Here is a 141,544-nt window from a genome sequence, read left to right as displayed (position 1 = left end):
AAAAACACTCCTCAAAATAGAGGAAATATAGTGCATTCAAATAAAATCAAGTCCTTGGCCTGGCAGCACTTCCCAGAAGGCTTCATTGGAATGCAACAAAACCATCAACACACAAATCAAAACCAAACATTGACAAATTCAATTAAGCTCTCCCATACTTCACGCATAGAATCAGGGGAAAATGGTCTCCAAATTGAAACTTTTGAAAACCCGTTCACTCAGAAGCGAAAAATCGGGCTAAAAGTTCAAAACTCAGCCTCTCTTAAATTGTTGAATGACATCCTATTTTTCCACCTCGTTGCCCAGAACTGATCGGGTGGTTTCCGGCTTTTTTTCTTTTTTCTTCTGTTTGCTTTCTTTGCCCAGCACCAAACATCAGCAATCGTGACAGCGAAAAGGATGCAATTTCATTAAGCACAGTAATCAAATGAAACTGTTGGTAATTTCGTGTGGCTGTGTGTGGGTGTGTGTTCCAACTCGCACACCCACACACATACATATTGCTGTCAGAGTGAAGCAATCGATTTGCAGCTTTTACGCGCCATTGCTGGCCAATTACTTTCGGATGGGCCGCTCGGACGGCTCAATCTGTCTAGGGTGAGTTGAGAGTGTGATTTCCGGACCCACGTCCTGCTGTAAAACTTTTCCCCCTTTTTCGTGTACAGGGCTCAGCGTGTGTGTGTGTGTGTGTGTGGCTCGGTACCGATATACTCCCCACAGTAGTCATTACGGTACATAAATCAACCTCCGCTTCCCACCGAACGCATCACGCCTTTTGTGGTGGTTCGTTTCATTTGCTTCCCACCTTTTTCTTTTTTCTTAAACTCACTCTTTAAAATTGTGCAAAAATGCCTAGCAACTAATGGTTTCGGTAGGTTTCGATACGGACACCAGTAGCCCACCATAATGTGGTGCCAATTCAATACAACCCTTCAAGCCAAATAGCACGCGAAAGAAGAAACCGAAAGGGTGCTTGGTTCGGCATATACAAAACTAATGCCACGGAGACTTGAACAAAGCCGACAAAACGAATGGCATCAAACCAGCAAACGAAAACAAAAACCGACCAAAACCAACACTAAACACTTTCCCATTTATCAACCGTTATAGCTTTTTCATACCCATCCACCCCATCCACCCATGAGCGATTTCGCGCGCCGAGCCTGCTTAGGACACACACACACTGTCTGCTCAGTACTTCGGGCCCGTGGACATAGCCAAAAACGGATGGGTTTTCTTCAACAGTAGCATCTTGTCTTGCTTGTTGTGGTTTGCTTTACTCAACCACCGTTTCCCGTGCTTTTAACTGGCTCGGATGAACTGAGCCGTGAAGCGGGAATTGAAATGCTTAAACATACAAAAGAGAAAAGCAACCAAAACGTAATGTAGGAAAATAAATATACAACAGTACGGCAAATGTCCAAAATGTGCCACTAAACGATGTTTACGAGCCAACGCCAAAGCGGTGAGGAATCGGTTACGAGATATGTTTTCTCAATCGGTCCCGTTTGATAAAGTGTTTTTTTTTTTCGTGGGTTTGAAACAGCGTACCATGGACCGCTAAAGGAGGCGGACAAGAATTGATAAATGGTACATCATACTACAATGAAAGATGGTGGAAGCAAAGCAACAAAAAAGCCAAAAGCTTTACAGACGATTTCCCACCCTAAATGGAATTGGTTCGGCTGATGATCTATTTCTGTTCCACTCAATTAGCGGACAACGTTCGAAAACGTTTGTCTCGTACACTTGAAACAGATTGTTTCCACGAAAAACTGGTCAACTTAAATTAAGCCATAGGAAAACTCCGAAACAAATCGCCCTCCGGCCATTGGGCAGTGATGGAGCCGGACTAGGGGTGGTCTTTGGTGCGAATAGTTCTTAGAAGTCTTGTGGCCTCGAAGCAAACCGCAAGCTCGACAACAACATTTTCCTGGAGATAGACCATGTAGAACAACGACTCTTGGATAAGCCGTTTTGAATAACTAGGAACCTTGGTGGATGAAGGGTGGTGAGGACTTTTCATCAATAAGCTCGCCTTGTAGATAAGTCTTATTCGGCTAGGAAGTATTTGAAGCATTTGGTATCAATGTGGTATTAATTTCAACTAAGTCTCTCGGTAGATAAATGAATAACCAGATCTCTTGAACAAGTTCATTCCGATTACTAGACAGCTTGGTGATGGTGATGATCCATCCATCTCCTCTGGTGGATCATGTCTACTCCACTAAGAGGTCACTTGGTTGTCTAGCGTCCTTTGGTGACGATATCTGCTGGTAGTTGAGGTATTCTGAGGTCTCTCTAGGTGACGAAGCCTACATGTCTACTAAGTCTCTGGGTTGATAAACTCCATCGATCGTCACAGCCTCGGATGAGGTCTTTTCAATTTATTTCTACTAATTTCAGGTAGCTGAGTAGAGCTGATCGACTCGACTACGAGAAGTCTTGGTTGTAGAGGTCCCAAGGGTGACGAGATCTTTTGGTAGATGAAGTCTTTTCGAGGTAACGAAGGCTTAAAGCCTACTCTAGTCTCTTAGTAGTCTCTTAGACGATGTCTTTTCGATTGCTAGATATCTTGATGGATGAAGCTAGTGGAACTAGCCCACTTTGATGACAAGCTCTCCTGGTACACGATGTTTGTTAGTGTTATAACCTTGAAGTTGTATACTTCACCACTTAAATTACAATTGTTCTTGATATTCAAAATCCTAAAGGCAAGATGTCGTGAAACAAGAACACTGAGTGTCAAAGCCTCTTGCCAAGAGTGGTTCGTTGGACGACGAGATCTTTTGGATAAGGTCTCTCAGGCGTCACCTCGAACACAGGCCCTTGGTGTCTAACCACCTGAGCCACAGTACAACCCACCGCTAAGAATTACATCACCACAAACGTCACAAACCGGGTTTTCCCGGCACAGACCATATTAGTGGGAAATAAAACATATTATCCCTGCCCAACGCTCGGGACTCTCAGTGTTGGAAGTCGATGCAATAAATTAAAATAATCTTCTGCACAGCAAATCTTCTGCCGTGGTCCCGTGGTAAAGCTGGTTGCACCGGGCGAACATAATCCGTCCGTCGGTGCCTGCAACAGATCGTTCATGTTGCATCATAAATTATGATACAGTTGAAACGATTCCTTAAGCATAATCAACCACTACCAGCAGCACAACCTTTTCCGGGGGCACACGGGCCAACGTATACGCTAACCTTTGGCGTAGCGTTCGCCACCCTTTCAGCCGTCAGACGACGAGAGCAGACGCGACGACGATTTGCAAAATAATTTTTCTCCCTCCTTCAACTCGGCTGCCACAGATTGTGGGACGGACCGCAGCATTCCAGCATGGTCGACCGTTGCTCGGTTGAGAACACTTTCTTACCGTCTCAAGACTCTCGTCACACCGCACGAACGACGCATCAGTGGCGTCGAAACAGTAGTGCCAACACTGTGTACGCGCCACCACGCGGTGACACTCGTTGCACCCGAAATAAATGAATAATTTTTGATTGATGTGCAAAACACTTCTGTTCACGCTGCTGCTACTTCGTCTGCTGCGAAAGGGGGAAAATGATTTCCACCAGCAGTGTGCGTCTTTTGATCGCCGCATGAAGCTTCTGCACAGGACGACGAATCGTACTTTCTATGGTGGCCTTCCATTTCCACTCAGATGTCTACCGATGGAGTTGTACAAAACTCTTTCTCTCACTCTCTCTCTCTCTCTCTCTCTCTCTCTCTCTGTCCCTCTCGATTTATTCCACACTCAAAAGTAACTTATGGTCTTAAGCGACTGCTCACTTCCTCGTTCCGTTTCATCCATTCAAATACGATGACGACCTACAGACGGTTCCTCAAAGTTCCTTCCAGATCTTCGGCTCAAAGTTTCCGTGTTCCCGAACCGTTGCGGGAAGCGCGTTTCCAATCTCCCACCCACCCCCCCCTTTTCCCACACCGGAAACACACCCGTTGAGGCTGCAAGTGAGGAGCACGGTTGGTGGAGAGATCGAAAGGCACCCCATCACATTCCATCCAGCATTTGCCAGCACGGTGCACGTTCCGTGGTGAATATTGAATCACTTAGGAAATGAAGATGTCTTTTGGCGGCAGGACGTCTTCATCTTTCGACCGTGAGCCGGTGAAACAGGTGTGGCAGCGAAGAAGCAGCCGTTCGGTACCAACTAGCAACGAGACCGATAAGGGAACGAACGAGACTTGAAGAATTAAATGAAGAACTTCACTTTTTCACTATACACGGCACAATTGAGGCAGCGCAACTCGCCAGCGACACACAACCGGCCCAGGCACAGGTGGAAACATGAAATGCTCTGATGTGGAATTACGCGCTGAAACTTTCAACCCGCAGCAACGACTCCTGAGCGATAAAGTTGGACGGTGCGCGTGTGTGTGTGTGTGTGTGTGGGGAGGGCAAAGTGTGGTGTGATAAATATTCCATCAAAATTTCTTCCCCATCCTGCAAAGGACGCGTGCAGCAGAAGCGCGAGAGGGGTTTCAGTTGGTCTGGGTCTGAATCTTTTGCAGCGTTTTAATCGTCATACGGTGTGTGGAGTGGTGTGCTCAGTTGCAGAGCGTTCTAAAACACCGTTTAGATTTTAAAATGCATCTTAAAAGAACTTTTAACAAGCTAAGAAGTAAGAGTAATTTTTCAAATGCAATCAATTAAAACTTGCAACGCTTGGAATAGAACCAAAGCTTTGTTTAAACAGTTACTAATGCACAGTGATTAGACAGTTTCCTAACTAGATTCTGCAGTTTTCTAAGAGAATTTCCTACTGTTGTTATTTACCTGTATATCATAACTAGAATTCACGTCATTTTTAATAAACTTCACGGTTCTTGAATGATGAGAACTTCTCGGCGGGTAAGACCTTGCTATAATCAACAAATATCACACTTGTACAGGGTGTTCAAGGAGAATTTGACAGTTGCGGTTTTGTTTATAGTTGTATGCGTATAGTGAATGCGGCTTGACATGTTTAATCAACTGTGGAAAAAAATCACGTGCATCATGATGATTCACGCTGAAAAGCAGATTACTAGGGACATTATGGACATTGCGCAGTATTTTTCTGGCACCGTGAAATCAAATCGAAATAAGATAGAAAACTGCGACGAGAGTTATGAGAAAGTTTTGAGAAAGAAGGACGCCCATCAGACGATCAAAATGCGCACGACCGACGCAATGTTCCGAAAAAAGGCCTCCTAACTCTCCAGACCTGAGCTCCTTGGTCTATTTGTTCATGGCAAAGTCAAATTCGATTCAAATAGAGCCAACATAATATCGGTTTTTGTGGCCCATCTCAAGGACCCGGGCTTACTCTAGGGTCTAGAACAGGATCGAGGTTATAATTGATACAGAACACAGATATTTGGAATAATTTAAATAAAAAATTATTAAAAGCTACTATTTAAAAAACAATTTCCTGAGATATCGGACAAATTTACCTTAAACACCCTGTAGAGTGGCGGACAGATAAACACTATAAGTATTTAAGATTAATAAGATTAGATCTTTTTTTCAAAAAAACAGTACAATAAAATAACTGAATTACTGATTGTAAGGAAGTAAGTAAGTAAATAAGTAAGTAAGTAAGTAAGTAAGTAAGTAAGTAAGTAAGTAAGTAAGTAAGTAAGTAAGTAATTAAGTAAGTAAGTAAGTTAGTAAGTAAGTAAGTAAGTAAGTAAATAAGTAAGTAAGTAAATAAGTAAGTAAGTAAATAAGTAAGTAAGTAAGTAAGTAAGTAAGTGAGTAAATAAGTAAGTAAGTAAGTAAGTAAGTAAATAAGTAAGTAAGTAAGTAAGTAAGTAAGTAAGTAAGTAAGTAAGTAAGTAAGTAAGTAAGTAAGTAAGTAAGTAAGTAAGTAAGTAAGTAAGTAAGTAAGTAAGTAAGTAAGTAAGTAAGTAAGTAAGTAAGTAAGTAAGTAAGTAAGTAAGTAAGTAAGTAAGTAAGTAAGTAAGTAAGTAAGTAAGTGAGTAAATAAGTAAGTAAGTAAGTAAGTAAGTAAGTAAGTAAGTAAGTAAGTAAGTAAGTAAGTAAGTAAGTAAGTAAGTAAGTAAGTAAGTAAGTAAGTAAGTAAGTAAGTAAGTAAGTAAGTAAGTAAGTAAGTAAGTAAGTAAGTCAGTAAGTAAGTAAGTATGGATTATAAATTATTCACATAAAATGTAAGCGTTTTAAAATGCTAAAGTGAGCAATACGGGCAGGCCGTTCTTTACGAATAAAAATAAAATGCCAAAGTGTTCTTCAAAGCAGACAAACTGGTTTATGAACCTCGTGAAGACTCTTTGAGCCCTTGTACACAACTCCTAGATAGTCATGCAGAGCTGAAACAAATTTCATTTCAACCCTGACAAGAGTTACGAATACCAGGCCAAAGAAAAGGAAGTAAGGAAGCTTTATCATTCACAGAGAGAAAGATAATAAATCATTATCATAAATCGACGTTTAGATGTGTTTGGAACTGTAAGGCAACGTCATTCATGTTATATTTTGTATCTTTTGAACTAGTAAAGAGCAATTTGAATATCTTCTTGGCAAAACGACGGAGCAATCGTAGTGTTAATAATGTTTTATGTTTAATGCGAATTTCTCTTCGTTTGTTGATAAATCAGTTTAAAATTACTGTTATTCATTCAAACACAAAATAAAATAAATAAATCACCACACTGATTCACAAATACTACAATCGAACGTGTTCTAAGCCGATAATCTTTTTTCCATTTTCATCCCATCATTAAAATGCACGGTTTACACAGTTGGAAAAAATCCTAAGTTACGAACCTTTTTCTGCTCACCGCAATGATTGCGACCGCCGACACGGAAACATCTCAACACATTTCATAACTCTTAAGAGACTCTTTTAATTCACCACGCTCCACGATAGTGTTACGAGCAACGTGCCAACGTATCAAACTTCTTCTAGCCCCACAAGCATTTTTACAGCCACCAACAGCGCGGCCGAATAAAGATGCCAGCATTGGAGGCACATAAAACTTTATGCCACTTCAAAACCACAGTCCGGGGTGCAATTTTCATCCGTAAACCCGATAAAAGTAGTAGCACTTTGTTGCCAGTTACTTCCGGCATTCTGTTCAAACTTGGGCGCAAACCAGAAGAAAAAAACCTGCCAAAACGGACCGTTGTTTCGCTACAGCCACCCAACCTTTATCAGGTGAATAGAATCAACGATAATTGTACGGTTGGGTTGGTAACCTTCATTCCCATATTACCTTCGGTTGTTATTTTCCTTGTGTTGTTCGGAAGAGGCGCTTTCTTCCTTTCTCTCCTTTGAACTAACCGGCATCAACGGCTATCGGAACCGACTTTCGAACCATCCAGGAGGTATTGCCATCGTGTGCGGTTTTTGTGGCTGGCGAGTCCGATGGTCGAGTTTTCCAATTTTCTTCCCGCCAGATGGGTACAGCCGCGCATTCCGCCACCTCCCTCCCCCTTTGTAGCTGTGTAACGATCAGCCATAAACATCAGCGCTGAACCACTCGCAATTTTCTAGCGAGCGTAAACAATCCACTTTATGCACCGGCCCCATTCGGGCGCGCATTGCCAGCTTGGGTTGAAATTTTGGGCAATAATCGGTATGGGTGGTGTGGAAAACGGGGGCGGGGGGGGGGGAGAGGAACACCACTCGAAGATAGTAACAACAAAATACAAATCGCCACATCGATAACACAACCGACAGCCGGGCCAGACGAAAAAAGAAAAACGTACGGGAAACTCATCTCAACTACTGCGCTATTACAATCTACGATATGGGAAGGATATGGAAATATCCTTACGATTAAGTGCCAGCCGGCGGGCGGAGAAGGTACCCCGGGCGCAAAATGAGACCGAGGTGAGCTGATTGTCAAAACTACGTCCAGAATACCTAATCGCGAGGATCGGTTCGCTCGCATTGGCGCCCGGCGTAGCGTGATGGTGATAAAGAAATAGTTTCGTGCAACATCCCCGGACCCCCGGACTTCCCTGCAGTACGGTTGCAAGTGAACAACCGACCCCGTACCATGCACGATCGTTGGTGGAATATTTGATTCCGGTCGAGCCACAGAAAGACCGACCCCATTTCGTTTGCTGTTACACCAGATACGATGCGGGGCGACGTTGCCAATGGGCTAGTTTTGTGAGGTGTTGGAATAAGTATAAAATCAAATCAAATCTGCTTACATCGGCATTCGCTATTCGGGATGCGTCTCGACCAACCAACCAACAACAACCAGCAGCGCCATCTATCGGTTCGGGAGTTGGGTACCGTATCCGGATACGGATCAAAATAAGCGTACCACAGTGCAACATCGAGCAAATGATTGAGTCGACCGTCTGCTTCGTTCCGTTCCGCCCATTCGAGTGCAACTCAATTTGTGGAGGACGAATTCATCTAGTCAGTACATTCCGGTTGTGTAAAAACCTGAGGTGTCTGCATGTTCGCCCTCACGGGAGCAGTGTGTAAAACCGATGCCGCTCACACAACATCGTCGATACGTAGCAGTGGTACGTGATAATGTTGTTTTCAAATTGTGCTGCTGCTCATCCCGAGCTTGAAACCCTTGCGGGAAAAAGGACTCCTCCCCCTAACATAAACCTGCTCAACTCCGTGGAAGTATACGGTATTGAATCACATCAATATGAACGTTTGAATGTAGGAAGATAATAAAAAAAACCCCTGCACTTTCAAGCCCTAGACTTACTCCGCTCGAACGGTAATTGAGATGCTTAAGATCATTGACTTGCTTCGACTCGCACACGTACAAGAGGAGCAGACAAACGAGGAACAACCGTTCACTGACAAAAACCCAACTACATCGGTAGTCGAAATGGATACACTCGCTGCTGCTGATGTTGTTGCCCAATCATTGCCCGCAATCGAGGTACCGCCGCACAAGAACGCCAGCATCACGCACCAGATAAGGAACTGTAGGAACTGGAATGGGCACCAAGCCAGGAATACTGCAGCACATCTACAGCATCTAGCTAGTTTACTCGCTCGCAGCAGCATCTCGTGTCTACCAACACGGGAACATACCGTCTGTGTACCATTGTGCTCTGGTCCGCCACTTCCTCCAGCGATGTGTATGTGTGCGTGTGTGCTGCAGCGAACAACATCAAAGCTGCAAATCGTTCAATCGCACTGCTAACTCAATAATGGGTAAACTGATAATTGACAATTTGTGTTCCCCCGGTCGGTACCGGTTGCGTCCGGGGTACGCAAAATGGGTAGTTAATTAAATTGATGGATAATGAAATGTAATGCTTGGTGTACGGTAATGAACAAAGATTTGTTACCGATTCCGTACAATGCCGTTGGTTTGTTTCGTATTAATTGAATCTGTGCGTGAAGGTGCTGGTATAGAACGCTGGTACATCATCCGCACCGTATCGTTGTGGTTGTTTATGGGTTGGTTTTTTGTTTTAATTTAATTATTGATTTTTTAATGTCATTCAATTCTACGCAGGTGAGTTGCTATCACTAGCTATTTTTTTAATGCGTAGAGTATGGGGAATTATTTCAATACCCATACAAGAATAGTATTGCTAAAGATTCATTTTGTTGGATCCAAAAAAATGCTTATATTATGAAGACTCAATTTTAATAACTTATTCGTATCTTAGGATCGTCTCGGAGGAATTGGCGTATCGTTCGACTTACTGGAACAAAGTTTACTAAAAAGTGTTTCTTACAAAGCCTTGCTAGATTGCTGTTAAGTCCAAAGCCTTGCTGTTAAGTCAAATCACTGCAAGTAAGGGCATTCTCATCCTCTGTTCTGCTTTAGAGTTTATTCCTCATATCTTAGCTGCTCAGAATGTTGTCACTTCCAACATGATGCACATGACGCAAGTAGACAAGTACTCTTAGTTCTCAAAGCTTTATTTTAATACAAACACAATGATAAGAGTTGAATGTTTTGTACGAAAAACTATCTACAGAGCTTCCAACCACGTCTTCAAACAGTGTTCGGATTGGTCCTGCGATCAACAAAACTCGTGTCCTTACTTACTCGTGTCCAACTGACATGATCGCCCTCTAGACGAGAAACGACGCAACCTCGCAACGCCTCAGGTTTTGTACTCTTATGATATTAATAGACATTTAAAAAATACCGAATTAATTTTATTCGCTTATCAACACATCGGATTTTAAACTCAACTCATGAAGTATTCAAGCAGTAAGTATCAAGCATCGGGGGCGGACCGATGGTATAACGGCGCCGATCTTCACATGGCAGGACCGGGATTCAAATCCCATTAAGACCGCCTTCCCGTACGTAGAGCTGACTGCTTTACAACGGACAACATTAAGTCACAGAAAGCTTTAAATGGCAGGGCGAGACCTCTCGTCTGGATTATTTTTGGTTCATCCTAAATAACTTTTTACAAAACAAAACTAGAAGCTAACACATTCTCAATCCAATTGAGTTTGCTGAATATATCGAACTAAACAGAAGGTAAATCGCTTCACATCAATTTTACTGCAAAAACGATAGTCAAGGTCTACCAAGAATCGTTAAAGTTGGTAATCGATGTACGAAACATGAACAAACGTTCATTAGGCCTAATAGTTACCGATTGAGCCGATGCAGAATATTATTTACCACACATTTACTGCCTCAATCAACACTTGCTAATAAAATTATTGTAAACATGTGTTCCAAAGGAACAAAGTGTTGGTGACGGGACACTCATACGTAGACACTTTTTCATTAAAGCTCGCACACATTCACAACCAGCCCTTCATGGGCCACCCATTAGCAATCAAGAAGAACGTCGGCTTCCTTTTCCTCGTTCTTCCCCCCTCTCTCTCTCTCTCTCTCTCTCTCTCTCTCTCTTGCTCAACCGGACGATCCGGAAAACCTTCTAACTACAAAAATTAGCAATCCCGTCGCTGGTTACAAGCTGCCAAACGATCCACACACACACACACACACACACACACACAGATAACAAAAAAGCGAAACACTGGAAACTTTATCTTGGCCCGTTTTTCTGCTCCATATTTTCAAAAGGTCTACATCATCGTTGACCTGCACCTCTACTCTCATATCCTTTGCTTTTGCTTCACACACACAAAACCCAGTCAGATCAGTAGAGTTGTTGCTTTTTTTTCTACACTATCGTATTGTGTCACCCTGTGCCACCGTGTCCGTTTTCCGACCAGCCCGAGTACCGTAAAATGTCGAAAGCAACAAGATACGAGCCAGAGAGGGCAAAAATTATTTATCCCCCCGACGACGTACACACAAAGAAGCAAAAAATGCTAACACACTCAAAGAGAGAGAGAGAGAGAAACAAAACCAACATAAAAGGGGCCTAGGGATGCCTTTGCCGGTTTGGTGTGGTTGTTTCTTTTACATTCGGTTTTTGTTTGTCTATTTTTAACCCCGTTGCTCACCTCACTTACACCACTCCTTTGCCACCAATTCCCCTTAACCCCCTCGCCTGCCGTTCACCTTTTTGTCGTGATCCGCTTCTTAGCATTCGGACCTTCACTCCGGTGGAAAGTTAATGGCATTAAACTTCGGCTTAAGCTCCGAACGCTGCTTTCAAAGGAAAGTGCACCTAGAGGGGAAAGGGGGCAGCCGAAATGCCGGCAGTGGGTGTTGGGAAGGGAAAAATCTAATTTACTTAAAATCGGAAAAGTCTATTAAACTTTTCCACCCCACCCTACCAGTAGAGCCACCCCTTGCAAAGGATCACCCTCGCTGCTTCCCTTTCCTGAAGAACCTGTCAAACGACAACAACAAAAACCAGATGTACCAGAACTAAACCAATCTCTCTCTCCCTCACTCTCTGTCCGGGATCTCTCTCTCGTACTCTCTCCACCTTACTGGAACCATCGTTACAAAAAAGGGCAGAACCAATCATCAATTTTTCGTCAAGCTCAAAGATAACGACATTCATGCAACTTCCTCCTCGTTTTTTTTTGCCAGGGCGAATACTCTCAACGCTCCCGAACGCTTGAATAGAATCGACAGAGGCGAGCCAAGAGGTGATGGTGGTGCTAGTGCGTGCTTGAATTTTTTAATCAGCCTGAAATGCTCCGATCTATCCGACCAGCTTGCCGCTGATCTCTGCTACACTTTTCCTAGCGGAAGCAATGACGGGCTTCTTTACGATCAAAGACACCAGCCACGCTAATGGAATGCCGAAGAGACAAAGCGGTTTCGGATCGATAGCGGGACAGCAGGGTAGTGAGCGCCAGCGCTAGATTCAGTTACACTTTGCACCGTTCAAACAATGTTCGAACAAATCATTTTTCTGTTCGCTTTTTTTCCAAGCACCCGTCCTATCTCGCCAAGGCGTCTTAATCCGACTGGTTTTCGAGCACTGCATTTTCCTTGAACGATTTCGCCCAAGTGCAACTAAATCAAGATCCCTTTGAATCCTCCGGTCCTTACCGCCTGTCCGGTCCCCCCCAAAACGGAACCCGCGTACCAAAATCCAACCAACACCATCCCGGTACCGAGACAGACCGTTATCGCTTCGACGCCGTAAAGCGACAGCATTCAAAGTCCTTTGCAGCAGAAGTCTTAATCAATTATCACTCCCACTCTAGCTATTAGGATGGAGGGGGGGGGACGAGATCCTTGGTGGAGCAATCAGGGACCTGGCTGGCTGGTAGCTCGAACGCCGACCGACTGTGTGAAACCGACGGCCAAGAGTAGGGTCAGCTCCCGGGAGAACAATAAATATAAATTTTCCACTTCCACGGGTCGTGTCGTTATCGCTTTGCTGCTGATAGCTCCAAAGTGGACGAATCCGATGGGCGGCATGGTTCCCGCTAGCACATGTAGCCTGTGCGCCGTTGCCTAGCGCCAGCAGCACCGGGTCGGAATGCAATCGTACACAAGGATGATGCGCAAGATATAGTCCAAAGGCTCTGACGCCGTTGGCACTCGTCGACGGGGGTGGGGAGGGGGGGCGCTGCATCGCTTCGGATCTTTGCTCGCCAGGAAACCTAACTCCCTGCTGAGAGATTTTCTTTTTAATCATCACCCTCATAAAGAAATGATACAAGTCTTCGGGGAGGCTGCGGCCGAACGGTGCCGGGATGGGACGGTTGGAATTAAAACGGCCGAACGGACTGTAGTTACGCTTACGAGTCGATGGTTGAAGCAGTAAGCAAAGCTCTTAATGCACGCCAGTCGGGTGCACTCACTGATCTGGTGAGCGTCGTTTTTTTTGTGTAAGCAGTTTCCGTTAACAGATTTTGGTTTCTTTTCATGCTACAGTAAACGATCCAAATAGCAAAACGTGGGGCGGTAATCCAACTAACTCTAAATGGGTATTTGACCGTTAAACCGTTCGCTGCTTAAAACACGGGAAATGGATATTTTGAGCAAATAGCATGCATTTCCTTAACCTATTAAATACTCAGCATCTTTGGCTTCAAAAAGAAGCTGCTCTTCAAATTGATAAGGTTTAATTCGGTTTATCTGTGATTGGGGAGAAATTGGGTTATCGGCATAGGACTGAATTCTTGAAAAAGACGGAGTCAGCTTTATAAGCCGGTCGTAGTATCATTTTACAGTGTCATAAATGGACTTTAAGTTTTTTTTTTTTTGGTTTATGAACCAATTCTATTTTGGAAATCAAAAAAATATGAATCCGACTATCGTTGTAAGCTGACTGGTCCATTGGCCGAGGTGCTAAGCAGCTCCAGTCTTTACACGGCAGGACCGAGGATCACATCCCTTTCCAGATCGCCTCTCTTCTCTTCTTCTTCTTCTTCTTTAGCCAACGACCTCTTAGGTCATGCCTGTCACTGCTATCTTACTAGACTTATTGATATCTCGTAGTTGGAAAGTCAGTCCTCACTACGGGGGAACGGTCCAGATGAGACTTGAACCCCCGTCCTGCCGTATGAAGACCGGTGCCGTTGTCGCCTGACTGTCGTGCCCTCTGTAAAATTCAAATCAGAAAAAGCTAGAAATGGCAGGCATCTTTCGAGGTTGTAGTGCCGTGTCTAGCAAATTCCAGTCAACTTTGCGAAAAAAAATGTTAAAGCTCATTGTTTGAGACTCATCATTCCGAATATGTCCTATCAATGCGATGTTCTTGGCAGTGACCGCAGCAGAACGTTTGGCCCAAAACGGCTGTATCAAAAGGACCCGTTTTTTGCTAGGCTCGTCCTGCCTCTCATGAGCCTTCAATATCCCGCAGTCTTCCTGCTTATCTCGGTGGCAGAGTATGTGGGACACAGATAATCTGAATGATTTTTGTATCCGATCACTCTCCAGGTGCTAAAGGTCCTCTATCATCGCAGAAACTCGTGCATTCCTTCGAATGAAGTCCAGCCACCGAATGAAGTCACAGCCACGTTATGGAGAGATCAATTTTTGTCATTATTTACGGCGGTCCTTTCAATGCTCTGAGCTCCAAGCATCTTTGTGTAGGTTTCTAAAAGGCCGGCCACAGTTGTGTGCGCAAACTAGATTTTGCGAAGAAATGCTATCGATTTTAGACAGATCTTCAAACAAAACTCACCGCATTTTTTCGCAAAATCGTAGATGCGCTTGAATTTGTGCTTCGTGTGGACCGGTTTTTATACTATGAAGCTATCAAAAGTTCATAACAATCGTTGCACCATTCCAATAGCTCAGCAAATCTACAAAATGGTCACGTGAGGACAGCAAAGTCTGATACTCGACGTCCGATCAAACGAAACGCTCTCGAAGCCAAATTGACCATCAAATCCTGGATATAGCCTGGATGTCACAAAAGCACCAAAATCATCCCATCCCATCCCATCTCTTTCTAACCAAATGCGTTGGCGTTGTTCAACCGCTCTTGAAGCACCACCCACATCAACGGCAGCAGCAGCAACGAAAAAATGCCATTATTATTCATTTGCAATAATAGCTCTTCATAACTTACTGGAGGGAGCAGTAGAAAAAAAAAACACACACACACACCACAAATCCATCCCTACCACGAGCCTTGGCTTTGGTTCGGGATTCGTTGCCACCAATCTGCGCTGGCTTGGTCCAAAGCTTTCCCACCCGATGACGCCAATCTAATTGAACATCGGTAATCCATATAAATACTGCAGATTACAATCGTGCTTATTTCCATTTTCCATTAGTTGACGATGGTTGTAGGCGAACGAGAAACCTTGCCTAGCTTCCGCAACACTCGTGCCCGGACTTGGGGACTCGTCCCAAGGAATCGTCTTTTATTTCGTGGTTCGTGGCTCTTTTGTTCCATTGTGTTCCTTTTCTGTTTAAACCGTACTTCCGTTTGATTCAACAAGCAGGCACAAACCGCCGTCACCGATCTACAGTGGTTGACAAAAAAAGGGCCCACCAATTCGGGGTTTGGATATTATATTAGTGAAAAAAGAAGCTTAAATATTTATGCTAAGCGATTCACGCCTTTATCATTATGGTAATCAAAATTTTTATTCTTACCAAAAAGAGTTTAACACAATTGTTCTGCTAGATTCGTTTCAAAAAGATTAATATTCATGTGTATTAACATTTTCTATGGCATCCTTTAGCCTTCAGAACAAGCTGTAGGCACTTTGAAATACTTTTAAAAAAATCAGAAATTTCTGGTCTAGGTTCTGCGAGGCACTTTTCAAGGACTTCAAAATAGGTTTCTTAATTGTTTACACCAGTTTTATCAACACTCGTATCGAGAACCGTCCCGACCAGCTCTCGATGGGGCTGAGGTCCTGACATGAACGAGAGAATGAGTTCCGGGTCTTCCGGGTCTGCCTGAAGATGAATTTCTTACCAAGGCCCGTCTTGATGAGAGATGACTTATTCCATCTTCCTGACGTCCATTACTATGCTTCCTTCTGCTGCCCACGAAAAATACAACAAGTCTTCTCTATCACGTTGTCTTCTCCATGCTTAACCTTTTTCTCCGTTGCATGTATCAGGTAGTATTGCAGCTCTTAACCCGCACTGCACCACACATCGTCTGTCCATTCCAAAGTTTGCATTCATCTGTCCAAAGAACTGTTTTCCAAAATTATATTCGTTCCCCTCACTAAGGGGGAACGGTCCGGATGGGATTTGAACTCCGGTTCTGCCTTATAAATATCGGCACCGTTGTCGCCTATGCCACCGGGCCGTGCCAACGAATTTGTGCGACCAACAGTATTGGGCAGATAGAATAGTAAGACTAAGGGTTTTCCTGGATCTCCGCGGACTTTTACCTTAGGACAGTTTTTTTTCTCTTGATGAAAAAACATACGCAAAATTATATTCAGAAAACATGTCAAACTCATGTCAAAGCGTCAACAAAAAAACGCTGATTTTAAAGCATCAAATCGATAGGTTTATGAACGATTTTGGGCACTTTTCTTAATTTGAAAAAAAACACGAGAAAATTTAAATTGAGCCTTTTGATTGTAGTGAGTCTATAAACTCAAGTTTTATTGTGATTATGCAGTGATTTACTTAGAGTTAGAGCATGTAAAGAGTGAGGTATAAAACAAAATTGCAGAGTTATTGCTTCCAGTTTCAGCTAAGGGCCTTCATTGTGAGAACCACTGTACAGCGCTTTGCTTTCGCCCGATTTCCATTTTGCGCACCGAACAGGGTTCACACGGCACACGGATGGATGGAGGATGCGAAAGCTGCTGCGGGCAAAAGCTTCCGGTCGCCAGTACCGGACGCAGGTCAGGTGCAAACGGTTTCGGCATCGTTGAGCGCTGGTGCTGGCAGGAGCGAGTTTTTCTTGCGAACGCAGAAATGAACGCAGCAAAACGGTACAGGTACGACACGAATGCCTCCCGGATGTGTGTCTCCTTGTGTGTGTGTGTGTGTGTGTGTGTGTGTGTGTGTGTGTGTGTGTGTGTGTGTCTTGGAGAAAAGCACAGTGGTTGAAGGTGGGAAGCGAATAGCAGGAAATATGGTAAGAACGAATCTAAAAGACTATCAACAAGCTACTCCCGGTGGCGCGTTTTTGTGGCCAACGGTGCCATTGCTGAGGGTGATTTTGATATACGAGTGCTTACCGGTATTCGCCGCCATGGTTTCCTTCCCCCACACTCTCTGTCTCTCTCTCCGCCGTACCTCGCTCTTACTCATGCTGCTGGACACTTCCCACGAAGACGGTCCCACGGTAGACGGTCGGCAGAGGAAACAGGATATACGAAACGGAACGAAGAAATGAAAACAATTTTTCCATACAGTTGTACATCATTTTTTAATTTTCCCTCCTCCCCCCTCTTTCCCACCCCCAATCGGATAGCATCCTGCCTCGGTTTTCTCCGAGACCGGCCTGCCCGCTGCAGTACTTGAAGCACTAAAGAAAGCTGCCTGCCATAAGCTACCGTCGCGCTGCTACCGTTGCTACTGTAACGAGCGACCGTAGGAGTCACATTCCATTTCCGGGCCACTTTCACGAGCTGACGACGTTGCTGACAGGCCGGAAGACCCCGATATAGTGTTTAATGGACGGTGGGTTTGCCGGCGAAGGTGATGGAATTTGTGGCCACTTTTAAAGACCACTCACGGCCGGCGAGGACTTTTTCATCCGCATTTAAAGCGAATAGCTTCTTGCGCCAGATTCGCCTAGCGTCTAGCGGTCTTTTGGGGGGGGGGGGTGGATTTTTTCTCTTGCTCTTGTTCTTTCTCGGTTGCTTCCAGCCCACACACACACACGCACGGATCTTCGGTGTAGGAAAACTGCGAAAGCGAAAACCACCCCCGAGCACTCGAGTGGGGCTTTCGGGTCTCGAAGTTTAATGGTTATTTATGGGTCGGGTATTTTTATTTCACCGTTTTACCGCCACCCGAACACGGCGTCTCGGTCCCGGTGCGAAGGCGCACCCCTAAATGGAGAAAAATGTTTAAATAAACTCACACGGAAGGGATCCGTTTAGTATCAACTATCCGCCAGCTACGGTGCAGTGTGGTTTACGAAAGGATTTTTTTTTTGGGTAGAAATGGTGTTGCACAAAACCATACACCACGCGTTGGGAGACAAGCACGCACTATCGTCCCATTCAAGCCCGAGGAAGGAAAAGAATGGACAACGATCCACAGTACACACACACACACAAACCGCATGTACTCGCAAAACCATTTGTCTCTTGCAGGGGACGAAGTAAAACTGCCATCCCCGTAAGCACACGCTGCGGCTAATGTTGGCAGTATGTCGCTTAAACGAACCTGGTAACTGGTAATCTATACCCATTTGCACCTAATGCAAGCGCTGGTGCAGTTGTGCCCTGTGCAGTATGTGGCGGTGTCATCGCCACTTCAACCCACTTCGGGCTGCAGGAAGATAGCGATGGTCTTTTTCTCGATGTAGCAATAGGAAAAGTTTTTCTTGCCGGAAATTGTTAAGATGTTTTTTTTTTTTGTATCTTTTTGAGAAATGGGAAGTACTGCTATTGGAAAAAATTCTATCCAACACTCAATATTGCTTCAAAAATGTGTAACGGTGGCTCATGGTAATTTGAAGGGTATTAAAATATTTTTGTTTTGTATTTTTCATACACTTAAAATAACAATTGGAAAAACAATTCGGAACTGTTAGTGATTTAAAACCACTCAACCACTAACTGCAACGTAAGGTGTCCCAGTTCCGAGATCCAGGATCCAAGTTTTGAGATGTGTTTTTCCAAGTACAATTTTATTTCCATCTTTTAATTATTTGTTTCTTTTCTTATTATCTATAATTTACTTTTTCCTACATTTTCTGCTGCGAAAAGTTCTTTCGGTTCATCTATTTCGTAACTGAGATCTGGTATGTATGGTTCCAGGGTTTAATAACCAATGATTAATGGGGAATTAAGAGACAAAAATGTGTACTAGAGTTTAGAAAATAAATAAAAATAAATAAAACATAAACGAAGGAAATAACAAAACTAAAACAAAGAAAAAAAATGTAAACTAAAAAAGAAGAAAAAAGAGTGAGAAAAGATAAAAAGGGAATATAAATATGAGATATATTATTTAAAAAAATAAATCATATCAATCGAACGGCAATTTTGAGATGTTGAACTTGTGGTTAATGTTTGAGCCTCCAAGATCCAGGATCTAGAATCCAGGCTGAAAAGTTTATGGATCCGGGTTCCGAGATTTAAGATCTAGGAACCAAAGTTTAAGATTCAGCATTCGAGATTTTAGATAAGAGATAGGAGAATTAAAGCAAGGGATCAGAGATTCATGATCGGGGATCCGCGATCCGAGATTTGGGATGCAAAGCTTAACATCAAGGATTTGAGAGCTAAGATCCGGGAACTAAAATAAAAGATCCAGAATCCGACATTCAAGATTCGGAATTCGGGAATCAAAGAAAGTCCAAGATCCATGATTCCGGATTCGGTATGATTCAATTGGCTTTTAATAGCTTTACGCAAAATAATTACCATCGAAAAGAGAAAAGTCATTGAGTTGTTGAGTTGAGAAAAGTGAGGGTAAAGCTTATCATTTTACAATCCTTTCCATTTAGTCAAAGCATTTTCGCCAGCTAATCTCTCTTCCGTTGCCTCATAAGACATAAAGAACATGTAACACAAAACCAACAGCAGTCAGCAAAAAAAGCGGCTCATACACACGATCCTGAAACGACGTAATAACTAAAATCTTTAAATATGTTTCCTGTCACCGGCACGCTCACCAACCGCACGTTCAGCCACCCCGGTTTAACCTGTCCAAAGACCGAGGAAAAGAGGGAAAGCGAAAAGAATCCAAGCCCCCAGCCCGGTGCAGCCATGCCGGATGGAGCTGGATTGTAGTGCATAATTCTTCGCTGCTGCCTGATAGAAACATCGCTCTAATCTTTTCATTCCCGTAGCTCATCCCCACGGTGGTACGCGTTGCATATTGGATGCACACGGGCACGGCTTCAAAGCGGCGGCTGCATACGTGCTGCACTGTCGAGTTTTCCCTTGGGCCCGCTTTGCCATCTTGCTGCTCCGGCGGAATACTTGTAGCATAAATTCGCCTGACTACAATGAAATTTCAGCGATCAACTTTTACCCACTCTCTTTCCTCGTCCGACTGCGCGAGGCAGGATCGAGGCAAACAACAAAAAAAAAAACCTGCAACGACATATACTATAAATGCAACCGGCTCTTGCGCGAAATGAATCGGCCGAATGGAACGGAAGCAACGAAGGGGAAGCCAGTGAGGTTGGAAGACGACGCGAACGTCTCGGATATGAAATAATTATTATCATCTCATGCTTGTTCGCTTCCACCGAAAGCCCAGGGTGAAGCTTTATCATCTTTCCAGCCAGCAACGAACACCCGCTTCCGCCCGCCACCAGCCTTGCCCTCCGTCCGTACGTGTGTGTGTGCGATTTTTATTTCCTTTCCGTTCCGCCCTTATATCTTTCACTTTTTGTTCTTCACCTCTCCAGGGTACACCGGCCGACGATATCACCGGCCACGAGTATTTTCGCTTCCGCAGCGGAAACGGCCAGAATAAAAAGGCAAAATGAAATATGAATGAATTACAGTTTAAATCCCTGGCGCTCACCACGCGCACCGACCGAGGGTGAAGATCCGGGTTTGCCTGGATGCGGCGAAAATGCCACGTGCACTCACCGGAATACACGAGCCGCTGGAATTAACCGGACGAGTCGCGTGAGGAGGGTGAGCTTCCCATCTTAAAGCTTTACGATTACGGTAAACCCGAAACCACGCAAAGAAATGCTCCGATGCGGTGGAGAGAGAGAGAGATAGAGAGAGAGAGAGAAAACTATTTTCTTACCCGTTCGAGGCTAGTAGCATAATCGCGATGATGGAGAAGTTATTTTATAATACCTTATATTGGAAGATTTTTCAATATGTTCAATACTGATAATCATATTACTAATTGAGCAATTAGTCCCGTTGCACAACGACTAAAAGCCTATTCCTTCAAGCTCAAAATAGAATTTAAGTGAGGTTTGGGTCGATTAGAACTATTACACATCCATTTTCGACTGATTACGTGCTACTAACATACAAACAAAGTATTTGGGTCGTTTGGTGCAATACGCATGACATACCACGGCACCTGGTAGGACACCATTGTCCTTTCAGACATGCGGGACCAAACATCTACCTCTCGAATGCGACGTGTCTCAGAGGCTTGTTTGAGTACTGGGACTACAAATGCTCTACACAGTTCCAGCTTCTTCCGTCACTTCCGAAGATTGCTGTAGTTTGGCCAGTTGGACTGCCTTTCGATCCAAGATGAAGGTGAAATTCGCGAGAGCTATTGTGCGCCTTCGACTGATTCGTGTTCCGGGGGACATCTTTAGACTTTACCATGACAGTTTAAGCTCACAGTTTAGAGTATTGTTCTCAACTTAAAGCAGTGATATTTGAGCACCGTTGCATCGTAGATTTTAGTGTACAGGACGAGAAGATTGCGGTGCCGGTCTTCACACGGCAGGACCATGGTTCAAATCCAATCCAGGCCGCTTCCCCGTACGCAAGACTGACTATCCAGCTGTGGGTAAAATAAGACCACAGAATGCCAGAGATAGTAGAGAGCAAGACCTGTAAAAGCTGTAGTACCAGAGAAGAAGAAGAAAACCTGTTACTGGGTAATGATGTTATCAAATGGCCTAAAACTTCGATCGGCCAGCTGAAAACATTATTACCCAGAGATATACCAATAGCTAAAACAACCGCCAATACTTCGCATGACGCTGAAGGCTACTTGTTTGTAGGACCTGCTCCATGGCATCTCGGAGCATTTCCATTTTCGAAAACTCTTTTCAATATCACACCTCGCACGTAATCTTGAACAATTTTCCTTTGTATTGAGCATAAATCTTCTTGGTCTGTTTAGCCTAACGATCTGCTTAGGAGTCTTATCTGCACCACAAACCTTTAGTAGCAACTGCTCGCTACTAGGAAACAATCCAGATAGCTTTTCAAGTTTGCCGATTCTGCTTGGTGAAGGTCCAATACAGATGAGACTTAGACTAAAACTGTTGAGCTCAATCCCCCGATCCGGAATAGATTTAATTCGCTAATAAACAGCAACTTTGTACCACATCTCAAACATTTGCTCAAATCCCTAATAAAGCACACCTTAACTCTCCCAAAAACCCTTACGTCAACCAGCTCAATTGGATTGGAAATTGTTTTACCCATAGCTTCATTCTCCGGCACAGAGAGCAGACACAGCGCAAGCTACAAAATCTCATTTCAATAATCGAAACACTTAATCTCTGGCCCGCCAAGTGCCACCCAGCGCGGGTGCATAAAGCAACGATGCAACGATTATAACATAACAAGCGTTGGGCAATAAAAATTTTCACCCTCTTTAAAATAATTGACATTTCATTGCATGACCAGCAAAACAATGGAATTCAAAAAGGAAAAACCAGCACCACCAACTTTCGCACGTAACAAGAAACTAGGCACCAAGGGTGGCGGATGCGGCAGGACGGTGGCCCGCCCTGGCCCGGGATCGTCCCGGATGGGGTTGGTGGTGCGTGTGAAAAATTAACGCAAGGAACGCGCACGAAAAACTTTCAACCCGGTTAAAAATGCAGCCATGAACTCAATTATTGACTTCAATATGGGGAATTTTCTTTTGGGCGCTCGTTTTTTTTTCCCCGACGATTCTGTGGTATGGAAAAACGAGGAATGCCAGCAGGCGGAACATCAAAACCAATGGCCAATCGAAAAGTTCACTCACTCGTGCATCGTTTCGTGGTTGGAAAAATCCAATCTCAACCCCGGCACTCGGATGGCAGGACACTGAACGGCTGACAGAACAGTGGCAACAGGGCTGAAGAAGGGCTGGATGGAGAACGGGTGCCGAAACGGTCGTTAAATAAATTTTTCTCCACCCAACCTTTTCCGCGATTGTTTACGCATTACGTGATCGAACAGGTCAACGTTCGAATGCGGATCGGATGCTCAATCGCAGCAGAGAAACACAAAAGCAAGCGAAACGATTTAACGAATTTGGTTTATTTTTCTCGGTGGAAATACATACAGCGCTGGATGGGTTTCGCTCGATTGGATTGCATTCGACACATCAAAAATTTCAGCTCGAAAGCGGGAGTGAACGAATGGATGAGCTGCTACCGGTTGCAGCTTACGCTAGAATGTCATTTTCCTCCGATGCCTTACTTTGGCCGTCTGGCTGCGTGACTTATGTGGCGCAGGCTAATGTGTGTGGTAGCTGAAGTTCACACACACGCACACAAAGTGAGTCAAAATGAGAGCGTGAGTTAAACTTTACCAATGAATGAGATGGTTTAAATCATCACGAAATGCTGTTTCAACTCACTTGTGATTTAACTCTCCGTGCCGACTAACCACTCACTGCCGACTAACCGACTAACCACTCAGTTGCACTGTGCTTCAACTCACTCAGCTCGTTTTAATTCACTCACTCCGTTTTGACTCATTCACTATATTTTACTCACTCTTGTATTAAATATCACTTTGATAAATTGAAACACATTGGCAAAATGATTTTAGTAAATGCAATTTGTGGTTGAGATAAAACTAATGAAATGCGATATTAAATTCACGAGTGAGTTTAAACGTACACAGCAATCGAGCGGTTAGTCTCCACGGAGAGTTAAATCATCAATAAATGAATTAACTCATGAGTGAGATAAAGCGCAATGAGTGAGTAGCTGGGAGAGTTAAATCATTCCTCGAGATTTAACTCCTAAAGGGTGAGTAAACGATTTAACTCACTCTTAACACTCATTCACTCTGATTTCATTCGCGTTACTGAGTGGTTTTTCCCATCACTAACACACACATAGAGCCTAATGCGACTTCGGTGATTCACGCCGGGTAACGTACATAGAAACCAGTACAATTAATTCGTGTATTTATCTATGTCACCATTTGGCACCATTTTGGGTTTGGGGGCAAATGAAAGCACCGGGTTTTTGTTCTTATTTCACCCACCCATTCCACCATCCGTCGTCTGATGGGATTGGAATTTAAATTTATCGATTCACAAATTTATTACCCTTTTATGGGCGTTTTCCTCTCGCGTTAACCAGGTGGGGTGCATAACGCACCCCCCAAAATCAGTTCAGTTTCAGTCTTTTTTTTATTTTTGGTCTACCATTCACCGGTACTTCATTTTTAATCATTCACGTGCGCTACATGTCGAGCCCCATTGCGAGACGAGGAACGGTTCCATTCATTAATCGGACAGCAATGATGGTGGGGGGGCAGGGGGTAGAAAATGAAGCTATCATTTTTTTCTGCAGTAGAATTAAATTCACCACCAATACCGTGGACCCGTCACCCCGGGAACACTCAATCGGATCGTTCGGATTTTCAATAATTTAAATGAATTAATGAAACACAGTGCTCAACGTCGGTCCCTTTCGCTGGAGAGGTGCTGACCTGACCTTCTGCCGCACACTCGCACTGGCAAACTGTTGCACGCTCACGTTCGTAAAAGGCACGTTATAATGTGCCTTTTAACGGCCAGCAATAATGACGGGAGAGGGGGGTAAATTTATTTATTTTTTCGATTTGCTTCCGTCACATTTTTCAATCATCATCTCACTACTCCCGCGCTTCATACATTCATGAATGAGTTAATTTCGGGACGGCAAATCGGCAACCTCAATCCTGTTGCCACACAATCGGTCGGTGTTCATCGTACGTAGGATGTGTGTGAGTGGCAAGGATGTTTTATCGATTCGAGGCATCTTTTCGATCGATTCGAGGCATCGAAAAAAAGCATCTTTTGATTTGGCTCTGCTTTATTTGCCCAGCACTCAACCATGTGCGAGAAAGAACGTGTTTAATAAGGTTTGTTTTTTGCCCGATTTATACAAGCCCAATATTGTTGATCAATAGTGTAGAACCGTCCTATTAAAGTATTGTTGTGAGCTGGCCATGTCTTCAGAAAGGCACCGGATGATCAAACGCGTAAAGTCCTTTTAGGTCGTCCACATCGTTGACAGAAACAACAGAACGGCGGAGATGATGGAGTGGCAGACACCGGAGCATGACCGTGAGCTGTATCGAGGATTATTGCAACAGAACAAGAACGTGAAGCAGTTGTAACACTTCCAATATCGTCAAGTAGAAAGAGGGTTTTTGTCGTTTATTTATAGCGGCTTTGGATGTCTGAAACCTCATTCGACTCTTAAAAATAGATAGAGAACGGACAATGCAAGTAGCGAAGGATGCGTTGTGGTCATGCAATTTTAGCTGCGCAATTGAAGTCTATATAAAGGTGACGGACATTGAAGGTATATAAAGGGGAATGATCCCCCAGACCTAGACCAAATAAGGAACACCGTTCTAGATAAGAAGAAAAAGCAGCAGTCGTTTAGAATGCGATGCTAGTGAACCTGCGCTGTACCCTCTCCAATCTATCCATATTGGTGACGTCTACAGGAGGTTAAAGGACACAGGCCCAAAATAGTACGGACACAGTAGTACTACAACACCCTCAAGCACATTGAATTACTGACCACAGCCCTCAACCTTTGCACTGTAAGTGCGGTCTTGCAGCAAGGAACATAACCGGAGGAGACCACGTTCGAGCTTAACTAATAACGATAGAAAATAGGAAGGATTGAAGAGTGGATAACATCACAAACATTTTCCTGCGAACAGTGCAGCAGGAATCCTGCGAACAGCTGGGGTTTTTCAAGCACCCCAGCAGTGCTATCCCAAGCTCGCCCAGGCCAGCACCGAACTCAGAAGCTATCGGCAAGTTCCATCCCGTAACAGCAGGGTCTCTGCAAATCACGATGTTGGACTCGCCGACCACCTCCAAACCCGAAGCCAGCGAGGCCGAACTCGCTCCATCAAGGCTGGACTAGGAAGAAGAACACCGTTACCGAAAGTCTGTCCCTCTTTTAACGACAGCGTTGACTATGACCCCGGTTGCCATTGTTCCGTCAGCGGTTCACCCGTGGCACTACAAAAAACACTTAAGACAAAGACAACACTACGAATAACTAAAAACGAATGAAGGATAAGGACATAGGATTGGGAGGAAAATGGGACTGCGGAATCAAAGGATAAGACCGTTGTCTCTGGCGAATCGGAAGATGAGCTTCATGTAAGCGAGGTCCCTAGTCGCCAACACTTCTCTTATTTCTATGCCCGGTCATCTGCCGATGCTCTCGACTGCGCCCAACAAGGAGGGTCTTGCGGTTTCAAACTCCACGCAGGACCACAGAAGGTCATCCAAATCGTGAAATCCGTCACCGCAGCCACACACCTTCGTCTGAGCCAGAGTTATACGCTGCAGATGAGCGTTCAACGCAAAATGATTCGACATAAGTCGAGACAACATGCGTATGAACGCCCGGTCTACAGAGAGCCCACCGAACCAAGGCGGCAGGGACACTTGCGGAGAGATCGAGAAAAGGAATCGCCCGAGATCATCCGCCTCCCACATGCTCTGCCAGCGAGACAGGAAAAGTTGCTGTGGTAGGCGAAGAAACTCTCGGGCCGAGATCGGACGGTCGTAAAATGCGCCTTGTTGGACGCCTGTTTTGGCCAGTAATTCTGCCTTCTCGTTGCCGGGAATTCCACAATGAGAAGGCACCCAAATTAGCGAAATCCAGAAAGCCTTGTCGAACATTGAGTCAAGCAATTCAATGATTTTGCTGGTAAGGAAATCCTGACCCTTAACAGCCTTCGAGGGAATTACATTAAATATATTGATGATAATTAATCGTGGAAAGCATAGCGCGGTAGATTTTATTTTGGGTTAGGACATTGACAGATCCATCATGCATTATGCCCAGGGAACATGCAACATCCATAAGCAAACTTATCTCACGATTTAGCGTGGTAGTAACACTTCTCTTCACTGCACCATTTAATGTACTTCTTTTGCACCACAATCGCATCAAACCCAGGTGTACCAATTCTAATTCTTGGTTGACTTCCTGTCGGACGCATCGATGTGCTTTGATACCAGACTGTTCTTCATCTACTCCATTAGACCTATCATCAATCCAACAAAAATGAAATGTGACCAACGAGAGAGAAAAACTAACACGCCACTCAAATGGCAACCACAAAGAATTACGCTCATTTATAATCGAAGCTTAATTCTAATCCATCGTCACTACGGCATATCCACGTGCGTACCGTTGGCAACCATCAGCAGCGCGACCGGACCGAGTGTTCGTGGCACGTGTTTTCGCCGATAAGCAATCACAAAAGAGTCACCATCCCCATACAGCTCGTCCCCACAGCCGGGAACCACATTAGTCTGTGATGCCATTTAAGAGGATTATAGGCCGTGTACATGACATTCAATGTTTGGCTTTACTACCCACAGCGATTAGTGTGCTTAATCGAAATTCAATAAAAACATTACTCCCTCTCTCTCTGCTCTTGACTGACCCAAGCTCTTTAAACGCCCGACTGGCCCTTACAGCAACTCTTGCTTTTCCAGCCCAAAACATCTATCTTAATTATCTATTCCCATGGCTTGCTTACCTTTCGAAAGCTGAAAAGCTGTGGCAGTAGACTGGTTCTACCCCTAACAGCAACGTCAAGGATGCAGTGTTGCCAATAAAACTTACAGCGTCTTCTAACCGATCTGCTGCCTCTGATGAAACCATGTATGCCGGTGTGTCTTCTCGCCGACTGCTTCAAAACAGCTCCACCGAACGGGACCTCGCCGAAGCACGGATCATCCCGCCGGCAAGGTAAATGCCATCAAATGGGCAAAGCTCGTTTCGATTTGCGTTTTCGAAGCTGAAATTTAATTGCTCATCTCGTACGTGATGTTTCCCGCACGGAAGGATTGTTAGCGGACCTGGGGATGAACCATCCCGATTGCAAAGCTTAACCCTCGATACCAGGTAACGAGCTGCCAAGGTACTGCCGGCTGGTGCTGCTGCCAAACCGAAACCGATAGCCGTATCCCCGTGTCTTGTGTCCCGTAGCCATGTGAGCTACACACCGCGTGCAACAACGAACGCTCACGACCATTGCAGGCAAATTGCAGAACGCTCCGGGGAAGAGAACGCACAGCTTTACTCCGGCAAATCTCGATGCACGCACGTCCGTGCTGCGGTAATTGAACCTGGGTGGACTGGGTTTTCTCTTACCGTGCGATAGAGTTTCTTTGCCGGAAAGAAGGCTTAAATCCCAATGTGGGGCAGCGTAAGTTTAGTGCCCTGAAACAAGTGCCACAACCCCGGTGGTTGACAGCTGTGTCGGACACTGCTGCCGTGTCGGTGCGTTCGTGTGGGGGTTTTGAAATGTGAGTACCCCAAAAAAAAAAGGGCTATAATTACCACACAGACACCGACTCGCACGCATGAAGTTTTCCGGAGTGGTTCCGGTGTTGAACAGTGTCCTACCGGATATTCCGCCAAAGAAATTAAACGGGGATCAACGGGCGAAACCGGGGCACTGTGCAGCTTCAGCTACGCACAAAAGCGGCTTTCAAAAAAAAAAACCTTTCAATTTTTATATTTCAATAAATCCTGTAAAATTCCATCCCAACACAAAAACCAAAGCCGTCCAACCGATCTGCCACAAGAAGCCATTAAAAAAATGGACTGTTGTGAATGCCAGTTCCATTAATATACGCAACAATAGCAAAAACTCGGTTTGTTGAGAGCCTTTCCCGACAACAGCGCCTCAAGCGGACACACCCAGCATCAAACAGGCAACCACACCCGTAATGCACTATTGCATACAAACAGGCGACACCTGTGCTTCACGCTAATTTGCAGTCGGCTAAGTTTCGCTGGTTTGCCGTGTTTTGCCCCTATATACCGAGAACCGTGTCCAAAGCCGGTTCGAATATCGTGCGTCGTCGGCAATTCCTACGAACACCCCCCGTTTACAGCACACCTCACCGGTAGGTTGCCTTCGAAGCACAGAACGAAGGCAGGGCAGCAATAAAGCTTTTATTTTCTAGTTTGAAGAATGGAAATCGGAGTGAACAAACATCACGGACCCATTGCACGAAAAGAACAAACGAACCACGGAAGCTCTGAACCGGCTGACCAAGCAAGCTTGGACCTGGTCTGTATTTTTTTGTAATTTCGGGTAGCACCCACATAACCGCGAACCCTTATCTGGGCGAGCGTATGATACCGAAAATGGGCCTCAAAAATGGGGTTTTTCGGTACGGATTAGGCCGGCCGGGTGTGGGAACCAGCTTGGAAGCTGTGGAGCATTTCGTCCATATCATCACGGCACAAAGCGAAGCGTCTCTAGCGTTACTGTCTACGTTTTGTTCCTTCTGCCAAGATGAAAGGCGCTTCAGATAGCTTCAACCATCATCGCTGGAACAGTAATTGTTACCACGAAGGGGGGGATTTTTTTCTTTTCTCCCTCACGGTTACCGTGTGTGATTGCTTCTTTTAAGCTATTATTTTACACAGCTTTCCCTGTGCTGTGCCCGCGCGTCCCAGCGTGTCGCGTTTTGGGGAAGGCGTTTTGTTTGTGGCTTCGCCAGTAGCAGCAGGTGCGCACTTTGATCATTAGCGTCCGTTGCATTGTGCCTGGCCTGGTAGCGGAATGGAAATTTTGAGCTCTAAGTAATTACTTCCATTCGGGTACAGGTACACAACTGTAACAGAGCGCAGGGATGTAAAAACCAAGGATATTTGGCTGTTATTCAGTGATGTTTGTACACTGTGATCATCCGGAGGGCAGCATGAGGAGAACATTTCATGTGTGGAATTCATGGACTCTTGCCAAACCAAACAGTTTATAGCTCCTCCTGGAGGTTGTGGACATGTCCGTGGAATATGTCTTTAGCATATCATATCACACCCCTGCATAGGTTCGAGTAGGTTGAAGATATTTTAAAGATTCTTTAAATTTACCAGTGTTTTAAGTGAAGATATGTCAAGATCTAAATAAGCATTCGAAGGAATGAATGGTTAAGGGCATCATAACACCTGGACATCTTCTAGGGTCACCTTGAACCGGGTAAATCTTATTCAGGAGGCATTCTGTCCGGAAAGACACCTAAAAACCTTGATGTATGATTGCCTTCGCTTCATCGCGAGACGATACCCAGGTGAGAGAAAAGGTAACTGTGGGAAACAATATCCCCCAAGATGTACGCCGCGCAACATCTGGTGCGCTGTAGCGGGGTCCATCAAGGTGATCCTTACACGTCCGAGGCAGCGACGTGTTCGTATCGAAGGAGGAACTGGACCAGAATCGGTCCAGGGGATCACCTAGGCATACAGCAGGGAGAACCATACCATTAATGGTATTCCCGGTCGCGACAACAAGTAGCTCAGACTATTGATAGCTGCAACAGTCTTATTAGCTCTTAGGTGACCTAAGCTAAGCCGTCCGACAAACCGCTCCATTTTGTCAAAGCGTGATGCCCTCACAAGATGCCTTCGGTAAACACCTGTAGCTTAGAGGGAGATTGTTGGTTTCAGAAAACGACCAAACTAGCAACGTGATCATCAAGGAGCTTGATCTCTTACGACACACGCACACACTACCGCTCCATATCGATGAAAGGAATGTCAACAAAGCGATGCGACTCGGCACATACTTCAAACACTGGGCTTGGAAGCTAGCAATGCTGTATGAGCAAGTCTGCAGTGGATGAGAAAAACTGTTAAAGTCTAAAATTACGTGGATGTCTCATCACTCTCTGGAGAGCAATTCGCTAGAAACAAACATTCTAACATGTTTATCGAAAGGACATTCTGTTGACTGATTGAACGTCACCGGCCTACATCATCATATGTCTCATTACCAGATCCAAACCTTATGCTCTTTGATTTAAGCTATCCGGACAGTACATAGAAGATCAGGCTAACAGACACCCTGGTAGTAGTGCGTCATCGCAATTGTCTCAAGTACATTCGAAATAATTTCGACACTAGCCACTTTTGATGCCCAATACTAGCTTCAAGATGACAGTTGACAATTTGCTCTTGAGCAACACTAGCCGATTCTATGGGTACCAAAGTACAGCCGCTCGAAAATGGGCTATCACTAGCGGAAAATAAATTGCTTCACCTCCCCCGAATTAACCCACAAAGCTACAGCCCATTTCTCGTTGTTCACCGACCACGACCATTACCGAATCTGCCAGTGATGCCCGGCAACTTTATGCTGGGAATTTAAAGCGAAGCTCTAAATAACTCCTAGAAGACGTCACATTAGCTTAACCACCTATCAACAAATCGCTCTCGAGAGTGCAGAGAATAATCCACTGCGTCCTGGCTAAAGGCTATAGGAACGGTTTTTATGGACAATCTTGACATTTCCCGGGCGAGAAGACGTTCCAGCTCGCACTCGTACCGGACGTAAAACCTTCGCGGTCCCAGAAAACCGCTCTGCTCCTGCTCGCTCTCTCTCTCTCTCGCTCTCTCTCTGCCGGTGGCCGGTCGTGTGGTTTAGTAAAGCCAGCATCCCCACTCTCGCGCCCGTTATCCACTTAGCGGCGTCTGCCGGGCCAAAGTGTACCGGTAACGTCGCTACTGCAACACACCTTTTCCTTTTTCTCTCCCTGCTCCAGACTGCCAATAAATTTCCACCTTAATGCATTGCAAATATAAACTTTATGCGCCCTATCTTTGATCGCTCATAAATTTAATAAACTTTAAAATAAACACACAACCCCGGCCCAAAAACAACGCCGGTGCTTCTGGTTCCCTGGAATCGCGTCCGAACCACGACGGTAAAACGCGAAAAAAAAAACAGCATCAAGCCCAGCTCTCAAGCCCTCGACGGTACTTTATCCTTATCGCAACCGTTCACGGTGCTTGGTAGGTGGATTTTCCCCGTGCGGATTACTTCCCCGACGGTTTCGTGCTACGGTTGTGCACGCTGCTACAGTTTTGGGGTTGGTTCCGAGGGCAACGATAGGCCACCAACAGCAAGATGAATTGAGTAAAATATGGCAAGTAACAGCTAGTGGGAACCAACATTCGCTCAAACTATGGTTTCACGATAAAGAAATCTTTATATATGTGTAGCCACCCATACACACACACACACATGCTTGAACACCTCTGCTGGTGCAGCTCTTAGTCTTCAGGGCGGTAGTTCACTTGTGAGACGACGTTTTCCTTTCCCCGGTCGTAGATTCTTCGCCCGACCAGTCGATAGTAATCCCCGACTCGCACCAGACTCGCGTGGCAACACGCAAGAGGTTGCACATTTTGGGCAAGATTTGTTAAGATCCTCGAACCGGGAGCGCGCGCACACACACACATACACACAGTGCCGACCGCAGATTTGGGGAGTAAACTTCAAAACTAATAAACCATTTAATCAGGGAAAACTTTGGCCAAGGTTTATATTGCGTTAACCTTAACCACACACACAGTGCGCTGTTGCTGACGCTACCTTTCTGGAGGTTCGAGAAGTCTCCAGAAAAATCTCGCCGGGTGGGGGTCTGGACGATTGAACGGTTGCGGGTCGTCTAGGTGGATGGCATAAAATGTTGCCCCACGCCCTTATGCCTCTGTTTCGTGGTTTTGCCGTAAAAGGCGTCGTACGACAAAACTGGCTAAGTCAGACCACTTTGCCCAACTTCAGCCACCTCAGTTACCCGCCAGCCAGCATCCACAAAATGTTCCTGCAGTTTTCGGCCTGCTCCTGCCTGCTTGCACCCGAAGTCCCGCGCACGATGACACACTCGATTCCGCCTCGATACAACACCAACAAAAAAACCCCCCTTCTCCGATGCGAATGAAACGAAGGAAGCCGCAGGATGGTTGTAAACTTTTCCGGTATCCAAAGTACGGTCCCGATACCCGGGCTTTTTGACTGGCCCGAAGAGAGGCACAAAGCACAGCGGAAACCGCACACGGTTGTAGTGGATTGTTAGGAGCGGAAAGCAAATCGAAGCCATCCACCCCCGGGTCCATTGTCCGTGCCCGCTTTGGGAAATTAATTTTACCACCAAACGGTCACGGTGAAACTCGGGAGCGCCGGAATCGCTTGCACCGGAATTGGCAAGAATTTGAGACCCAAGATTAAGATATCATCGCTTACCAGGGCGGTCACTGTCACAGCCGGAAGGCGAGTTTGTTCCCCATGGAACTTAATTTTTGAACGCGCCCCTCCACGGACGGATCGACTTCCAACCCCATCTCGGACCGCGTAAATGTGTGTGGGATGTCAGTCACTCGTGTCGATGATGTGGAATGGGCTCCACCGTACGGATACGTCCCCGGTACGAGTCGTAAACAATGTTCATGTTTATTGAAGATTTGTTATTGCGAAGCCATTTTAATGGACCGTAAAATAAGCTTGTTTTCGGGCTTGTTTGCTATGCTCCCGGTTCGCTTTTTCATGCGAGGACATGAGGTTGAAGTATATGGGAAGCGGATAGCTTCGATCATTGTGGAACACTTTGGATCATTTGCGTGTTTTAACAGCAGTGAAATCTTCACACTGAAAGGTTGATTCGGAACACGGCATGAACAGTATGTAAGCTATAAAATCTTCTATACGAAACAAGATTCATTTAGCAGTTCGTAGTTTCTACCATTCAGCACCAACGCGTAGTAATGAGAATAGATTTTGAATACAAGAAATTTTATGCTAAACGAATAATAACAAAACTGGAATATAAACAATAATTAAACAGTTGGCTAATTAGACCCGACAAGATTCGAGGTATCTGCAACCAGTCCACTCTAGCGATGGGGAAAATTAGAATCTCAATCCGAATTCCTCCCGTTATGTTTCCTTCAACTGACCAACTCAACCTCCACCAAGAGTAATGAAAGCAAACAACAGTACCATTATAAACTAGGCACCCTTATCCGGTCCCTATCAAAATCCCGATCAAAGCCCCGACGAATTCTAATCGAATCCTTGTTTTATGCCAATCGTATCCTAATAGAATCCCAATTGGATAGCAATTAAATCGCAACAGAATCCCAATTGAATCCCTAGCAGATCAAAATGGAAACCCATTGAAATCCTAATCGAATCCCAATCGGATTCCAATCGAATCCCAATCGAATCCAAATGCATTCCCGATCGAATCTGGATGGAATCCGAATCGAATCGCAGTCGACTCCCAATGGAATCCCAAGCGTTTTCCAATCGGATCCCAATCGATTCTCAGTTGGATCCCAATTGGATTCAAGTCCTCATACCTATCCCTGTCGAATCCTGATCGAATCGATCTTCGAATCTTCCGTCTCCCGTATTGCTCGTATGCACACTTGGACCATTTTCGACCGTTTATGCGTCACCAAGGCTGTAGGTCAGTCCTATATGACCATTCCTGCCGGTCGGATGATAAGTTGAATGCATGATCTCACTCATCAAATCCCATTTGAGCACAACTGATAGCAAAACATAAAATAGAATAAGAATTAAAATAATTTGCCTATCTTAGCTTGAGTGTGGTTCGAAAATCTTGCAAATTGCAAAATGTCGGACCGCCATCCAACTGGCACAAGATGATATGTACTTGACCGTATTATCAGCAACAGAACTATCGAAAATATTTTGTCTCCTGTGCCAGAACGGCCAGAGAAGTCATTTGACTTGAGCTGAACACAGAATAAAATTCAGCACAGCTATCACTCACCGAAACCTCAAACCTGACAAATCCACGGCCACTGAAAGCACAACCCAACCCCCCACATAACACTGTCCTGTTATGTCCGGGCACCGGTTTCAATTTCTCATCACTCACAGCCTCACCACACTTCGTGCGTAGCCACCAGAAACGCTTCTTGCGTACACGATTGCACATGCATCCCATCATCACGCTCTCGGAAGCAACGCCTTACACGGGGACGCCTGTCATACCGAAACCCAGCGACCAGAGGACTCGTACCCGTAACATGCAGTCCCCTCCCATCCTGCCAGTCAGACGCTCACTCACGGACGTGTATCCACCGGTAAAACCCGATCGATTGACAAGCTATCGCCAGTGTGCCCGAAACGCAGCACACTCGTCACAATGCACCGTGCAGGAACGAACGCTCGCCCGGTACCGGTTGCTTGTCACCTGTCAGAGGATTTGGCTTTGCGCTTGGCGTTAGAACTAAGCAGAAAATGCAACAGCCGGGAGAAAAAAAGCAGAAGAGACATGAAAATGATAACACACACAACCCGTAGCGATCGCTTCAGCAACCTAACCGCACGGGTACACGGGTCACAACGGATATCCGACCGGTTGCCATCCACTGGTTAAAGGGTTTGTCGATTGTTGCGGTCAGCTGTCCGGGACCGGGACGGTCGCACTGCCCTGTGAAATGGACACCGAAGGTTTCCCGTTTTTTTTTTGTTTTGTTTTGGGTCCTAGAAACTCGCCGGTCTCATTGTCAACAAGATACCGGCCGTTGACGGAAAGATGTCCCGGGTAAGGCGTTAGTTTCGTTGGAACGAAGGATCGCCAATTGGATCGCACGCTTAAAACTTTGAATGACTTTTTGCCAAACCGCCGAAGCTGTTCGCAGCAAGTGGGTAACATTTTCCCGGCCCAGCTTTGCATGTCGGTCAACTTCGTGGGGCCTGTGTGTGCTGCACAATCATTCACACACACAGCTACCGGGACAAACAGTACGGGGTTTTCTGTTCTGTGTTCCATTTTTTTCGCAGTATCATGTGATGCCAGTCGCTGGCACAGCATGACAAACGAGAAGTGAACAGTACATGCGCTCGAATGGCACATTCCTAAAGGGGATGATGCTTGAAAATAAATTATCCCCCGCATTAGCGCGCTGCCAGCTGAGACACTGTTTGCCATTAGGTAAGGTGACCTTTGTTGAGCTTGTGAATCTCGACTCTAAGTAAGGATGTAACAGGGGTGTGTACCTGTTGTTACAGTTTTAAACAACACTTCATTTCGCTTGAATACTTGCTTATCAAAATTGTATACGATAGGCTTTTTTGCAACACTTCAATACACCGGTCTTCCAAACCGTACCCCCGCAGTGAGGACTGTCTAATCAGCTTCGTGTTATCCATAACGTTTCCATGAAAAAAGATGACGTTTTAAATTTTATTTATTTACAAAATATGTATTACTATAAGCAAATGTCTGCCTGAAAGGTTTTTAGGAGAAGATTTAGAAGAGAGCGCATGAAGACGGGAACGAAAGAACGGAAGATTGGGAATGAGCATGCAGGGTTTTTGGAGTGTTTCAAGGTCTAATAAGTGACAGCGGCGCCGGTCTTCACACGGCAGGACCGAAGTTCAAATCCCATCCAGACCGCCACTCCGTACGCTAACGTACTTGACTACTCTGAGCTACGGATAGAATAAAGTCTCAGAAAGCCAGAACTGGCAGGCCGAGCACTCTCGAGGTTGTAGTGCCAACAAAGAAGAATTAAAAAGCGTACATCAGGACACCTCAAGAGGGAAGCACAGCACCACTGTCATTGACAAACAATACAGGAATAGCAGGGGGCTCAGTACACTGGCCTGAGGTACACCAGACAATCCTACGAATCGAACCTTGAAGGTTAGCTTTGTCAGTTCTACCCTGAAGGGAAGAACTTAGCCAACTAAGAACAGGAATCCCCAGGCCGAGTCTTACCAGGTTGGCAAACAAAAGGTCTATGCTGCTTTAAAGTCAGCATAGACCGTATCCACCGGACGGACATGTTCTCAAGCATAGACGAACCATTGAATCATCTGGCACTGCGACAGATAATTGTTTTTGATAAAACTTCCCATGGCAGACTATTGTTTAAACTTATTAGCAAAAAAGAATGGAAACAATAACTTTCCCGTTAAGTCTAGAAGAATGCTCCACATAAAGATATTCAAACGACCTACCACGGTAGCTTCTGTCCATGTGGACGATCGAAAAAGGACTTTATGGGCTGGGTCTTTCGGTGCCATTCTCATGACCAAGACCTGCTGACCGGAGCCAGACCAGTCTGTTTCGCTGCACGGCGGTGAGCTCATCGTTACCGTTCGTCCTAAGGGGAAAAAATCTTTCTGAGCATCTTTCTCTGGATCACGGCTAGCAGAGCAATTTTCCTGCTTCCTGCTTTGCTGCTCCATTGCCATGGTGTATCGCACTAGCACACTGATAAGGTACATTATCTTATCGTAAAAAGAAAATATATTGCATAAAAACTGTTCGAACTGCAATCACACCGACCCGCAGTGCTTTCGAACCCGTTGAGAAGGTTCGACGTACAGGTGTGTTGAGAAGTTCCGCTGAACACCGTAACGTGTTATCTTGTCGAGTGTAATCCACTGTACACCGTGCGACAGCAAACGTTTGACGAGCAGCTAGCTCGTACAAGTGTGGGTCCAACTATTGCGAAGCATTTCGGTTCCCATTGTCGAACGTAGGAAGAGGTAAGTTTCGTTTAAAAGAAGGATCTTGGATGCTTAAATTCATTATACGAAGTGATCGTGTCAAACGTGTACAGCGTTATGTGATTTAGTATTATTTATTTCGCTGAGCCTCGTATTTCGAAAAGACTCTCTATGTATATATTTTGCTATAAATTTATGGAATAATCTGTGTTTTATTAAATAAAAACTATGTTTTATACATGCAATCGTGCGACTTATCCTATTCATTATATATGTATGTGTAATTGTATTGCATCCAATTTTCACTTACGTCCTTTTGGACTAATGCGCCGTTTGATGAATCCTTGTTTAATTGTCATAGCTTTCCGTTACACTATTAATTCTATATAATGTGATACATGTGAACATTAATTGTAGGTATCGAAGTATAATATTTGATTATAAAATTAAGCCTAAATTATGTAATCCTTTCATAAAATCATAACGCTTTCATAGTGTTCGTGTGAACTTAGTATTCTGTATGAGTGAACTCGTATTCCTTCTGAATTTCCCCTTTCCTATTCCTTTCCTTTTCTAGTTCATGGTTTCGTTCTAAGCTACAATTATTTTTTGTATACAATATTCTTGAATCTCTTATGTTCATGCTAAACGTGTTCATGATGGTTATTGCTATCACGAATAATCAGGGGTGTCGGATCGTATATTACAAAATCTCTATATTCTGTAAACCTCTCTAATTAAGACAGTCACAACGACTTATAAAGTAGATAGATAGATAGAGAGAGTGTGAGAGAGAGAGAGAGAAAGATCACTGTAATAAATATCTGAGTGGTACAATTATCCCCAAGTGAGCGAGTATACGAAAGTTCGTCAATCAAAGTCAAACGCCACCGTATACGTATCTTAGGATTAACTAAGGGGTTTTTTGGTGCACGCTTCCAGACGGAGTGTAGCTTTATCGCTAAGGTACTTCGCAGCCGTATCTACTCTTCGGAATCTATTCAGTACAACCTTGTCTAACGCGTATTATGCTATGCCTTGGTTCGTTTTGCCTCGTACTTAACGCTACCTTCGTACTTGTCGTTTGCGGACCAGGGTTACTCCGTACAACTTCGAAAGTTGCGGATAGAATCGAGGAACATGGTGGACTTGATAAGCGATTCTTATCTTTGCCGCACAAGTGTTGTTCTCACACACCAGTTAGTTAGACCCACCCACCTATGCGATACAGAGCTACGCATACGCAGCTGATTTCTTGCACGGATGCATATGGATTCTTCTATAACACGGTAGGAACACGGTCTTCATACGGTAGGATAGTTTTATCGACTATATCTCCTATTGCCATGGCCATTGCCATATCTCCTCTGTGATCTTGAAGTGGTACTCATAGCTTTCGTGGTGTCTCCCTAAATTTTGCTCTAGACCTTACGTTGGCCTTTCATCAGTCGTTCCTGGTGTTTCCTCGGTGATGTGTTTTCTCAACAGTGCAACTTTCACTAAGGGGAAAAAATCTTTCTGAGCATCTTTCTCTGGATCACGGCTAGCAGAGCAATTTTCCTGCTTCCTGCTTTGCTGCTCCATTGCCATGGTGTATCGCACTAGCACACTGATAAGGTACATTATCTTATCGTAAAAAGAAAATATATTGCATAAAAACTGTTCGAACTGCAATCACACCGACCCGCAGTGCTTTCGAACCCGTTGAGAAGGTTCGACGTACAGGTGTGTTGAGAAGTTCCGCTGAACACCGTAACGTGTTATCTTGTCGAGTGTAATCCACTGTACACCGTGCGACAGCAAACGTTTGACGAGCAGCTAGCTCGTACAAGTGTGGGTCCAACTATTGCGAAGCATTTCGGTTCCCATTGTCGAACGTAGGAAGAGGTAAGTTTCGTTTAAAAGAAGGATCTTGGATGCTTAAATTCATTATACGAAGTGATCGTGTCAAACGTGTACAGCGTTATGTGATTTAGTATTATTTATTTCGCTGAGCCTCGTATTTCGAAAAGACTCTCTATGTATATATTTTGCTATAAATTTATGGAATAATCTGTGTTTTATTAAATAAAAACTATGTTTTATACATGCAATCGTGCGACTTATCCTATTCATTATATATGTATGTGTAATTGTATTGCATCCAATTTTCACTTACGTCCTTTTGGACTAATGCGCCGTTTGATGAATCCTTGTTTAATTGTCATAGCTTTCCGTTACACTATTAATTCTATATAATGTGATACATGTGAACATTAATTGTAGGTATCGAAGTATAATATTTGATTATAAAATTAAGCCTAAATTATGTAATCCTTTCATAAAATCATAACGCTTTCATAGTGTTCGTGTGAACTTAGTATTCTGTATGAGTGAACTCGTATTCCTTCTGAATTTCCCCTTTCCTATTCCTTTCCTTTTCTAGTTCATGGTTTCGTTCTAAGCTACAATTATTTTTTGTATACAATATTCTTGAATCTCTTATGTTCATGCTAAACGTGTTCATGATGGTTATTGCTATCACGAATAATCAGGGGTGTCGGATCGTATATTACAAAATCTCTATATTCTGTAAACCTCTCTAATTAAGACAGTCACAACGACTTATAAAGTAGATAGATAGATAGAGAGAGTGTGAGAGAGAGAGAGAGAAAGATCACTGTAATAAATATCTGAGTGGTACAATTATCCCCAAGTGAGCGAGTATACGAAAGTTCGTCAATCAAAGTCAAACGCCACCGTATACGTATCTTAGGATTAACTAAGGGGTTTTTTGGTGCACGCTTCCAGACGGAGTGTAGCTTTATCGCTAAGGTACTTCGCAGCCGTATCTACTCTTCGGAATCTATTCAGTACAACCTTGTCTAACGCGTATTATGCTATGCCTTGGTTCGTTTTGCCTCGTACTTAACGCTACCTTCGTACTTGTCGTTTGCGGACCAGGGTTACTCCGTACAACTTCGAAAGTTGCGGATAGAATCGAGGAACATGGTGGACTTGATAAGCGATTCTTATCTTTGCCGCACAAGTGTTGTTCTCACACACCAGTTAGTTAGACCCACCCACCTATGCGATACAGAGCTACGCATACGCAGCTGATTTCTTGCACGGATGCATATGGATTCTTCTATAACACGGTAGGAACACGGTCTTCATACGGTAGGATAGTTTTATCGACTATATCTCCTATTGCCATGGCCATTGCCATATCTCCTCTGTGATCTTGAAGTGGTACTCATAGCTTTCGTGGTGTCTCCCTAAATTTTGCTCTAGACCTTACGTTGGCCTTTCATCAGTCGTTCCTGGTGTTTCCTCGGTGATGTGTTTTCTCAACAGTGCAACTTTCACCGATACGTTCTTTCGCTTCTAACCCGTCACTGGCCATCTGGATAGTATGTGAGTAAGCAGTAGCTCTTTCGATCACCGCCCAAAATAGCTTCTTCTACCAGCAGTTCAACATTTATTTTAACAATTTTTTTAATTTTACACAAGTTACTTTCTTCGCCGTGTTACAGTGTGTGTCTTTCGTATGTCTGCTTAGTGTTTAGTATTCACAAAAAATCGGCTAAATTCTAGCTTTGGTGTTTGATCTGATCAGCAGTTTGAGCTGCTCGAAACAGTCAAACTTGCGTGTGTGTGTGTGTGTGTGTGTATTAGTATGAAAAAGTGCTTCGGCCCCACAGCTCTGCAGTGTTTCCAATCACCTGGATAGCGTGAACTGAAACCCCCGTGTTGTAGAAAAATGCGAAGCTTTTGGTTTTTTAAGGGACGCCAAACGCGAACCAAAACTTCAGCCTATCTTTATTCGCTCGATTTTTCTGGCCCATTGTATCGGTTTCGCCTTCTCATTATCTTTCGCCTAATTCTCTCACATCTCACCGATTCTCACCACTCCCTGTTGCGTGTTGCGTGTTTTGTTAACAAACAGAAATACCGCTGATAAAATTCATCATATTCATATTGATTCAACTAATATTAACGTGCTTTACAGCATCAACATGCGCACCTCACTCGCACGAACGCCGGAGCTGGAAGCTCGCACCTTCCTAGGTGCATCGGACAAAGGGCGTTCCACCGTCCATGGCGACCTGTACCACCAGCGTTTGGCAATGGTGATGGTGTTGCGGGCGTACAGAACGCACCGGGAGGAGCACGGATTTTCTTTCTTCGTCGCAGTGGAGGTGGCGAAAGCGGGCAAATTCGACGATATCATGTACTTCTACGAATCACCGCGCCAGCAAACCAACGGCACGTGCTTTATACAAGCGAAACACAAGCAGGGCAACGGATTTCGGATCACGCACGAGGCACTGTGCACTGCCCGAGATGCTCGGTCGGCTTACTGCATACCGACGTACTTTATGTCCTTTCTCGAGGTCGATCAACATCTGGCAACCGATGCGCGGTACGTACTGTGCACTAACGCTACGCTCGATGCGTCCATCGAGCACTGTTTTACCGTCGTCGATCCACACCGTGACCGATCGTTACACTTTTGCGCCGATATAGAAGCGACCTGCTATCAGTTCCACGGTGACCAACCGTTCCCACGGCTGGTCGATACGCTGAGCGACCGGTGTCTCGCCAAGCTGGGAAGCCGGATCGCCGGGTGCGTCTTTGCGGGCGAGGTAATAACCTTTCGGGACGCGCTGGTCAACACGTTTGCACGTTTGTTAATCGATTGCGTCGAGCGGTCAGCGGCACACGATTCCACGGTGACCACCATCTTCAACTTTAATCTTCACTTTTTGCACGCAGCAAAATCCACACCGGCAGGCAAATTTAGGGAGGCCTTTTGGGAAGCATATCAAACGCAAGCGAAACAGAAGCTAAGCCACAACGTGTTGCGTGCGTTGCCAATCAGGATCGATAACGATTCCCGCCCTTCCGGTGCTACTGCGAGCACAGATACGCTTGCCGCGTTTAATCGGACGGTGGCCAAGTTCTGCAGCAAATTTGTGCTCGTGTGTCATTCCCTGAACGAGGCAGGGCTGGGCAAAAAAGCAATTGCCTTGCTGCCACCGTGGTGTGATGCAGACCGTGGGACGGCGTTGCACAGGTTGCGGGACATGCTGTTCGATGCAATGAACAGTGCTAAACCGGTCCCGTTGGACCTAGCAATGGTACAGGGATGTTTCACCGATGGTGATCTCAAGCAAAGCATTCGGGAGTTGAAACAATCCTCCAAAGCATACGCTGGGTGGGTACAGGAACAGTATCGCTATCTACAACTAGACCCAATCCGTCTGCAAAGCTCACCCACGCATGCCTATCTCCGGGACGAGTCGTCCGGGAGCGGAGTCCGTGAGTGGAACAGCTCGCTGGAACTGTCCGCGAGCTGTTACGTGTTAAGCCACCTGCTACCGCACACCGGAGACGAGATATTATTTGTACGGAGCAGCGACTACAGCAGCGGGCACGAGTTGAGGCGCCTGCTCGATGAGGTGCTGTCGTACGTAAGAGACGTAAACCATCCGACCATAAAGTTGACGGCAATGGTGGGCAACCATCGCGAGGTATCGATCGTGGAGCTTAAGGCGCTGGCGGAAAAATATCGCCAAAAGATCGTGGTGATCGGGACGATGCGTAACGGGCCCGCCATAAAAGGGGACCGTTTGGAGCAGTTTTCCGGGCATCATCTTACAGCCGATGCTTGGAGCAGGTTGTTCGAGCAGTCCGAGCGTAAGCTGTTCGGAACCAGGACGCCACTGGGCAGGATTGTGGAGCGGAGCGAAGATTTGCGTTTGCTGCTGGATGTGCTGCAAGCTTGTGCACGGTTCGATGCGCAGGTCGACCACGATGTAAACGGGGTGAACTATGCAAAGATCCACCAGTGGTACGTCCAGCGGACGGCTGTGCAATGTGAGCAGCAAGAAAAGGAGAATGTACAAATCAGTTGTGGCTGTTTTCATGATGTCAAAGTAGCGAAAGCACTACACGAAGAACCTACCCCACCGGTCATCCAACCTGGCCAGGGTGGAAAGGTTTGCATCTTGCTGAACGATGCTGGCCACGGCAAATCGTCCTACCTCACCTGGTTAGCGTGGCGTTTGGCAACTGACGATCCGTCGCTGTACGTCGTTAAGCTGAGCGCGATAGAGTATACGACCGATTTCAGCCAGCTGCCACGGCGCGACGTTACGCACCTTGAGGACACACCGCTGGTGCGATTATTGTATCGCTACATACACTTGGCGTTGTCTGCCGGCACACGAGCCGATGCGGATCGATGTGCGGCACTGCTGACAGTGACCGGTGACGGTTCGGTAGCGCTGGATAAAGCACTGGAGGCGAAGCTGTCCGGGGCGGAGCTGGTAGAGTTGCGCCTGTTCCGGGCGAAATTTAACGCACGGCAGCTGGTGCTGATCCTGGACGGATTTGACGAGATTGCGCCATATTACAAGGATGCGGTGATGCGCTGTTTTGCCAAACTGGCGACACTGGACGGTGTACGATCGCTCTACCTGTCCAGCCGACCGTACGGGTTTGCAGCCGACCTGCGGCGCACCTTCAAACGGTGCGAGTTTTATCGGTTAAAACCATTTGCCTGGAAAGATAGGATAGCTTCGTGGCACAAATTTCTTCGCTGCAAGTTGGAGGGTTACGCGAGCTACGAAATGAACCACTGTGTCAGCATCCTAACGTCGCTGGATGAAAACATTCCACACTGCTTGCGGGAGTTGCTGGCTGTGCCACTGATACTCCACATGTTACAGACTATTCTCTTGCCCGAAATAGCGAAACGCGTAACGCACCGCTCGCACACAATCACCGGCAACATGTTGGAAGAGCTCAAGCTTGACACGTACCAGCTGGTCGCGCGGTTCGTTGACATGACGCTAGCAATGCTGCTCTCCGACAAAGCGGGTACGACCGAGTCCGGTGTTCCGACGGCGGCCGCCAGAAAGATCGTGGAGCGTTTGCGGCAGGAAATGCACGCACAACACACACTGTTGGCCATGTACGTGCTGTTCGATGAACGGGCCCGAACCGTGCTGCTGTCCGAGGCAGAACGGGCGCGTGTTCCCGGGATGTTGCGGGAAGTGATGCAAGGCGAGGAAAAAACGGGCTTTGTGGTTGGCGTAGTGAACGGGATGCCACTGTTCATTCACCGTATCTTTGCCGAGTTTTTTGCGGGCCACTGGCTCTACAACAACAGGAAACGCTTGCGGAAGGAACGCATCTTTCGATCGCAAACGATTTGGTCGGATTCTTTGCGGAACGTCCGCTACTTCTTTGACTCACTGCTACTAACGGAAGGGTGTGATGTGCACCGGAAACGGTTGAACGATTCCTTGTACCTTTGTGTTCGCTGCGGTCCGCTCGATAATTCTTCGCCCATTACCAAGAAAGATAGGGCTGGCCGGTTAGTAATCCACCTGCAAGCAGCCAGGGACGATATTAAAGCATTGCACAAACTGGCACCTAATTGTATCAATGTCAAGGACGAGCTGTTTGGATGGAGTGCACTAGATTATGCACTTTTGAAGGATGATTTCCATTCCATTAGGGAGCTTTTAGCTAGCCAGGCAAAAGTTAATGTAGACAATTTGCTGCAGCAGCTGTTTGCCAACGATGCAGAAACTTTACTGAAGCAGGGGATTAGATACGCGTCGCACCTGGAAACCCACAGATGCCAAACAACCGTCATCAATAAACTCTGCGAAGGTGTGGCAATATGTTTGATAAATGAGCGTGGGGTAGATATTAACGCGCCGCTTCCAAACCTGGATACTTCAGCCTTAGCGTATTGTGTGCTAGCGAACAGTGGGCCGATGTTACATCAGCTAATGCGACAGTCACGCCAACAGGAGCACCTACTCGATACCCTAGCCGAGCCATTGCTGACGCTAGCGTTAGAGCACGAATCTTACGCCGCTGCCAATATGCTGCTGGAACATCGCTGCTCGCTGCTGGCAATGATAAGCAACACGAATTTGTTCGCCTGTGGTAAACGTGCAATAGAAGCTAATCAAGCGAAACTGTTTAAAAAGATCTTCCGCGAACTGTGCGTCCGGCATCGGGTTCAGTGTGTAAAGGAGGCCTGCATCACTCTCGCCTCGGACGATCACGACGCGAATGTTGCGGTGGAAATGAACGATTTAGATGAATACGATTGCTGTCCACATCACGATTACACCGGTACGGCAGACCATGGTGAAACCTTTCCCCTAGCATTGCTGGTCGAAGCGGTACAGGCTGGATCCGTGCGTTTGACCAGTTACATCGTACAGAAAGCGAACATGCACATTAACAGCGAGATCATTGGGCAGCTTTCGAAATATTACACCAATCCATTCCATAGAAGGTCTGCCCTGCCGTTCAAATATCTGCTCACCAAGTTCAATCTGCCGGCCGATGGACCCACTCTGTTTGACCGTATCGTTCACGAAGGCTGCCTGTACATGTTGCCCTCCTTGTTCGCGGTCGGATTCAATCCGCAGCACATCGGTGCGAAAAGTCTTTCGAATCTGCTGCACCACGTTCAGTCCAACCGTACGGAGGGTCTATTGCTGTACCTTCAGCAACGATCGTACGTGGATTGCTTCCAACCACTGGAAGCGAGCGGGAAAAGTCTTTTCGACATTGCAATTACGGTTCAGCTATACTATGCGGCAGGAAAACTGTTTGCAAACCAATACTCCGATCAACCGAATGCCACACAGCGAAACGCGTTAGTAAAGTTAGTTGGAAAGAAACGCGCGCAGGAGCTGATGCAGATATGGCGGATGGACAGCTCTGGATGAGTGTGCGGTTTAGTAGGCAGTAAGGCATAGCAAATCGATCCATATTGCCTCGTGTTTGAAAGTGTCCTTGGGGGATGTTCGCCATTAGTGCTACGCTAGACCGCCCCAACCGTAGTCCAGCTAATTCTGCACCAAAAACCCATTCGATCAAATAATTCAACCAGTGTGAAGGGAAAAACTTAGCGTAAGGTAAGGGTACGCGTGAGACGCGTGTTAGGATATGCGTAGTCTACGCGGTGAAGCGTAGGCATTGCTGCCCGAACAATTATTTCGACTGTACTATGTTTAGCGCACAATAAACAGACCGAATGTTTGAGGTACCTGTCCTCTGTGTTGTTGAGTTGGAATGTACGCACATCCTGAGAAACGAATGAGATTCATCGCGCCGTCACCAATGGTTCACCGTGTATCTGCCAGTGTGTCTGTTTGAAAGTAGTAAACTAACGCCTAGCGTGGGAGCTCGCATCCACCGAAGACCATCTACCAGTCTGATGGTTAGTTTCTAACCTCTATACTAACTTACAAATCAAATAACAAAAATAATGCTGACGAGGAACATACAGGGTGTGCGGGCTAAATTTGACACCTGGCCTTTGGGTTTATATCTCAGGGTTGAGTTGACGTATCGAAATGATTGATATGTCATTCGATTGCTAAAAGTTGTGCGAACAAGTGTAAACAATGTCTAGCTCCATAAATATGTGGAACCCGTCCGAATTGTACAAGCTGTGTTATGATGGTTCGTGCCGGCCATACGAATGCCAAAATTCGGAAGGCGGCGATGTGTTCGCTGAACACCGTAAAAACAATACGCGTACAGCTCGAGGCGTGAGGTGAAGAAGTGGATTGTGTTATTGTTCGCAAACAGCATAGCAGGCGGTCGGATTGTGTGCGGACCGACGCGTTCCTGGCCGGATTGCAGCAGCGGGCGACGGCCGATCCCGGCGTCGGCATGCGGGCCCTGGCGCGAGACGTTGGCGTGGCCCAGAGCACCGTCAAGGTGGCGTTAAATGAGGACCTGCGGTACGCGTCGTACAAGCGACGTAGGGGACAGCTCATAACAGCAAAAACGCGCGAAAAGTGGCTTGCCAACGCTAAGCGCTTGCTGAGCTGGCTGAAGCACCCGGCGCAGTCAGACACGTTGTGGTTCTTCTCTGACGAGAAGAACTTTTGTCAAGACCAAAAGCACAACGTACAGAACAACCGCCGGCTCGCTTACTGTGCTGCTGATGTGCCCCGTGTGCCGCAGACGAAGTTTCCTCAGACGGTGATGGTGTTAGGGTGCGTCTCGTCGGAGGGAGACGTGATGCCGCCTCACATCTTCCCCCAGAGCCTGCGGCTGAATGCTGACGGGTACATTGACCTGCTGGCCACCGTGGTGAAGCCGTGGATTGAGACGGTGGCCAATGGGCGGCCGTACGTTTGGTAGCAAGATTGTGCACCGTGCCATACGGCTGTAAAAACACGCCAATGGCTCACTGCCAATTTCGACCGATACACCAGCACCGACGTTTGGCCACCCAGCTCCCCTGACCTTAATCCTATGGATTACTTTGTGTGGGGCACAGTTGAGCGGGACACCAACAGGGCGTCCTGCAATACCAAAGCGGAGCTGGTGGCCAGAATAAAGGCCGTGTTTGCGGCCATCCCCAGAGACATGGTTGTCCGGGCTTGCGTGCGGTTCCGGAAGCGGGTGGGAGCGGCCATCGACGCGGAGGGGGGGTACTTCGAATAAAAAATGCGGCAAACATGGTAAGCTAAACTTTGTAGAAATTTTTTTTTAATATTTAACATAAATTTGATAAAAATTCCTTTCCTATTCCCTCAGAAACTGTCAAATTTATTTCGAACACTCTGTAGAAAGATTAAAATCCCAGATGAGAAACGGCTAAAATGGGGAATGCAAACAAGAATCGGATCGATGGCCGGATGATCTGGAGCATCGGTCTCACCTAGCAGAAGACCCGCCACAAATAGCCCCCTGGGCTTTGACGCGTCTGCACTCCAAAAAATCAAAGTCCCAGCCAGTCCGACAATCCCTCTACATTTAAAACTCACATCGGAAAGCTTAAATCTAAAACGTGTCGCCATCGGCTTAGCCTTTACTCACTCAACAAACGAACGGTCCGAAGGTTGTACTTACCACTACACAGATCTCAGATTGCACCAACAGACCTCATACCTCCTGCAATCTTGCATGGATCCAACATGTGGAGGTTTTGCACGTGCAGGAGTACGCTTGCTGTACTCGCGGGTCCTAGAATATTTTTATTCTGGAAATACCTGATTCAAGTAAACTATTGTCCTTCGGCCATATTTGATTTGGCCATACGTAAGTATTGATCTGCACCCCAGCAGCAAAACGGGTGCCTTTAATCAGAGAGGATCGCGAACATCCACAGTCGTACGACATATAAGGCCAGGAAATTTGTCTAATGAAAATGCCTCCAGCTCCAGCACCATGGGAAGGCTGTCCCCACCCCCCAACAATTGGAATAAAGCATAAATGGAATTAAACAAATCAGAAAAAGAAAGAAAGCAATGTGACGAATAACAGGCGGGTAGAAGACAGTGAAACAAACTCGTACGCATCAGTACACACGAACGAAACATAAAATTGCCCCAAAGGCTGCAACATTCACATCTCACCTGCCGTGGTAAACGGTATGGTATGGTGTTAGTGTTGGGTGATTCGGGATTCGGGAATGATTCAAAGATCCAATCCCTAGAATGATTTGGATGGAAATGGATTCTAAATGACGGATATGAATCAGATTCGGATTCGATAAGGATTCGAATCCGATCCGATCTGAATCCGACTGGAATTCTTTTGCAATCCGACTGGGATTCGTTTAGGTTCGATAAAGCTTCGATGAGGAATCAATTGGGTTGAACCTTCGAAATTTGATAGATATTGTGTAAGGCTGGGACTGAGTTGCAATAAAACTAATCTTGATCGTAATGGTTTAGCGTCTAGACATTTAAGTTTAAGCTATTATTTTAGCAGTTTTAAGCTATTGTTTTAGCAGTTTCATTTGCTTTCATCAATCTCGGTGCAGTCTTGGTTGCGGTTGAGTTGGTCAGGAAGGGAGGGATGGGAATTTAAAGATTCGAATCCTCGCTGGGATGCATTTTTCCCAACACTAGTATGGTTCACAGCTCACAATCGGTACCGGTCACTTACGTTCCGGTACGCTTTTCCCTTCCCTGGGGCGGAGTCTCGTTCGTACATCGATATCCCGCCCGGTGTTATGGACGCAAAGTTGCGTTCCCCGCGTAGTGAAGCAGCAGTCGTTCACATCGATGATCTCGAGAGTGAAACAAACGCCGTGGTTGGAACCAAACCTGAACTTACCAGCACTTTGGCAGAACACTGTACAGACACAGTGTACTGGAGCAACGAGCAAAAAAAAATCGATATGAAGGACCTTTCCGGAAACAAAAAACCCAACCAAAAAAAAAATGAACTCTATAATGGCACAAAACCACAGCCCCTGGCAGGACGCAGGACGGGATATGAGTTGGTGCGCTTTGTGTGCGATGCCAGATCTCTCCCCGTTCCAAGCTTCCAACACGTCGGATCGGAACGTATCTACGGGGGGCGCGTAGTATTGCTGGCAAATGGGACGAAGAAACAAACAAAGCAAAGCAACAACAACGCTCAGTGCATTAAACAAAAAGTCAAACATGGCAGGCGACCCAAAATAGTCGTGCCGGAATAGTCCAGTGTCGCCGGCGGACACGCTATGAAGGTACGCAGGTGCAGCAAACGGTAAACAATCGGAAGGTGCCTATTGCTGCAGTTGACTTCTACGGTTATGGGCTTTTATTGGGCCGATGGTGCCGTACCATTCGGAGACGTGTGTCGCCGAGTGCCGCTTAACGGTGGGAAAAGGCCCCCCACAACAACAAAAAAAAGCGTCAGTGCAGTTAGAATGAAACGCAACGTGGTGTGAAGAAACTCCGATCCGGACTGTCGGACCTCGCGTTCGGCGGGCACCACGATGAAGAAATAAAGCCAAGGGCGACAAGAGACCAACACAACAACAACAAAAATGGACCGCTCTCATCTGGTCGGAACGGGTAGTTGATCCCGCCACCCGAACCCCTCCCCTCCCCCCCCCCCCCCCACCTACCCCTCTCTAACACACGAGATTTAGTCGTTCTTTGTTGGTCGTTGTCCGGACTTTTCCGCGACATCCCCGCGCGAGGCATAGAAAAAGGGGCTCGCGTTCGATTTTATGCGGTTGAAAGTCGAGCTGACTCGACACAGCACAGCACAGACGATGCCCGATGAGGATAGTCAGGCCGGGTCGGTTTGGCCGCTGCCATCAGTTCATCGATAAGACATCGGCGACATGTGTGCGGTGCGACACAGGTAAAATCAGAACCGGCCGAAACACACCGTAGTAACCAAATTCCAGGCAAATTCTTGCAAGCATTTTTTTCAACAACAAAAATACCGAGTTTGCGCCAGATGTGACACCAAAAGGGCGCGAAGAGGGTGGATTGTTTGACCGGGCCCGCTTATACACTCCCGCTAGTGCGGCTTTAAGCTGGGTGCTTCGATTCGATTTCTATCAACTGACAGCCAGGCTAGATTGAAACGTACGTATTCCCCATAGAATTCAAAGCCCAACGACGACGACGACGTAAAAGACGTTAAACGTGCAGGTGGAAGATTGCTCTTGGGGAGTTGATACTTTTTTTTAGGCCGATAAATATATTCTTCACAGGCCAGCTCGAACCGAAATCGGTCGGTGACCCGTTCCTTCCAGCTCTAACCGTAAGGATTGCTAGCAATGTCCAATATCACTCCATCCGTTCCGACTCATCGCCGTTCGAACTTTAGACTGAACTATGCTCTATCAGTAGCATGCACACATCAATCGTATTCGAAATGAGCACCAGAGATAGAGACCCGAAGAGTTGCTGGAGTTGCATCAACCGCAAACGGTGTGCCTGACTCTCCTGCCCGCCTTTGTGTTTGTGACCCTTGAGTGTTCTCGATGAGTAGTGGAGCTTCCACGACCAGCTTGAACACATCGGCAAACAGCTGATCGGTTTGCCTAAGCAACTTGCTCGCGACTTCACGGACCCAGGACTTCATCCAGTTGCTCTACGGCTCCTTGGTTCGACCGGTGCTGCAGCATGCCTCCAGTTGAATGGTGGCCCTCTGCTACTCGCTTTGCTATACACATGATGAAAGCACACAATACCATGTGAACGATGTGATACATTTTACGACGACGGTTACTGACGTAGACACTCTTTTAAGACAACTGTTTTGAGGACGACCTCTCCCAGAGTTGAATCACTAGCAAGTGTAGCAGCCTGCGCCGTTTCGGACGGGTTTCCGACTTTGGCCACCGTCAGGTTAATAACTCGTAGTTCATACGCCTTCTCCAAAGAGAGGGCTCGCCCCCACCGTCTAACATAGCTCGAAAATGGCGAGTGAGTTGGCGTCCTCTGTCAGCACCGTCCAGCTGCGAAGTTGTTATCGCTTAAGTTAAGCGCTCGTACAAAGGTGGCAGAACTCCTCCACCACCTCGAGATCGTTGCAGCCAACTTATAGTCTGCTTCCCAGTCTTCATCACCTTGATCCTCAATTCCATCTTTATGCACTTTGCGATGTCTATGTCATCCGCTAAGGCGCAAAGGATTGAAGAGATCGGCTTTTTCTATACTGGATGAAATACACTCACTTTCCACGCGTCTCTAAGCTCTTCCTGGTCCAAAATCCTTACAATCAGCAACTCTGTCAATAGCTCGTCCAAGAATGGCTGGACACTAGCTGTCTGCAGTCCGGCAAAGATTCCACGCGATCACGAATCACGCGAGTCCTTCGCCAAATTTCGCGACCTCAGCCGATCTTCATTGAGCCTTGGGATGGGCCGATAGTGCAGCTTAATTTTGGCCACGCACAATTTCTTGCGTAAATTTACCATAACCCGGCAAATGGTTTGCTACGACGTGATCTCCAGATGTAGCTGAAGCAAGGTGCGTGCCGTGAGAGGGTTCTGCAACTGACTGATGTGCTTGAAGGAGGCGAAGCCCATCGCAGTTTGTCGGCTGCTAGGTGCTGAAACTTTCTACGGTGAATGACTGTTTGACTTTGAATGTTCACATTTAAGCCTTGCATGCAAAGCACCAATGAGAAGCTTGGGTCTGACTCGCAGTAGAATTCACGTATTAGTATTATAGAAAGTAAGTAAGCTTTTAGGATAACTCAAGACAACAGATAACTCAGACCTACGCAGTTTAGCATTACGCGACGGTCGCAAAGCAGTCGAATCGCTATCTTTTTACCGAGAAATCTTGATGGAGGCGCCCGGTACTTCACGTCATGTTTAAGAATTCCTATCGAAGTCAGTGGCTTTCAGTACGGCAATACCGCTTCCACTGTCTACCGCCGTAATGATACTAGTAAAATGGCATTCGGTGTGGTTTCACTCGCAATGCCTCGCAATAGTTGTGACTTCAGACCCCCGAAAGGCGCTCACCCCCGAATGATAAGCTTCCGGCGCGTCTGCAACCAAGTGCCTGGCTAAAGTTTAGTTTGTTGAGGAGCTGATTTTTTTAAATTCCTCTCCTTAAATAAATGTGTGTGGGTTTAATTTTTTTTTCGTTGTAATGCTGCTTCTGTTGGCTTTGTTTTTTCCGCTTCCGTGTCGCTCGTTTATTTCCGGATCACGGTTCGGTTCGAGCGTTGAAGCTGCAATAAATAAACTGATCGGGAGGGGGAAACATCACAAAAGGAATTTGCAGGATGACGTCCACTTTAGCTCTCGCCACCCGTCATGGTTTGCAAAGGGGCAAAGGAAAATAATAAAAATAAAAAAACGACACACACACACACAAACACAAGCCTCCAATACATTTTATGATGTTCCAAAAATCCGATCGTTACCAGCGCGGAGCCGTAACGGAACGGGCCTGGTGGGTCGATATAACGCCCCAACACTAACGATAACTGTCGCCGTGTTGTTCATCCTACCGTTAGCGGCAGCGGGCGGAAGAATTGAACGTTTTATTGATGGCAGTGTGTGATATAAAACTCCCAGAAAGCTCGCTCGCACCCACATTCGCCCCAATGCCGTTCCGTAACCGTGGCCGTAATCTTGTGAGCAAACAATTCGTCCCCATTGCGGAATGACGCTGTTGCCGCATGCTGTGTGCTGGCTGCTCGTATGTGTGTGTGTGTGTGTGTGTGTGTGTGTGCGACCAGAACATCCGAAGCTCACCGTACCCACCACGTGTACCACGTTCTGGTTGGGAGTGTTTGCCTGTGAGCAAGTACGTTGTGACTTCCTGATGTTTATGATGGAGACGCCCGGTGCTTTGTAGAACCGAGTCACGTGGGCGGGCAGCTTGGCGGACGGAAGTAATGTTGGGCCGGCCGGTAGATCTGCAGTAGCGCCGGCGGCGAGAGCAAACAATCGATTGCTGTAAATGTTTGATTTTGGAATTCAAACATCACGCACCAGCGGACGCGGTGGAGATGGGCAAACTGCGAGCAGAACGACCTGATTGGACATGACGATGGTTCCCGGCCCGGCAAGAATGGATGCGAAGGAAAGAAGCATAATCCGATATTACTGCCGTAGCACCGCAGCCCGCGTGTTGCTATCAACGTTCCACGGTGTGATTGTTTGTGTTTGTGGCTGCCTGCCTGCCAGCCTGCCCATCCTGCTGTCTAGTAGGTCAGCTGTGGGCAAGGTTAGGTACGGTGTGCACTGTGGGCTGTGAATCGCGCATCGCGCCTGAAGAGTGCACGCTCGCCAATTGCAGCATAAAAGTGTTTATGGTTTTGTGCACGACGATCAAGCACCTCGGCGAAACGGTCAATTTCAGGTTGGTTGTAATAAGCACATTGTTGGGCAAGAGACAAAGAGCAATGGACCCATGAGCTGGAGGTTGGTGACTGGAGGGTGGTTCTAATGCAAGAAATGTTGTCGAAAGGTGAATGTTGCATAGAATTGTTTAAAGACTAGACGAATGGCTCCGCCGTTCTTAGTAGGATAGAAAGTGTGTCGATCGAGTACAAGTAAGCAGGGATTGAGGATAAGTGAGACGCAGTTCAGCCTGCCATAGACCTTGATTGTGATAGAGCTCACCTTGGAAGCACCGTATCAGTTCAGTAACCTCGAGCAAGCTGCAATATTTAACGACACTAATATTCTGAGCCAAAGGCGGGAACGATTTGAAGGCTGGGGCACGTGATGAGGATGCCGGACTCATGCCCCATGAGGAAAGTGCTGGTCAGCGATCCGTCCGGTGCGAGGCGTACGAAAAAGAAAACGATACTCAATAAACTTAACCATGGTGACTCTCTAAGCTACGCGCTGTTACACGCTAATACTCTCTTTGAGCTTCATACCCACCAGGATCTCTGACACGTTACGGTGCTGTGGTGAAGGTCTATTGGCAGCAGAAGGCTCTTATTTATGACGTGTATTAGCAGACAATGGTATTGGTACATGAGAAGTGCCCGTCAACTACGTTGTAAGATGTAACTCATTAAACTTCAAGATCACTTGGAAGGTGAGGCCTGTTGGACAACGAAAGTCTTTTGCTAGATAAAGCCCTTTTACCTTTTAGTAGACGAAATCCCTTGAACGTGGTCGGTTGGTAGTTGAGGATTGAGCAACGATTGAGCAGTATAATCTTTTACAATGCTAAACATATCAACCGTTTGCATAATTCAACAAGATTTGCTGAAACCAATCGGGTCCATCTTGCAACGTATTTTATTGTGTTTCACCCCATAGGAAACGTCGCTATTCGAATATGAAATGTTTCGGTGAAATATTTCAATCCCAAACTTTTCGCTCAAACAAAATTGAAAACGACGAAAACATTCAAAGCACGTAAGCACATCAATGACGTAAACCAACCACAGAACAAAAATCTCATTTTAAAATCAAAAACTCTTTTTGTCTCAAATTTTACACATTTACATTATTAATTTTTGAAATGCGTTGTCTACTCATATGTCCGTCGGACGTCGCATAGTTCCCCGATTGTTTACCTTTTTTTTCGAACAACGAAATCTATTTTTGACAATTCTTTGTTTCCCTACGTTTATTTTCCTTCAGCTCACAGCTGTTTTGCTGCCACCGTAGCCGCTGCTGGTGCTGCTCCTGTTCTATTCTTCCTTTTTGCGTCGCCCAACACAGGTGAGCAATCGAATAATCAGCCACAAAAGTCGCGTGTCCCCTGGCCCTTGCTTTCCCCGCCTTCCCTTTGCTCAACGTTGACCCATCCCGACCAACACTCCATCCAACTGTTGCGCCTGTGTTTTAACTGTGGATTTTCCATTCTCATTTCTCTATCTCCGCGCTCGGCAAAATGAAAATAAACGCGTACACCCTTTTGCTTCCCGTTTTCGCGCGCGTCCTGGCGCAACTGCGCCACCGAAAACAAAGGGATTCGGGCCCTTGCTCCTAGCGCACCACCCCAACCACCGCCGTTTCCTGCGTTTTCACACTGTCCATCCGGTGTCGCAGCAGCAACCTACCACCACTTCTACTACTAAATGTCGAACAGCACCCCTTCGCCTACTCCACCTTCGCCACCACCACCACCACCGTCTCCAGCGTCGGTGACGCAGCCCACCAAGACGCCCCTTGCCGAACTGAACCTGGGTGTGATCAATAACAGCAGCAACCGCCTCGCTAAACCGAACCACCAGAATGTGATTCTTTCCTCCGGCGAATGTGCATGGGCGACGCAATACCCCGAGATACAGAAAGCCTGCTTCCTGAACCGCGTCTGCCAGTATGCGCCGCCCCGCGAACTACGGGTACAGAACGTGGAACCGATACTGCAGAATGGGCCCACCTGCGGGCTAACCGCGCTCAGCATGATCTTCGACGGGGCACCATCGTCCAAGGCGCTGCTCGAGCTGGCCGTCGCGCGCGGCTACTCGAACAATGGCGAAATGTTCAGTGCCCGGCAGCTGAACGAACTGTTCGAGCAGGTGCTGGAGGAGAACCGGCATCTCGTGGAGTACAAGCCCGTCACGCACACGCTGGTCGGCGGCTGGATGGACGATCCGAACATCCAGGTCAAGCTGCGGCTAGGCGCAATGTTTCTCGTACCGTATCCTTTTCCAACAAGCCCACCCCCCACTGTCTAGCCATTCTCTGTAAAGCACCAGTTCCAGCGTTGGAAGTGAAATGGTCCTTTGGACAGAGCATGAAGAATCAACCTACCACTAACCCCCCTTTGTGCCTATATTCGAAGCAACAGTTCCTTAACCCATGCAAACACACGACGCTGTGCGCCGCGCGTTCCAGTTACGATCCGGACAGGAACCATACACCCTGCCTTAACAAGGGGCACCGGGCGCACTGGGCGCTCGTTGTCGGCTATCTGATTGACCAGTTTGACGACGTAAGTTAAGGCGTGTGAGGAAGTTTCAGCCTCACCCCCCTCCCGTCCCTTCCCTTATCCAAATCCGTGTCTCGGTTTGTATCGTTTCAGTTTTACGTGTTCGCCCGGCACGGTAAAACGAAAAACCTCGCCCTATGGTCACTGCGGGACCTGTCCCGCAGCAATGGGAATCTAGTCGAGTTCTGCCAACCGGTGGGCCATCCGAACGAAACGTTCATCCTGCCCGAGGGTGGCATGGGCGGATGCAATGGATTGCGGTGCAAATTCATCATGATCGAGCATTACAAGGCTAAAAATGAGATCGTACTTTGACGTGACCGACGAGGACCGCCCTGCTCCTGCCGAGTAGTGTGTGGTGTGTCCACCGACTGTACAGTGCTCCCTTCTACCCCATACCACACCCTACGTTTCCCTGTCTGGTGGAAGATATTTATTTACGATCACCGGAGAAAGAGTGAGAGATAGATGCGACTATTTATGGAACTATATTTATCTTTATTCATAGCTTTATTTTCGGGTTTCCCTTCTTTTTTTTTGGCTATATATATATATATAATTTATTTTAAAACATACATAAAACAGTATTGAGATATTTCTTGCGCTTGCCTTCCTTTATCTCTATCTCGCTTGCTTTTGTTCGTTCTGATGTTCGGGTTGCTTCCTGCTCCTCTGGGGACCAACCCCAGCAGGCGTGTGTCGGACCCTTCGAGCTACCATCCCTTCTCCGGCTATCGTCCTGTAGGCATCCTTCCTGCTTACAGCTCCGCACGCCCTGGTACCAGGTCCGTACCACCAAACCAGAGTTTTGCGTAGAAGAGAGTATGTATGGCCTATCTAGGATGGGGGATTCTTTCAAATTTCCCGATACTTTCCAAACACACACACGCACACAAACATACACACCATCTTCTCTTCCTTTTCTTTTTACTGTATTTTAGTTTAGATTTGTTTGGGTTTTTTTTCTCCACTAGTTTCACATTTATTGCGCCGCCTTATTGTATTCCGTTTTCGATAATGGGGGGGAGGAGACACAATGTAGTATGATTGATGATCATGATCAAGATGGGTAGTAAGTGCTTAATGGGTTTGTATGTGATTAATATGTATGTTTAAGCTTTTTTGTTTAGTTTGTTTTACTTTCGTTCGTTTGTATGTTGCTTTAGAACAACGTGTACAGCGGGGGGGGGGGGGGGGGGGGGGGGGGCTAGCCATGTTACGGGCTTTGGAAACTTAAACGCCACTTCGCACAATGCCCATCTGCCAATAGAGATAAGTGGTGCAATCAGGGATCAACTTGTAATACTCGCAAAACACTGGCAAATGGCATTTTTCCTCCAAACAGTCCAAGGAAATAAAATTAATACATGAAAATCCAGCGTTCAATTACTGCTTCATTGTGTTTGCTTTGACGAGAAAGAACGAGAAAGAAGAGAAAAAAAAGATGAAGAAACTATCAGCTCTGCTAAGAAGGCTTCGTCCTTTGCCAGAAAACCCAGACCGTCCAAAGGAAATACAAAAAATGCTCGCCGGAAAAAAAATTGACTCAAAGAATCGAGGAAATCTACAGATTGAAAATCGGTTGCCATATAGCCGAAATGAACAGAGCCGGGCACAACTCATCCCAGGCGATATCAAGAACTGGTTATTTGGTTATTTGGCCAGCGCCCGGAACTCATCGTCAAGCGTCCCCCATTTTGGCCGAGAACCATGAAAGAATGCTAAGGGGGACTCTGCTTCGTCCTTTGCCAGAAAACCTAGACCGTCCAAAGGAACTACAAAAGACTCGCTGGAAAAAAAAAATCCCCACAAGGATCGCACACCGGACAAACCTTAAGGATATATTCTCGTGAAGGGACAGTGTTTCAGTTTCAAACCAGAACTGTTGGATTGGTGGTATCTAGCGGGTTTGAATATGGCGTCACAACCGTAGTGGATCCCTTCTATGCCCGGTCAACTTCAGCTACTAGATTCTCGAGTGCTGCTGCTAGCAATAGTAAGGATATTCCCCAATGCTATCGGCAATGGGATGGGATGGGATGTCTTCTTCTTCTTCTTCCTTGGCACTACAACCTCGAGAAGTCTCGGCCTGCCATTACTGGCTTTCTGTGACTTAAATTTCCCCGTAGTAAAGTAGTCAGCCCTACGTACGGGGGAGGCGGTCTGGATGGGATTTGAACCCCGTGTGAAGACCGGACAACCGGACCGCCCCATGGGGGATGGGATGTCTATGCATGCTTAATTTTCGCAATTTTGTTTGTCCCCTATCGTCCCCCTTGGCCTGCCCCTATGGAGCACATCTTCGGCATCCACATCACGTGCCCCAAAACCAGCGTATCCTTCCGGCTTGGACAAAGCATATCACAGCATCGCCAAACAGCTTAGCTAACTCCGAGGTTCATTCTCCTTCTCTGATGTCACCGAACATGTAACCATGTCTCTCCAAATATCTGAGATCAGTGGTAAACGGGCAAACCAACCCACAACCCCTTTGGGAACGATGGGTGATACGGCTAAATTGAGAGGGCGGGGAAGGAGAAGGATAGCAAACGTCTATTCTCCATGTTAGCGGTGGCTGGCCGCGTTCTAGCTTCTTACGAATCGGATCCGATACACACGGGTTCGGTGATACATCTTCCCGGTAAAGATTACCACGGCTGAGATGAACTGTTTCTAATGCAAACGCGGCTAAACATTCACAATGCGAGGATTGGGAAGGGTAGATTGAGGACGGAAAAAAAGGTTCTAGTAAGAGCTACAATGGCAATAGTAAAGCCCTGGGGGGGGGGGGAACATTTAAACCTCGGTCTGTCATATCTCTACTACACATCGAGAGTAACGAACGTTGATTTGAACGTATCTCACCGTCGTGGAGATACCCCGAATAGAGGCAGGCAGAAAGCAAGCATGTGTGAGCCTTCTGTACCGATCGCATTAGTAAGCTGTTTGATGGGCCGTCTGTTGCGTTTCCTATCGGCCGAAAACTGAACATCGTCAGACAGACGGTGCCAAGAGGAACGGGCAGACAAATCACTGGATAGCGCTGTAAGAAGAACCCTTTAGTCCAAACCAAAAACAAAAAAAAAAACGGATACGGTTTTTGGGTTACATCCGGCCTTGATCCGGCCTTGCACCGGCAGCTGCCGGCAGATTGAAGCTAATATAGTATACATATACATACATACATATATATTGGAGTTGCAGCCTTGGTTTTATGGAGGGCACACTCCATTTACACTTATAAAGAGCGCTGATTGATGGCGATTTTATGATATTGTTTATGTGTTGCTTTACGTTTGTATGGTTTCTGCTTTCGTTTTCGTAGTAATCTCCCATTAGTTTTCCACAGCCATAAGTAACGACAAGCACACGCCTACGGTACGCGGTTTGTCTTGGGATCGCAGCACGCTCCATTTGCGGAGCGGTTTGTATGCGTGCGTGTGTGTGTGTGTATTTGATGGTTAGTCCTTTCATTCAAGGGATATGTGTCAGTGCATCAGGGATGTGTATATGTGGTGGTGGTGGTGGTGGTAGCAGTAAGCCTGTCGCCAATGCCCCCATTTCGCTATCCGCAGCTTTCCACCGGCTGTAAAAAGCTTTCTTCTGCTACTACTACTACTACTACTACTACTACTACTACTGTTATTACTACCCCAATACAGTTGCCTTACCGCCTTTGCGGCAACCGTCAATATCACGAGCATATTTCAATTCATTATGTCGGTGTGTGTGTGTGTGTGTGTGTGTGTGTGTGTGTGTGGGCATCCTTCGCATCGCATTAAATGCTTCGATTATTATCCTTACGACCACTATCCTGCACCGTCCGTCCTTCCGTGTGTGAGTGTGTGTGTGTGTTTGGCGCACTCTTTCCTATGTACCTCACGCTACTATCTATCTCACCCTAATATCGTATAAAATACTTTACAATACGCCTGCCCCTCGATCGGTGTACAATGCTATGCTACGTAAAATACGACTGCTTTTATGCTCTACACTACGACACTTACAGAATGCACGACAACATACAATACAGAGCATAACACAATGATCCTTCCGTCCATCTTGAGCTACTTGCAGGGTTCCGCAACAAGAACTAGCTAATGTGCGAGGCTACTTTTATGGGCCCTCCTGGTAAGTAAGGGTTGGGTCATGTAGCTCTTTGTTGGTTAAAGAGGAGAGTACAACTGCTCACTAACATGTGCGAGATGAGGTAACTCCGCACACAGCTAAGGGCGTAATGGTAAAGGTAATGCAACAGGCATCAATCCGCGAGAATAAATGAATTCGACGCCTTCTCTACATCCGTGAATAAGTGTATTTTTTTGTGAATTTTAGTTACACTTTTGGCAGATAAAAAACTTAACGTCTTCTTTCTCTCGCTTTATGGCTGTTACTGCCTGTGTGTAACGCGGTCATTCGCCCTTTCCCTTCGCTCTCTTTCGCCGGCTCTCTCTCTCTGGCTAGGTTTTTTCTCTTCGGCTGCGCTCGTGGCTCATCCTTAAGTGGCTGCGTACTTCCGCGGTCGGCTGTCATCGCACTTGACGTTGACGTTGTATTTTGTCAACAGTCGGACAGTGCGAAGAGGCCGAAGAGTGCGGAGCTAGCGGTTTTTGAAATCGAAGAGCGTGCTCAGAGCCCTCATTTTACTGAGGCAAGGCCTCCCGGTAGCTCTGGAGCTTACTACACCCAACACTACTGGTAAGGATGATGTGGACTATTATTGCCCGGTAGAACTGGAATGGCCAGTTAGAACTGATCTAGGAAATTGGAAAAGATGGCTGTAGGCAGACGCTGGCATTAGTCCACCTCTTTCCCAACCAGGCTCCAGAAATGGCTCCTCGCCCATTTGTTAGCACTTCTCGGAAACTCTACGGTATGTACTGCTGATGCTGCCGCCTTATGCCACACTGTGCAGAATAAATAGACGTTCAGTTTCGACGGGTAACACATGGTTTTCCAATTTCCTGCTCAACGCATCAATTGACCAAACCCGGCCGATAAAGCCATGGGCCCCGGGTTCAGTCGCGCTCACACGTGGTACCGCTCGTGGGTTTTGTGTGGTTTCAAACAAACGAACGCTCACTTATGTTTAGTGTGATAGTTGATTTTGCTAATTTTCTATAAGTAGTTTGATATATGAGCACATTGAGTTTTGTTTAACGCGATGGCATGCTGGCTAACGCAAAAAATGTGGCCCGGCTGAAGGAGACGGCACTGCGATGCAAATAAAACTGGTAAACCCTACCAAGCCCAGTTTTTCCACATTGTCCCCACTCCGTGTAGGAGATGCGTGCTGGGGGAGGGAGTAGGGAAGGGGGGTTCACTAACAGTCGCTGCTGCTGTATTAGCTACGTGCGCCAGCTTTGCCTCATGCACCAGCCATACGCATTTAATCATTATTGCAATATTACACAGCGGCATTTTGCCAATTTGCGGGGGTTGTTTTTGTCCCACGTTTGTCCTCTTTTGCTACACACACACACACACACACACACACACACACACACACACACACACACACACACACACATCTATCGAGGCCGTTTTCACCGAACGGCGCATCGTACCGCTTGCTGGCCGAACAACCGATTACATTCTAAGTGACACAGTCCAAGCAGTCTCTAAAGGTTATCTAAAAATCGACCAAATTTTGATCAAACCCCCACACCCCCCCCCCTCCCCTCCCTACCCTTAATAGGTTGGTTTTTTTCGGCGATTTAGTAAGTTTAAAAATAAATATTTCCCAATCGCGTGCCGGCTGCACCACAACACGCGTTTACGACTGTTAAAAGGAGTAGTGGTAGTAGTACGCGCTCTGCAGGTCCTCATCATCATAACGAAATGGATCATCTATTGTTTGCGATCGGAAACAAAACCCTATTTGCTTTACAGTAAAATGTGTGTCTCTGTCTGGGTGTACTACTCCGTCCCCGTTTTTCTTTTTAATAGCCAACAGCGCATTGTGGATGTGTTAAACAAAACATTTATTTGTTTGCTTTATACAATACTCCTGGTGGTGATGTGGGGGGCATGCAGCGAAGGGGAGGACACCATTTTGTCACAGGAACACATTCGCAATATAGCAGCACTTCCTATGTTTCCCTGGCATCCAACAGTTGTCGGTCGTGCCGGTAAATGCAAAACCTTCTCCTCTGTTGTGCGGTAATTTAACGCCGTTCGATTATTGCTAACGATTCCTGTTTTGCTGCTGTTTTTGCTCTAAAAGACTAGTTTTGTTTTTTGCTGTTTGCTGACCGCACCATCGAGACCTGAAGCGCTTTCAGAAACATTGTAACGCTATAGCAGGACACGCACAATGATGTACGGGGCAGCAGAGCAGTACCGTGCAGGTGTATTCATATCTCACTCAAACAAATTTTTATCACAAATCAAACGGGCTGGTATAAATTAAGAATGAAAAAAAAAACACACACATACACACACTACTCTTCCCGTAAATGTTGCACTCAACATCATTTGGAGGCGGGAAATGGGCCGGTAAAAAGCCGTTGTGCGATGCGACACTTCAGAGTCGGAAAGGGGGGGGCCGCCGCAATACTGCCACACACTCACGAAATCTTAACCGACACACACACACACACACACACTACGCGACCGCTTCTCTGGCACAACCTTCACACGGATATGGGACAGCTACGGACGAACAATTTAATCGCCACGCGACCGGCTGACCGCCGCCCAGCTGCGCGGTCGCAACAGCCGCGCTGCACCGGTGCTACTGCTGGCACTGGTGTGACCATGGCCACTGCCGGCTGCTGATGTCAGGAACGGTGTGTTCGCTGGCGGTTCACAGCCAGCGGATCGCGGGGCCAACGGTGGCAGTTTCGTGAAGGGCGCCGTGCTACAACAGCCCGCCGGTACCGGTGGTCCGACAGCTAGGGCGCCAGCGCGGTGGTGGATGGTGGTGGTGGCGGCGGATGGTGAGGAGCTCAAACACGTTGGTGATGGAGTCGCTGGTGATGTCGGTCTATTAGGTATTAGCTCCGCCAAGACGGAGGATAAAGCTGACTAGGTTAGCATCTCGGCCGGCGCCAACGGTGCACCGACCAACGCGATCGGGAAGTTCTTAATGTGCGTCTGCCACTGGGAAGAGAGTTGGAAAAATTTCACCCCCGTCCACTCCGTACCATCGATGTACACTGTAGAAAAGAGGGGGGAGGAAAGGTTAGCTGCACACCAAACTGTACGGTGGGCATTGTGTAGGCAAGTTACCACGCAACGGGACCGGGTGCGATTGTTTCGGCGAACAGATCAGACGGGCCACGCCTTCAACGCACTGTTCCTTCTCAGCATCACGATCCTTCTCCTTCTTTTTACCCAATCGCATAACTACAGCAAAAAAAAACAGCAATACAAACATACGTTAAAGGAACGATGCAATTCCGTGTGTGCAACACACACACACACACACACATACTTTTCTGTTTTTTCTCCTTGGTAGCAAAGCTCAGCGTTAAGCCATTGGTAAACTCTCCAAAGCTAGGTGCTTGCGGTAGTCGCCATACCTAGACAAAACAATGAATGCAAACCATTCAATCACAGGTCAACGCACTCGCTACCCCTTAACAAGCGTTACCTGCAGATGGCGAAAGGTGCTCTTAATACTGTTCTTCCCCGTCGGATCCTGGCCCTTGCCGGGCGGTTTTTCCTTCGGGTCGAAGTTTGGCCGAGCCAGCGGCCAATAGTCAACCTGCAGCTCTAGCGACTCCTGCGCGGATGCGGACGACGAGGACGCTTGCTGCTGCAGCGCCTGTTGCTCCTTTTGCTGCAGCTGGGCCACGGCAAGCTGGGGTGTTTGGGACGTGGGTGGCGATGTGCGACCGCTCTGGGGCGGCGAGCTTGATAGCATCCGGTCGGCACTGCCCTGCGAAGCGTACGTTAACGATTCGTCGAGATCAAGCGACACCTGCGGACCTTCTAAACAGCCGATTCGAACGTCCTGCAAGACAGAGGAAATTGGTTTCAGCCAGCCATAGTAAGCACCGGCGCGCTACTTACACTAACAAACGGTACAAATATTTGACAAGAGTCTTCATCGCGATAGTTAACCATCGCCTCGGCAATAGGAACTTGCGTGCACGGTCCGCCCGACACTAGGTAGCGCTGTATCCGGTTAATAAACTCTGCCGATTCGTTCTTCGACTGCGCACTGTCCAGGTTGGCGGCACGGTCACAGATCTGCTGCCAGCTCTCCGTGCCGAACATGCTCAGGTAGCTCGTATCAATCATTCCGATGTACCGAGCGACCGCACACGAACCTGCCAAGGTGGTAAAAAAGGGGGAGCGTGTAATCAGTTACTTAGCTGTTCGACGGTTTACAACCATCCTTCGTATCTAACCCACCTAAAGGAACAATGTAGAATCTGATATGATTTACCCAATCGGGTGGCCGTATGCCCAATAGTTCTACGTAATGGCGCAAAACGGCGCCCTGCAGCCAATCGCCTCCGACTAGAACTACCTTCACCGTGGTTGGTGGTTTCGCTGTTGAGTTGCAGCTGTAAAAGAAAGCGTAAGTGAATTCCGGTCCCAAAAACGCACGTCGAACCAGGTGCGCGCCTCTGCTTACTATTTCTGAATCTTGTTCATAAGGGCCTGCGTGATTGCTTTCACCTCCGCGGTGTTGTTCGGTGCAAAGGTAGGCCGAAAGGTGGACGATATGAGCGACGCTAAACGGGGTGTCGGCGTTACGGTGCAAGCTTCCGGCGGGCCCACGATCGTGACCACCTCCGGCAGCAGCGACTCTTCCGTGGTAAACGTTCGCTGCAGCTGCTCGAGCAACGATCGGCGCGGCTCTACATTCGTTGGCGACAGGCACGTTTCGAGCGGCGACGGTTTCTGCTGGTGCTGCTGTTGGTGCTGTTGCTGGTGCTGGTGCTGCTGCTGCTGCTGCTGATCCATCTGGAAGCTGAGCACTTGCTTCTGCTTTTTGGCACTGTTCGGAGTGCTGCTGCTGGTGCGGAACAAACGATTTTTCTTTTCCACCGCCGTTTCCTTCTCCTTCGGCGGGCTGCCCGTGTTCTGCGGATCGGAACTAAGCGCCTCCGGGTCCGTATTGCCAGCGCCACCCTCATTGCCAGAGCTATCATTTTTCCAATCGCCCGATCGGTCTGGAGAAGAACATTCGAACAGACGACGTCGTTAGCGCATACGGGTCATGTGGCAAAAAAGCGTAATTGCTTGATAGACAGGGAAGTAATGTTTAATGCTACAATTTAAATATTAAAGAAAGTCAGTGAAATCAGTGAGAGTGTGATATCGAACGATGGTTAGTATAGCGTAAGAAGATTGAAAAAAAGGAAGAATATGTGGCAAAACAGGGAACAGCAATATTTGTTCCAAAAATATGTATAAAAGAAAAACTTAACAAACAGTCAATTTTATCTTTTTCGAGCTAAAACGAGCAAATTCAAGGGCATAACATGTTAATCTTGAAGCAAACAGGTTTGGTTATGTATCTGCAAAAATCAATTTCAAACAAACATTACACACTCAACACGCGCTAGAATGCCACACGACAATCGAGAACCTGTGCAGAAGATGCTTTGCGCCGAACGGGCATGAAACAGGGGATACTTGCTGATAGTGAAACAAAAGGGGGGCAGGCTAACAACAAATGCAACTGTGAAACGCTTATGATGCGCGCGGACTAATAACATTACTCGGGTGACTTTTAGCAAAACGATCCGTGTAGTTTTGAATGCATTGCTACGTACGAACAAACCGGTGCGCGGTGAGTGGACTAGAAGAAGTGACGACTAGTGGTGTGCAAATTGAGTCAGAGTGAGCGAATGATTTAAATCTTTCGCAATGAATTAGATGATTTAAATCATCCCGAAGAGTTACTTCAGCTCACTTGTGATTTAGCTCTCCGTGCCGACTAACCACTCACTCACTGCGTTTTAATTCACTCAATACGTTTTGACTCACTCACTTCGTTCTAACCCACTCACTATGCCTTGCTCACTCGTGAATTAAATCTGGCAAATTCAAACACGAGGGCAACATGATTTCAGTAAGTACAATTTGTGTTTGAGATAAAATGTAATGTAAAGCGATATCAAACTCACGATTGAGTTAAAACGTACCGAGTGAGTCAAAACGAGGCAAGTGAGTTAACACTTTGGCTGCCATGGCTATCATTTTTGATAGCCACCGTACATGGTTTTCAAAGTGCCATTTCTTTGGAACTAGGAATCTCACGTATGCGTATTTCGGTGAAAGTAAAGATTTTTGTTTGGTAAACCTAAATTTGGGGTTGGTTCTTGCATATCTGTGGTTTAACTAATTTTTAAATACATTTTTGAGAGACGGTTTTTGTTGAGCGATTAACATGCGAATCACTCCATCTCTCTCGCTCAATGTCACAATATACATATGTAAGAGTGAGATAAATGTAGTATCATAGCAAACCTCTTATTGAATACAATTTATTGACAAAACGGCTCGGCCTGGCAGAAAACGCGACCAAAATAGGCTTTGCAGCCGACGTGTTAAAACGTAGTAAATAAGTGGCTAGTCAGCTCGGAGAGTTAAATCATTCCTGGAGATTTAACTCTTAAAGAGTGAGTATAAGATTTAACTCACTATTCTAACTTATTCACTCTGATTTAATTCACGTTACTAAGTGGTTATTCCCATCACTAGTGACGACAGTGCACAACGGGATAAATATATTAAGTAGTAGTATAAGCGTTTCAGAACAGATTGAAGAAACGGTGGAAAAGAGAGAGTAACAGAGAGAGAAAGAGTGAGAGAGAGAGAGTGAGAGAGTGTGTCTGGTGAGTAAAGACGATAGACGATAGAAAGTACGTGAACCACAACGAACGAGCGTTTTTTTGTGTGTGTTTGTGTGTGTTTTGAAAGCTACAAACCTTGGATGTTACTGTAATTGCTAGTCTGATTGTTATTAATACTGTTGCCGTTCATACTATTAATAAGATTATTGGCAATTGTTATTGAATTGCTTTTCTTTTCGGCGAGCGAGTCACGCTTCTCTAAATTGGGTTTCTTTTCTGGCATAAAATCTGAAAGGAACATAAAAGATAATGAAAGAAAACAAATAAAACGAACACGAAGACAAACAAACTTAAACGGCTATAGGTAGTAAGCATGTGTTTCAAAAAACAAAAGCAAACCTACACCGAACCACCTTAGTAGGTAATATGCAGTGGATGTAAAACATTCAGCATGAAGGAGGGGCACATGATGGATGGATGAAATGAAGAAACAACAACGCAACATAAATTGACCAAAGGCGTTAAGAAAAACACAAAGTCATGCAACATAAACACTGTTGTTGCCTTTTGTTGCAGTAATCTTTGGAAGTAGTGAATGAAGTTCAAACAATGGTTTAGCAGCAGTAATGAAGTTAAACTTATTAGATCAAGAGCAAACAAATCCTGATTTAAATCAAACAAACTCATCAAATCTAATTCTAACGAACAGGATTTTCTCGGATGAACTGGTGATGTTGCAGTCATTTCTGGGCTCTGTGCAAGATGAAGAGGAACACAATTACAGGACGATTTGAACTAGGTTGCATTTTACAGGGTTCTCAGGTCAACATTGTAACACCATATGTCAACAGCATGTTAAAAGACTCGAGAAGGTCCCGCTCTGACAAAATTTGTTAGGCACTGTAGGATTTACGCCTGAATGTATGCAATCCGCAGTACACGTTGCGAAAGCTTCACAGTGTGCTTTCAGTGTGGTAAAAAATGGTTTAATAAAGTCGAATTAAATACTGCTTAATATTCGATTAAGTCCCCCTCCCTCTATCCTGACCATTTATATTGGCTTACAGAAGCTACGTAATAATTTGTGGTCACGCTAGAAGCGACCAATCTGGCTTACAACATACACGGTGTTCCCGGACTGTAACGGAACATTGGTTCGATGGATACTTGTTAACGGGCATAGATATTCAGAAAAGGAGGAAAAATAAGAATAATAACAATTAAAATCACTTCTTACAATGCATATTATCATGCTCTACTCGCTGTCCAGTAACAGTATTAAGGAACAATGCACAATGTTTATATCAAATGAGTTATGACCATACAAAAATCCCACTGTGCAATAAAAATGACAGGCCAAAGTGCTGCACACAAAAGATTCAAGAGGGGGTGGGGGGGCTTCTGAAGTCTTTTACGAACAGCATAACATTTAAAAAAAAACTCGAGAAGGGTCCCCGTACAATCTTTTCTGTACAGCACTGTGGGCTTCTGTTGTGCACAGTGTGTTTTCTATGTGATCAATTTTGTTTTTGTTGATAAATACACCGTGCATTGTTGCTAAATACTGTAACTATGCACCAAGCAGCACATGGTAATGTGGTGTGCTTCTAGAACCTTTTACCAATGTACGATACCGGTTTAGCGTTTTATGCTGTTGCAATATGATGCTACAATGTTGAACTGGCTTGAGAAACCCTGTATCGACATCTTTCAAAATGCCGTGGAAACTTTTTAAAGACTCCTAAAAGCAAAACGGTCCAGAAAATGTCTTGAACATTGGTTGTCCATCGCGAAAACGCTGCACCAGCTAGAACACCACATTCGGTAATTCTTGTTCCAAAGAACTAACTGCAACTAAATGTAAAGCTACGATAAATCATAATTCACCAAAAACGTGTTTGGGATGAGCTAGTAATGTTTGCATCAATTCTCCGACTCCGTATTAAGGATTCACTGGAATGTGCTGCAATGTGTCAACTCTTTTCTAGTGGAAGTAAGATCTGTGGTACGAATTCTGGACTGAAAGAATTCATGAATGTCGGACTAAAGTTGAACTGCAACTTGAAAAGAATCGCGCACATGTGGAACAGATTCTAGCCCTACACAACACAATTAATCTTGGAACAGAGTACACACATCCCGAAAACTCTGCAGGATCATTTTATATACGTTTAAAAATAGTTTCTGGATGAGAACAGAATGTACTGCTATCCACTAAAAAAATACGAGTATAACGCTTGCACTGTCAGATCAAGACAAAATAAAAGCTATACGAAAGAAAGCAAATTATGACAGCAAATGCAAGCGATATTTAGCGCATGAGGACTAATCCTGAACATGAACACAAAATATATGGACAGTGACATTGCAAAGCATAATTAATAAAACAAAAAAATCGCATGGTATTGGATGAAAACAGCGCAAACAGGAGGCTGACGGGTCGCAGCAGCAAGATGATAAGTGGGCTGCGCTAGCTGCCAAACACAAACACACGACCAACCATCGGGACATCGGCGTTTGAGTCCATTGCAGCAATGGTGCTCTGGTGGTGTTCTGCCAGAGCGCGGTGGCAGAAGATCACCGGATGTTTTTACCTTTGTTACCACCACCACCGCCACCACCACCACTCCCCTTCTGCATCGAGCTAAGCTGTATCGAGGAATGCTGTTGCGTGAGGACCGGTTTGCCCGTGCTCTCAAAGAATGGCCTCAACGATGGCTTCGGCGTGGAGCCGATGGAAAGACTGTCCATGTCCTGGCCGGAGTCGTCCCCTTCGCCGCACGAGAGCGATTCCAGCTCCTGGAACAGTGCGTCCAGGTCGCGCTTGCCGCGCAGTGCCGGCCCTCGCTCCCGGACGTCCCCTTCCAGCTCTTCCGGCACCTTGAAGCGCTTGAGCAGTGAAATGATGCGTTGCTTGAAGTTCCGTTGCTAGAAAGTATACCACACAACATCTTTTATCAGAGTGAGCCCATTTACCAGCAGCACAGCGCTTCGGTACACTTACCCGACTCATTTTCCCTCGCGACTTTTCCTTGCCCATGTTGTCGAAATCGCTGTCACTGTCGGCCTGGTTCGAGGGTAGCATATTGCCGTCCTCCTGCTCGCCGTCCTGCTCGCCCGATTCGAACTTTTTGTACGAATCGCGCTTGCCGGCATAGTTGCGCTTCGCCGCATACCCCGACAGACCCTCGTCATTCTCATCGCCCGAGCTAAACTCTTGCTCCTCGTCCTCGTCCGAGTACTCGTTGACGCGATCCGTCACCAGCAGGCTGTTGTTGTTCTTGTTATCCTGATCGACCGGGATCGACGTGACCTGGGTGGCGCGCAGCGTCGCTATCGTCACACCGGCCCGGCCCGCCTTACCCGACCCGTTCAGCTCCACCGTCATGTCCATCGATTTCTGCAGCACCGCATCCATCCGGATGACACCTTCCGCCAGCGTTTTGTAGCCGAGTATGGTTCGCGTTTTGTACTTTTTGCGACGCTGTAGCAATATCAGCAACCGGTTCCCGTCGCGCTTGATGAAGTGTGGATACTGTAGGCTAAAGTGTAGATCCAGCTCCGTCTCCAGCAGCGGTGGTGAGTTTAGCTGACCGACACTGGCGAGCGAGCCGCCACCAACCGATCCACCGGTGCCTCCGGTACCGATTGTGCCGGTGCTGCTGCTGCTGTATCCGCTGCTCAGTGACTGTGGAACCGGAATCTCATGTGACCGCAGTGTTCGCTTTGAGCTTTGCATCCGTACCGCCAGCGATAGGGACGTCAGATCGGCCGGCAGGGGTGTGAGCAGAGACAGGCGTGTGATTTTTAACGAGCATAATCTGCAAATAAGCAAAAATCGGTATGAGACACATCTTCATGACAAAGCAAAGCCAAAACAAGGACCTTTATTTATAACATGGATAATCATACAGCATTTACCCGCAATCGTTTCACATTTCTATCTATAAAACCGATTCATTTTTTACGAAGAACAATAAAACCACCAACCAAAGCCAAAGCGCTCGTGGAAAAGGGTGACGGACACGACAGGACCGCAAAGGACACGGCATGCGCGATTTTACAAATAGAATTTCCCTTCGTCACGTGAAGCAGTCGTTCGTGACGCATGGGAAACGTGACACATTCCGAGTGTCCGTGTGTGATGCCAGGAACCAAACCACGTCCCGTTCGGTCTCTCACCGAGCGCGTGTGCCTAATGACCAATCGACGAAATGAAAGTCGATTTAGTGCATAATTTATGAGCACCTAGACAAACAGTATGAGCACGAGCAGTACACGGCCACACCACTGTCACCATATGCATTGCCGTTGGGGTGCCTTGCGTTATATCGTGGCGTGGATAAAACGATGTTCTTTCTCGTTCGTATGTGTCACCAGTGTGTGTGTGTGTTTAGGGGACATTTGTACGATAATACGACGGCTGGAAGCGATAAGATTACACGTTAATCCAGTTTCGCTGGAAATATGACGGGCGTTGATAAAACGGACCAGATAACTAATTGTCCATCATTCAATAGGTTTTTTGTTCTTGTTCTAACATGCTATCTTTTACCTTTCATCGTGATGAAATTTTGCGGTGAAATTTGTGTGTAATTACTAGCGAAAAAAATTAACTTGAACGGTAAAGGTTCAGTTTATCGACTTAGTGGAGGTCATAAAGCAATCCTTGCGATGGCGTAATGCTTCGGGTGGAATTCGATACAGGTCTGTTTCGAGAACCTCGAGAGGTCTCGGCCTGCCATAACTGGATTTCTGTGACTTGGTTTTAGCAAAGTAGTCAGGCCCTTCTCGTACACAAGGAGGCGGTCTGGTTTAGGATTTGAACCCCGGTTCTGCCGTGTGAAGACCGGTGCCGCAGTCGCCTTGGCCACCGGACCGTCCCCTTAAGATACCTTAAGCCGCAGACAAAGAGCGACATAGTCCAGATTTCAGGACATATACCCTATTCTTTCCTTAACGACCTACCTGCTCGGTCATGACGGCCATCTAAAGGATAACTAGACTTATTGATACCACAAACATGGGAAGTACGGGTTTGCCACGTGAAACGCCTCGCCCACTGGACCAACCGAAAGGTGTACGTGACAAATTGTATTACCTTCTGCTTGGATAGTCGTAAGTCCTCCTCAGGTCTCATTAGCAGATTAATGACAATTCTCTTCCTTAAAAACCACAATTACGCATCGCACTGAATTGAGTCCAAATTCTCCCAGCAAACAGAAAGGTCGTCTAAGGATTCCGATTTACCTCTACATCTTATCCGCATCAGTTTAACGTCATATACCTGCTGATAATATTGCCATGGTACGAGGTGTTCCTTCGGTCTGAATTGACTGCTATGATGGACATTGGGAGTAGGGAAAAAAGGAATCAAAACCACACACAACAAATCACGTCCGTTTGGCTCTTTGTTTGTGCGGAGCTGAGCACGCGTTCGACATTTTCTTTAGCTTGCGTTGTCCACTCCGGAAGGCACACCGGAAGTGGTCTAATGTAAATTACCTGCTCCGTGTGCATCAGAACGACCCATCCACAGAAAACTCACACTAAATGCACCACACAACATGCTGTGGTTGTGGCGCTGGTTAACTGAGCTTCAATGTGAATATTATAATTACATGTCATAGGTTGTTCCTGTTTCCCTCACAATGCAACGTGCTATGGAATCAAACTTCTTCTTCATAGGCACTACAACCTCGAGAGGTCTCGACCTACCAATTCTGGCTTTCTGTGACTTTATTTTACCCGTAACAAAGTAGTCAGCCTTACGTACGGGAAGATGGTCTCCATGAGATTTGAACCTCAGTCCTGCCGTGTGAAGACCGGCGCCGCTGTTGCCTCGGCCACCGGACCGCCCCAAATCAATGAAATCAAACTAGCGATGTAATATCCTCATGTTTGGATATTATCGCTTTGCAGCCTTAGAAGAAATTGATCAAACTTAAGCGCTTGCGCTAATTCGAAAACTCGATGCAACTTCAAGATATGTCATCCTAATCGGAGCAAACATGCAATGCCAGGAGTACCCCCAACGTCACACACAATCACGTATTAAGGACTTCCCAGTTGCAATAGTTTCTCGCTAAGTGAACACTTATTTCTACCAGCGCCCTACTTTCACCCTTTGCTCTGGCTCTGCCCTGTATTAGTGGACGTCGCTTCCTGCCACTACCTGCCCAACCCCCTGGCCCACTCGACATTCAGGCGGATGGGCACTAAGCAGCCATTCGCGCTCTTCTGCCAAATTAGCCAATGAGCCACTAAAATTACTGTCACTCCCTCCGGCAAACCTATTCACCATGGTGACGTGTTTGTCATCCTTAAATAATCGGACGCTGCTTCCGAAAAGTACGGACGAGCGAGCGAGAGATGTTGTTTTGGCAGTACCGAATAAAAAAAAAGTAATTCCTCGTCCCAAATCAGGCGCGTCAGGTGGGGTTGAACGCTGAACGGAGAGTGCTGCTACCGGAACGTAAGCAAATTAATTGTCCGCAGTAAACTTAATTACACCAAATCATTGCGCAAACACGAAACCACAAAATCCACACTCGCACACCCCGCTCGCACACACATTGACGTGTTCATTAGTGTGATGGTATTTTGTCTTTGCGAAATACTTGCCCGCCACGAGCTACTGTTTGGTAGTGCCAAACAAATGGGGGTTGTATTTCTGTGATGCTACACTACTTTCGCGTCCTCTTCTCATGATGGTATGTACTTCGGATACGTACATGCTTCCTTTCTTTCTTTCCTTTTTTTTTTGGCTTGCTGTATAAAAGTGTGAGTTGTTTTCCTTCCTTTTTGTTGAATTTACGATCTTTACATTGATAGAGCGCGCCGTTTAACCGTTCGATTTAGCCTGTTCGAGTGTTGACATAATAAAGCAGCGAGCGGTGTGAGATGAAAATAAAGTCACATTTCGATGTTGGGCAGTAGCAGCACACATCACGAGATTAACACCCTCGCGGCGCTTGTACCCTAATACCCTTTCTCGGTCGGCTGTTAGGTTCTGGTTGTTGATTGTGGTGGTCCTATTTATTTTTGCACTTTCACACATGGCCAAGATTAACGACGCTTGCAAGACGAGAATAGCCTTTAAGGTTGGCAACATTGTGAAAAAAGGGCAACGCGAGCGCAATGCGAAACAGGTGTGTGCTCGAAAGGTCTCGGGCCTGCCATTTGTGGCTTGTTGTGACTTGATTTTACCCGAAGCGGAATAGTCAGTCCTGCGTACGGGGAGGTAGTCTGGATGGGATTTGAACCCCAGTGCTGTCGTGTGAAGACCGGCGCTGCTATCCAGACCGCTCCAATTAACGTATGCATTGATACTTTGTCCTAGTGATCCAACCAACCCATCCATTTTGTTTTTCTTTTTTTTTTCTCGACAAATCATCAACGAAATATTTTAGAGTACAGATTTTCGACGACCCAGTAATGTTGTAGGACACCTCTCATACAAGAAGAAGCTTAAGAGGAGTCTTGATGACTTTATTTTTTACCTGGTGAAGCTATCGTTGTAGAACTTGAAAGCTCACCTGTCATACCTGAGATGAAACCGTCCATGTTCGGTCTATCACTCATAATGACTAGACTTGTGAGAGGTATCTTAGCTTCCGTAAGCGGGTCACTGTTCGAAGAGACGCCCAAAACTGACCTAAACATTTTTTATTTTTTGAGAAGACTTATATTTCGGAGGACCTTATCCATCGCAGGGAGAAAAGTTAGCCGTATGACGTGTGATACTGGTGACCAGTTCATTTCCAATAATAAAAAAAAACAAATGCATTCGCTAATGTTATCAAGAGGTTCACCTACGTCTAATAATAAAGCACAATCTGTACAACATTTCTCACCGAGGCAAAACCCCAACCCGAATGTAAAATCTGTTGTCCCCTTATCGTTCGCACCTAGCAGCACCTTCTGTCAATCACCGGTTCTAACCTTCCTTACTCCAAACCTGCCCTTGCAAATGGCCCGCGGCTCGGATTGCCCGGATGCGAAGATTACGCTTTATTACGCCGACCTTGCCCCAAAATTCTTCCCGTCTCGCTGCGCACCTTCAACCCGGCGGTAACCTTTACACCGAGACACAAAGCGGCACCCCACATACTGCATCGCACCACAATGCAACGGAGCAACAACAACCACCCGGCTGCAACCACCACATCGGTCGTTTACCGTGGTACAACTGTTGGCGCGCGCGATTAACTTTCCGGCAAGATATTTTTATCCTGCCAATGTCGCCGAAAATAAAGAACAACCCCACGGCTAGTGGCAGGATGTTTTCCCCCGTGCAGCTGCCTGGGTTCAGCGGTGCGTGATGTGTTTGCAAACCGTAACACAGCATTCGCAACCGGGCCTTGGAACGCGCGGAATCGCGCTCAAGAATGTTGACACGCAACGGCGCGCCCGCACCCACTCGCACCCATCAATCTCTTCGTGTGGCGCGGAAACGAAGCCGCACAGCATCTTTGCAGCATGTGCACAGGGTGTAGAAAGGAAAATTCAAGGAGAAGTAAACACTCACAACCTGTGGTCTCCTACGCGTCTGCGTACGCGAGTGATGAGTTATTTACGCGTTGCTACTACTGAGACTCACGTACACGTAGCTTGATACATTGGGGAACTGTGTGTGTGTTTGTGTGTACTCAACGGCTAACAATTCAAAATTACTACCTATAATCAACATGCAGCTAGAAAGGGGTCGGTTGGTGTCCCGCGGATGAATAGCTAGAAGCATGGGACGCCCTTTTACCGTACCGTCCGTCAATCAATCAAATGTGTCATACGAATAAAAGAGCATACTGGGACAATTCGGCTCGGCATGGTGTGGCCGGTATCTTTCGACGTAGTACGAACGTTATTATGCATGCAAACCACACCACACGACAAACAATTTTATGGTAAGGCTTATCGATTATCAATTGATTTTGGAGGCGAAACGCGGTTTGCCACAAGTTTTGGGAAATTGCGCCCAACAAAATGTTTGCGCGTGGCATGGATGTATATAGCTTTCGCAACCAACCTTCCAAATCTGGCCGATCTCTGTTACGAATAGCTTTTCTCATTGGACAATCAGCAAAATAAAGCCGTCCGCTCCGTATTTAGATGCTAATAGGTTCTCCCATCCTCTATGTGACTGAATGCCGGGGGTGAATGATTGATTGAGACTAATTATTGCGCACTTGGCAGAGAAGAAATAGATAAACGCAATCGTTTAAAATATTCCAACAAACATACGCACATTCGGAAGACACAAAAAAAAACCTTCGAATGAGAACGCTTACGCTTGGTGTGTGTGAATTATACAAATACAAAAGAATACAAAAGAGAGGCAAAAGACAATGAAAAGTTCCGATACTTTGTGCGATTATGGCACTCAGTTGAGTTATTTCCATTCTTTAATTATGGCTGTCGTTAGGTTACAATGCAATACCACTATCTTCCGCACAACCATCCTACGAAAACCGAATGGGTCTTTGAAGATGATGCATCGCCCACCCATAACAGCGAAGAAAATCCCTCCATAAATCGGGTCGTTTGAGATAAAATAAAACGATCCCCAGTATGCATCAGCCAAGGACAGGCCAGAACAATCGGAAAGTTAAGTTGTACAATTTAGCCGCACGGGGCGCGTTCGTCGAACTGCTGCGAGAACATCCGCCTAGCCGCCATCGGAGGACGACGCTGGGCATCGGGCAGTCAAGCTGTCGGGCAGGCAGTTGTTGATGAATAATTTATTCATCCTGCTGCAGCTGAAGTTCATTTCCGTACGGAATTCCCTTCCACACACCTTAACTCCGGTGGTACGATGGACCGACGACGACGGCCAGGAAATTCGTGTGGCGTAACCACTTAAGCGAATCTGTCAAAACGGGTCACTGTCACCGCGGGGAACGCTACAACAAACACGACCCGACACACGCGTGTGTCACAAAGCGGACCAGCTGCAGGAACAACTCATTCAACATCGTTAGCGCACCTATCAAGCAGGGACCAATACAGCAAACACAGACCAGTCACTAGCAACTCCAACTCCAACAATTGGCCGTGATGGTCTGTGTAACCCTATCAGAAGGATGGTGTTTTCGGTACTCTCACCGGGGGTGTTTTTTTTTTTTTTCACCGAGAAAATATCCAGACTCATCAATCTATCATTTTTATTCCCTCACGTAAATCAGTGATCAGCATCTGGCTGTTGGACGCGATTATGCCGGTGAGATGCCCTTCAACGCGCTCACTAACGATATACGCTCCCGAGCAGATACTCGAACCGCACTCGGCAACACCGAAACGGATACAACCCAGATTGCCCGCCCGTTAACCTTGGAGGTCATCAGAGAACAGACGCGCCAATATCACATCGTCCCTGCGAGTGCGAGCTGGGAAGTATTTATGAACTCATTCATCATTCTAGCACGCACACAGACGCGCGGAGATACCTTTTTGCCCAATTTCCTCCCCGAGCAATTGACCGAAGCACCATCCAGCAGAGCGGTTCCGAATCTGCACCGAACGACAATACTTTGCATCGGTAACCCTCAACTCCGCACTACTTTTGTCCAAGGAAAGGTACTGCGCCATCTATCGGTAGAAGGCAGAAACCTCGCCCTCCAGAATGTAGGCCACGGTGTGGTGATGGCCCTGTGGCTTCATTGCCATTCTCTACCACGCTAATCATTCAATCTCAATCATCGCTGGCGGTTTCCCATTCCCGAAACCTCCGATGCTGTCTCCCACAAAAATCCAGCATCTCCTTTTGCTCGCGTAAGTCGCGCCAGAATCGAGCTCACGAGGTCTTCGCTTCCTCACCACAGCCGTCCGATCGACCGTTCCGGCCAGCATAATCAAACGCCTTGCGCTACGTTTGCAATTTAGATACATTTCGTAGCACACGAGCTGCACACCAACCGTCGTTCGGTTTTCGTTGTGTAATAAATAATACATTTAATATTACGAGCTGTTACCTCATTTGCAATTTGATGGATGGTATGCAGCGCTTTTGGGAAGGTTCATTCATCTATCGGCACCAGCCGACACTGGTCGATTGGTCAGGTGTTTGTGATAATTTCGACCCACTCGTGGCCGATCTGGAAAGCCGAAACACCACACAGCAGCAGCAATAGCATGCCAGTGAAAGCGCATCCGAGTCGTAATCGGTGTGTTCGGATCTGACCGAACACTTTCGATGGTGTTGAATCGCTCCGCGGCCAAACTTCGCTGATGAGATACGCCAAAGGAAACGCCGCTCTTCCGATTACAACCACCCGAAGAAGACACAAACAATCGATTACAGCAGCACCCGGAATGTGCGAAAGGCACATTTTGGTTGAAGTGAAAATTGCACCGGTACCGTTTCCCGGTGCATGCGAACGGTCAGCAGTAGTTTCGGTAGTTTGCCCGAGTGCCCTAAGGTACCATATGTGCCAAGAGGTTTGGTTGGTTGTTTTCTTTTTTTCGTCTCACTCTTTTGTTTCATTGGTTCGATGCGGCTTCTTATCTCACGCAGCGAACGAAGCTACCTCTATCTGGGATTCACTTCCTCGAGCGCGTTATGCCGTCGGGCGCACGAAAAACTGACGCGTATTTGTTTGTGTAACACCGTCCGTCCGTTTGCTGCAGACGGGGGTTATCTGCTGCTGTTGTGCTCACCTCACCAGATATCTCCACCAAACCAGACGGGGCACGTGCGTACAGTATGTGATACACATAATGATTTCCCATCCAGCTCTGGGAGCCGTGTATCGCTAGAACGTGTTCGTATCAACCATCCAGTCTTTCCAGTGCAAACCCGAACTTTGCTTCCGCTTGCTGTGCTCGGGGTACTGGAGATCGATTCCAATCGGCTATGTAGCCCATTTATAGCGCAAACTCATCAATTCCACACCGAGTCGAGTGCACCTGACGCCAACCTACCTACACACCCACTGGATGCATCTCATCTGTTTCATCTCTCCTTCCGATGGACACCATCGCGTACGCTGCACACACCCAAATGATTAATCGGTTTGTCTATGGCTTTGGATACAAGAGTACACAACACGTCGAACGGACGAGAAATGTTTTCCTTCTCTCGGTGGATAATTTATGAATTCAAATGTCACCACATCACCAGCCAGTTTTGGATCATTGAACTTTAACCACGTTTTGCCTACGTCGAATGACAAGCTCAAGTACCACGGGTTGACACACCCCTATTCTGATGAGTGTGTTAAATAAATTAACAAACTCGCGCTCAAGCGATACGATGTTCCAAAACAAGCGACAGAGACCCAACGGAAACATAGGCTTCGTTCCGTTCAGTTTCGGCTTCCGATTCCGCCTATCGAACGGGGGAAAGACGAAGATTAAACGGTTCCCGGGTGCTGTCAAGCGTTGGCCAAATCATTAATCGCTTCATCGAACCTGATGTCGCACGGAATTAAGAATATAGCCCCGGGAATACATGGGTGGCTTCAAGGTTACTCTACCGGGACACAGCGCCATTTCCAAACTGACATTTTCTATCCCTCCCTGTCACTCTCTGTTTGTGTGTTCAAGAATTTTCTCACTTGTTTTTCGCAAGCTGCAAGCAATCGTAGAAACATCGAAACCATGCGGATGAACCGAGGAAAGCTGCTGATGAGATAACCGTATCGGCCAGTACAGGAGGCAGTCGGGTCGGAACCATCACTCGTGTTGCGTTGCTGCTGGTGAATGATGATCATGATGGGGAACGACGTGTGTGGTTAGCTAACCGGCGTGGAGTGGTTTGTTTGTTGACGCGCAGAAATACGAGCGCGTGGTCGGCATGCGTATGCAATCGGAGTGCTCACCAATATACAGAACATCGTTCTACGCAGCAGCAACAGTAGAACGTTATGAGCCGTGACGCTTTGAGCGGTTTGGATATATTAAATTCCCGTGACACACACAAAACAACAACTTCCTCCAAGAATAGATCCAGACACGACCACAGGTTTGGCCAGCTGGATAAGTTTCACTTTCAACTACGTCAACCTCACAAGCAAACGCTTACATATGCACGTCACACGTCATGTGTTTGGCGTTCCATCAATTAGCGAATCATTTAAATCTACCTAAACTCCGGTTTTCTTGTTTCCTCCCCTTTTTCGTACGGTGGATGACAAATATGTTTTGGGCAAACAGTTGCAAAGTCGTGCAAAAGTCTCAACATGGTATTATTAGTCATCACTGAGCACTGCTGTTCACATGGGTATATGGCGGTTCCATAAAAAGCAAATAAGGCTGGACATAGGTGCAGCAAAAATTCTAATAGACGGTTCATTAACAGCAGTGGAAAGAAATTAACATAGACCATCTTAAGTTATGGCAAAACAAACGGGACTTGTTTTTGTACGGCAGTTATGAAATTTCAAAATTCAAATGTAACGCCTTGTAACGCACAGCCCAATCTCGACTAGTTTCACTATCAACAATTCGATCACTAAAAGGAAATCAATTGCCAATAAAGTATTCCGATAAGAAATGCCAGAAACGTTAGGCCAACACACCTCCCGAGGTTTTCGTACCAAACGAAGAAAAATAAGCTGCTGTAGGCTTAAAAATAATTAAAAAAAAGTACAAAACATTCTGGACCTTTTGGAATGACATCATCCACGAAGGAAAGGGCGTTTTTTGCGAGAAATCTTTGCCCAGCCAACACAGCCAAAACGGAAGTGATCAAACTGGAAACGAAAATAAAACGCACAGAATTGCAAACAGATGTGCGTGCTACAGCTGCCCGACACATGGATTAAGCTCTTTCCCACAAAAAAATCTTTCTTTTTGGGTTTTTTTCATTTCTAAACTATACAGGAGTTTCGGGATGGTCTAGAAATATTTTGGACCATTTTTGGATTCTATTCAAGACGACAGTGAAACATATGCCGGCAGGCAAGCTGAAGTAGAATATGGTTAGGCATTTTTTGAACTGAAGTATTTCATTCCTCCAATTGTGATTGAAGTATTATTAAAGCTACAATATTTTACAAATGTTTTTGTAGCAAAGATCTTGCTCTCCTATGAGCCTAACTAGTATGGATCGAACTTCTGCTGATTAGGATAGAGTGAACATTTTGCAGATATACCTGGACTCGGGTAATTGTCTTCATCATCTTGAGAGGCGTCGAGCCAATACAGCATAACCCAATTCTCTCTGTAATGTGTCAATTTTTTTGAAAAAAAGTACATAAATGTCTCGAAATTAAATCTTCTATCTAGTCTCGGCGGCGAATTAGACTCGCCAGGCTCAGGTGGGCTGGTCACGTCATGAGAATGACACCGGACGACCCAGCCCGTAAAGTCCTTTTAGGCCGTCCACACGGACAGAGGAGGTGTGGTAGGCCTAAATTGAGATGGAGTGATGGCGTTGATGCGTCCGCCAGAACGGCCGGGATAACGGATTGGCAGACGACGGCGCTAAACCGTGAGCGGTATCGAGGATTGTTGCAACAGGCCAAGACCGCAAAGCGGTTGTCTATCATCCAGCAACTCTCTACCATTCAGATAAGGGATAAGTGATCAAAAGCACTCAAATATGGAATGACCGAACTATTCCTGGTTAATCTTTTACGTCAAAATTATAAAAAAAGATACAACGGAAATCATAGGCCTTCACAATCTAAACTGTTTGTATTCCGCATTCCTGCAAGTTTCCACTCTTATTATTTATCTATTAATAACCGACAACATTCATCATGCAATCGTTTGAATCGCACCACAAGATCAAAACCAAGCCAAGTGAGAAGGAGATTGAGCCGAATGTTTGTTGCATATACATGAATTACAATTCTCAGCAATTTCACCAAAACCTGACAGAAAACCTCCCATCACCGGCTTCCCACACCGTTCGCCCACACACGAGTCTGAGAAGACCGGTACGAGTTTTACGACCTTAAGGGTCTTACATATACGTACACACACAAACACTTTACGCACCCTGTCTGCCACAGTTTTCAACCTACACATAAACTACGTACTAACACACACACACACCAGCTTGAAAGATCACCACCACCCAACGTGGGGTGGTTGATTGCTGCTGCCGCTGCTGCTTGCAAAGCAAATTTATTCCCAACGCAAACGCATCAACAAACTGCGCGCGCGATCTCGCAAGCCCGGGGATGTGGTAGACAGCATCAACAAAAAAATGTATTCCTCGTGCAAAATCTGTCGTAGATCTGTGAGCCGATTCCCGGATAGCACCGGATATCACGATCCACGGCAATTTAGCGCAACAACCGGGCGCACTGTATTACAGTGCAACGGCGCAGAGTTCGAGCTAACCGGCAAGCGGATGAAATTAACTTTCACCCACTGCTAGCGCTGCGATCGCGTACGGCTATGATGTTGCAGTTGGTGGATTGATCGTGTGTGGATTAAATGTTTCATTTTCGCCCGCTTTGTTTTATCGCCTGTCAATGCCATTTTAATTTCGCTGGCTCATCCGGATGTGCTCTGCCAATCCGCGATCCGGTGCAAAATTTTCATTGCCACGGTTGTGGCTTAGGACCGATGATTCACAGGCTCGGCCCCGAAACGAAACGTGGGAAGCTGTGGGGTGACAGTACATTGTCTCAATCTCGCGTATAATCACCGTACGACAATGTCTGACATCTTTCGGCTGAGTAAGTAACGACTTTAGCAAAAACTGTTTCACCCTGTCCGGTTGAACACGTCACGAAGAATTTGCATCGATGAGTCACAGCGCACTTAATCCCACGCGTTTACGTGTGTCAAAGTAATTAAAAAAGAGGACGGATTCTGATACGTTTTCGGGCGGACAGTGCGTTGCGCGGAAATCGCGTCCTACCTTCGTCCAGAAGATATTCCCACGCCCAGCAAATAGCCCACACCGCACCAACCGTTATCCCGGGGAATTGGAATGTAAAAGCAATATTTGTTTTTAGCACCCTCCAAGCAACCGACGGGCAGCAGTGTTAGCAGAACCTCACACAGCGCGAGATGGAAATTCCGATGAACCACTGGCTGACGATGAGTTTTGAACGCTATTTTCGTCCCACCGTTCCACAGTCCAATGATTTTGACCCAGGTATTTTCCCGGTGAAACAAACAATCCCATTCTAGATGAGTAATGAGCATCAGCGCCAAAGGGGAAAGTTAATCGAAATCCAAATGTGGCACCCAAAAACGGAAACTCGGTTTTTTCCAACCCTATCATCGATGCGTTTATTTGGTCGATTAATTTTGTTCCTCGCTCTCAAGCACCCGGTTGGCGCCGCGGCAAGATCGAAGGCAAATAGCGTAAGCATGCTAACACTATTAGCGTAACACACTTGGCGGTATAAAACACGCCCCTGTTTAACAACCCATTACAATCATGTCCGACTACGGCCGATCCCTATGACGTCGGGAAGAGTACTCAGAGTACAAGGCGAGTACAAGGCGGTGCGCTTACAACTACGGTCCTTACGGCAATGCACACACACGCTGCTGGAGAAGCGTTTTGTGCATGTTTTTGGTTTTGTTCGCACCGACCATTTTGCGCTGAGACACAACAGTTCTCTGGGAGTAGATCTTGCCGATCGATTACCGGGGTGCAACCAGTCTGGTGGAAAATCAAAGCTGAAAGGAGTTACTTGATAAGGAGGAAGTCTGCTGTAGGTAGTAGAGGTGGGACCTGTGGTCTCTAGGATATCGGAACGATTTTTCCATTCTCCAGTGTCGGAGCATACTTCCAAATTCAGCACTCTTCGCATCACGAATCGGGGTCGAAAGTAAGTAATAGCACAACCCATAGCGGATCACTTCCGCCTTAAACAACAGGCAGCACACGTCACGGGTGAAAGGGTAAACTGTAAAAACCGGCCACTCTGGGTTGACTGACGGACGGATGGGCGCGCTAGTCTGCTGCACCGCTCCGTCTCGGTTGGTAGAAGAGCTTGTGCTTGAAGGCGCGAAAAACACTATGGGAAACAATACGCCGGTAAAAGGTAAACAATGCTGAGCTGGATGTCTGTTCTTCAATGGCCGGTGCGAAACGGTGATGCAACAACGCGCTTCGACGGATGGGTCGGAAATGGTTGGCTGGCCCGCATGCATTTGTTGCTGGTTGGTTAAAGTTGAACACAGTTGCTGGTCTGAGCCCCGTCCGTCAATAAGTCAATGCGAGAGATAGGGTCACACCATCGGCAGTGGCATTGCGCATCGTCCAAAATGCGAGCAAGTGGAGTTGTATTTTGTCCGATATGCTTGCACACCATATTGAACTTTGTTCTGGAGCTATCAGAATAGACAAAAACCCCGGGCTGGTATGCTTGACAGAGGTGCGGTGATGGACAGGAAACATTTCACGCATCTGTCATTACAAAGGCAATATGGCAGAAGCTTTTGGCTTGTTGATGTAACCATCTCCTATAAAAAAACATTTCGATAAAACAACTCCAAGACAGCCAGCAAGGATCCAACATCGACAAACCGCACCCATGATTGAAACTGATTTGGGTCGAACCCTTTTTTTGGGGGGGGGGTTCTCCGTTGGGTGACTGGAGGACACGAGGACGAGTGTAGTGCGTACCACAGCAATAAAAAGGAACTCGAAAATCCATCCATTAGGGTGTGTGCTTCCACACGTATCGATCTCACCTTACCACCACCGTCCATCGATGCACTAACGACTCCTGGCGGTATGGGACGGTATGGAAGCAACGACCCTAGTTAGTGGTGACTCATTATTTATGCAGTACAGACACACCATATTCCAAATATAGTGTACGAGCCGCCTCCCCCATTCGGATGATTGCGAGTCGTGGATGGCATGGAACGGAGAAAAGTATTGCGCAGAGGAAAAACGTTTTCCCAATAATGCAAAATGATCCCCACAGCTAACGAAATTTGGACGTTCGCGGTACAGGAGGACCAGTTCCAGTTCCAGCAGGGTTGGAATCGTAAATTAGGATTAAGAGATGATTTTAAATTATGTCATACGGGTTAAGCGTAAACTGGGGCCCAATCAATTTATGTTCCCATTTATCATCCCCAGATTCTACCAGTTTAATTCCTTAATGCAACGGTTCACCGGTACATACGTGGGACTATGTAACCAGCAAGGATTTTTGTGTGACAGTGATGACAGAGTAGGGTCTCGGAGTCCAGCTAATGGAAGCACGATCAAGAGCTTGTCGTTCGCCTATTTTTTGACACTAAAACCTCAGGAGATCTTGGCCCCTCATTTCTCGAGCCCTAGACATGAGGTTATCCGTAGCTGGACTGCTAGCCCTGCGACCGAGAGACACATATCATTAGTATTCTCTAGATCAAAACAAGAAAGCTTCGCACACCTGTGTCCCACGGTGAACAATTCATCCGGAAAGTTCACAACAACCTTCTTCTAGCACACGTCACATTTTTTTTTGGGAGATAATACAAAAGTCTGTAAAAACAAACCATGTTTACCACGTGCCGTGTTGATTACTGTCTTACTTGATAACATGTTTTCCTGTGCGACAAAACAAACGGCATGAAGGAGGATGGTAAGACCAGCTCCACATTGTTGTATGCCGTCCTTCGTCGACGGAGAATCAATATCGCTTCTCCAACGCAGCCTGCGACCATGACGAGTGCAAGGTGCAGACGTAATGACAGAACCACATTCCAGGCACGATTGAAATATTTTTTTTTCTTTGCTTCTGCCTTGTCGTACTCATAACGTACTGCCGAACCAACGTAACAGCAGAGCGCCGAGATGGGGGTGGTGGTTCGACTTACATACACGACCCTCCAGTAGTAGCGTAATGCGGTCCCCGGCCATTTCAACGATAGCTTCCTGTAACATCCCGTACGAGTGTAAGGGGTACTGGCTCGATATATCTTTCTCTCCCTTGCGGTGGACAACAAAACTACATATTTATAGCTTTGTTTTGTGGCAAATTTGTTCTGCCAATGTCGCTGGATGACGCTGGCGACTGGATCATGTTTTGGGTGGTGGTGGGTGCCCTCTACCGAGGGGACCGTCAGTCTGGATGACTTGCAGAACCAACACACACACACACAGCATAACGACATGAAAGCAGTCCATGCGGCACTTGGCGCATTGGACCATTCGAATGGAAGTAATGTGCTTCGTCGTTTCTTTGCAACTTTTATTGCAAATTCTTTTCGCATGAAACATGAACCATGGGCCACCGTCGGGGTTCCAGTGCCCGGTCTAATAACTTTCTACTTGCCTCTGACATTCTTCCGGTTCGGACAGTTCCATGTCTGAGGCACATTTGAGGTCCATTTTTTCTTTTTTGTTGTTTCGACAAATCTAGAAACCATAAACGGAACACAGTAGAGCTCTATTTGTTTACATAAAATCATTCTAGACAATCCTATACCGTACTGAAGTTATTCTTTTTTAAATACTTTTGAAACTTCACAGATATCTCACAGCGTGCTCGTAAAAGTCACGGTTTGGCGTTTCTTCAACACGTATATCGAAACTTCCAAATCCAAAGCTCAAATCGCAAATCCAAATTGCAATAACATCAAAATTCTTAAAATCCCAACAAAAAAACCCATCACGGCCCTTAATGACTGCTATTGTGGGCAACGCTCCATGTGGTAAATTATAAAGCCAGCGCCGAGCAGAACAGATGCCTGCCATTACTTGTGTCCTTCGTCGAAAAGTTTCGCTGGTAGGCAACCCGTTAGAAATCGACAAGCATTCCCTAACCTTCTTGGGTCGTAAATAAGTTGCAAACATTCGGTTCCACCTGTGCAAGTTTACACACAGCACCGCGCGTTACGTTTGGTGGTTAACGATTTCTGACGCCAGGCCCAACAATTAGAAACTCATTCAGTGGCAAATTGCATCAGACACGCGTCGTCTACCCGAACGAAACCAAAAACCGCACCGCTGCAGCTAGAACATTGCGTACAGGTTAGGCAACAACAGGAACCCGCACCGATTCCTTCCGCTCGGTGCGAATGAAGACCTGTAGAGCATTGCCAAACGGGAAAAGGCAAGTAGGTGCGCCGAGCGAAACCGTTGGTGGATTCGGTTTCAAGCAACACCGAACACCAAAGCACAAATGAATGCCGTAAATAATTCAACGCGAGCACACATGCCTGCTGCTCGCGGGACACTCTCTCCATGCACTTCACTCCACCAATTTAAGAACGAAAGGGGGCGGCGAAAATTGCAGCTTCAAGTAAAATTAGAACAGAACGCCACCGGTGTTCCTCTTGCAAGGCGTCTCGAAAGCCGGAGCACAAATCTTGGTGGTGGGCGATGTGGCGGAGGCGAACGGGCTTCACACAATGAGTCCAAGAGTTGCAGCACGCACGCCAGTAGTAGAGTAACTACAATCAAAAGGCGCATATGACGTGTGCAAACTTCGCATCCCGGAAATAGACTGCTGGAGCCGGTCGGTGCTCTAGGCACCCGGTCACAACCGGTAAGGATCGGGGCAACCGGTTCGATCCAACAGTTGTGTACGTCTTCATGTACACGATGCGTTGTCCTTCAAGGCTTCACACGCAACCGTGAGACGGTATAGAATGGCTAAAGTTCTAACGGCTCCGTTTCCCGCTTTGTGCCGCGTACCAACCATCGCCAACAGTCTTCTTACATACTTTATACCGACGCTATAACTCACAAGTAAGCACTCGAACCGGAGTGCCGGATCGCGACGCAACGGGCATATTTGTTTACATGTTTACAATTCCTCAGCTGCAGCGATCGGTTCTCAACTGGAGCAAAAAACACCACCCCCATTCCACCCGCTGCCAAGGTCTGGGGCGTCGTCACCGCTGTCGTCGATTCTAACACCGGTTTTGCGGCTCAACAAAATTCTACCCCCAATACACAACAATCGATCGCGAAGCAAACACAAGGCGAGGAATGTTGTGTTATGAAATGTGAGGTTTTAGCGGAACGCAGGGCACCGGTTTACTAACTAAAACAAACAACAATTCATTACCTTCACGGGGCAGATCGTCTTACCGGGGTGCAAGATAACTCCGCACTTAGAACACGGCAAGCTGTTAGCGTGCAGCGAACCGTAACCGGAGCAGATGCAGGGACGGCCCCCGGGGTTCTCAGACGATCCAACGCGGCTGAACAAAGAGCAACCGAACGATAGCGCGTCTTCCGGACACCGGTCGGACGCATCATCGATCAGGTCTCTTCCACTCATAGGTTGAATGCGAACAAAGCATTCAACGCCAAACACCGTGCAGAAGTGGTCCGTTCAATTCGGTCAAAGTCCAAAACAGGAAATAAATCCATCACAGTAACAAGAACAGACACTCCTGAATCAGGAAAGTAAACCTCCTTTTTTCATTGATTTTTCAAGCTCCTTCTTCATACCCCGTTCGGCATCGTATTCCTTATACGATTCCATCAGGTTGCTTGAGTCGTTTCCATCCCTTTAAAATCATTACCAAACCCTTATTCGGTGGCTAAACAGTAACTGAGGGTCGATGATGATGATGAGCAGAAAAGAAGGGGTCCAAGAATGCGCCGTAAAAGTGAATACCCGGTAGAACTGTTCTCGGAAGGAAATGAGTAAGTAATGATTGGAAATTCTCGGTTCACTGCATCTAGGAGATCGAAAGCTCCACTGAAGCGAGAACGAGTTGCAGTATACGGCAGCACGGCTGACAACACAACCGGGTGGAGCAATAGCTGTGTTTGCAAACACTTGACACAGGTAACGTAAATAGTAGGTCGTACTCTCGTATTGTTCATTATTTAAGTAAAAGTTGCCTCGTAGGTTATGACTCTTGTGAAGAAGAGCAAAACAAACCATCAGCCTACATACCAGTAGTAGATTGTTTATCGTGAGTAAAAAGCTCTTATCTAAAGCCGACCAGCATGATAAGATTAGGGATCGGTCATCTTTCTTTTGTTGCTCTTTCTCTGTCTGTACGCTCTCTCTCTCTCTCTCTCTCTCTCTCTCTCTCTCTCTCTCTGTCACATTAAGTAGGATCAAGGTCGCCATCACAAAGGGAAATTGTGCCTAATGTTTGCTGGACTGTGGGAACATCTCCGACCCTGAAGAGGTTAGGTCATTGTATGTCTGATTAAATAGAAACCTTGAAAATACTTGTCAAGATGACAAGAGGTTTGCAGTAAAATTATATATTTCGAACGTAGCTGCATAAAATTGCGTAACGTTGGTTAAGATCATTATGCAGCGCTCTAGCGATCGTTGCACAACACCGGAAGCTGCTCAGTGTTTCCGTGTGAAGCTGTCAACGGAGGAAGACGCCGCACGAAGCAAACCGGTTCCACAGTGTGGCGGTGAATTTGGAGCTACAGCCAACGGATGGAAGGTCACCATCACCAACAGCAAACGCACCTTTAGCATTGAACGAGCGCATTGTTCCATTTTCGCGCGTTGGACGCTATAAAAATAGTAGACGCAGAGAAGGATTGTTTTACAAGTGTCGGTGATGTTTTACAGAGCGAGAGAGGCAGGCCTCGATGCATACGGCGAAGATGAGGATGAGAAGTTAGAGCACTGGACGGCATAGGCGGAAAACAAGATCAAGGAGATGACTGCAGGGCAGTCATTTGCGCTTCGTCCAACGCAGGCCAGTAGTTGTTGTTTCTCCTTCAATCAGTGGGACAGAGTGAGCCCTGAGTGAGTGATTGACACAGAAGGCCAAGGTTGACCAATTATTGACCTGTAGCCGGTGGTTTCGACAGAATCACGGTTGCAGGATAGCATAGAATATAGAGAGGTTGCGCGTAGCTGTGCCAAAACAATATTTAACGCTTTTGAATAGAGCACTATGGAACGAAATATTCTTACTTTTATCCAAAAACTAGCGAGCCGTAGTGCTTTGGAGACGACTCAAGACTTGAACTTGAGTTGGTAGAAAATCGATTTCCCAGCAACTTTCCCGCTTAACAATAAACGAAAATCCTGTCCACTATTATGTCGCACTTTTTTCCGGCATAAAACCGTAATATAGCTGGACTGTTTGTCGGTCGTCCACCAAACAAACACCTCCACAAGGTACCGACCAACTGTATAAAGGGTGCGCCAAATCGTTGCTTCTTAGTCGCGTGCCATTACCACTCCCTGCTTCAAATCTGTCTACAGCTCAGCGGGCAACGGAAAGCATCGACTGACGTGTACTGGACCTGGCTGGTCGGTCGGTTAGGTCGAAGAAACATAATAAAACAGACCTGTCAACAGACCTGGCAGAGACCCCCGAGTTTCCACCATCGCGCACACCAGCGACATTGCACACGGCGACGAAAGGGCTGAACCGAGGGCCACGCGAATGTCCCCAGAACGAACGTCGAAAGGCAACCGGGGTGCTGCTTCCGGTTTCGCTTCCTTGCGGATATCCCATTCTATCACTGGCACCACCGCGCACCACTGCGTACCATGGTCGCCATGTTTCACTTTTCGGGAACTCGTTTACAACAGCGTTGCCGCACATTAGCGAGCAAAGGCGATTGACTTTAATATTTTGCTTTCCATTTTTCCCCCTTTTATTGCTGTGCCGGGAGCCCTTACAATATTAAGGGACCGTTCGGTGCACCAGCAGTGCAGCAGTGTTGTAAAGCACGGTTGTGTTTATTTTTCTGCATGGGCGAAAAGAATTTTGGTGCAAGGATATTGGCACGGGTTGCGTAATGTCGCTGCGCCACGGGTTTTTTTTTGGGGGGGGGGGGGGGGAACCCGATCTGCATGCACCAGAGCTCAAAACAACAACAGTTGCCACGAATGTTGAAATCAAACTGCCTCGTTGACAACGGCTAGCTGCTGTGGGTCTACAAGAGCGCCAACCGTGTAGTCCCCAAAAACAAGCTAATGCTTATGGATCGGAATTTGGCACTGACTCCCGTGTGTGTATGTTTTAAAATGATGGTTTAAAGATTTGCAACTACCGGTGGATAGAGGACAGGAATCCACGACACCGAACCGATTTGTTGCCGTGGACACCTTCACATCATCACCTTGAATTATTAGCACCAAATAATGTCAACCCAGAGAGTAGAGGGAGGTTCAGGTGTGAGTTTGTGTGCGCTTGTTCCATCCAAGATTCACCTCACCCGCAAGGCATCCACCGGCGTAGCATCGTGTCGGTTGGAGCAAACTGCCTGCCGCTGCTGAATGCCAACATTCGCTCGATGGTAACCCAATAAAATGCAGTGCCAAAAAAGCGTGACGATGCTTGTTCGCGAGATGGTTACGAGTACGCGGTGCGGAACTGGTGACCTTTACCAGACTCGGCGCTCTCGGTTATCATCGTTAGAGGTGCGCACACCCGGTTTTGGTTATTCCCTTTTTTCTGTGTAGATTTGTTTGTTAATTATTTCATGTGCATGATGATTCTCACATGATTCCAGTTAATGCTCTGAAGCTGATCTATTTCAAGGGATTAAAGTAGAGTTTGAAACTTTCAGAATATTGCCATAGAGGCAATCTAACTCTTTCAAATAAATATAGTTCAGCTCCAGAACGGTACCTCGGTCGTCTATATTGTCTAGGATATTCTTCACCCTTTAGATGAATAATGTTCTGATCTTACTTTATAATACTCTGGGTGATCTCTTCTTACTTGGCCTTACGACCTCCTCTTTCTTAGACATGTCTGCCAATTTTGGCTAACTAGACATATTGATACCGCATAGTTGGATTAGTCGGTCCTCACCACAATGGGGGAGCGTCCTAGATGGGATTTGAACCACGGTTCTGCCGTGTGAAGAACGGCGCCGCTGTCGCATCCACTACCGGGCCGCTCTGAATGTTCTACGTTTTAAAACGATAAAGCTCCACACCGGAGTGGAATGACCAGAACCGGTCTGATATTGGATTGTTTCGTGTTTCTCCATCAATGAGAAGATGTTGCGAAATTCGAGCGTGTCCGTGGACTTACTAAATCCATTCTTTTACTGATGAGCATAACTTATAGTGCAAACAAATTTTCACTTGGAGTTCTTGGACTAGTTTGGCAATATGCGGTAGTATGCTGTCTGTGCTGTAAAAATGCATACCTTTTGGCTAATTTGACAAATCTTTCAAAACAGAAGCAAACTCACACATGTTTCCAATTACATCCTTGGCAGTCAACTCGGTGAAATATTTCCGAACATAACCTTAAATGGAACGTGATAATAATGTGCAGCAAAACGAACGAACAGTGGCCAAATGGAACACAATATCCAGCGTCCACTCGAGCAACATTATTACTTCTTCGCAAATTGCTCATTCACATCTGCTGCTCTCATTTGCCCATATTCGAACTACCAACAGTGACGTCCAATTATGTTTTACAATATTGATCATAACAAACTGGAACGTTCCCCTGTCTCAATGCTGGTGGTTATAAGAGCCATTTTCGACCATTCACCTTCCTACTTGGGGAAACCGTTCCACCGTGCTGCCCCCTTCTCCAGTGCTACTGTGTCCAACGGTGACGCATAATGGTATGCAAAGGTACCTACCACCAACCCATGGCGGGCTTTTTCATGTTGGCAAAATGGATTCAGTTTCTGGTTTACATTGCACACACACACACACATCGATCTAACATTGACCGAAAGGGCAAAGAAGACCTACCGTAGCCTTAAAATGGCTTCTTTTATTAACTCAAATGAGCAGAAGCTGCTAAAATTAGTCTCTTCGAAGCATCGTGGTTCATGATTCATAAAATACTTTTGTATTTGACATGATGAAATTATTTTTAGCATTGAAATAGAAGACTTCCTTATGATTAGCGATTAATTACGCTTCAAACGCACAGGGTCTGAAGAAAAATTATCTGCGTTAACATGCATCTTCCATTATCACCCGACTCCCTTCGACCGAGTGAGGAAATGAACTTTACTTAACCCTCTTACTGTTTAATCTCTGCACAAAGCATTAATCAAGAAAAGCAGGAACATTTCCTTCTCTTAGCTAGCTTTACCGTTTGCATCGGATGACGAAAGAAACGCCAAAGGTTTCCGAGTTTTTTGTTTGTTCTTATTGTAATGACTATGTCGCACGGTCTCGCTTTGTGGACTTCATCGCCTGTAACATCTTAAATATCAGAGATTTGACACAGCACCGTACGAGAGAACGATTCATCATCCTTAATTTTAAACATTCTTTTCACATTTAGCTGTGACATTCGAACGCTAAAAACCGACCCGATATGTAGTTTTTGAGGCACGATTTATGTTGCCCAGCTCAGGCTACCGTAAAACTCCACACGGAACGTGAGAAAACAAACGAAACCGTAGCCAAAAGCGGAACAAAGAAATAATCTTTACCCAAACGCATCATCCCACACGTACCGAAACCAACCCCCGGTGAAAAACACGGCGAGAACCTTTTGCTGGTGAGATTAATGCCCGATTTTCCCAACAACAACAAAAAAAACCTCCAACCAGCGAACCTGGCGAACGCTCATCAGGCATCTTGTAGTTGGGCGAAGTCGATTGAATATTATCATACACCGTGACGTGTCATAGGCAAAAGGGGCAGACGGTTTATTGCTCCCGGGGTCGAAAATACGTGGGTGCTGCGCGTACGAACTTGAACTTTTTCCTCTGGCTCGACCGGCATTTATTTCGGGTTCGCCCATTCTTTCCCATTTCTTTGGCAAGCGCCAAGAAGTACCAAAGGGAAACAAAGACAGAAAAAAAACACCCGACAGATTTCAACCAGACTTCTTTATCGCCCGTTTGTCGAGATCAGAAGAGAAGCTAGAGAAGCTAAAACTAGCAGCAGCTCCAGCAAACTATAAACACACCATCAACCTCAACAACGCCAGAACGCGCGGTAGAATGGGGCAATTAAAATTATAATAAATTACGATGGTACGCGCATCCTTTGAGGGTGGGCAGCCCTCCGGGAAGATCTCGAATTTGGAGCTTGTTTATACAGCGACTTTTATCACAGCTTTCCGCATAGTCATAATAATCTCATCGTCTTTACTGTGTGACGTGGCGGTCGGGCGTACGTACTATTCTAAAACCAGATCCAAGAACCACACGCAACCCTACATGTCCGTCACAACAAAAAAACGTGACAAAGTAAAGATCATCGCAAATCATATTATCCACCGCGTACATGCTGAATTTATAAAGCACTGAACCGCGCCAGAAGCGAGCGTATTAGAATTAAAAATTAAATAGCATCATTCCGTAGCACCGGGCAGCACATTAGTTCGTTGGCAAAAAGGCAATGAAATGGCAATAAAATGTCGCATCAGAAAAAAGGGGGTAGCACAAGCGCAGAAATGCCCATGGAATCGTGGAGTGAAATGCCGCCGTGCCGGTTCGCATCAGCCGATTTTTATAAATAGTGTATCGTCGTCTCTGCCGCAAAGAAAATTCTTGGAATCGTGTGACTTTTGTGTCGCGATGGAACCCATAACGAACATTACAGATGAACGTTGGGTCTGAACCTTCATGTGATGAGCAGCATTTGTCGTTTAATCAATAATTAATGAATATGCTTGAAACGCTTTTTATTTTACAAGTAAACGGCTTTTAGATTAAATGTGTAAGCAACAACAAGTATTCTTGATGAATTTACATGTTTCCAATAAATGAACTTTGATGCAAAGCAATGAATGATGTTCATGCGTTTTTTGACTTCTATAGATTTATTATAGATTTATTGGATTGGTACGTGAAACTTTCAAAATAATTTTGTATTTAATGTTTTTATCCTGAAATGACGCCCTATTGACGCATTTATTTTGCTATTAAGTAATTGTAACTTCAATATTTTTAAGCCGTTAAATATTTTCGATTTAACCGAGCATACCCGGGATATGGCAAATAACTAGGAGGAAATGCCTAGTTAATTTTGTTAACTGTTTTTTTGCGTGAATGTAATTCACAGTCACCACATGCGGTGGTGACAATACGGCATCGGACCGTCATATTTAATAAATAAATAAATATTTTAAGGATGGTCTGAGCACATTGCGCTTTTGATTCATGTAAAATTTAAATAAAAATAATAAATAATAGAAAACATTTTTATATGAAGAATTCAGAGATAGAGGCATTTTTCACACGAAAGGATCTGGTATCGAATCCCGTGCCATGTTATGAACTTTTCGAACCACTTAGATTAATGTATCAAATTGATAATGGAATATTGCAAGCCGGTTGTGGAATTATGCCATTATGCCATGTTTTGTGGTTTGGTTTTGGTTTTGATTTTTGATTTTGAACTGGTTTAAAACAAATTAAAATTAGCTGAAATTTTTGTTTTAATTAAAAACTCCTTAAAAGACAGCTTATGCAAAAGCTTACAGCCACATTTCAAATTTCTCCCAACTGTATTCCTCCATTAATATGATCCCATTAAGAAATAAATATTGAAGAAAATTGTAATATATTACTAACAACACCAAGGCCTGACCGTCCCTATCGTATAACAAAAAAACCTATATAATACAAATTTTGATTAAATTAGCTTCCATTAACTTAAAGACACGCATGCGGTATGCAATACTAAAGCATTTGCCAAAACTGATACGAGAAACGTAAAGAAAAACCCAATGGGCCTTTTTGAAATCAGCAGTAAAGACACCTGAAACGATCGAGCGCCAATCATAAGCGCTGAATGTTTGTCTGGAGAGGAATTCTTTACCAATCCTGGCTATCTGAGTATTGATCATCCTCTACTTTCCTACTTTCAGCAAGGCCACTTTTTGCCTTTGCTATCATGCCACCAATAAGGCCTACCTTATTTCCCGCCATCAACGTCAGCGCACCTGCCACCCCAGATACGTTTGTGATTGAGGTCAACAACATCCGAACCGGGAACAAACAAGCGAGGCGAAATCGTCACCAGGGCTGGGGACGGTGAAATCAAGCGCAACCTTTCTTAAAAGGGCTGTCATTCCAATTTTCCAAGAAAATCATTTTCCCGCCATCGAAAACAACAAAAAAAGACTATCACAAAAAAGAAGGAAAAACGAAATGCAATAATCTTCCCCACCCACAGGTTCAAGATCCTCATTTTCGTGGAAAACCCCATCGCTCACAAACAAAACTACGGAGGTTCTGCAAACCATCCCTAGGGGGAGGGGGGGTGAGGGGAGGGAGATTGGCCGGAGGGTTGGCAACACTTCGAGCGACTCTTCCCTGTCACCCTGGCGCTTGAACATCCACCAAAACTAGCGAGCATATAGTGGAGAAGGTTGTCTAATAATCATCGTCACGGCGAATGACGAATGGGACATACGAAGGAAAATCGTGTGTTTTGGTGTCGTTCTTTTTTCTGAAAGCTAAAGACATCGTCGTTCTTCCATCTATCTCCGTTTTGTTCTTCTAATGCAAGAGGTTTTTTTGTTGGTCTGTGTCAGCTTCGCTGGAAAGTATTTAGTACACGAGCTTGGGCGTACGGAGATGACTACCGTTGTGGCGCTTGTTGCCGCTGCTCACACAATCAAAAGTGAAAATCGTTGCCTGTATCTGGGTCAACGACATATTCTTGGCGGGTTCAACGATTCGCCCCCTTCATCAGGGGGCGCTTGTTGAAGTAGTGTTGGCCACACATGATTATGGAAGCAGAACGAAAACGGCGTAATAATAATCCCCCCGTAGAACTGGGCGGATTCTCCAGTGGCATGTCGGAGGTTCAACAATCATTATTATTATTTTTTACAGCCCATTCCTTGTCGCACGCATACATCATGTGCAAATGATTGCGCTCTGGAAGCGTAGTAAAGAATGGAGCATTTAAGTGAAAGCAAGGAAAACCGTTCAAATCAATTTCCCATTTTCTCACAACTGGCAAGCGACTAACCCCCTCCCGAAAGTGCCATATTTACAGCAACTCATTTTGATTCTTATGCTTTACAGAGACGATGGAAACAATAATGCATCATTCCCCACACATCACTGCGAGAGAACTAGGAATTTCCAACGAAATTAGCATATTGAATGCTTTAGACTCTTCAATCGTTCGTCCTCTGTTCGTTCCAGGCTGCTGTTACAGCTTCTGCTACGCAATATAATTACAGCCCATTATTACTATCCCAGAGCTGCAGCAGCAAGAAGCAAGCCGTGGATCGTGGGTCGAGATGGAAACCGTTCCCTTTTTTTCTGCCTCCCATTTTCCAAACCCGGAAAATGCTTCCCCCTGAGAGCACGGTCGGAAACAGAGAGCAAGAGAGAACGAATGAGAGCGAAGATGGAGAGCCAGCAAGATGCTTACACCGTACGAAGAGAATATTAGTTCCACGATGATGATGATGATGATGATGATGTAAAAGAGCAGATAGAAAGCAGACGGTGGCGCTGCTGGGCGCAATTGCATACACACCCAAACAATTGCAGTTTTCGGACCCACCATATTAACCATGGCAGCATGTTCTGGCTGCTGCAGGTCCTTTCTTACACGGGCAGGAAGCGCCCCCTTTTTTTTTTTTTTGCTCTAATACGTCATTCGCGTACCAGATGAATGTCCCGGGAGTGGTGACTAAGAGGTGGGTTTCCTTACCTTGGAATGCAGTTCGATGGTGTCCGGTCCACTTCCCAGGCGGCGAACAGCTTCATCGGGACGGGTTTGGTCATGGCCATCCGTTCGAATTTCGTTACTTTGTCGGCCATTTCGCCAGTGTTTTCTGATGCTGACCCCTTCTCGGTGCTTCACGTTTTTGTTTTCACCTCACCGGACTCACGCTTTATATCTCCTGGTCACAAACACACACACAGCACACATAGATACACCTTAGATCAGCTAGCCCCCCCTCGATAGAGGGGCGTTTCAGATCGGGACTTTCAGACTATTTTCACCGTTTGGAACAATTTCTGCCAGAAATAGGGATAAAAGGAAATGGATAAATTTTCACCATATAGCCACTGGAATCCTTTACGGGGACGCGTGCGCGCCCGCCCGTCTATGTGTCTATTTGTACTAGGACTGCACCAACTAGTAGTGATGCCGGATTGCGCCTACTTGGCTACCCGAACAAGGTTCGCTCGTTCGCCGGGAACTATGGCAACCGACCGGATCTTGGCGGCTGCAGCTGCTCAACTGGAGTACGGACAGGATCGCTCCCACTCCCGGCCGGAAGTTGAAGTGTTTGCGCTCTTGCGATGGGGCTGGCGGGCTCTCTCAAATTTTCGCACACATCTGTAGAGAGTTCCCTTCCGAAATCTCTCAGTCGCTTCGCAAACACAGCACCACGGGCACCACTAAGATGGGACCAACTATTCCTTATTTTTAATCACTCAATTTAACGGATTTAACGCGAAAATGCATTTTGGGAGTGGGGAAAAAAGCTTTCCCATGCCCATCGCTTTCTTATTAAGAATTTTCCATTTTCCATGACGGCTGGAATAAGCCGCCACTATCTCGCGCACTGTCACTTTCAAACGCCTAGGCAAAAACGCAGCAGCACGAGACGCTTTCTTCCGGGTTTGCTTTCACTTTCCTGGGGCCTGGGCCAGCCGATAAAGATTTCGACGAATGGGGCTCGGGGTGTTTTTTGTCGCTTTGCTGTTTTATCTCATGCAAAACAGCATACACGCACATATAACGGCACACCCACATACACATCCAGGGGGTGACGGGGGCAGGAAAAACCACTTCTCGCGCAACAACAACAACAACACAACAAAGAAACCTACACACACACGCGCGCGCATTAAACTGTGCTCGCGGAAAGCATACGCACAAAACGAACAGAGCCACACACACACGCGTACACACAAGTATAGCACACACAAACACGCCCAATGATCAATGAATGGAAGGAATTGGGAGTGCAGAGGAAGAAGCTGCCGAACGCCGCTCGGCACGTCACACAGAGCAGACCGTCGTTAAAGAATTGTTTTCATTGCATTCGTCAATGGCGCATCACCACCACTAACCTAGCTTTTTTGCAACCGTAAAAGGAAGCGAGGAGTGTGAGATAGGGAAAAAAAAACACACACAACACAGCCTACTACTACAACGGTAGCTTTGGACGCGCATTTTTTTTATCTTCTCTGTACACCAACTTATCAGAGAGGCGGACACTCAAATCCTGCTGCTTTCCAGAGGAACCAGCATTATCATCACCACGGCCACCACCGCGCCACCCCCCTCCAGCCATCAGCCACTTTCCTTTGGGTTTTGTGCAATTGTTTCACATACATCGGTGATATGTGCAACAGGGCTGACGCTTCTGGTTCCTCCTGCTTCCTGTTGTTGCCTTTATCCCCTTATCGTTATTCGCACCCAGCGCCACCAAACATTGCCACCCACTTTAAGCCCCAGGCTTTCCGTCTTGCCGGGTACCGGAGACACACGCAAAGCACGGGTCAGAATCCGCGAGATAAACACGCACACGGAGATACACATACACACAAACGCTACGCGATGGTTTGAGGAGACTCACACCTGGCCCCCTTGGCAAGTAAAACAAAGCGACCAATTTTACCATGTCCACTGTATTCTACGGCAAACCATCGAGCTGAATGGTCTTTTCTTCTTCCAGGGAGTTAGATTTACCACCGTCGACGATAATTTCTTCGAGTCGACCGAGGGAGCGAAAGATCTGACCGGATGTCCAACGCCCAAAAAGCGATTCCTGTGTCTGGCTAGGCACTCCCGGTTTTTTTTTACTTTTTTGCTTTTTCACCGACCTGTGCGCCGGAGTTTTCTTCACACACAGTCACACGCACCACCAGTTTGCGTCGTCGTACCTACCGCAATAACTATGAGGCGAGATGAATTACGCTGCCATCGCTTGTGTGTTTCTGCCAGCACAATAATTCTTTCACTTACATAGCACGGTAATTCTTTTCTCCAAGCACACACACGCACAAAACGGACACACTAGTCGAGCACGGAACAGAGATTTGCACTTCTTCACAGGAGGAAGAAAACGGGAACACAATCGACACAACACAGCGTTCGAGGCGAACAAAAAGCTGTGAGCTGTGAGCACTATGGGCAAGCGCGAACTACACCGTGACAGCAAATTACACCGCACGCTTTTCGCACTGTTCGTGACAGAAACGGTTCAAGGCAAGTGGTACTGATTGCTTTAATTGTTGCTCAATAATATTCGAAGCCCGCCCTGCACAAGAGATGCACTTTTGCGTGGTGCATGACACGCATTGTCCTATTTATAAGCGGTTGTACCATTTTTTGAACGCATTACATTCGCCCATAGTGGAGTGGAATGAGAGCGAGATAACTGCAGGGTTCATATGAGCGAGTGAGCGAAGTTCCAATTTCGCCCCGAATCCAAATTTGACAGCTGCACACCTGAATCGATAAACCTTGCCGCTCGTTGGTCGCGATTTACCGGAAAAAAACAAAACTTTAGCAACCAGCTTGAAGGAGATTAGCACAAAAAAGGAAAAATTAAGCACATTTTAAACCCCCTTTTTAACAATTAACACACCCACCGTATCTAGTTGAATATCAAGCCAAATGATTGTTTGATAGCATTCAAAAATGTATACACACCTTGGTATGTTGTTTACAGTCTAGTAACGATGTTTTGTTTACTCCATAGTGCCGGGTTCACAGAGAAAAGCCAATAATTAAACTACTGAATATAAGCGTGTTATTGGAAAATTCTCTGCACTTTATTTGCATTATCACAAAGTCAGTGTATTGTGCCTTGCCTTAAGCGGCCAGCGTTGGTTGAGCAAACGCTCGGTCACCTTTTATCTCTTATCAGCATTTTAAACAATTCTTCTGTCAATCGGATAAGCTGTGGAGAGGAGTGGCCAGCAATTTACCATTTCTTACGCGTATGGTTTCTCAGCTAGGTTTCTCCAAACGCCTTTGATTTTAGAAACGTTCTGCTGCACTGCGATGAATCATTCCACCGAAATCATACTGACGATTGCCGGCATTGTGCTGGTGCACGGGCTAATTTTCTACTTCCTCACCCGCAAGTCACGTCTGATCAAGGGCAAACATGTGGTCGTTACGGGCGGTTCCAGCGGTATCGGTCTGTGGGCAGCGATCGAGTGTGTACGATTGGGCGCGCACGTTACCATCATTGCACGCAACGTGCCCCTGTTGGGTAAGTACTCTCCGCCCCAAAAACATACCCAAGCCCAAAAGGTTCAAATGTGTCCGATTTGCTTTGCAGAAAAAGCCAAAGAAGAGCTGGAGAAGAGACGCGTCCGTGACACGCAGCTCATACAGTACCGGTCGGTGGATGTGGCGAAAAGCTACGAAACGGTAGAGCAAGCGCTGGATGAATTGGAACGTACCGTCGCCCCCATCCATATGCTTATCAACTGTGCCGGGATGGCGATTTGCGGTACGCTCGAGGACACTTCGATCGACGACGCCCGGAAGCTGATGGATGTTAACTATTTCGGGACCTACTACCCGACCCGCTACGTACTGCCAAAGCTGAAGGCTGCCGGGGACGGTATCATCGTGATTACCGCGTCCCAGGCGGCACTGATGGGCATCTACGGGTACGGTGCGTACGCCGCGTCCAAGTTTGCACTCCGCGGACTGGCCGAAACGATTGCGATGGAAGCGCGGCACCGTGGCGTTAGCGTGACCCTTGCCCTACCGGCCGATACCGATACGCCCGGGTTCGAGAACGAAAACCGGTCCAAGCCGGAGGAAACGAAAATCATATCCGGTTCGGGTGGGCTGGCGAAACCGGAGCACGTTGGCAGGCGGTTGGTGCAGGACGCACTGAAGGGATCCTTTTTCTCCATCATGGGACTGGAAAGCTGGGTGTTGAGCATCCTGTGCGTCGGTATGGCACCGTGGCGCGGACCGTTGCTGTGTTTCGTGCAGTTTTACCTACTCGGCCCGCTGCGGCTGATCGGGCTAGCGTTGCAGTGGAACTTTCAGCGAATTATAAAGAACTGTGCCAAGCAGCGGCAGCGACCATAAGCGCAACAGAACGTTCTCAAGTGTAAACGCGATGGCGATCAAATTTACTGTAACTGATGAAACCACCAAAAACGGCCACACGCACACAGCCGTTTTTGGGTGATGCTATTTTGGAACCAACTCTCCTATTTCTCCCTTATAGAAAAAAACGAGGAAAAAAGAACAGTATTGCATTGCATTTAAAAAACAAAATCCAATTTACTAATTATTCGCTCTTCTCGCATTTCTCTCATCTTCCCAACACAAAGAAACTCACATAACTCACACACACTACTGTTTGTATGTTTGTTAATTCCTTTCGTAACTGGAGGTTGTGTTGTAATTTTATTAATCTGTTTGTTTCTCTTTTGTTTGTCTGTTTTCTGTGACTGTGTGTGTGTGTTTTTTTTACAAATTCATCCACATTGTTTGCTATACACGCACGCACGCACGCACAATTCCCAACCGCTCTGTGAATTTCCTTCCATGCAATGCAAAAACCTATCGAAAAAACGGCATCCCGGAAAACTATAACCACGGAAGAGCAACAGCAGCTTAACAAGAGAAGGGTAATTAAAATAATAAAGACTGTTTTTTGTTGTTGTTGCAAAAAGGGACGAGAAGAATGCGTGCCGGATGCTGGGAAGGGGAGTTGAGAATGTAACAGTGGGTGGCTCGGGATTAAGGCTGCAGCTGGTGGCATGGCGGTACTCGCTACCAAGTTCGCTTTTACGGTCACTTGACACGCCTCGTCGCAACCTTGATACGCCGCTGGCCAGGGAGCGGTCCGTTCGGTGTTGAGTTCGTACCGATGCTGAACGTCGGCATCACACCACCGGGCACAACGCCACCCGGTGCACCGAAGGCCGGCGGTGCACCGAATGCCGGCGCGACGCCACCCATCCCGAACGGTTGCTGCATCTGCTGCTGCTGCTGCTGCTGCTGTTGTCCACCAAAGTTGAACGCTGCTCCGGGTTGCTGTTGCTGGGGCTGTGGCGCAACGGCCGCTACATTACCGGCGGAGAAGTTGAACGGCGACGTTACGCCACCTCCACCTGGCGCACCAGCGCCCGGTGCCGCGGACGCACCGAACGTGAATGGGCCGGGTGCTGTGTTGCTGTTGTTGTTACCGACAACGCCACCACCACCCCCACCACCATTAACCATCGCGCCGAATGTGAAGGGTGCCGGATTGCCGGCAGCCGGATTCGTATTGGCCGTAGCTGCCGGTGAACCAAACATCGGCGGTGAGGCCACACTTCCGTTCGCGTTAACGTTACCCATCCCGCCGGTGAAGTTGAACGGTTTGGCCGCATTCGAGCCGAGGTTGAAGTTAAAGCCCGTCGGCGCACCGGGTGCCGCCGCTGCTCCTTGCTGCGCGTTTGCGACACTGTTTTGCGTTCCGGGATTGGACGCACCGAACGTGAACGGTTTGTTCGGTGCCGGTGCGCTCGCGCCAATACCATTCGAAAGTCCGCCCGAAGGTGCGTTAAAGCCCCCGAAGGTGGTGCCACTGCTGGCGTTCGCACCGAACGTACTGCCGGGCGTGCTGTTCGACGCATTGCTGTTCGCTCCGAACGTAAACAGTCCACCGGACGGGGTCGCCGACGGTGCGCTGTTGCTGTTGGCAGCATGCTGAGGTCCGTTGGTTTGCGTTCCGAAGATGGAACCGGCTGACGGCGACGGATTCGGTATGGTTCCGGTGGAAGATCCGGCTGGGGTCGTGCTACCAAAGATGGAAGATCTGCCACCGAACGCCGGTAATGCGTTTGTACCGCCGTTCATAGCGGTTGCACCAAACGTGGCCGGAGTTGAATTGTTGTTGACCGGTCCGGATGTGTTGTTGTTGTTGTTGGTTGGGGTGGGTGCCATCGAACCGAACATTCCCGTCCCCGTACCGGCGGGCGTCGTCTTGTTCGCAACGGCACCGAATGTAAACGGCGACGCGTTGGAGGAGCTTCCACCAAACGTCGGTACCAGCGGGTTTGTTGCGGCACCCGGCTGCTGCTGTTGTTGGGCAGGGGCAGCCGTGTTTGGTGCGCCAGACGAGCCGACTGCCGGTGCCGCTGGTTTGGTAGATCCGAACGTGAAAATGCCAGCCGTAGGAGCTGCAGCATTCGTTTGCGGTGCCGCATTTCCAAACATTGCACCATTCGCCGGTGTGATGGGCGACGCCGTTGCTTTGGCGGCACCGAAGGTGAACGGCGATGAACCGGATCCTGTTCCGGCGGTTGGTGTAGCGGTAGCGGCACCAAAGAGGGAGGTCGGTCCTCCGGTCGGAGCGTTCGGGGCGTTCGCTGACGGCTGTCCACCGGCAACCACCGATCCAAAGATGTTGCCGGCGTTCGGTTGTTGCGTTGCGCTAGCGAAAAGGTTCGTCTTTGCGGCATCCGGTACACTGCTTCCGGTAGTGTTGGTGGCAGCGGATCCGAATATGTTTGTGCTGGCGGCGGGTTTAGCTGCGCCTCCAAACACGAACGGTTGGGAAGCGGTTGTTGATGTGTTGGTAGCACTGGCATTCGTGGATGGTGCTGATGATGCTGCTGCTGCTGCTGTTGGGCCAGCACTGCTAGCAATTGCACCGAACGTCGGGAATGGTGTGGTGGGCGCGATGGAGGACGCAGCATTGGCTGCACCAGCCACCGCCGCAGGGCTAGTAGCCGCTTTGGCTCCAAACGTGAACGGACTGCTGGCGGCGGATGGTGTCGCTTTCGGTGTGGTAGTAACGCTGCCAAACGTGAACGTACTACCGGCCGCCGTGGTTGTGGTGGTCGTAGAAGCACCCGCCGTGCTGGTGGTAAACAGCGAACCAGAACCAAACGTTGGGATTGTCGTGGAAGTAGTAGCGGCCGGTTTGCTGGCCGCACTGAAACCGAAGCTAAAGCCGGGAGTTACGGTGGCCGGGGCCGACGTTGTCGCTGCCGTCATCGCTGGTACCGTGGTAGTGGTTGCTGGCGCTGACGATGAGGTCGTCGCTAACGATACCGATGCAGGCAGTTTGAAGCCTCCAAAGGTGCTGCCAGCTCCGAAGGTGGGCGAACTGATGCTCGATGGTGCTGCCATCGTTGATGCGATTGTTGTTGCTGTTGCTGCTGTTGCTGATGTTGCTGTTGATGCTGCCGCCGTTTGCGAAGGCGATCCACCGGTGAAGGAGAACATAGGCGGTGCAGCTGACGCGGTCGAGGCCGTCGTGGATGCAGTCGACGCAGCACTGCCACCGAACTGAAGCACGGGCGTTGGAAGCTTCGCCGCGGCCGGTGAGAAAGAAATTAAATTCGAGTTGCTCAAAGCGGTTGCTGAAGCGGTTGACTTTTGTACCGGTGTGCCAAACGAGAACGTTGCCGTAGGAACCGCCGCACTGCTCTGCTCAACCGTTGTAGTTGTGGTGGTGGTGGTGGTGGTCGAGGGTTTCAATGGCAGCGAAAACCCGGTACCTGGTGGCGTAGTGGTGGATGACGCATTGGCCGTACCGAACGAAAACGTTAATGATTTTGTGGCTGGGTCCGCCGGTGGGGCCTGCGCTTGTTTGGCGTCCTGCTTCTCGTCGTTCGGTTTCGCAGAGTTCGCGTCCGTGCTAGGCTCCTTGGATGGTGTTGCTGCTGCTGGTGAAGCTTTATTACCCAACCCGGTATCTTTGATGGGATTGTTTATCAACGCCGATAATCCATTGCTGACTGTCGGTGAAGGAGCAGAAGCACTAGCGGAAGACGTCACCGCATCCGACACTGTTGCACTGGCGGCCGGTTGCGTGGCGACACTTGTTGGAAGCTGCTTTGGTGCATCAACCATATCCTTGGCGGAAGTGGCACCGAAACTGAACCCGGTGCGCGCTGACTGTGTGACTGGGGTGGCAGCAGCTTGCGGTAAGCGTGGTGCCGGCCGTACTTCCTCCACTTCCTCCGCCTCCTCGTAGTCGTCCAGGTCACCGCTTAAGCACTTCAGCATCACGGTAAGCTTCGATGGGGCCGGTTTTTTGAGCGGATCGCGCGAAGAACCGAATCCGCTCGAACTCACATCGTTGGGTGATTTTTCTTTCGGTTTAACAAACTGAACCTTGCCACTGCCTTCGCCATGTTCGTCTTCCTCGCCATCGCTGGATATTATTCGACTGATGCCCCTCGTGGACGGCGAGCTGGCTTTATCCGACGACGAGGATTGCGACGTTTCGTACGGCCGGTTGAAGAGTGTTATCTTTGGTGGGACACGCTGCGCAGGCAGCTGCTCGACCGGTTCTCTGCTAGCCTTCGAGCCTGCCGGGTGACCAGCATTCGATGCTCGCGGACTATCGCTTCGCTCCAGCGATCCCGGTGTGTTGAGCGCCATATTGGAAAACTTTTCCGGCGTGGCAAGTCCGATCAGGGTGGAAGAGGAGCTCGGCACTGTTCCGATTGCCGGGGACGACATGCTTATCGAAGGTGCCTGATTCACGTTCAACCGGTGTCGGTCTGGGCGCTGTGCAAGGGTACGCTTCGGTGTGTTCATCGCTACCAGGCTGGAGCTGAGCGAACTGAGGATGTCATTGTTTTTGATGCAAAGCCGCTTCTTTTGCGACTGCTGCTCACCACCAGAATGCGTCACACGGCCCACACCGCCCAGCCCTGGCCCTTGTTCCGGGGGGGAAGCGGGGCTGCTTTCCGACGTCTGTTCACGGCTGCGTTTTGTAGCTAGCCCATGCGTACCGATGGCCACGGCTGCGGTCGCCGATGGAGGCCCACTGCCGGCCGCATCAAGCTCGGACAGCTCCTGACATTGTTTCTTGATACGATCCGCGTCCAGCTCCTCACTGTTGATACGCTTCCGGGATATTTCCTTCAGTGCATCAAGTACACTGCGGGTGGGTGTCGCCTCCAGTTCGGCACACGGTGTAATAACACGATTTTCCACATCGGCCTCATCACCTCCACCACCGCCACCACTCCCGACGCTACTGCTGCCAACGGTGGGCGGCCCATTTCGTGCCGTGCCCAAGCCCGCCACAAACAAAGACGATTCGCTTGCCGAGCTGCATTCGCTGGTACTCGGTAGGAGCATCGAACCGCTGCGAAAAATGCTGCTACGCTTGTTCGTGTGAAAGAGGGATCGTTCCGGTGGTGCTATGCGAACCATACCAAAGTTCCCATTCCGCCGGATTGCGTCTTTATTCGCGTACCGCAGCTCGTGCTTGCGCAGCTGGACCAGTGGAAATTGGCCCGGTTTGTTGTACACGCTCGATAGAGACTGGGAACGGTTCATCGCCTGGGACTGACTTCGATCGTAATAGCGCACCAATCGATTTACCAAACCTGGACTTTGTGCATCGGTCAGCACGCTGAGAAGAGAATGTACCAGAAAACGAAGCAAACAAAAGAAAAAACGCTTTAGTTTAAATCAATTCCATGCACCATTAGTTGCCATGCCGGCTCGATACTTACCGTGAATTGACACGACCAATTCCGGTCAAATTGCCACTGCTTTTGAACAGTGTCCGGTTGTTCATTAACGGTGAGGTGGGCCTCCGTTTGGACTGTCCACCGTAGCCGGTACCGTTCCAGGCCGCACTAAAGCTGGTACTGCCGATGTGCGTCGATTCAGCAACCGGTGGCGTACTGAGCGTACGGTCCAGACCCATCGTACTGCCCGCATACGAGCCCATCAACCTTGACGGCGTACTTTGATTCCTTTGATTCGCAGGCAGCGATGACGACGAGCCGGAGAATTTCATCGCGTTGCTGCTGCGTCCTTCCGACTGATTCGCACCCGATCTTCCTTGCTCCATCGATCGATCGAACATTGTAGCGCTTACACACTGGGGTACAACGCTACCCGCCGCACCGCGACACACACGCTCACTCTCCTTCTCTCTCTTTCTCTCGTCTTCTTAACCTTCAAAACTAAACGACCCAAACGGGAGCCCCTATCTTGGCGATGCTCGTTTCCGCTAGGCCTTGTTGCAGCAGCTAAATGCACTTTGTTGATGCACTATTTGCTAGTCTACCGCGCGATTCACCATGCTTCCTCGTCCCTAAAACGGATCACACGCACGCACACACATACACACACACACATATACACACCACCGAGGAGCAGCAGCAGCACGCACCTTTTGCGCAAACTTGCTTGACGTTTTACGGCGGGAGGTCCAAGCTTGGATGCTTCTTCCCTCCAATCTACACTAATAAGGAGCGGCCAGATACAAAGGCCCAACAACAACGTGCCACCACTTGACCGTGACCTGTTCTGCGTCCGTTGCTGAGTAAACGCTTGTGTCCTTTGGCGTAATTTCCTTCTGCTACTGGAAATTATGCTCGCAAGTGGTGGCTGCACTAACTATTTTGGTCGAAGATTAGAAAAGTTATAAATCGTGATTGACACTTCGCTGTCACTTTGACATGTGCCTGCGGTGAGCTGTCATCGCGGGTTCGAATTCGGGTCAAAATTTCAACCGAGTCCCATAGTGCAATCCTAGTGCAAAGGAAAACGAACGGAAAATGGGACAAATATTTATTAATTGCCTAATTGTGAATATTTTTGTTGCAAAATACTGTTAGTTAGTAGAGCTGTTCGATCAATGCAACTTATTTATGAAGCAAAAAAAGCATACCAAGTGGTAGCCCCTTCAGGAACAGTAGAAGCTTGGCCCGTTTCTGAAGGGGCTGCAAACTGCACCGAAGAAGGATTTGAATGAAAATGCTAAACAATTCTCCAACTGTTCCGTTGTTATTACATCCTAATAAAACCCAACCTAGGAGGATCTAGCTACGAAAAGTTCAAAGTATGGTATGTGTATTTCCACCGCACAGACTTATCTGAATAAGGTAAAAAGTAAGAATCACGTCTAGCAGTAAAATAGTGTGTTTAGGTAGTGTTAAACGACCGGTTTGGATGTTGGGCTGTTCCGTTCCGATACGATACGGAAACGCATGTGTGTCAGTGCTCTCGATCTGCTCCCCGATCCCGCGCCTAGGCACGCAGCGCTTCCTGTAACCGCAAACGGGCGTACTGTACGCGCTCTTCCTGCCGCTTTACATCCTCCTCCGTAATGGTCACGTTCGTCATGAGCGGTTGGTGCGGATTGATGAAAACGCCGGCGTTCGTGTTTAGGGACGTTTTCGACGCGGTCTGTCCGGTTACGGGCAGTGTGTTGTGATGCAGGGCCGTAGCTAACGATTGCAGTACTGTCGTTTCGCGTATTCCCGGTCCTATCGGTCGCAGTCGCTTTGGTAGTTCGATCGAGCCTATTTCTTCATTGTGCGTGTTGCTTGCACCGAGATTCTGCAGCGAAAGAGCCGGCACAGTTTGCATGAGTTAATACTATCGATAAAGGGCGATTTGCTTTGTATACCTCTAAGCGTTTCTCCCAAAACAGCTGCTTCGGTTTAACCTGGCTCCCGTGCTGGAGTTCGCGCTTCACTTTGGCATTGTCGGGTTCCTGTGATCGTACGACCGTTACCGGCTGCTTGAAGATTGATGCCGTCTGTCTGATCGGTGGGATAAGCGATGTGTCGGCGCGCATCGCACGGCTACGGAAATGCGAAAGAAAAGCACTGTTAGCACACTGCAAAGGAGCCTCCCCCCCCCCCCCCCCCCTCCAAAACCTGGGCAAAAGAAAACATGCGTAGTAATGACAGTAATCCTACCGGAAGGAATAAGTAAAATTAAAACTCATAATTTACAACGAAGAAACAAACGTACGGGATAGGTATAACTCAACAATACGAAGTATAGTACATCAAAGGGCCATATGGTGCGTCGCGATTGACCCCTCCTACTACCGGAAACTACCTGTAATCGTACTGAGATGATTGTGGTTTCACACCACAGCCACTGCTGATCGGCGTTGCGCTAAGTGGGTTCGTTCCACCAAGCGGAACGGATGGGGGCAACTTCCTGCGCAGGGCGCTGCTATTTGGTGGCTGCAGCAGATGGTAGCCCGAACCGTGGTGATGTGTGTGCAGCAGCTGAGCTGCGGCCATCGACGGCGGTGCAATAGTGCGTCCGGCCTGATAATCGAACGTCGACAGATCGATCGTATCGCCGAGAGCGCGGGCAAGCTGTGGCTTACTTTCGATCTTCTTCCCCGATGGACTTCCGTGTTGCGAAATGTGAGCCAAATGGAAGTTTGGACGAAAGTGGTCGCATAAGTTGTACAGCACAAGCGGGCCACACGATTGCCACCATGGCGAGTTTGCCCTTTTGCTACGTTGGGCCAATTGGGATTAACAATTTGGTCGCAACGCGTTGAACGAACGCAGCGTGGGTCGGTTGGTGAGAGTGTTTTGTTTTCTTTTTTTTTTTTTGGGAGTGAACACTTATGCTAGCCGATTTCAATGTGCTTCTTCTTCCCCACGGAACCAACCAACTGCAAAGCCCCATTCAATCAGCGACGATGCTTCGGGCCAATCAAGCAACGGAATTTTGAACGCACCAATAGAACGCACTGCCCCATAACTGCCGACCGTTCCGGAAACATGATCTTACCTATAGTAATACACATCCACTTTGCCAGCCGAAAGGCCCGTCTTCCGAAGCACCTCTTCCCGCTGCCAGCCCTTCGGTAGCGCAACACAATCGTTCCGTTTCCGCTCGATGGATACGTTCATGTTGCTTCTGAACGGTGACAAAGAATCGCTTGCCTGCATATGAAACGAATGGCTGGTTGGGTTTGCAGATGAAAGGCGTATCAGTATTTCTCCTCCTTTCGCACGAAATACCGAATTTTCGTCCTAAAAATCACCGAACGGCCCAGCGCAGCTAGCGTTGTTTGTTTGTTTGTTGTCTGAAACGGGACTTTCTTCTTTTTCCTCCCAGCTGTCAAAGCTTTTCTTTCTCTCTCTCTCTCGCTCTTTTGACAGTTGGCGTTTGACAGCCCATAACTAAGCGCCCCTTCGGAAACGGTTCCCACGAACGATATCGAATTGCACAACGCGTAAACACGCATTGCTGAATGTTAAAAAAAAACAACAACGGGAACAACAGAAAATCAAGACTGGCTACCCGGGAGCGGTGTGCAATCGTAATTCGGGCGGGATTTACACCAAAGAATGGAAATATTTGTCTACCGCGGCGAATGGGGATTACCCTCGATCGATTACGAATGTAACCGGCTTCTGGTAAGAAAAGTGTCCGTGTGGAAAATCAATCCACCAACCCGCCAAACGTTGCTTACGAAACATGATCGTACAATTGCATCGATTCGCCTGTTTCGCTATCCTGTAGGCATATCTGAAATTTGCCGGCGCCAAAATAACGGTCAACTTTAACGGCAATCCGTTCAGCTCACCGAACGGCATGCTGCCGTACATGATAGCCGATGGAAGGAAGATTGCCGGATATGGACGAATCGTGGAGCATCTGGTGGCCGCCGGTATAGGGCCACCACCGATGCCGGCACACGGCACGCCCGTTAATGCGGGGGACGAAAGCCAGCACGCTGCTACCCGGATCAATGGCCACATGCAGTACGTGCAGGAAAATTTGCATCCCTACTTCATGTACATGCTGTGGGGCGATCCGAAGAACGTGGACACCACGCGCACGGTGTACGCGAAACGCATTCCAATCCCGTTCAATTTCTACTGCCCGCGCAAGTACGTGCTGCGAACGAACGATATCACGCAATCGTTGGCCGGCTTTTCGCTAGAAGATTCGATCGAATTTCACGACGTTTCGGAGGTACGATTCGCTGCAAGACGGTCGGCATCAATTTAATGGGACCTTGTTTTTTTTTCTTTATCGTTCAGTTTCAACACAATGCTAAAACCTGCCTCAATTGGATCGCTTCGAAGCTTGAGGACAACCGGTGGTTTGTGGGTGATCGGCCCACGGAGGTGGACGCAATGGTGTACGGTTATTTGTCCGTGTTGCTGAAGCACACGTTGCCGAACAATGTGCTGCAGAACCACATCCGGCAGTGTCCGAAGCTAATGCAGTACGTGGATCGAACGACAACCACCTTCTTTGCCAAGGAGGGTTTCAATAGTTTTACCGCCACGGCACGGAACAATGGCGGCCAGCAGAAGGAGTCCGGTGCGGGCAGTCCGAACGATGGTGGTGCGTCGACCTCCTCCTGCACTTCGACCGGTGGTGGAGAACGGTCGGAAAAGGGCGGGAATGATGCAAAGTTTCACACCGGCCAACAGCAAGACCCGGACGACGGACCGAAGGAAAGACGGAAACGCTACATTCTGTCTGGGCTGGTGGCAACGGTGGCAATGGTAGGATTTGCAGTGCTGAACGGTATTTTAACGGTAAGTTACAATCATTTGGCAAATGGCAAACGCAATAATCGCATTTCCGTTCACTAGCTTCCGAACGAGGGAAACCATGGTAATTTCATACAGTACGATGACCCCGGTGACTATGATGATGATAATTAGGTAGTTGCTATTAGTTACACTGCCACCCTTTGTTAAGCTTGTTTTAACTGAAACGGATTGCTGGCAGCGTTAGAGCTTCGAGAAAGTACCAAAATTAGACGATACGGTGAAAGCATAAAGCACATGTTCGTTACACTGAACCTAGGGGCTGTGTGTGTGTGTGTGTATTATTTTATTGGTTTAAATACTTTTCACAGTACAATTTGTCTCTTTATCTAATGGCTTCGCTTCGTTTGAATAAATAAGCAGCTAGCACGATACTCTCTCTCCCTCTTGCACACGACGCAGCACACCAAAAGGCGGTCGGGGAGTAGTATGTAAGAGGAATGGTGTCAACGGTGATCGTTTAAATATGAAGTTTTAAATCTCGTTTCGCCTGCTATTAAAACCGGAAGTAATCGTAGCAGCATCATGGCTATAGCGCCGCCCGTCTAAGCCGTTCCGGCCGGTGCCTGGTGAAACTGCTGTAACGAGCGCGAATGTTTAAAGGGCACCCCGACGGTCGCCGCAAGTACCTCCTCGAGGAACGATTCCGAGTTGTGGATCGTGGTGCCGCCGAGCACGATCCGATAGCCTTCCTGGTTGTATCGATGCACGGCCAGTGCTTCCTCGTACGTTGCACCACCGACAATGAACACTATCACCTCGGCCGGCGGTCTCCGGAACGGGACCTCGTTGCCCATGATCGGATACTGCGCATCCAGCGGTCGGCCCTTGATCACCTCCTCGAGCGTTCCCTTCAGCACGCACTCGTGCTGGGCGTACACATTTTCCACGCCCTTCAGCTCCTTTATGAGGTTGCGCGTCAGCTTCACCGCATCGGTTATTTTGACCGTGTTGAACAGCTCCTGCCTTGCCACGGTGCTGATGTACTCGAGCATCCGCGGTGCGATGTACGACCGGCCGCCCCGATCCTGCAGCAGCTTCAGCAGCCCAGACGTGTCACAGTTGGCGTGCCGTTCGTACCGCATCGCGTACAGCAACACCAGCCGCAGCGCGTTGGCCGCACTGATCTTGCCCTCCGACACGAGCCGCTTTACCCGCTGCAGTTGGGTGGAATGGTCGGCCCGGCAAGCGATTTCCTGCTCCAGCTCGGACACCTCGAACAGCTGTTGCTGGCCCACCTGCACGGACAGCTCGCTAATTAGCACCAGATGCTTGGTGACGGTGCCGGACATCTTCCGGAACTGGGGGTACGTTTCGACGAAGTTTTTCATATCGGCAATGCTTTCGATCTTCCGCTGATCGTTCGCCTTCCTCTGGAACTCATCCATCAGCACCTTGATCGTGGTGGCAATCTCGCCAAAGTTGGCGTACAGATTGTTCGCGTAAAATTCGTCCTGCTCCGTCGACAGTACCACCTCTTTCAAATCTTTCGGCACACCGGACACGCCCGACAGGTCGACCCGCTGCTTGTTGATCGTGAGCAGCTCGTGAACCATCGCCTGGTACGTCCACTGGTTGAGCAGTGGCGTTATCGGATCGTCCCGTCGGTCCAGTATGAGCAGCAGCGGTGGCGCGGCACCATCCTCCGGCGGCCGGAAGCTGAACAGTGCCGTTTCCTTGTTAATCGTTTCGTGCACCTTTTTGGCAAGCGTTTGGGCTGCGGTCGAGCCGGAACGGTAGCGTATCGCCGGACGGAACTTGAACGACAGCAGCACACTGACCAGGCCTTGCGTGGAACGTTCGAGCGCTTCCGGATTCCAGTTCAGCGCCTGCAGGCAGGTTGGGATGTGCAGCGAAAAGAGGTTCGGATTGACCGGCAGATAGTCGGCGTAAATTTCCTTAAAGTCCTGCACGGATTCACCTTCGTCACTTTCGGCCAGAATTTTGATGTCCGTCCGCGGGATAATGTTGCTGAAATCTGCAATCGAAAAACACAACAGCATCAGTACAGCACGGCAGCAGGTGTTGAAGCGTGAAACGACGACGAATGCCTACATATGTAGTAGGAGCCAAACTTTGGGCTCTGAAGTTCCTGCTGCAGCAGGAAAATGTTATCCTTGGTGGGGCGCACGAATACGATGCACTTGAGATACTTTAGCTTCTCATTCGAACGTACCGAATCGAGCCGCTCGAAGAGAAATACTTCTTTCTGCAACATTTCCGACTGAGCGAATGCCATCGACACGATGCTTATCTGGATGGGTGTGGGATGCATAGAAATGGAGCCAAGTTAGGTGGAACTGTTGCTGGCACGTTTAAGGAACCTTTTTTTTTGGCGTCCCCGTTTTGCTTACCGTCTCCCGGTCCATCATGAGCAGCTTCATGCCAGGTCCGGCATCCGAAATCATTTTATCAATGTACATCTGTATCGCACGAATTACGTTCATCTTGCTTTTGCGCCTCGGCGATTATCACTCGCTCAGGATTAGTGGGAATAAGAGAAACGGGACCTAATCGTAAATCTTTGGATCTTCGCCGCACACGTACACCGAACAGCGTAGAGCGTGGTAAGTTTTTCCGCTTCCAGCTGGTAGCTGTGCTACGCCAGTGCTATTATTGACTTTTTCCTTCGATTTGCTGGTTCCCCATTATCAGCCCCAATTTTTCTGATGATGCATTTCTGTTTTGACACGCACCGTCCTGGCTTTTGAGGGACGTTTCTGAAGGGTTACAGAAATTAAACATAAACAAACCAGGACACCACATCCTTTTTAGGTAAAAATGAAACAAAAAATGCATGTTTTCATTAATAATAAATGCTATTATGTGGAAAAAAGTAGCAAACTATCATGTTATTCCAATTCTAACTAGTTCTATCTTTATTGCGCGTATCCAGACATCCATCACTGTGGGCCATTGTTTACTTCTTATTATGACAGCCAGGGAACGTTGCTGAAGGCAGCACGTGTCAGTTCAGCGCAAGGTTTTTATAGGAATCCGAGTGGAGGAATTTACAGCGTTTTAAATGTTCTTAAAAAGTCTCAAAATTGGGTAAAAGTTCGTTTTAATTAGTCCTAAATTAATCTACTTCCTCCAGAACCATCTCACAGCTCTAAACTGCGGCCACTCAAGTAATCGCCGATCCCTCTTGCGTCAAAAAGGAAGAGAAAGAAGAACATCATCATTGCCCGATCTGTTGGTGTGCCGCATCGTAGTAAAAGGTAAACATCGCGTTCACCAAACAAAAACGTGCTCAATCCTTAAAACGTGTCTTGATTTGTAGATTCTTCTCATTTTCCGATACACGATTAATCGTGTGAATTGGGCGCCGCACGATGAGGAATCTTTACCGTGTATCACATAAAATCTACAACCTCTCCGAAACTCCCATCGCGGATACCCGGCCCGGCTTTACCGTCGATCAAAACACGGCGAACAAGTTTTACTTCTTCCAGGAAAGTGGCGTGTTCGGTTGTCCGTTGTATGCAAACCCGGAGCAGCCCTTCTGCGAACCGCTGCTTGCCCGGTGTGATGGTTACGAAGACATTATAGCGATCGAACATCTAGCACTGTCCGATGAGCTGGTGTGTGCCTCAGCCAAAGGGAATGTATGGTCGTACAACGTGACGAGCGGGCAGGTTGAGGAGGTGACGCACTGCGAACACGGCATCCTAGCGATGCAATGGAGCCCGGACCAAGAGTTGGTCGTGTTTGTGGACGGTCGGCTGAACGTTGTTACCATGATCGGCAGTGAGTACGAGCCGATTGGCGAGGTACAGCTGAGCGACGACACGTTTGGCGATCGGCAGTTTATGAGCGTCGGCTGGGGCAAGAAAGAAACCCAGTTCCACGGTTCGGAGGGAAAAGCTGCAGCTAGAAAGCCGAAACCGGGCGACGAGCTGAGTGCGGGAGTAGCGGAAGCCGATCCGTCGGTGAGCGTAAGCTGGCGAGCGGATGGAGAGTACTTTGCGGTCGGCTATTTGGCGCCCTTCGGCCAGCGTGCATTCAAGGTGTTCAACAAGGAGGGTGCGCTACAGTACACGTCGGAAAAGTGTAGCGGGCTGCAGGGAGCGCTCGCTTGGCGACCGTCGGGCCAATGGATTGCCATACCGCAGGATCTGAAGGAACGGTACGTGATTGCACTGTTCGAGAAGAATGGACTGCGCCACCGGGAGATTCCACTGACGCTGGATGCGGCCGCCGGTCAATCGGTGCGCTCCCTGCAGTGGAGCCCCGATTCGGACGTGCTAGCTGTGCATTGGGTGGATGCGGGAACCGGCTCGAGCCACGTGATGCTGTATGTAATTGGAAACTATCACTGGTACCTGAAGCAACACTTGCGTTACCCGGTCGGTTCAACCATTGCCGGGCTTCAGTGGGATCCGCGACATACCGCCGGCAAAACTTTGCACCTGTACTCACCGGCCAATCAGCAATACGAGCGTATGCGGTTCGACTTTCGCATTGATCGATCGGTGGGACTGTCGGAAGCGGATCAAGCGTTGGTAGCCGTTATCGACGGACAGCGTCTGCTGCTGACCTCGTTTCGAAATGCCATCATCCCACCACCGATGTGCGCTTACACGCTAGAACAGGCCCATCCAATCAATGCGGTCGGTTTCATTCGTACAGCGGGCCGGTGTGCAGCGCTCGGACAGGACCTAAGCCCGAACGCATTCTTTACCGTCGATTCGCAGGGGCATATCACCCTGTACGACACGGTGTTTAGCAACGAGACGGGACGAGCCGTTTTGACGGGCGTTACCGTCCTGCTGAAAATTGCATTCCACGATCTGTGCCCTGCAGCTCAAGGTTTACACTATCTTTGGCTGAACGCGAATGTGCTTGTGGTGGATAGCAACACGGTACGGTGCGGTGTTTTCAGCATTCAGCAACCGCCGGCAAGGATATGGCAGCTGGAGCTGGAATACAGCGACGAAATCGGATGCCTCGAAGCGGCTGGAGAGGATAAAATGCTTGTGCAGCTGCTGTCCGGTCGCGTGCTAGAGGTCGATGGATTGACGAGCATCGATCGACCGGGTCACGCCATCGGGTCGCGCGTCCACAGCGTGCTGCCAGTATTCTGCGAACAGCTGTACGTCGATCGCAACCGTCCCGAGCGGACGCTTTATGCGCTGGCACAGAACAAGCGCCATCTTTACCGCGCCGGTACGCTGCTCGCGTCGGACATAACGTCCGCACTGCTGACGGAAAGCTATCTCCTCTGCACCACCATTTCCCAGCTAAAGTTCATCGCTCTGGGCGCGGGCATTGATCGGGAACCGATCGTCGGTGAGCGAAGAGTTGAGCGTGGCTCGAAGCTGGTGACGGTTGTGCCGAAAGCTTCGCGAACCGTATTCCAGCTACCCCGGGGAAACCTGGAGGTGATCAATCCACGCGTCCTATCGCTATGCCTGATCGCGAAACACCTCGACGCGCTGCGGTACTATGAAGCGTTCGACATAATGCGTAAGGAGCGCATCGATTTGAATCTGCTCGTCGATCACAATCCGTCACGGTTCTTGGAACATCTCGCGACCCACTTCCTGGCGCAGATCACCAACGTTAGCTGGTTGAATCTGTTCATAACGGACCTAGCAAATGAGGATGCTTGCGACAAATATGCCACCAACTATCTTGATCGGACAAACGGTCCGGTGCTGTCGACCGGTTACTCGCTGCCGGAAAAGGTCCGTTTCTGCTGTGACCGATTGCTCGACGCGATGGATACGGATCCGACGGTGCTAACGCAACCCAAAATCACCTGCTACGTAAAGCAGGGCCAGCTGGCAAAAGCGCTCGCCCTCATCTGGACGCTAAAGCAGCATCAACCGGACGTGGCCGAGGAAGCGCTACGCTATCTGCTGTACCTGGTCGAGGTGAATGTGCTGTACGACGAGGCGCTCGGGATGTACGATTTCGGGCTCGTGCTGTTTGTGGCCACCAAATCGCAGAAAGACCCGAAAGAGTATCTTCCCTTCCTGAACGAGCTGAAGCGTATGGATGAGAGCTATCGGAAGTATCGCATCGATTGCCACCTGAAGCGTTACGACCGTGCGCTCGCACACATTGCCCGGTACGAGACGGAAGAGGACCGGTTCCAGGAGGCACTGGCGCTAATCGCCACCCAGCAGCTGTACACGGTTGCGTTGCGATGCTACAGGAGCAGCACCAACCAGGACCACTACCGTCGAGTATGCGCACTGTACGGTGATTATTTGCGCAAGGCCAGCAAGCATGCCGAGGCCAGCCTGATGTACGAGAGGGCCGGAGATTTGCAGCAGGCCATCGCTTCCGCCCGTCATGCGCTTGATTGGCGGCGGGTGATACGGTTGTCCGCCACCGGTTCGGTACCGGCAGAGCAAGTGTTACGATCGCTGGTACCGGCCCTGCTGGAAGCAGGTGAGTACGATGCAGCGGCCACAATCGCTTACGACCACCTGCAGGATGCACGGTTAGCGGTTGAGTGTCTGGTGAAGGATCATCGGTACGAAAGGGCACTGCTGCTGGCAAACGAACTGCCGGAACTGCAGGCGAAAGTTCGCAGTACGCTGGGCGAATATTTGTCCACGCTGGAGGAAACCCTGGAAAGCGAAAGGGAACAGTTTCTGCGTCAAAAGGATCGACTGGCAACGGTACGGGAGGAACGCTGCCGGAAGCAATCGTTGGCCGCAGCTGGTGACGATTATGGCGATGCGGATGGGGACTGCGGTGATTGTGATCTTTACTCCGATAGCTCTACGATCGCTTCCTCACGCCACACGGGAACATCCGGACGATCGGGGTAGGGGTAGCAACAGGGGTGCGGGAAGCCGCGCGCGACCTTTCTTCCATTCATTTGTAACCATTTCGTTTTCTTTGCCCACACCAGCAAATCCCATCGGTCGAGCAAGAACCGTCGCAAACATGAGCGCAAATTGCTAAACCTGAAGGAAGGCAACCCGTTCGAGGATATCGCGTTGATCGATGCATTGCACGCGCTGGTCACGCGTGTCTGCGGTGTCGAGCGGCAGCGGCACATACGCACCGTTTGCCAGGTTGCGCTAGAGCTACGGTACGACGAGCAAGCGTACAAGCTGCAGCAGGCGTATGGTGCACTGTTTCAGCTGATACGCTACTCGCTGGACGCCATTTGGTTGCCGGAAATGATAGTGCCCGGGATGCCGCCGGCGGGCGGTGATGTGGCTAACGTTGGCGATGTGCCAGCAACACCGATTCTATCGACGACGGATCTTGCGCGAGCGCAGGATGCTCAACGTTACGCTTTGATAAGTATGTCCTCGATAAGTGTAGTCAATGAAATGGTTTTTTAAACTCTCTTCTGTTTTAGAACCTCATCAACGCTACAAACCAGATGTACAGTCCGTTTCCTGGCAATGGGACATTTTGAAGTAGGAAGCGAGCACAAATGTACATGTGAGCGGTAATTTTAAAACACACAAAAAAACGAATTGTTGAAAGTTTAATAAACTGGAAGACTTGAGGAAGAGATGTTGCATGGCTGAGGAAGGCTAACTTGGAATATTTATTTATTTATCATTAAGTCGTTCTGTTTGCCACACGGGCTATGCAAAGAATGCTTAAATTCAGCCTTAGGACCTACTCTTAGATTCTAAAGCTAAGTGGTGACGGGAGTAGGACGGGAGCGGAGAGAAGGAAGGGGAAAGAAAAAGTCGAAAAGGTCAGCAGAATCATTAAACCGTCTGAAGCTAGTAAGTAATGGGTCGTCACTACCATAGCGCGTGCGAAAGGCCTCCGATGGTAGTGACTCGTCAGGAAAATTGCCTTCCATTGAAAATGCCTCGAGAGGAAAATAGCATGTGCATTGCGACGCCTGCTTTCCAGGGTCTGGCTTGACCAAGACAGTTTGGAAACAGGATACGAGTGAACAGTTTTTCAACCCTCGCTCTACATAAGCGATCGAGGAGGCATCAGAAGGACGCCAGACGATGCTGGCATATTCTAACAGAAGGACGAACAAGGGACGCAGTAGAAAGTTTTAAAACATAAAGCGATCTGCTATAGCTCTGTGGATAGACGACGAATCAGACCAAAGGGAGCCCGATATATGGTCGCGTCCAGACAAACTCATCAGTTCGCTTACCAAGTCAACTCGCTTGATCGGGCAACCATCGAATACCAGCAAGACAGGGAAATGATGTAGCGTCGGAGGGAAGAGCAGTCGCTACGACCAAGGATAGGGAAGCAGATTATGAGGTCCCCGGCGAAAATCCTGATGACCATCAGGAGGAAGGATAGAACAGAATGAAAAGGGTCCGACATAAGAACACTTTCTTGGGGGACTCCAGACAAACAGGGAAAGCAGGAAGAGGGATGGAGGGACCAATCTTAACAACACAATTGCGCATGGAATGATAGGAGCTCTGCCAGGACACTAAATCGTTGGATAAACCCAACTTCCTAAGCTTTGCTAGCAAAAGCGCCTGGCATACACGGTCGAGCGCCGCTTCGGCAGTCAACCTGCCTGACTTACAACGTCTTACAGTTTGATGGATAAATCACTGATACGAAAGCTTTAGCCGATGTGCAGGCCAAGGCACAACACCACGATAATTTGAAACAACCGAGCGAAGAACTCTTTTTTGGGGACTATACATTGCGAAATATGTGCATCGTGGAAGCAAAGATGTGATAACAGTTGTGCAGTTATGCGGCGAGGTAGGAGTCATTCCTACTCATCACGAATGATCGGTCTGTGTGATCGCTTATGCGCTTATGACACAATCGGTGAGATCAGGTGAATATGAATCTTTCAACGAACGAAATACGGAAGATACTTGAAGTTTCGAAAAACTCTCTTGGCTCGGTGGCTTCGAAGCCTCAAAAGACGATTCTTACGTTGCTCGATCATCTCATAACCAATCTCAATCGAATCTGGTGGAGAAGAAGATGGGGGACGACGGCATACAGGGAAGCAGGTGAAAATTGATGCTCAAAACTGGAGCACAAACAGTGGCCTGCCACCAGATGCGAAACGGCCGGTAAGAAGAGCCCAACATTTCATTCCGCACTGTTGGGAGGCGTACTGAGCGTACGCCAAAAAACAATTGGGGCTTCCGTTGTTGTTACGGAGCGGTTTGTTGTTTGTATTTCGCTCCGAGTGGTGGGATTCAATCACGTCTTTTATTGAATCGCTCCCTGGTTTCATACATTATGGTCAAGCAGTGGCATGGATGCCGTCCAAGAATTACTGCGTTAGTAGTTGAATTGGAGCATCTAAGGCCAAAACAGTCCGAGACCTGCATTCGACGAGCTAGTTTGTATGAGTTTTATTCCAGTTGGAAATAGCAAAGGCGCTTCCTAATAGCCAATCACAACTCCGTCTAGTTACAATCCTAGGCACTAGGGATTTTATGATCCGTCTAAAGTACCATAACTGTAGGTTGATAGGGAGAGTCAAGACTCTCTTATCTGATGGTTTCATCGCTGTCGCAAACATATCCTGGACAAGCCAACTGGAGTCACCTGGTCCATGTCGCCATGTTGGTGGATGGTCCGCCGAAACGAAGAGCCTTCTAACGGACTTCAGCAGTGAGCAAAGGATTTTTCTTGGGTTTTGAGATGGGACGACAGTCGAAGTTGAAGTCACAGCCAACTACGCCCAGAGCTGCTTCAAACAAAATGGTGGATCCTATAGTGCTTCTAACCAGTAATCGGACACACGACCGTCATCATCCCGCAATCCACGGCTATCTATCCAGACGTATATTCCTGGTAAACCCGCACATAAAGCTTATCGAAAAGTGGGTGTTTAATGGCGTCACATCATCATCCTCCCTTGTGCAGATGGTTGACTAACATCTTGGAGCCTAGAGTGACAATAGCGTTTACAATTTGCAACCACAAAGTCCCCGAAAACCTTGCTTGCTGTTCCAACACAATGATGACTCTCCATTGTGTACCGACCGGGCATACTGTAAGATATCAGAGTACCGTAGCTACTTGTGTGGCATTGCTGTGCCCAAAAAGACAAAGCAAACGCATGTACGGCGGTAGCGAAATCATCGAGTTAAATTAATCGTTGCGAATTGCTGCTGCTGCTGCTCTACGGGTGTGCGATCGCCCTACCGTAACCATCCTTCTGCCCCATCTTATTAGCCTAAACTACCCCAACACAGCTGCCATTACTGCTACCATTATTGTACATCTGCCAAAGCTGCTCGTCTTCCGCCATTTTTTTTTATTGTTTGTTACTGCGCCGCCCTTTTGACATTGAATTGTGTTTCGATCGGTTTGTTTAGCTAACTGGCCACAGTGCTGCCGATCACCTGTTGCACTGCTTCCTTGCAAGGTTCGCTTTATCGGATCTGATCGATGTAGAAATAAAGCTGAAGTTGAGGTCAATTGTGCATTCGATTAGGATCGCTGGGAAGGTTGGAGCTTCACCAGGTTTAATGGGGTTGGTATTAATAGGCCAGTTGCGTAACTAATTTATTCGATTGCAATAAAGACGATAATGATGCAAAGGATATTATGATAAGCAGAGTGGACTAAGCCCAGTACAAGGAAGTACAAGTTCGACTTAATCACAGAACACCAACAAAGAGGAGGTAAAGTAAAAAAAAAACTAATTGCTTTTCCCATACCGGGAATCGAACCCGGGCCTTCCGGGTGAGAGCCGGATATCCTAACCACTAGACAATATGGGAATGTTAGAGGATCCAGCACTCCTTAACCATGCGTACCAGTGTGAGCTGAACATCAAAGTTGATTCTATTTTTAATCGGGAAAATCGAGCACAGCCATTGCATTTTCCCCAACACCGGATTGTCGAAATGCCGAAAATGTGAGAAAATTTTCCATCTCGCAAGTTTTCCATCTCGCAAGTGTTTCATCGTACCTCGGTTGCTCGAGCAAATGCGGGCTCGGAGATGAGTGCTGTTGGGGCCATTTTGTTTGCATTTTCTGGCAGTTTTGGATGGTGTGATTTTGCAACACTCCTGGCGCAAGAGACACATGCGTAGGCGAGTTTTTTGATTATGTGATTGGGCAAAGGAAAATGGGGACGTTCGGTTGTGCGCACATGTTGCGCGCCGAAAATTATCACTAATTGCGCTGACGTTTGCGATCGGTGGGTGGAATGTTTGCGATGGGCGAAGATTAATTTGTCCTCCGAATGGATCCTCCGTGCGGCGCTCCGGGGTCCATTCGGGGTGTGCTAATGATGGTGTTATTCTGCTCAATAATTTCATCACCATCCAAGCGTTCGATTGGCAAGTGATCGAAACATTGCAAAACGCGCGTGTGTGTGGTTATTTTTCTCACCAACTAAATTATCTTAAGCCAGCCTACATGGGAACTGTAATTATAGCAATGATTTCGATGCGCGAAAGCCTACAATGTAAATGTAGCAATTTGCGTACGGAAAAGAACCACAGCCAAAACTGGAGAAAGGAGAAAGGGAAATATTGATAAATGATTTACATCGACGGATTACGATAATCCGTGCGCCCTGCCAGTAAAGCGCCTGGGATTAAACCGATCGATTTTGACTGTGGCTCCGGTGTAACGGATAAATCATTTGTTTTCAAAATGATGCTAACCAACGATTTAACCGCTTACCTAGAAACATAAATCGCAAACATCTGTGCTATCGGCCAGTGCACCGAAATATGTGCAAAAATACAACAAAATGCCGTTAATTGAATGAGGAAGGGAAAAAGAAGCTTCTGGCAATCATTAGTAGCATCAACCGGGGTAAGGATGGGGATTGTCTGCTAATGGGTAACAGATGCTATCAGATGATGCGCCCCAAAAGCACAACGGGTTGCAGATTGTTTTAGAACGTCCAAGTCGGTAAAGAAATTTGGGTCAAGATGATGCTTGCATTAGTATCGGCTGGTTAAAGGCCAGCAGTTACATCTCCTACAACATCGCTACAGATTGTGTCCACGTGTTCTCACAAGTTGTGTCAGGCCTGATGAACACTAAAGAAATCAATGTCCAGTGTTTTAGATCAGGAGCTCTAATTAGAGGATTGCTACTAACTGCCTGGTTGTTCTGGACATTCTAATCATTCTAGAGGCTTCATATTCTGTTCAAGGATTTAATAGACATCTTGGATTTAATGAGCGAAATTGTACCAGAGAAACCTACCGTCTTCTGCACCTTGGAGGACTCTTTCTAGACATGACTGTCAGAATTGTCTGAATCCGTTATCCTGAGGGTAGGTAAAATTATTCTTCAACAGCTTGATAATCCAGAGTCTCAACTGTACAACGGCCTTCACTAAGTTGGTCTGAATATTTAGGTTTCGAATTCCCTAGGGTGAGGTTTGCGATGTAAAGAAATGCTGGAAGCTTTCTCTGGAATTCCTCTAAAGTGAGTAGTTAAAGTAGTGAGTAGGTCCGGTGGCCGAGGCGACAGCGGCGCCGGTCTTCACACGGCAGGGCCGGGGTTCAAATCCCATCCAGACCGCCTCCCCGTACGAAAGGCTGACTACTTTTCTACGGGTAAAATTAAGTCACAGAAAGCCAGAAATGGCAGGCCGAGACCTCTCGAGGTTGTAGTGCCACAGAAGAAGTAGAAGAGTAGTTAAAAAAATACTCTGATGAAGTAGTTACAGTGTAGTTACAAATAATGACAATCAGTGGTGGGTCAAGCTATTTGGAGGCCACGAGCGGAATCAACAGGATTTCCCTCACCGATGAGGCCCCCCTGACCTACGACGCCCCGAAGAGCCGCTCTTTCCGCTCCTAGGTTGATCCGCCACTGATGACAATGATCAACATCGCACGTTAGGTGTAGGAGGTTGAACTACCTCCCAGGGCCTGTGTCCGCCTGTATTCTGTTCAAGCTGACACTATACAAGACCATCCCCGACTTGGGAGGGAGACACTTCGGGGACCATTTTTTATTAGTTAATCCCAGATCCTGACATACGCTGATGACAAAGACATCACTGGTTTGAGACTCTGCTATATAGCAGAAGCTTACCAAAGGATCGAGCGAGCGCCATTAAACCTTGGGTGGAACATCAACAATGTACCGACAGATGACTACACCTTTAAAGTCGTCCAAAACTCATACTACAGCCTGAGGAAAATTCTCCACCCAAAATACCTGTCGCGATAGAACATTTACAGTCCAAGTACTCACACAGGGCTCATATCCGACATTTACGAGAAAGATACTTGGAAGGCTGTTTGGCCTCGTATGTGTGCAAAGACGATGGAGGAGAACACGTTACATCAACGAGCTGTAATATCTTATACGTTGATCTCACCATCGTGTAGCACAAATTAAACTCGCCAGGCTCTGGTGGTCTGGTTGGTCATGTCATGCAAATGGCACCGGACGATCCAGATCCGTAAAGCTAGCTGAGATGGAGTGATGACGTTGATGGGCCGGGATATTGGATCGGCAGACGATTGCGATGGATCGTAAGCGATATAGAGAACGCCTGCAGCAAGCCAAGACCGCTGAAGCTGTTGTAGCGTCTGATTAGTAAGCAAATAAGTTCCGATTTCATGTCGCTTCTCTCTTTATGTCTCCCATAATATCATATTCAGTTGCTATGATTGATATATTACCCATTTCCACCATCCCAAACGAGCCATGGGGGATCATTTGGGAAAGTGGGCTAAAAATGCAACCCTTACGATTAGGATAAACGTTCAATCAGCTGTTCTGCCCTTGGAGTTTCTTCTCGCCGTGGAACAGCTCTTCAGATTGAAACATTAATTTCCTCCTAAAACAATCCAAATCCGGCGTCTGTAGTGTTTGTTTGGCTGGCTTTTGCTATTGATAACATTTCACGCTTCTTCGATCGATCGTGCCCCCAAAAAAGATGATCGCTGGGAAGAAAGGTGTGAGCTGCTGCTAGCTTTGACCCACGGTGAGGTACTGCCAGCAGTACTTTCCGTCTAGTGTTTCTTTATTATTTTATCGAAGCATCCCTGAACCTCATACCTACCTACCAGCAATGGGCGAGATCGGTTGGCTTTATGTGCCGAAAATGGTTGGTGGTCTTGTAGCACCCCCCATCGTGGTGTAGTACAGTTATAATTGCTCGGTAACGCTTCCACTGTTATTACCACCTCCCCGGGGTTGGTGCCTTGGCCACCAACTGGTCAGCAGTGTGTGTGTGTGTGTGTGTGTGTGTGTGTGTGTGTGTGTGTGTGTGTGCACGCTTGGTATTTAGGTGAAGTCTTTCGTTAATCCGCTGATCCGGCGTTCGAACGAAATTCTTGCTTGGGCAACGGCTGAGAGTGATAAAAGGGGAGAAATCATACAGAGGGAGACCGACCACTCGGTGGATTGATTTAAATGAAGAATTGATGCGGTTACATTGACGTGCATTTTGTGCGAGTAATATAATGCTTGCCTCGTAATAGGATCTGAACTTAAGATTGTTCTCCGTTTGGGTGATTGGACCCATCTATACTGTTGTAACATCTAGCAGGACCTATTGACTATTGCCCGGCTTGTGAGATGAACCGCAGCCAGAGCATCTCTTATAGTGCATCGATCAACATGTTGAAAAAAACCCCGAACCAAATTTTCCAACCTTAACTCCACAAAGGTAAAACAGTTGCCCGACAAACGAAACGAAATCTCGTGTAACCCAATTCACCCCGCAAGGTGTGAGCGGAGGAATTTCCGACTGTGGCTATATGGACCACACAGGCCAGCACAATACGCCACCTCCCATGGCCTCGATCGGGTAGATTTTTATATCCTCTTCCTTCTGTACCGTGGCCACGTGTTTACTCAAGCGATCGATTTGATCAATCTCCGCCGCCATCGATTGGTTTCCGATTGTACTTGAGCTGAGTGCAAAGTTCAGCGATGATGAGGATGATGCTGCTGCTGCCGATGGTGTCGATGATTAGGGGTGGTAATTTTTTTTCGTGGATCGCTGAGGCAGCATCCACCACAAGGACAGGGAAAACTTTCCCTTCGTCGGAAAAATCGAACACGGCCACCGAAGACATATACCTCCGTCTCTAAACACGGCCAAGGCTGAGGCGGATGCTGGGGAGTGGGGACGGGCTTTAAAATTGAAGTGGCTGGCCCCGAGCCCGGGTCAGACCAGATCCGAGACAGCAGCCCTTCTTGTGAGACACCATTTGGCATGCACCTGCGTGCGTTCCGAAGTGGCGCGCGTGAGCACGCTTGTGATCGACAGGTCAAAGTAAATAGAAAATTTGGGGCCTTTGGAGGTCGCGCGTCCAGGAGAAAATTTGGGCAAAGTTTGTTTTTTTTTGCATGCGCATGTGTGTTGGGTTTGTAAATTTTGCTGTTACAATTCTTTCTTTTTTCTGACGTGGTAGATTGATGCTTTTGATGGAGGGTTTGAGCGAATACATAAAACTTCGATGGATTAGTATCAGTACGAGTGATTTTGTCTTCAATCTTCCTCTTTGTTTGGTGACTAATTTAATAAAAAAGTTTAGTTCCTTCAAATAATGTATTAACTAAGTTAACCAGCAGTTCGTTAACTCCATCCAGATGCTGACATACGCTGATGACGAAATCATCAGTGGTTTGAGTCTTTTCTACAGAGCAGAAGCTTACCTCAGCATCGCAAAACGTCAAGTACTTCAGAAAGGTTAACAAAGCTTTTTTCATCGTTTATTTCTAGAGGCTTTGGATCTCAAAGACCTAATTCGCCGATTAAACTGAATGAAGCGAAAACCCACAATGATTGTTACACTACCAGCGGCTCTGCAGCTAACAAATGCTGAAGAACAGATTTACAGATAGGTTATCATAACTTTTTTTGGTCATCCCGGGGCCCAGCTTTCTAGAGTCAAAGCTCAGCACTGGAAGAAATACAGAAATTAGGATATGCTATGAAAAACACTTGATGCGACGGGCAAAGCTAAGACTGCATAGGACATAAGTCTCTGAGAGATAGAAAATTGACGAGATCCTGATGATAGATGCCCAGAAGGATTCATGGCCCAGATAGGTGGAGTTCTATGAGATGTAAGATGATCTCACTATTGTGTGTGTGGTTGGACTCGTCTGGCCGGGCCATAATTAGAGGGAGATCTGGTCACATACTTGTCATTCTATTCTAAAAGATGTCAATACCTATACTATTTCTTCGCTTCAATCGTTATATCGTTCTTAAGCCATATGTGACCTGGGAGTGATCCTCGGCTACAAGCTGTCTTTCAATGTCCACTTCAAAGCCATTGTATCAATGCCATTTAAAGTGCCTTATCCGTAGGCTGACATCCGACGTCAACGATTCAATATACCTTAAAGCGCTATGCCTCGTTTTGTAATCCAGACAAAACTTCTCGCTGGTACAGAAATTTTTGACGACGATGCCTTCCGGCGGTTTCTAAATCTCAGTCGAGTGTCACTACACAACTCCTCAAGATGGAGGATAGACTAGCTAGTGTCTAGGCCATTTTCCCCATACCATTCACCCGCTTCTCAGTACATGTTGCTTAACTTAAATGTATTCTCCTAGGACTAGTATAGTTAGGAGAAGGGAAGATGCTAGACAATCATTCCAACCCTCTGGTCCTTGTGCTGTTTTGTGTTTGGGCCAAACTTAACCCTTGGAAAAAGTGGAAAAAAGAGATCAGTAAAAGGTAGAATTAAAAAAACCCATTGAGTAGATAGCTCTCTAGGGCGGTCCGGTAGCAGAGGCGATAACGGCGCTGGTATTCGCACGGCAGGGCCGGGGTTCAAATCCAATCCAAGACTGCCTCCGCGTACACAGAGCTAGACTAGCCAGCTTGTGTCTTAATTACTTTCTAAGCTCCACATTACAAACTCTCCAGAAACTGCAACCATAGCCTTTAATTTGACCTTCAACATCCTTCATCAAAACGTGTCAAAACACTTGCCGTTCCTTTATGATGCCCGAGTTGTTTAGGCACTCAATAAATTTTCAACCATCGCGCAATCTGTACGGTTTGGCATATGTACCCCCCGTTCCCTATCCACATCCAGACGCATCGAAAAACCTGTCCACCTGACCTGTAGGCTGACCGTTCGGCAGCGCGGGCCTTATTTAAAGGAGGGCACACACATCAACGTAAACCGATGGCGCCGTGGGAAGCACAGCACACAGGGTGTCCGATCCGATCCGTTTGCCGGTGGGTTCCAATTTATAATGATAGGACCCCTCCGCATGGAATGTATGTGAGGTGTTTTTTGCAGCTTTTGAGTCTTGTTTTTTTTTGGGGAGAAATAATTAAGGAGAGAAATTTGCTAAACGACCCCTCATTGCTTCCACACGCTGGCTTTGAACACCGGTACGATGGATGCAGGAATCTGCTAATTCCTCTTTGGCGCACTACCTTGACCTAGGGAGGAGTACGCAAGGGAGAGATCATGCTCCGATCATGCATATTTTCATCGTAGCAAAAAAAAAAAAATACGAGAAGCATCCGACACCAAACTCAGGCCACATCAAATGTGAAGATGGTTTGCTGGAGCTCGTTTCTTTTTTGCTCTTCCAGCCATTATCATTACCATCTTCATCTTGTATGAAGGCGGCACGTTAACCCAACCGGCGCGAAGAGTGTTGTGCGAAATTTGCGTACCCAGTGGAGACCGGCACAAAGGCACACCGGAACACTTTCCGTTAGGTGATTAGCGCCCCATAGTCAACGGGCAGCGCATAGTGGCCACCGCTCGTTGCCGGCACTAGTAAGGGTCATTATTGTTTTATTGAATTCAGTAAAGCGTAATCGGCTGTACCTGTTGGTAGGTCAGTTTGAAAAGTAAGCCCCAATTTTCTATCGCGAGTCAATCGAACTACCTCCAACTGGAGCTTGACAGTTATAAACTCGCCAGCGCTGTACCTCGGGAGGGAAAACGAAATAAAATTATCAATCCTTTAAGGTGCAGAGAGTTTTGTTCGAAATCACTTCATACGGGCGCATGAGAAATGCATACACAATCGATTTCACACTTTTCCCTGCTTTTCCTTTCGCACCCGGTGCGCAACGATGCAACGATGCGCAAGGAATGCGCGAAAGGAAATCAAAATCGACGGAATGGAATAAAAAAAATCACCGTGCCACGTGCGGGTGTGTTGATCGCCTACTTCGACTCCAACGTATCGGGCGCGTGTTGAAGCGTGTCGACGCGCGAGTTAGCAACGAGCGTCGGTAATCGCTAAATCAGCATTGGGAGTGTCGTGTTGTATCCAACGCGACGAGTTATGCTGATGCGGCGATCGCTGCTGGGCCGTTTATGGGCCGATAACGGAATCGGCTGAATTCAATAAAATAGTTAATTTCAAGACACCGAACTGTAAAAGACTCTTTCTATCTATTCAGAAAGAAAAGTTTTAACTGGCGCCCGAATAGGGACCTGACAAAAAAATCAGCGGGAAGTGTATAAGTTAAAAAAAAATCCTATAAAGTTAGCCATTTAAAAATTGTGGCTAATCTCGTGGTTGAAGGAGCCATCATAATAACGAAGCGAACTTTGGGACACCGTGGTTAATTCCCGATTGCTGCCAGCGAGCCCCCAGTCATCAGAAGGATAAAAAGGAACATCTTGCTGTAGCTGCCCAATTTTCCCCCGAAGAAAAAGAAGTCAGATGCCCATGGAAATTAACTCAACCATACTGTAAGTAAAAACCTAAAAAATCCGAAATCAGTGAAATTTTGGTGTTTAATTAAATAGCTTCTGCTGTAATTTGTTAGTGGTGAATCGTGATCGTGACAAGTGTTAAGTGAAGTGAGCATTTAAAACACAAAAATGACCAATCCCAACACTGAAATGGTTCTACGATCTTTCGTGGAGATGGGAAAAACCCCTGACTTTTTGAGGGATGTTCCTATTTTTGATGGAAACCCAAATGAGTTGATGAATTGGATTTCGGATGTGGAAGATGTTTTTATCATGTATAGAGATCTTCCTGACGACTCTGTGCAGTTCCATCTGATCGAACGAACAATCAGAAGGAAAGTCCGTGGAGAAGCTTCCGATGTGTTAAATGCAAATAATGCAACATGTAGTTGGCATCAGATAAAATCTATCCTAATGCTTTACTATAAAGATAAGCGTGACGTGAAGACCCTGGATTATGAATTGACGTGTATTCGTAAGGGTAATTCGGAAAGCCTCGCCGGATATTATAGCAGGGTTAACCAATTGTTAGCCGCTATAATAGCACAAGTTCAAACTGACAGTAAGTACTCTCTGCATGCAAATGTCCACATAAACTATTTCAGAGAGAAAGCTTTGGATTCGTTTATTAGAGGTTTAGAAAAACCATTATCCACTTTATTAAAAACTGCTGACCCGAAGACCCTTAGCAAAGCATATCAATTTTGCATTGATTACTTTAATATGGACGTTCGATCAGCACCTTTTAAAAATCAATATGGAAATCAAAATTCTCTTAATATTCCCAAGCCAAGAGATTTAGGCTTCGAGCCTCAACCCCCTAGGGTAGCACCCAGAAAAATTGTTTATCAACCAGTACCCCCTCCTAGAGCAGCGCCTCGTCCAGCTCCACGATACAATTCCCATTACCTGCCTAATCAGCAATATACCCCACAGAGGCAACAGCCCGAGCCAATGGAGGTAGATAGAAGTATAAATTCACGTCATATTGACTATGGTAACAGACCCACATATGGCGAAAAAAGACCAAGACCACCATCAAGTCAAGAAGCGTGGGTAAAGAGGCAAGCTCACCCATTATATGCTCATCAAATGAATAAAAATGCCAACGACGCAAGGTATTGTCACGGACAAACAATAAATGAATTTGAGCTCACAGAGCAAAACAATCTTGTTGACAAATTACAAAACATAAATTTGCAACACGAGCATGATCCGTTGGAGGGATCAAGTCGCGATGGTCAGAACCATTTTTTAGAGTGGAAGATGAGTTGGTAGTTCCCAGCCTTCCTTTTATTTATCTTAAAACTACCATTGGAAACTTTCCGTTTTTAATAGACACAGGTGCTAATATTAATTTAATACATCCACAATTGGCACGTGCATATGAAATCAGTAAACCGTACGAATTTTCAGTAGGTCAAATAAGTTGTGCAAATAGTACATTTGCTCCTACTAGTGCAATTAATATAAATTTTTTCCATCCCAAAATTGATTTTGAAGATCGCTTTTTGTTACACAAATTTCACAATTTTTTTTATGGAATCATTGGAAATAGCATGTTGAAAACATTGAAAGCTAAAATTGATCTAGAAAATGACCAAATCACATTGAGTAGAAACTCTAAAAGATTCGTCATCCCAATCTCATACTATTCTCCACATAATCGGTCATCCCACAATTTGATCCGAACATCTCATCTATCCAAATTAGAGCTAGAAAAACTAAACCAGGTTTTAGATAAAAACAGAGATGCATTTTACAAACCAGACAGTAAACTAACATGTACAACCAAAGTGGAATGTGCAATACACACTTCAGACGATACACCTATCCATCAAAGAGTGTATCCATATCCTGCAGCATATGCTGACGAAGTAAATAAGCAAGTTGACAAGCTATTAGCGGATGGAATAATCAGACCGTCTCGCTCAGCTTGGACTTCACCGGTATGGATTGTGCCAAAAAAACCGGATGCATCAGGACAAAAGAAATTTAGAATGGTTATCGATTATCGAATGTTAAATGCTAAAACCATCTCCGAAAAATATCCAATGCCCGAGATAAATTATGTGATAGACCAATTAAAAGGAAAAAAATATTTCTCGACTTTAGATTTAGCTTCGGGATTCCATCAAATTAAGATGAAAGCATCAGATATTGAAAAAACGGCTTTTGCTATTAATAACGGTAAATACGAATTTACTAGGATGCCGTTTGGTTTAAAAAACGCACCGGCTATATTTCAAAGGGCTATCGATGATGTACTTCGAAATTTTATTGGAAAAATATGTTACGTTTATATAGACGACGTAATAGTTTTTGGCGATGATTTAGAAAATCATTTGAAAAATTTGGACACAATTTTGACAACATTAAATAATGCAGGACTAAAAATTCAATTAGACAAATCAGAATTCCTTCGCCAAGAAGTTGAATTTCTTGGTTTCATTATTTGCACAGAGGGAATAAAACCCAACCATAAAAAAATAGAAGTTATAAATAAATACCCTGTGCCCAAAACCATTAAAGATTTGCGTGCCTTCCTAGGATTAATGGGCTACTATCGACGATTTGTCAAAGACTTTGCCAAAATTGCTAAACCTTTGACAAACATTTTAAGGGGAAAGGGATCTGACACATCCAAAAAGAAAATTACATTAAATCAACAAGAAATCGAATGTTTCAATAAAATGAAGCAAATACTATCATCGAGCGATATTCTCATCTATCCAGATTTTAACAAACCATTTATTTTGACAACCGATGCTTCAGATTATGCAATTGGATCCGTTCTTTCTCAAGGTGAATTAGGCAAAGATAAACCAATTCACTTCGCATCAAGAACACTATCTAAAACTGAAGAGAAATATTCCACCCCTGAGAAAGAAATGCTTGCAATTTTCTGGTCACTACAAACTTTCCGCAATTATTTGTATGGAGCTAAACTCAAAATATTAACTGATCATCAACCACTTACTTTTGCCCTCTCCCAAAAAAATACTAACGCAAAATTAAAACGTTGGAAAGCATATTTAGAGGAGCATGACCACGAGATTTTGTATAAACCAGGCAAAGGCAATGTTGTAGCAGATGCCCTCAGCAGAATAGTTTTCTCTATGACTGGTACGCAACATTCATCACAAACTAGTGACGATTTTTACATTATCTCTACAGAAGCACCACTTAATGCTTTTCACAACCAGATCGTGTTGAAAAAAGGGAAACCAAACACAGTAATTGAATATCCATTCCAAAATTTTAAACGTACAACAATTTACTCCGAAATAATAACCGAATCATCTCTTTTACAGATTCTAAAGGATCATTTCACAATATCAAAAGTAAACGGACTTTTCACGAGTGAAGACATAATGGGAAAATTTCAAGAGGTTTATAGGAAGTATTTTGGAAGTCAGAAGCTCCTTAAGATTCGATTTACTCAAAATCTTCTGGAAGACATTACAGACGAAGATCAACAACGAGAAATAATCACGGCAGAGCACAATAGGGCACATCGTGGAGCCCAGGAAAATAAGTCGCAAATTTTACGTAAATACTATTTTCCAAAGCTGCTAGCCAAGATAAAAAAAATTGTTTCCAATTGCTGTATCTGCAATGAAAACAAATATGACCGAAACCCTATCCGGTATCCTCAACAACAAACTCCAATCCCCGTACACCCTTTCCAAATTGCACACATTGATATAATGTTTCTCGAAAAACATTATTTTTTAACTTACATCGATAAATTTTCAAAATTCGCTCAAATTAAAGAAATTCAATCGCGAGCCGCCTTAGATATTGTTCCGGCAGTTAAAGAAATAATTACAAAATACCATCCTCCTAAAATATTAGTAATGGACGGCGAAAAATCTTTTGGTACACAAGATCTAATAGATTTTTATAAAACTCACCAAATCCAAATATATTTAACAGCTACAGGTCGAAGTGAAATGAATGGAGTAATAGAAAGGTTCCATTCTACCATATTAGAAATTTATCGAATAACGAAATTTGAGAACAACAATTTAACTATTTCTGATCTAATCGAGCTTTCACTTCACAAATATAATTCATCCATTCATTCGACTACTAAATATACTCCTTATGAGATAATTTTACCGTCTGTCCGTTCATCAGATATTTGTGAAAATGTTTACAAAAATTTAACAAAGAAACAGGAGAAAGATATTTCATATTACAATAAGAGAAAAAAGGAAATAAATATAAAAGAGGATATGACAGTTTATGAAAAAACCAGAGCCAGATTAAAACACAAGCCGAGATACAAGAAAATCAAGATTAACAAAGTAAACAAAAGCACTATAAACACAAATGATTCACGAAAAATTCATAAAAACGATATAAAAATAAGATAGCTAACAATACCGTCATTCTAACATCATTGTTCTCTTCTTACAGTTTTCTATTTGTAGTATGTACCCTAGCTGAGCCGAGGATCTCTATTCTGAAGGTAGACAACCAACCTATAGTTGCAATGGACGAAGGTTGGGCAAGAATAAGGATAGATAGCCATATTTACATACACCATTACAATTTAACTGCGTATAAGGGTTATATTCAAGCAATTAAGGACGATTTCGAAAAAATGAGCAATAATCAATTTTCCAGTATTATCCAAAACCAATTCGAAGAACTGAATACCATATTGAAAAGAATGCTTCCCACTAAAAGATTCAAACGTTGGGATTCCATAGGAACAATTTGGAAGTTTATTGCAGGAACACCAGATGCAAACGATCTTCGTGTTATTAACAAAACAATTAATAATCTCATCGATGACAATAATGCACAAGTTACAATCAATAGGAATATTAACAACCAGATTAAAGAAATAACAGAAAAAACTCGTAACGTAATAACTCAATTCAGATCAGAATCATTAGAAATTCATTCCATCAATATTTATCTCCACCTAAAAAAGATGATAGACACACTGCAGGAAATAGTTGATAGTATAGTTATGACGAAAGCGAATATTTTAAACGAAAAAATATTGTCAAAATATGAAATCAATTGTTTGGAAAAAAACCTGGCAGCAGAAAACATTCCGTTCGACACAACTCTAGAAGCGCTTTCCTACGCCGACGCCTCTATCGCCACCAACCGCCAAGAAATAATGCTGCTCATAAAAACACCCAAACTCGACCCAAGAACGTTCCGTAAGATAAAAATTTATCCAATCCTGTACCACGACGGCAAGATTCACCTCCAGTATGACAGATTCATAACTCACGAAGCAATCAGATACCGTGTTAGCACTCTAACCCCGAAAATCTATAAAATCAATGAAATAGAGTTGGATGAATCAGATTGCATTCCAAGATTAATGGAAGGTCGAGAAGCAGAATGTAACTTTACGAAGAGTCCAGCCAAAACTGAAATATTACAGATTAATAATCACGCCATATTGATTAACTCTGTAGAGAAATTTACACTCGTCTCCAACTGTGGTATAAGCAACAGAACACTTCAGGGATCGTTCGTAATAAGCTTCAACACATGCGATATTTACATAAACGACGTGAGATACTCATCCAAACTCACCGATCTAGTTGGAACGTTGAACTTATATCCACTCGACGGAGTGTTTATTAAAAGACAGCTGGAAATTTCGAACATAAGTCTGGAAGATTTACATAATCTGCACATCGAGACACGTAAAGAATTGGAGCACATTCGCTTACAAAACAACTCTTTTCAAATAACCTGGCCAACGATAAACATTTTCGGAGGTATCATCTTTCCTCTCATTATACTGGGAGTAGCATTGCTTTACTGGTTTACAAAGAGGTGCAAAAACACGCAAACGGTAGTCACAGTACATAATTCGTCACCAAATCAGACACCCGACTACGTCACATTTCCTAAACAAACACAGTGAATCGTGGACGTTCACATCTGAGGGGGGGCGAGTTAGCAACGAGCGTCGGTAATCGCTAAATCAGCATTGGGAGTGTCGTGTTGTATCCAACGCGACGAGTTATGCTGATGCGGCGATCGCTGCTGGGCCGTTTATGGGCCGATAACGGAATCGGCTGAATTCAATAAAATAGTTAATTTCAAGACACCGAACTGTAAAAGACTCTTTCTATCTATTCAGAAAGAAAAGTTTTAACTCGCGCAACGATAAGCACGCAGCAGCAGTAGCATAATTTCGGTACGCAATCTAGCTGCATCCTTGATGCAGTGCGCGGGCCTGTCTTGCTGCGTTCGATGTAACACGCCAATTAAAGCCAATCCAATCCAATCTAATGGACCGACACGCGCACCTCCCATCTCGTGTGGTGAAAATGGGATGAAACAAGATGGGTCCGGTTTGGAAGCTTTTTTCGGTGTAGTCAACGGGGCTCGGGCAGCCTGCATCTCGGGAAACGGATGTATGGTATTTGAGAAAGTTTAGTAAAGGGTGCCTGTCATCGACGGGGACGGGGATGACGGGCAAGTAAGATAAGATATTTAGAAGTACATTACATATCAATTAAGGGTCTAGGGATGTGCATGATGGAGGAATGGGTTAAAAAGGCAATTGTAGGATCGAAATTCTTCAGAAGAAAAGTCCTTGATACTGCTCACGGTCTAGCGATGCCGTTTGACAGTACAACATCCCAACGCTTTCTGGCGGATAGAACAACGCCATTATCTAGGGCGGTCCGGTCAGGTGGCAGAGGTGATAGAGGCGCTGGTCTTCACATGCAAGAACCGGAAATCAAATCTTATTCCACTTCAACAACTACTGGCTATGCTGCTTCGCTTCTACTTTATTGGCCTAACAACCTCTTGCAGGTTATGCTTGCCGCTTCTGGCTTACTACACTTATTTATACCGCATAGTTAGAAAGTCAGTGTGAGGACACTATGGGGAGACGGCCCAGATGAGATTTGAGCCCCGGTCTTGCCGTGTGAAGAACGTTGCTGCTGTCGCATCTATCACCTTTGCAGCTACAGGTAAATTTAAGGCACGGAAAACCAAAAATTGGCAGGCCACGAGGTTGTAGTGCCAAAGAAGAAGATGTCCATGATGATGAAAATTTGTTCCTGACATAGGATAGTTTCAAACCAATGCAGTCTACGTCAGCAGGATTAGTTTTCCAGGATCAGAAAACCCCGGTCTTCGAATCGTGGATAGCCTTCTCCTGCACCCTTAAGCTCTAGATAAGTGGACAGGCAAGTAACTATCCCTGGCGTAAGCTTTGATAGCAAAGAGGGCGTACGAAAAATAGTGTGTGGGCTGTTTGAAGACTTTAATAGTATTACAGTAATTTATTTAGTAGTATGACAGTTATTACTGTATGACAGTTAGATTCCACCTGGTCCCGTAAACGAGCAGATTATAAGAGTTTCAGTATATGGTTTAAAGGTATAAACTTTATCGAGAATCGTGCCTATATACTTGATGTTGGATGGTATAGTTACTCCATTCAGTTGTGGATTCTCATCTGGCGAAACGTGTGTAAATTATAGCTTCGGAGTTTTTTTTGGGTTGATTTTAAATTTGTATTTTTTTGCAAATTTTTTGGTAGCTAACTGATGGTATTAATGATTTGTTAAGCGTTGATTTTGACTGGTATTATCAACTATCGAATACATACATTTAGAATACATTTAGAAATATCATCCGTAAAGATGTTGAAAAGCAAAGGTGAGAGTACACTTCCAAATGGAAGAGTCATTATTCGACTTAGTATTAACGACATTAGCTCTATTCGGCAGGAAGCTTTGAATTGGATGGATAAAATGAAGAGTCGTATCAAAGGTTTTTAACCGCTGTCTAATAATACAGTCCGCACTTACCCAAGTGCTGTAAGTACGTGTAGAATATCAACGACTACTTTGACAATATCATCTGAGGACATCACAATAAAAGGTATTTGATTTCCCAGTCATATGACGCCGTTTCCATACCAACTAGCTTTGTTTGCCAGTTCATCTAAGAAGCCTGCCATAAAAATGGATGCTATTGGCTTATCAACTGAAAAACCCTGTATCCCATTTTTCATGACTTCAGGAATTTAAATTAATCTTCCAAAAGATGTATTTGTATTGAAGGAGCGACACCCACAAGCAAATGTGCAACAAATTGATAGACAAAGCAAAAAGTAGGCAGATGTTGGGACGTACTTCGCTTTATCGATGGCTACTGGAAATTTGTAATTGGGACATATTTTTATTAGTAACAAAATATTGGAAAAAATAGAGTACTGCCGAAGTCGATTACATACATCGTTGGAAAAGCAGTAGCAAAAGCGGTCCCCAACCGTACGAATCTAATACAAATTGTTAAGCATATTAGTCCTTGCACCACTATGAGGAAGATTGCGTATTATCAGTAGATTGTATTATATTAGTTATGTTTTATAGAGGAACATAACAAATCTTGTTTTCGCATTATTCTGTTAACGACTGTATTAGACCGGTGGAATTGTTAGTTATATCGCCCACAGATGTTGTGCATTTATTCATTAGTCTAGAATATCGGAATATTTTTATCAATATTTTTCCTGAAAACATTCCTAAAAAAAAAAAAAATTAAATTTTTGAAAAACAGCTACAAAACAATGCTATAGCTTCAAAAATAATAGAGCAATGCTTATCAAATATTTTCGCCAAAAATTTCCATTACCAAACAATAATGCCTTCCCCTCCGTACACCTTCTGCCAGGCTTCACCGCGCATAACTGTAACCATATTCGATACGTGTGCTTCCATCCAACAGTGTAAGGCAAACACACTTATTTGCGGAGAAAAAAGAAGGTTATTAAATTATTGGTACCGACCGAGCATCTTATTGGGTATACGTTCGGTTCACATCAGGCAGCAGAAAACAACGTGAACAATGAAAAAAGTAGAGCATTCGATCGTGTAGCAGCAACTTCACCTGATGATGGCGTAAGTGTGTGAGGAGGCAAAATTTGGCTACCAATCCGGCGCCAATCCGACGCAACTGGCAACTGGTGGTGGTGGTTGCTGTTTGCATCAGGGCATCTCGTTGCCGCGCCAAGCTAATCCTTTTACTGGAGCGTTCGTTCCTTTAAAGTGTGTGTGTGTGTGTGTGTGTGTGTGTGTGTGTGTGTGTGTCCATATTATGGAAAAGCGGCGAGGGATGTGTGTGGGAACGGAACGAGCGATGCTCACCACCACTTTCACGTAACTCAATTGTGCAAGAATTTCAGTTCAGTGCAGTGGATGCATTAACATTTACTTATCAAACTACAACTGCATTACCGAGTGCAGCTTTCGTTTATTTAATTAACTGGCTGGCTTTGTTAAAATAAACTAAAAACGCTGTGAGCATGTGTCGAGTCTAACAGGAGGTTGGTTCGATCGTTCGACCCAACCGCGTAGACGCATTTAAATTGCCCATGTTTGATTTGGTCGGAACTCGTCTGGACACACATCGTCCCGACGCGGAAGCCAATTTGTCGAACAAATTGCTCTAATCGCATCTACATATTCCATAAAACATTATATGGCATGGTTCAGCGGTTGTGAGAGGCGAGTTTTTGCTTTTTGTTTTCTTCACTGAGATTTGGAAAGTTTGACGTGACGTGTGTTTGTCCATTTTCGACTTCGACGTGAAGCTGCTTGCTGCTTATCATATGGAATTGAAGGAAAGAAACGTATTTCAAGCTAGAATGTGCAATAAATGCCGTTTGTGCCGTTTTATTGAAATGCATCATTCGGATTTTTATTGCTGCCCTTTTTGTTTTCGCAAACACGCAGCATCTTGCCTTAAGAGCTTTGCATGTTTGTCCATTTTCTCCTACATGCAAACAGTTTTCACCTACAACCAGACAGCGGACGACGCGTGGTCATTGCGCTATGTTTTTTTCTGGGGCTGTTCACACAACAGCTTTAAATCATTGGCGCGATCTCTTTCCACGTGCACTACTCCTATCTGAGCAGATCTCGAGCGCTAGGGGTTTGCCTGTGCGGATTTTTCTCCCGTTTGCATGTTTGCCCGTTCGGTATGTGCGAATTGGTTTAGCTTTCACCGGTGAATGATGGTGATCTTTCTAGATCGTACAGCTCAAGTTACATGGGCCGGGTGATTAATAAATGTTGTCCTTGCCGTGGTGAGTTATGGGATGTTTAAACCTGTAAGATTTATTACTTTTGCTTAAAATAATTAATTTAAAATTTTTAATAATTAAATTAATTCCAATAAATCGCTCCTAAAATTTATGTAAAGGGTGGAGAGGGACAAAAACGTGGCGTGCTGTTAAGTGTACTAACAACCCTTTACTTACTTACTTACTTATTTATCGGGCGCTAGTAAATAAGTGAGTAATAGCTTCGAGGTCTAGGCCTGATGCAACAATCCGCGATCCTTCTCAAGAGATTGCCGCGTCGTCTGCCAATCGATTAGCCCGGTAGTTCTGGTGGAATCATCAAAACGCAATCACACCATCTCAGTTTGGGCCTACCACGTCTGCTCTGTCCATGTGGACGGCCTAGCAGCACTTTACGGGCTGAGTCGTCCGGTGTCATGCTCATGACGTGACCAGTCCATCGGAGCCTGGCGAGTACGCTGGCGAGATCACCGGGGATGAGATCAAACAAACGAAGCCAGAAATCCTTCTGAGCATCTTCCTCTCGAAAGCGGCTAAGCGGGCTTCCTCAGTTTTGGGCAGAGCCCATGTCTCAGAGCACAACCCTATGCGTATGTGAGTACTGGGACTGCAATAGTTATTTAGAATGAAGAAGTTTCCTCAGACTGTAGTATGACCGGTTGGAAGCCAGCACTCTCGCACGTAACTGAACATCAATGTTGTTGTCAGTGCTGACTTTTGACCCCAGATAGATGACGTTTTGGACGACCTCAATCGCGAGCATCTATCTGTGCTTCGCAGGGGTGATAAACCAGTGTTTATTA

General features: G+C 46.6%; 10 protein-coding genes and 1 non-coding gene across 22 annotated transcripts; 6 read left to right on the top strand and 5 right to left on the bottom strand.

Annotated features, from left to right (window-relative positions):
• Window positions 1-36,824: 36,824 nt before the first annotated feature.
• LOC118502674 lies at window positions 36,825-46,223 on the top strand. Of its 5 annotated transcripts, XM_036035161.1 has the most exons (4): window positions 36,825-37,190; window positions 38,577-39,038; window positions 40,425-40,547; window positions 41,143-46,223. In XM_036035161.1, exon 4 carries the CDS (start codon window positions 41,150-41,152, stop codon window positions 45,896-45,898), a length of 4,749 nt encoding a protein of 1,582 aa, XP_035891054.1. In that variant the 5' UTR covers window positions 36,825-37,190; window positions 38,577-39,038; window positions 40,425-40,547; window positions 41,143-41,149; the 3' UTR covers window positions 45,899-46,223. The 5 variants fall into 5 exon arrangements, with proteins under 5 accessions (XP_035891054.1, XP_035891053.1, XP_035891057.1 ...); XM_036035160.1 differs by lacking the exon at window positions 40,425-40,547; XM_036035162.1 differs by lacking the exons at window positions 36,825-37,190; window positions 40,425-40,547 and adding an exon at window positions 37,197-38,440.
• Window positions 46,224-46,351: 128 nt separating this feature from the next.
• On the top strand, window positions 46,352-48,860 carry LOC118502743. Its single transcript, XM_036035308.1, has 2 exons — window positions 46,352-47,650; window positions 47,727-48,860. The coding sequence occupies exon 1, from the start codon at window positions 46,851-46,853 to the stop codon at window positions 47,325-47,327; it is 477 nt and encodes a 158-aa protein (XP_035891201.1). The 5' UTR covers window positions 46,352-46,850; the 3' UTR covers window positions 47,328-47,650; window positions 47,727-48,860.
• Window positions 48,861-55,087: 6,227 nt separating this feature from the next.
• Window positions 55,088-61,533, top strand: LOC118502730 (UPF0692 protein CG33108). Its single transcript, XM_036035291.1, has 3 exons — window positions 55,088-56,002; window positions 56,200-56,296; window positions 56,387-61,533. The coding sequence occupies exons 1-3, from the start codon at window positions 55,437-55,439 to the stop codon at window positions 56,606-56,608; spliced, it is 885 nt and encodes a 294-aa protein (XP_035891184.1). The 5' UTR covers window positions 55,088-55,436; the 3' UTR covers window positions 56,609-61,533.
• A 159-nt stretch (window positions 61,534-61,692) lies between these two features.
• LOC118502684 (phosphofurin acidic cluster sorting protein 2) lies at window positions 61,693-100,086 on the bottom strand. Of its 4 annotated transcripts, none has more exons than XM_036035194.1 (12): window positions 99,678-100,086; window positions 97,482-97,792; window positions 70,058-70,874; window positions 69,648-69,981; window positions 67,189-67,341; window positions 64,884-65,424; window positions 64,658-64,812; window positions 64,313-64,572; window positions 63,891-64,253; window positions 63,732-63,819; window positions 63,527-63,643; window positions 61,693-63,453 (listed from the first exon to the last, which is right to left on the bottom strand). In XM_036035194.1, the coding sequence occupies exons 2-12, from the start codon at window positions 97,589-97,591 to the stop codon at window positions 63,323-63,325; spliced, it is 3,069 nt and encodes a 1,022-aa protein (XP_035891087.1). In that variant the 5' UTR covers window positions 97,592-97,792; window positions 99,678-100,086; the 3' UTR covers window positions 61,693-63,322. The 4 variants fall into 4 exon arrangements, with proteins under 4 accessions (XP_035891087.1, XP_035891088.1, XP_035891089.1 ...); XM_036035195.1 differs by having other exon boundaries at window positions 99,756-100,086; XM_036035196.1 differs by lacking the exon at window positions 99,678-100,086 and adding an exon at window positions 99,409-99,590.
• Window positions 100,087-100,434: 348 nt separating this feature from the next.
• Window positions 100,435-102,448, top strand: LOC118502724 (3-ketodihydrosphingosine reductase). Of its 3 annotated transcripts, none has more exons than XM_036035281.1 (3): window positions 100,468-100,700; window positions 100,780-101,013; window positions 101,083-102,448. In XM_036035281.1, the coding sequence occupies exons 2-3, from the start codon at window positions 100,800-100,802 to the stop codon at window positions 101,850-101,852; spliced, it is 984 nt and encodes a 327-aa protein (XP_035891174.1). In that variant the 5' UTR covers window positions 100,468-100,700; window positions 100,780-100,799; the 3' UTR covers window positions 101,853-102,448. The 3 variants fall into 3 exon arrangements, with proteins under 3 accessions (XP_035891173.1, XP_035891174.1, XP_035891175.1); XM_036035282.1 differs by having other exon boundaries at window positions 100,471-100,586; XM_036035280.1 differs by having other exon boundaries at window positions 100,435-101,013.
• LOC118502673 (nuclear pore complex protein DDB_G0274915) lies at window positions 102,133-108,180 on the bottom strand. The gene is made up of 2 exons (XM_036035159.1): window positions 107,243-108,180; window positions 102,133-107,139 (listed from the first exon to the last, which is right to left on the bottom strand). Exons 1-2 carry the CDS (start codon window positions 107,599-107,601, stop codon window positions 102,567-102,569), a joined length of 4,932 nt encoding a protein of 1,643 aa, XP_035891052.1. The 5' UTR covers window positions 107,602-108,180; the 3' UTR covers window positions 102,133-102,566.
• A 381-nt stretch (window positions 108,181-108,561) lies between these two features.
• LOC118502728 (methyl-CpG-binding domain protein 2) lies at window positions 108,562-110,602 on the bottom strand. 2 transcript variants are annotated; one of them, XM_036035288.1, is made up of 4 exons: window positions 110,289-110,602; window positions 109,593-109,895; window positions 109,153-109,330; window positions 108,562-109,082 (listed from the first exon to the last, which is right to left on the bottom strand). In XM_036035288.1, the coding sequence occupies exons 1-4, from the start codon at window positions 110,447-110,449 to the stop codon at window positions 108,771-108,773; spliced, it is 954 nt and encodes a 317-aa protein (XP_035891181.1). In that variant the 5' UTR covers window positions 110,450-110,602; the 3' UTR covers window positions 108,562-108,770. The 2 variants fall into 2 exon arrangements, with proteins under 2 accessions (XP_035891181.1, XP_035891182.1); XM_036035289.1 differs by lacking the exon at window positions 109,593-109,895.
• Window positions 110,603-110,665: 63 nt separating this feature from the next.
• Window positions 110,666-112,444, top strand: LOC118502721 (metaxin-1 homolog). Its single transcript, XM_036035277.1, has 4 exons — window positions 110,666-110,920; window positions 111,027-111,482; window positions 111,551-112,057; window positions 112,115-112,444. Exons 1-4 carry the CDS (start codon window positions 110,852-110,854, stop codon window positions 112,184-112,186), a joined length of 1,104 nt encoding a protein of 367 aa, XP_035891170.1. The 5' UTR covers window positions 110,666-110,851; the 3' UTR covers window positions 112,187-112,444.
• LOC118502707 (vacuolar protein sorting-associated protein 45) lies at window positions 112,313-114,779 on the bottom strand. The gene is made up of 3 exons (XM_036035251.1): window positions 114,427-114,779; window positions 114,128-114,326; window positions 112,313-114,050 (listed from the first exon to the last, which is right to left on the bottom strand). Exons 1-3 carry the CDS (start codon window positions 114,517-114,519, stop codon window positions 112,618-112,620), a joined length of 1,725 nt encoding a protein of 574 aa, XP_035891144.1. The 5' UTR covers window positions 114,520-114,779; the 3' UTR covers window positions 112,313-112,617.
• Window positions 114,780-115,039: 260 nt separating this feature from the next.
• LOC118502682 (putative elongator complex protein 1) lies at window positions 115,040-119,581 on the top strand. 2 transcript variants are annotated; one of them, XM_036035190.1, is made up of 4 exons: window positions 115,040-115,293; window positions 115,356-118,856; window positions 118,944-119,344; window positions 119,403-119,581. In XM_036035190.1, the coding sequence occupies exons 2-4, from the start codon at window positions 115,408-115,410 to the stop codon at window positions 119,465-119,467; spliced, it is 3,915 nt and encodes a 1,304-aa protein (XP_035891083.1). In that variant the 5' UTR covers window positions 115,040-115,293; window positions 115,356-115,407; the 3' UTR covers window positions 119,468-119,581. The 2 variants fall into 2 exon arrangements, with proteins under 2 accessions (XP_035891083.1, XP_035891084.1); XM_036035191.1 differs by lacking the exon at window positions 115,040-115,293 and having other exon boundaries at window positions 115,300-118,856; window positions 119,403-119,577.
• A 3,089-nt stretch (window positions 119,582-122,670) lies between these two features.
• Window positions 122,671-122,742, bottom strand: Trnae-cuc. Its single transcript has one exon. It is a non-coding gene; the product is annotated as a tRNA-Glu (tRNA).
• Between the last annotated feature and the right edge of the window lie 18,802 nt (window positions 122,743-141,544).

This window comes from Anopheles stephensi, chromosome 2 (assembly GCF_013141755.1).
Source record: "Anopheles stephensi strain Indian chromosome 2, UCI_ANSTEP_V1.0, whole genome shotgun sequence".
Classification (NCBI taxonomy): domain Eukaryota; kingdom Metazoa; phylum Arthropoda; class Insecta; order Diptera; family Culicidae; genus Anopheles; species Anopheles stephensi.
This window is presented reverse-complemented; position numbering and strand designations above follow the sequence as displayed.

What these genes read in the sequence shown, in the direction of transcription:
- LOC118502674 (XM_036035164.1), top strand. Translation starts at nt 41,150, where the DNA reads ATGCGCACCTCACTCGCACGAACGCCGGAGCTGGAAGCTCGCACCTTC.
- LOC118502743 (XM_036035308.1), top strand. Translation starts at nt 46,851, where the DNA reads ATGCGGGCCCTGGCGCGAGACGTTGGCGTGGCCCAGAGCACCGTCAAG.
- LOC118502730 (XM_036035291.1), top strand. Translation starts at nt 55,437, where the DNA reads ATGTCGAACAGCACCCCTTCGCCTACTCCACCTTCGCCACCACCACCA. An exon ending in GGCGCAATGTTTCTCGTACC is followed by an intron (nt 56,003 to 56,199) that starts GTATCCTTTTCC and finishes CGCGCGTTCCAG; the next exon opens with TTACGATCCGGACAGGAACC. An exon ending in TGATTGACCAGTTTGACGAC is followed by an intron (nt 56,297 to 56,386) that starts GTAAGTTAAGGC and finishes GTATCGTTTCAG; the next exon opens with TTTTACGTGTTCGCCCGGCA.
- LOC118502684 (XM_036035194.1), bottom strand. Translation starts at nt 97,591, where the DNA reads ATGGCCGACAAAGTAACGAAATTCGAACGGATGGCCATGACCAAACCC. An exon ending in CGGTGGTGGTGGTAACAAAG is followed by an intron (nt 67,342 to 69,647) that starts GTAAAAACATCC and finishes TGTTCCTTTCAG; the next exon opens with ATTTTATGCCAGAAAAGAAA. An exon ending in CAAGGAGAAAAAACAGAAAA is followed by an intron (nt 63,644 to 63,731) that starts GTATGTGTGTGT and finishes TTTTTGCTGTAG; the next exon opens with TTATGCGATTGGGTAAAAAG.
- LOC118502724 (XM_036035280.1), top strand. Translation starts at nt 100,800, where the DNA reads ATGAATCATTCCACCGAAATCATACTGACGATTGCCGGCATTGTGCTG. An exon ending in ACGCAACGTGCCCCTGTTGG is followed by an intron (nt 101,014 to 101,082) that starts GTAAGTACTCTC and finishes TTTGCTTTGCAG; the next exon opens with AAAAAGCCAAAGAAGAGCTG.
- LOC118502673 (XM_036035159.1), bottom strand. Translation starts at nt 107,601, where the DNA reads ATGTTCGATCGATCGATGGAGCAAGGAAGATCGGGTGCGAATCAGTCG. An exon ending in ATTGGTCGTGTCAATTCACG is followed by an intron (nt 107,140 to 107,242) that starts GTAAGTATCGAG and finishes TTCTCTTCTCAG; the next exon opens with CGTGCTGACCGATGCACAAA.
- LOC118502728 (XM_036035288.1), bottom strand. Translation starts at nt 110,449, where the DNA reads ATGCAGGCAAGCGATTCTTTGTCACCGTTCAGAAGCAACATGAACGTA. An exon ending in GTGGATGTGTATTACTATAG is followed by an intron (nt 109,896 to 110,288) that starts GTAAGATCATGT and finishes GCAACACGGAAG; the next exon opens with TCCATCGGGGAAGAAGATCG. An exon ending in TCATCTCAGTACGATTACAG is followed by an intron (nt 109,331 to 109,592) that starts GTAGTTTCCGGT and finishes GCATTTCCGTAG; the next exon opens with CCGTGCGATGCGCGCCGACA.
- LOC118502721 (XM_036035277.1), top strand. Translation starts at nt 110,852, where the DNA reads ATGGAAATATTTGTCTACCGCGGCGAATGGGGATTACCCTCGATCGAT. An exon ending in AATTTCACGACGTTTCGGAG is followed by an intron (nt 111,483 to 111,550) that starts GTACGATTCGCT and finishes TTTATCGTTCAG; the next exon opens with TTTCAACACAATGCTAAAAC. An exon ending in TGCTGAACGGTATTTTAACG is followed by an intron (nt 112,058 to 112,114) that starts GTAAGTTACAAT and finishes TCCGTTCACTAG; the next exon opens with CTTCCGAACGAGGGAAACCA.
- LOC118502707 (XM_036035251.1), bottom strand. Translation starts at nt 114,519, where the DNA reads ATGAACGTAATTCGTGCGATACAGATGTACATTGATAAAATGATTTCG. An exon ending in TCATGATGGACCGGGAGACG is followed by an intron (nt 114,327 to 114,426) that starts GTAAGCAAAACG and finishes ACACCCATCCAG; the next exon opens with ATAAGCATCGTGTCGATGGC. An exon ending in GTTTGGCTCCTACTACATAT is followed by an intron (nt 114,051 to 114,127) that starts GTAGGCATTCGT and finishes TTTCGATTGCAG; the next exon opens with ATTTCAGCAACATTATCCCG.
- LOC118502682 (XM_036035190.1), top strand. Translation starts at nt 115,408, where the DNA reads ATGAGGAATCTTTACCGTGTATCACATAAAATCTACAACCTCTCCGAA. An exon ending in GGAACATCCGGACGATCGGG is followed by an intron (nt 118,857 to 118,943) that starts GTAGGGGTAGCA and finishes TGCCCACACCAG; the next exon opens with CAAATCCCATCGGTCGAGCA. An exon ending in TCAACGTTACGCTTTGATAA is followed by an intron (nt 119,345 to 119,402) that starts GTATGTCCTCGA and finishes CTTCTGTTTTAG; the next exon opens with AACCTCATCAACGCTACAAA.